Source organism: Phacochoerus africanus, chromosome 15 (assembly GCF_016906955.1).
Source record: "Phacochoerus africanus isolate WHEZ1 chromosome 15, ROS_Pafr_v1, whole genome shotgun sequence".
NCBI lineage: Eukaryota > Metazoa > Chordata > Mammalia > Artiodactyla > Suidae > Phacochoerus > Phacochoerus africanus.
In genome coordinates, this window is record NC_062558.1 from 106808561 (window position 1) to 106952739 (window position 144179).

The following is a 144179-nucleotide window of genomic DNA, read 5'->3' on the forward strand; positions in this document are numbered from 1 at the left end:
TTGTGTATTTGTCTTGACTGTTGCACTTTTTCCATTGTAATTTTCCTGTTCAAGTTTTGGCCTCTCCTTTTGCCTTAGAGAAGTCTCTTTAACATTTCTTGTGAAGGTAGTTTGATGGTGCTGAATTCTTTTCTCTTTGCTTGTCTGTAAAATTGTTGATCTCTCCCTCAGTTCTGAATGAGAGCCTTGCTGGGTAGAGGATTATTGGTTGTTGGATTGGCCTTTCCATCACTTTAAACATATCATGCCACTATCTTGTTCCCTGAAGAGTTTCTGTTGAAAAGTCAGCCAGTAGCCTTAGGGGAGTTCCCTTGTGTGTAACTTGTTACTTTTCTCTTGCTGCATTTAATTTTCTGTCTTTATCTTTTTCTGACATTTTAATGACAATGTATCTTGGTTTGTTCCTCTTTAGTTTGACAAGTTTGGGGCTCTCTGTGCTTTCTGGAGTTGGATGTCTGTTACTGATCCCAGAAGAGGGAACTTTTCAGCTCCTGTGTCTTCAAATATGTATTCTGCTCCTTTACTTCTCTCTTCTCCTTCTGGGACCACTGTAATATGAATGTTAGTATGATTGTTGGTGTCAGAGGTCTCTTAAACTATCCTCATTTCTTTCCTTCTTTTTTCTGTTTGGTGTCAGTAATGTCTACTATTCTGTCTTCCAGCTCACTGTTGTCCCTCTCTTTCATTTAGTCTACTCATGCTTTCATCTAGTTTTTTTTTTATGTCAGTTATTATAGTCTTCATATCTGTTTTATTGTTCTTTATAGTTTCCAACTCTTTGTTAAAAACCACTAACTTCTTGCTCCATGTATCCATTCTTTGCCCAAGTTCTTTCATCATCTTTATGATCATTACCCTGAACTCGTTCTTGGTTAGATGACTTATCTCTACTTCACTTAGTTCTTCCTCTATGGTTTTATCTTTTTGCATCATTTGGAACATATTCTTCTGTTGCCTTATTTTTCCTACCCTGTTGCTTCTATGACTATTTATCTGGTAGATTTTATGTATTTCTTGACTTTGGAGAAATGGCCTTTTGTGGGAGACATCCAGTGTATCCCAGCAACACACTGCCCTCTCATCACTAGAGCTGTATGCCTCAGGAGTTACCCCTATGTGGGCTGTGTTGTTCCTGCTGTTGTGGTGGGCTGACTGGTGTTGGCAACCAGGTAGTCTTGGTTGGCCCTGGTCAGGTTGGTTGCCTGTAGCCACCCTGTGCAGAGGCTGCCAGTCACTGGTTGGCCAGGCTGAGTCATGAAGTGGTTGATTGTGGAATTCTGAGGCATTTCAGGGATAGTGCTGGTTCACTGGTGGACAGAGTCAGGCTTTAAGAGATCCCAGGACTGATCAAGATTCCAGGACTGATCCAAGAATGCGAAGCCAGGTTCTAGGGCAAGTTCTGTTCCACTGGCTGGCAGAGGCAGGTCCTGGGGTCTCTCTATAGGACCCAGGGATCCCTGAGCTCTTATGGGATTGCTTGTATGTGAGGCTGGTTTCTGACACAAGAGGCTCTGGGTTCTAGGTGTCCTGAAGCTTGTGTTGGCCTGCTGGCATGTGGGGCTGGGCTCACCAAGTCCCTTGTGTCTACCTGCTGGCCTTCAGGGAGATGGGTTGGGTATGTAGTCTTTAGCGCTATCACAGTCTTGGGGCTGGTGTATGCCCACTGATGGATGAGGCTGATCCTGAGTCTAGAGTAGGCCAACTGGTAGAAAGGATTGAGGCTTAGTGGGTCTCAGGATTGGTGCTGGCCTACTGATGAATGGGCTGCATCTCAGGGCTGTGGGCGTCTGGTTATTCTATGACTGGTGTCCACTGATGTTACACAGGCTGACCCCAAGGCTAGGGCAGGCTTGCTGGTCTACTGATAGATGGACTGGGTCTGTGTAGGCTGTCACTGTTCTTCAGCTCTTATCCACTTGCTGGTGGGTAAGGCTTGTCCTAAGACAAGAGCAGGGTTGCTGGTTGGCAGGGCTGGGGATTCTTGGAGTGGTGTGTTGAGCTGAGTCCTTAGTTCCTTGGCTGCAGGGCCCTGAGGGTCCTGCATCTAGTGCCTTGCACTGCTGTTTGGAGCTGGGTCCTGGGCCCTCTGGTGGCAGGGCTGTATACAGGAGTGCCTGTGAGGTCAGAGGCTCTTAAGGCAGCCTGTCTGCTGGTGGATAGGGCTCTGTCCCCACTTGGTTAGTTGCTTTGCTTCAGGTATCTGAGTACTGGTTGTTGGGTGGATGGAGGGGGCTGGGTGCTGATGTTCATCACAGAGGGACTTGGCAGCACCAGCATGCACATGAACTCCCCAAATGGCTGAAAAACAGGAGGAGCTCCAGTTTCCTCCTGCCTTTTGGGGAGAGGCATTAGCAAGTCTGTCTGACCCAGGCTCCTTTCAAATTACTGCTTATGCCCTGCATCCCAGAGAATTGAAATTTTGTCTGTGTCCTTCATGGGTGGAGTCTCTATTTCTATTTCCCTCAATTGTCTCGAACTACTGAAAATAAGCCCTCCTGGCCTTCACAGCCAAACATTCTGGAGGCACGTCCCCCTGTTGCAGGACCATCATGCTGGGGAGCCCTGTAGGGGGTTCAGACATCTCACTGCTTGGAGACAACCTCTGCAATTGTAATTATTTTCCTCCTTGTGGGTTGTCTACCTGGGGGTGTGGTAGACTTCACTCTACCATACATCTGCTCCTCACAGTCTCTTTGTTGTTCTTTCTTTATATCTTTGGTTGCTAAAGATCTTTTCTGGTAGGTTCTGGTCTTTTTCACTGATGGTTGTTCCGTAAATAATTTTTATTTTGGTGTGCCCATGCAAGGCAATAAGCTCAGGTATTCCCGCTTTGCTGTCTTTGCCAGTCTCCTCTCATGTTTCTTTATCTGTAATTGTTGATAGACATTTAGGATGTTTCCACCTCTTGGTTATTGTTAATGTGGGAATACTGATATCTCTTTGAGATCCTGATTCAGCACTTTTGGGTCAACACTCAGAAGTAGGATTGCTGGGTAATAATTTAATTCTGTCTTTATTGTTTGAGGAATGTCCGCACTGCTTGTCGTATTAAATCATATGGCATTCTATTAGCTATGTACAATACAGTTGAGTTCAATTTCTCAACTCCCTCATCAGTATGTGTTATTTTCTTCCTTCCTTCCTCTCTCCCTCCTTCCTTCCTTCTATCTTTCCTTCCTTTTTTCTCTCCTTCCTTCCCTCTTTCATTTTGACAATGACCATCCTAGTAGATGTGAGGTGATACCTCTTTGCTTTTGATTTGCATTTTTTAATGTGTAGGATAAACCCAGACATTTGTATTTTTGGTTTGCTTTTTGCAATGCAAGCACCTGATTCAGGCTATGATTGCCAAGGCATTGATTCCAAATTCAAAGTTGCATCCCCTTCAGATATGGCTATCAAATGAACACAAGACAGCCACAGGACTACAGAGTTCCCCCCATTGAGCTTCCGTTGTTCTTGGTTGATTTTGGTTATTGATTACTTGTATTTTTCTTCTTCTTGTCCTTTGTATTCCCACTCTTTATGTTTTTCTCCTTTTTAATTTTTTATTAAAGTTTAGTCGATTTATACTGTGGTATCATATTCTGCTGTACAACAAAGTGACCCAAAATATATATACACATTTTTTCTCATATCATTCCCCATTAATTTCTATTGCAAGAGATTGGACACAGTTCCCTATGCTGTATAGTAGGATCACATTGCCCATCTATTCTAAATGTAACAGTTTGCATCAATTAACCCCAAACTCCCAGTCCATCCCACTCCCTCCCCCTTTACCCTTGGCAACCACAAGTCTTGGCAACACATAAGCGGTATCATTATGTTATCTGTCGTTGTCTTTCTGACTTACTGCACTTGGTGCAAGACCCTCTAGTTCCAGCTATTTTGCTGCAGATGGCATTATTTTGTTCTTTTTTATGGCTGAGTAGTAGTCCATTGTGTATACATACCACATCTTCTTCATCCATTCGTGTGTCGATGGACCTTTATGTTGTTTCCATGTCTTGCTGTTGTGAATAGTGCTGCAATAAACATGTGGGTGCATGTATCTTTTTTAGTAAAAGCTTTGTCTGTATATATGCCCAGGAGTGGGATTGCTGGATTAAATGGTAGTTTGTATTTCATTTTCCAAGGAACTTCCATACTGTTTTCTGTAGCGGTCATACCAATTTACATTCATGCTAACAGTGCAGGAGGGTTCCCTTTACTCCACACTGTTTCCAGCATTTGCTATGTGTAGACTTACTAATGATAGCCTCTGTGACAGGTGTGATGTGGTACCTCACTGAGGTCATTGTGGTACCTCAATTCGTTTGATTGTTTGTTTTGCTTTTTAGGGCTGCGCCTGTGGCAAATGGAGTTTCCCAGGCTAGGGATCTAATCGGAGTTACAGCTGCCAGCCTACAACACAGCCACAACAATGCAGGATCTGAGCCACATCTGTGACCTACACCACAGCCTATGGCAATGCCAGATCCTTAACCCACTGAGCAAGGCCAGGGATCGAACCCACGCCCCCATGTTTTCTAGTCGGATTTGTTTCTGCTGCACCACATCAGGAACTCCTCCCTGTAGTTTTGATTTGCATTTCTCTAATAATTAGGGATGAGCATTTTTTCATGTTCCTGTTCCCCATCCATATGTGTTCTTTGGAGAAAAGTCTATTCAGGTCTTCTGTGCTTTTTTCAATTGAGTTCTTTGTTGTTTTGCTGTTGAGCTGTATGAGTTGTTGTTATATTTTGGAGGTAAAGCCCTTGTCCATTGCATCATTTGCAGCTATTTCCACCCATTCTGTAGGTTGTCTTTTTGGGTTTTTTAAGTGGCTTACTTTGCTGTGCAAAAAATTTTAAGTTTAAATGGGTCCCATTGGTTTATTTTTGCTTTTAATTCTATTGCTTTGGGAGACTGACCTAAGAAAACATTTGTATGGTTGATGTCAGAGAATGTTTTGCTTATGTTCTCTTCTAGAATTTGATGGTATCTTGTGTCATTTTTAAGTCTTTAAGCCATTTTGAGTTTGTTTTTGTGCATGGTGTGAGGCGGTGTTCCAGTTTCATTGACTTACTTGCATCTGTCCAGTTTTCCCAGCACCACTGGCTGAAAAGACTGTCTTTTCCCCATTTTAATATTCTTTCCTACTTTGTTGGAGAATAATTGACCATAGGTATCTGGGTTAATTTCTGGGTTCTCTAATCTGTTCCATTGGTCTGTATATCTGTTTTTTACCAGTACCACACAGTCTTGATTACTATAGCTTTGTAATGTTGTCTGAAGTCTGGGAGAGTGCTGCTTGTTTTTTTTTTTTTTTTTTCCCTCAGGATTGCTTTGACAATTCTGGATCTTTTATGGTTCCATGTAAACTTTTGGTTTGTTTGTTCTATTTCTGTGAAAAATGTCATGGGTAATTTGATAGGAATCACATTAAATCTTTTTGCTTTGGGTAGAATGGCCATTTTAACAGTGTTAATTCTTCCAGTCTAGGAGCATGGAATACCCTTCTATTTAAGTTTTAAACACCAGTAGTGTGCTCTCAAAGCCCTGTGCCCCACTCTTTACCCCAATGAGGGCAGAACTCTAGGTCCGCATGCAGATGGTCTCTCTTCTTCCACCTACAATCTCTCAATGTGTCCCCAGGTGTGCTGGTAACTTCCAGGTCCTGTAGGTAATAAAGTTCTATTTTTCACAGTTTCCTGATGGTTTTTTCCTAAAGCTTTTTACAGTCATAAAAATCACAAGGTCTGTTCCAACCACACCATTGGTTATCGATAGGCTGAGACTAGAGTAAAACCTAATTAGTGCATAGAGCATCTTCTCATGTACCTATTGATCATTTTTATTTCTTCTTCTTTTCGTAAATGAACACAAGATAAAGATATTACTTAACTCATTAATGAGGAAATCTGTTGTCTTGGTTGTAATAAGGTGTTACTGTCAGTTGAGAGGAGTAGGATATAAAACTTAGACTAGAGGAATGTTGATGTGTGTGTGCACATGAAGGCAAAACTAGCTGGGAACATCAGCTTAGCTTCCACTGGACAGAACAATATAATTCCTGTCCATGTATATAGATGAGAATTATTTTGCATTGCTATCAGGTATTGATAATTTCTAAATTATTTCAGATTGGTCCAATGTAATCACAATCAGATAAAGCACAAATGTAGGCTATAGACAATGCATAGTTTTCTACTGGAGCACATATTTTCCCTACACTGTTGCTGTAACTACATCTACATAGCCAATTCAAAAAAAAAAAAACTTTCTTGAAATGATGTGATCTACCCTCAATATTTTCCCCTCAGCTTTATTGAGATCAATATGGTATATAACATTGTCTATGTTTAAGATATACAATATATTGATTTGATATGCTCAGATATTGTCTTATGATTGCCATCATATCCGTGTTTGGCAGCTCAAACAGGTCACATAATTTCTATTTCTTTGGAAAACATTTAAGATCTACTCCCTTAGCAGCTTGCAGGTTTATGATACAGTAAAGTTAAATGTAATCTCAATTCTGTATGTTAGCTCCCCAGAACATCTTCATCTTCTAACTTGAAGTTTGTACTCCTTGACCAATATCTCCCCATTTGCCACACGCACAGTCTCAGGAAGCTCCCCTTCTACTCTTTGTTTCTATGAGTTTGGCTTTTTTAGATTCCACATATAAGTAAAATCATATGGTATTTTTTGCATGTATATGTATGGTTGAACCTTGAACAGCAGGGATTTGAACTGTGTGAGTCCACTTATATGCAGAGTTTTAAAAATAAATATGTACTATCGCACTACATGATCTTTGGTGGAGTGAATCCTCACATGCAAAATTGTGGACATGAAGACTGGCTGTGAAGTTGTGCATAGAATTTTGACTGTGCAGGAATTTGGTGCCCTTTACCCATATTGTTCATGAATCAAAGGTTTATAAGACATGTTTTTCTAATATAGAGTTGTTCCAGCTTGTGGGAGGTGCTGATTCAGGTCTGGTACAATTGCACTTAATATCAGTTTTATTTTATCTGTTTTCTGTTTTGTGCTTGCCTATGGTCCTATGACTGTTTAATTGGATTCTGGCAATCTCATGAAGACATTTTAGTCTGTACATCATTTCTAAACAAGTGTTTCTATGGGGGAAGAAGGCTGGAACTTCCTATTATAGCATCTTTCTGATGTCACTCTTCACTGTACTTAAAAAAAGATTGAATAGAATTCCTTGTGCTATGTATACAGTAGGATCTCATTGTTTTATCCATTCTAAGTGTAATAGTTTGCATCTGCTAACCCCAACCTCCCAGTCCATCCCACTCCTTCCTCACTCCCCCTTGGCAGCCACAAGTCTGTTCTGTATGTCTGTGGGTCTCTTTATGGTTTGTAGATAGGTTCATTTTTGCCATATTTTAGATTCCATAGATGAGTGACATCATGTGGTATTTGTCTTTCTCTTTCTGACTTACTTCACTTAGTAGGAGAATCTCTGGTTGCATCCATATTGCTGTGTTCTCTTTCTTTTTGTATCTGTGCTTAATTTTCTTCAGACTTAGTAGACAGATGATATTCAGCACTGAAAATATTAGTAATTAAATGCTATGACAGTGGCCTCTTAAATGTTTTCATCATTCACTCTTCAAATCAGTAGGTGCCTTGGTTGGAAAGAGTACAAGAAAAGGCAGTGGGTATGAATTGAATATTTAAAATGAAAATTATTTAACAAGCTAGGTTAAAATGGTCTATTAAGATTAAGGTAAAAGTAGCGTGTTGATTTTATATGTGTGGAACATTTTGTTGTTAAGGAATTTTGTGGAGAGAGATTTAAAGTTTCTAACATCATCCTTACTTGTTATCTCAAAGACAGTGTGTTTCATATGTATATTGCAATGGTGCATTTAAATTGTTTGTTGTTCTTTTGTGTGTGTATGTCTTTTTTTGACTTTTTAGGGCCACACCCACAACATATGGAGGTTCCCAGGCTAGGGGTCTAATTGGAGCTGTTGCTACCAGCCTATGCCAGAGCCACAGCAATGCCAGATCCGAGCCCCGTCTGCGATTTATACCACAGGTCACGGCAACGCTGGATCCTTAACCCTCTGAGCGAGGCCAGGGATCCGAACCTGTAACCTCATGGCTCCTAGTTTGATTCATTTCCAATGTAACATGACAGGAACTCCTGCTTGTTGAGTATAAAGTAAAATGAACTGGCATAGATACAGAGTTGGAGTTACTTGCCTGTGAGCATGAATCCTGCACCATTTGCTGAAAACAGTTTTATTCCCACATGAATCATCTTGGAACCTTTATAAAAATTCAGTTGACTCATAATGTGGGAGGATTTATTTGTGTGATCTCAAATCTATTCCAATAATCTATACATCAGTCCTTATCCCAGTAGCACTTCATCTGATAGTCTTAATTTCTAGCCTCGTATTTAGTCTTAAAATGGAGAAGCTTGAGTCTTCCAATTTTTTTGTCATTTCTTAAAGATGGTTTTGAGTTTTCTGTATCCCTGAATTTCCAGATAAATTTGAGGATAAACTCATTAATTTCTGCAAAGAAATCATTGGTGAGTTTGATGGGGATCACATGAAATTTGTAGATCAGTTTATGAAGTAATGTTTGTAAAATTGAGATTAAATTCACATAATATGCAGTTGACCTTAAAATGGTACACTGTACAATAGTGTATACTTAGTGGTACTTAGTGCAGACACAAGGTTGTGTGATCTCCAACTCACTTATTTCAAAGTTTTCCCATCACTTTGCAGTAACGTGCCATATCCATTAAATGATCACACTCCATTCCCTCTATCCCATCATGTGTTAACCTGTAAACTATTTTATGTCTATGGATTTATTTGTTATGGATATATCATATAAAAGGACTCATAGATTTGTGCCTTTTGTTTCTGGCTTTTTTTCACCCCATATAATGTTTTGTAGGATTATCTAAGCTTTAGTATATATCAGTACTATGTTTTTTCTGTTATAGCTGAATAATATTCAATTTTATATCCATACCAAAATTTTTTAAGCCTTCATGTGTTGGTGGACATTTGTGCTGTTTCTCTTTGGGTCTTAAGAATGATGTTGCTACAAATATTTGTGAACAAGTTTCTTCATGGACATATTTTCATTAATGTTGTGTATATTCCTCAGAGTGGAATTTATGAGACATATGATAATTTTATGTCTAACATTTTGAGGAACAACGAAACATTTCCACAGTGAGTGCAGCATTTATTTTCACATGAGCAATGTCAATTTCCCATATAATTGCCACTGTTTTATTTCTAATTCTTGTAATGACTAGGGCTTGCATAGGGAATGTGAAGTGGTATCTCATTGTGGCTATAATTTTGTTATCTTAATGAACAATGATGAATGTATTTTCATGTGCTGGTACCCATTTTTAAATCTTCTTTGCAGAAATGTTACTCACTTCCTTTGCCCTTTTAAAACTGGGCTCCTTGTCTTTGTTGTTAAGCTGTGAAGGTTGATTTTTATGGCATCATCCCCTTATGTATGTATGGAATGCAAATATTTCTTTCCAAACACTTCAGTTGTCATTTCATATCTTTGATTGTCATTTGTTTTACAAACATTTTAATTTTTATGAAATCTCATATGTATATATGTATATATATATATCAAAGGGAAATATATATATATTTGTTACTTTGGTGTTGAATATAAGAATCTGTTGCCAATTCTGAGTTTCTTTTTTGCTTTTTTGCTTTTTAGGGCCTCACCCATGGCATATGGATGTTCCCAGGAGAGGAGTCTAATCAGAGCTACAGCTACTGGCCTATGCCACAGCCATAACCACAGCAACAGCCACAGCAACACCAGATCTGAGCCACATCTAAAACCTACACCAGAGCTGACAGCAACGCCAGAGCCTTAACCCACTGAGCGAGACCAGAGATCAAACTCGCAACCCCATGGTTCCTAGTTGGATTCGTTTCTGCTGCGCCATGATGGGAACTCCAAAAATATGTATTTATGTATGATATATTCATAAGCATTGCCTAATTAAATACATTGTTATTCATATGAAAAAATTTTAGCTGTTAAATCAATTACAAGTAAGGAAAATAAAAACGTTAAATTAAACTTCATTCACTCTTTCTTTGTAATTCTTCATTACTTTATGTAGATATGTTTCTCAACTGTTTGATTTTCCTTCATTTGCAAGACTTAGTGTTGAGACTTCTTGCAGGGCAGTCCTGCTGGTAACAGATACGCTCAGTTTGCTTTTTTTTTTTTTTTTCTGAGAATGTCTTCATTACTCTTTTATTTTGAAGCTTCAGTTTGCAGGATGCACAATCTCGGTTGGTGGGGTTTTTTCCTCTCTCTCGACACTTTAAATATTTCACTCCACTCACTTCTTGCTTGCAAGGTATGTGAGGGAAAGTCAGAATAATTCTTATCTTTGTTCCTTGATAAGGAAGTTGCTTTTTACCTTTGACTTCTCCAGAATTTTTAATTTACCTTTGATTTTTTGGTAGTTTAAAAATGTATGCCTAGAGTAAGGTTTCCTTTTTTTTTGTTTTTTTGGCATTTATTTAGATGAGTGTTCTTTGAATTTCTTTGATCTGTGGTGTGGCATATGATATTAATTTGGGGGTAATTCCCAGTCATTATTGTTTCACATATTTCTTACATTTCTTGTTCTCTGTTTTTCTCCTTTTGGTAGTCCCACTATGAGTATGTTAAACATTTTGAACCTGTCCCCTAGGCCTTGAATTTGCCTTTTTCTTTTTCTCTTTTACAAATCTTTCTTCTTTTTGTTTTGGAGGTTTCTATCGAAATAGCCTCAAACTTCAGAGTCTTTCTTCACCTGTGTCCAATGTAATACTAAATCCATCTCCCACTATTACTGTAGAACTCTCCATTTATCCTTGCACTTCTTTCAGTGTTTTCTTCACAAGCAGCTGTGTTGCTTGGTGCATATACATGTATACTGCTATAGCGTCTTAAAGAATTCACCTTTTTAAATCCAATATAAAACATCCCATTCTTATTTGTTCCTTTAAACTATTTTTGATTAAAATCTCACATTTTCTTAGCATTAGTATAATCATTCCTACTTCATTTGACTACTCATTTCCTGCAAAATCTTTTTCTTTCTTTCTCATTAACATATTTGTATCTTTCAGTCTTAAGTGGGTTTCTTGTAGACAACATACAGTTTTTTAAAGTGAAAATAATGGACATAAAACGTATTAAGTACAGGAGTTTTTGTCATGGCTCAGCAAGCTGAGGACCCAGTATTGTCTCTGTGAGGGTATGGGTATGATCCCTGGCCTTGCTCAGTGGGTTGAGGCTCCAGCATTGCTGCAATGTGGATGCGGATCAGATCCAATGTTGCCATGGCCGTGGTATAGGCTTGCAGCCAGGTCTCTGATTTGACCCCTGGCCCTGGAACTTCCATGTGTGGAGGTGTGGCCATAAAATGAAAAAAAAAATACTAATTATGGATGTACAACATAATGATTCAGTATATGCCTCAATAATGAGTACCACAGTAAGTGTAGTTAACGTGCATTATAACACATGGTTATCAGTTTTCATGTAATGGGAACTTTTAGGATTTACTCTCTTAGAAACTTTCAAGTATAAAATACAATTTTTTAAGTCTAGTGATCATGCTATAGACTGAATCCCCAGGACTTAATTATTTTATAACTGGAAGTTTGTACCTTTTGATTTCCTTCATTCATTTTGACCACCCTCCACCTGTGGCAGCCAGCCAGCAGTGTGTTCTCTGTATTTATGAGATCAGATTTTCATTTTCATTTTTAGGGCCCACCTGTGGCATATGGAAGTTTCCAGCCTAGAGTTTGAATTGGAGCTGTAGCTACGAGCCTATGCCACAGCCACAGCCACATGGGATCTGAGCCATGTCTGCAAGCTACACCACAGCTCATGGCAATGCCAGATCCTTAACCCACTGAGCAAGGCCAGGTATTGAATTTGCATCCTCATGGAGACTATTTGGGTATGTAACCCACTGAGCCACAGCAGAAACTCCAAGATCAGATTTTTTTTTTAATATATCACATATAAAATTGATCATATGGTGCTTGTCTTTCTGTGTCTGATCTGTTGCAAGAGTAATTACTTCAAGGTCCATTCATGTTATTACAAGTGTCAGGATCTCCTTCTTTGGTAAGGCTGAATGATACTCTGCACATGTATGGATATATTATAGATAGGTAATAAAATATTTAAACCATATTTAAAATTTTTGTTCTTTCAGGCATTCCCATTGTGGAACAAAAGAAACAAGTCTGATTAGCATCTATGAGAATGTGGGTTCGATCCCTGGCCTCACTCAGTGGGTTAATGATCCAGCATTGCTTTGAGTTGTAGTCTAGGTGGCAGATGTGGCTCAGATCCTCTGTTGCTCTATCTGTGGTGTAGATCAGCGACTATAGCTCTGATTTGAACCCTAGCCTATGAACTTCCATATGTTACAGGTAGGGCCCTAAAAAGCAAAAAAAAAAAAAGCGTTATTTCATTATTTGTTTTAAGTTGTGAATTTCAGTCAAGTAAAGTGATAACTTATATTGAAGGATTTATATCTGCTGTTATTTTTTTACTGTAATGCATTTTATGATTTTTTTTCTTAATTCCTCAAGTATAGATCTAATATTATTTGATTTTTTTAGGTGGAATATTTTTAATTCCTTCTTCAAATATTTGCTTATTTTTAAGTTAATTTTTAGTGTTAATAATGGAGATTATTGTTTCCCATCCTAAATATATTACAGTCCAGTATGAATTGATTCCACAGTAGCTTCAAACTGCACATGTTAGCTCTGCTCCCATCCACCTCATTACTCTAAATTTTGTTGGTATTACAAGTTACATCATTATATGTTTTGTGCCTAGGAACATATATTTATAAGTTTATTTATTTATTTATGTAAGGCCACACCTGTGGCATTATGGAGGTTCCCTTACTAGGGGTCGAATTGGAGTTGCAGCTCCTGGCCACAGCCACAGCAATGCAATATCTGAGCCACATATGCAACATATGGCCATACTGGATCCTTAATCCAATGAGAGAGGACAGGGATCAAATTCACATCCTCTTGGATACCAGTTGGGTTCTTAACCTCGAGCCACAATGCAAACTCCTAGAGTTGGAAAGAAATTGCAAGTTCTTTCCACCTTGTTTCTCCTAGAGAATTATTTAAATCTCTGTTTGAACAGCTTATTTTTTTCTCAGTTTAATATGGGAATAGTATTGGGGCATTTTCACATAATATGGAAGGATGACTGAGAGGAGTGAAGACGCTGTGGACAGTAGCAAAATCAATAAAGCAGCCTCTGGATTTCCTGGGAGGTTATTTATAGCAGGCACGTAGCATGAGTTGGCCTGAATATTAATTTTCTTATGGAAAGTCCATTTTGATGCTCCTCATTCTGAAAAATTAGTGTTCTAAATCCAGGGTAGGGAAAATGGAAACTCTCTTTATTTAAGCCTAAGTGAAAATCCTATAAATTTAGTGAGGCTGCCTGAGATAATTTTAAAAAAAAATTGTATGTGCTTTAAAAGGTTAGATTCACAGGAAATTGTCTTAAGATTTATGTATAAAGGAATTTTATTAGTCCACAAAAGTGGTTAGTGCCAATATAACAATGTTGGCAGGGAGGTGGGTTTAATATTTTTAGATTTTACGAAGAACACTTTGTTAGAAATTAACCTTTATTTCCTCTTTTAAAAGTTTTATTGATGTGTAGTTGCTTTATAATGTTGTGGTAATTTCTGCTATACAATAAAATGATTCAGTTATACAGGTACAAACATCCATTCTCCTTCACATATTCTTTTCCCACATAGATTATCACAGAATATTGCATTGAGTTCTCTGTGCTATACAGCAGGTCCCCGCTGGCCAGTCAGTTCACATACCTCAGTGTTCATATGCCACTTCAAGCCCCTAGTCCATCCCCTCCACCTTTCTCTTTTGGTAGCCATACATTTGTCTTCAATGTCTGTGAGTCTGTTTCTGTTCTGCAGATAGGTTCATTTGTGCCCTGATTTTAGATTCCCTATATAAGTGATATCATGTGATGTTTGTCTTTCTCTGTCTAACTTCACTTAGTATGATGATCTCTAGGTCTATCTGTGCTATTGCAAATGGCATTATTTCCATTCTTTTTATGGCTGAGTCATATTCCACTGTATATATGTACCAGAGCTTCTTCTTTTTTTTTTGTCTTTTTTTTGTCTTTTGTCTTTTTTGTTGTTGTTGTTGTTGTTGCTATTTCTTGGGCCGCTCCCGCGGCATATGGAGGTTCCCAGGCCAGGGGTTGAATCGGAGCTGTAGCCACCGGCCTACGCCAGAGCCACAGCAACACGGGATCCGAGCCGCGTCTTATCTTGTGTTAGGATCACACCACAGCCCACGGTAACGCCGGGTCGTTAACCCACCGAGCAAGGGCAGGGACGGAACCGCAACCTCATGGTTCCTAGTCGGATTCGTCAACCACTGCGCCATGATGGGAACTCCCAGAGCTTCTTTATACATTCCTCTGTGCATGGACATTGAGGTCGGTTCCATGTCTTGGCTGTTGCAAATGATGGTGCAGTGAACTTTGTGTACATGTTTCAAATTACGGTTTTCTCTGGATAGATGACCAGGAATGGGGTGCCTGGATTATATGGTAGTTCTATTTTTAGTTTTTTGAAGAACCTCCATACTGTTTTCCATCGTGGTTGCACCAATTTACAGTCCCACCGATAGTGGAAGAAGGTTCCTTTTCTCCACACCTTTTTTGGCATTTTGTTTGTAGAATTTTTGACGATGGCCATTCTGAGCAGTGTAAGGTGGTACCTCCTTAATATTTTGTTTTGCATTTCTCTAATTAAATACTTAAAAAACCTACCTAAACAGACAAAAAGCTTAGACTCCCAAAACTATAAGACACTTATAGAAGGGATCAAAGATGACGCAAATAGATGGAAAGACATGCCATGGTTTTGGATTGGGAGATCAATATTGTCAAAATGACTAAACTACCAAAGGCAATTTACAGATGTAATGCAATCCCTATCAAATTATCAATGGCATTTTCACAGAACTAGAACAAAAAAATAAATAAAATTTGTATGGAAACACAAAAGACACATAGCCAAAGCAATCTTGAGAAAGAAAAATAGAGCTGGAGGAATCAGGTTCTTGGCTACAGATTATACAACAAAGCTGCTTTCATCAATACAGTATGATACTGGCACAAAAACAGAAATATAGATCAAGGGAAAAGGATAGAAAGCCTAGTAATAAACTCACACACCTTTGGTCAACTGATCTACAACAAAGGAAGTAAGAATATATACAATGGAGAAAGGACTCTCTCTTTAATAAGTGGTGCTGGGAAAATTGGACAGCTACATGTAAAAGAATGAAATTAGAACACTTCCTAACACCATACACAAAAATAAACTCAAAATGGGTTAACGACCCAGATGTAAGACCAGATGCTGTAAAACTCTTATAGGAAAACATAGACTGAAACCACAGCAATATCCTCTTAGAGCCATCTCCTAGAGTACTGAAAATGAAAACAAATATAATTAATCAGGACCTGGTTAAACTTAAAAGTTTTTGCACAGCAAAGGAAACCTTAAAATGAAAATATAACCCACAGAATGGGAGAAAATCTTTGCAAATGAAGATACTGACAAGGGATTAAGCTCCAAAATATACAAAAAGCCCATACACCTCACTATCAATAAAGCAAACAACCTAATCAAAAAATGGGCAGAAGATCTAAGTAGGCACTTCTCCAAAGAAGGACATACAGGTGGCCAAACACACCACCTCCAACAACAACAGCAAAACATATGAAAAGAAGCTCAGTATCACTAATTATTAGAGAAATACAAAGCAAAGCTACTCTGAAAATTAACCTATAAGGAGTTACAATCATGCACAGCAGTTTAAATTTACGCATTATCTTATCTTGTGTTAGGATCACAGTGAAATAACTGCAGCCTATTACAACCAGAATGAGCCCTTTGAAGCTGGAGAAGAAGAGGTCAAGAAGCAGGCAACTAATATTCAACAAGTTTATGAAACAGAGAGCATATTGAGAGGTGATAATGAAGTCAGTAGAGAAGAAGAAATTGTAGCTTAAATGTCAGAAGATGAAGTTAAATAATAGGAAGTAATTTGTGTCCTTACAATCCTGTAAGTTGCAGGATTTGGAAGTACCAGGTTTCAGTGAGGGTAAAGGGAGAAATAGGCTGATAAAGGTCACGCTCCCTGGCATGTCAAAGTTGTCCCTTTGACAACTCCTGTTATCAAGTAACTCTCTTTGCCCAATAGAATGAGAAAGGTTTACTCTCTGAGAAATCAACCTAAGATGCCCTACACCTAGAGGCACTGGGCAGAGACAGGGGAAAAGAGTGAGGTGAACGGCTGAGAGGAAAGGTTAGATAAGAATCCATTTCCTGAGTTCAGAGACTCTTAGCTCTTTTCTTCATCCACTTCCTGAAATTCAGCAGGCAGAGAAAAACACCAGAAAGTGAACACTTCAGAGAAAAGATGCCCCACTTTTGCTGTGTAGGTAGAAAACTCTCTCACATATCTAGCAGAGTGAATGAAATAAACACACCCACCCCAAAGACACAGGTTCATGAAATCTCAGAACACCATAGAAAAATCACAAAAACTTTCAGAGATATATGTTGGTCCTATATAAAGGATGAGGATTCAGAACTTCATCAGAATTCAAGAGAAGAGTTCCCTTTGTGGCTCAGTGGTTAACGAATCTGACTATTATCCATGAGGATGCAAGTTCAATCCCTGGCCTTGCTCAGTGGGTTAAGGATCTGGCATTGCCTTGAGCTGTGGTGTAGGTTGCAGACATGGCTCGGGTGCCACGTTGCTATGGCTGGGGCAGTGGCCAGCAGCTATGGCTCCAATTCGACCCCTAGCCTGGGAATCTCTATATGCCATTGGTGGGGCCCTAAAAAGACAAAAGACAGAAAAAAAAAAGAACTCAAGAGCAATTATCAAATTGTGCATTAATTTTTAAAAAGATATTTTCATACTCGTATGTTTGATACTTATTTTTACTCACTCTCTTTTCCCTTTCTCATCTGAGTGCCTGAAGTCTTATGGGAGGATATCATGGACTCCAGGAATCTTGAGAACTCATGAAGAAGAATGAAAGTGTCAGAGCTGTTGCTAGCTATCAAGACAGGAAAATATGCATTTCAGAATAGACTAGATGTATGCATCAAATATAAGGGGACACCCTAAGAACAAAAGAGGTGATAGATTATCTCTGGTTTTCAAATAATGGAATAATTATGATTAGGAGTTTGAAAAGCTACCTCAGTCTTCGGAAATAATTCTAAATCAAGATATAGAATTTCATGAATTGAACTAAAGAGATGTGCTTAAGTGCAAGAAAGTAACCTAAAACAAGAAAAATTATAGCTGCCTTAACAGGGAACATTGTTTATTAGTCAGAATGATGTGAAAAAATGAATATCCTTTTTTTCTTATTCTTTTTTTAGCTGCTCCTATGGTATATGGAAGTTCCTGGGCCAGGGGTTGAGTTGGATCTATAGCTGCTGGCCTGTGCCACAGCCACAGCAACACCAGATCCGAGCCACCTCTGCTACCTATGCTGCAGGTGCAGCAGCACTGGAGCCTTAACCCACTGAGGAAGGCCAGGGATCAAATCCGCATCCTCACGGACACTGGAGTGGGTTCTTAACCCACTGAGCCACAGTGGGAATGCCTAAAATGAATATTCTAAGAGCCAAAACTTTTCCTGTAAATATAATTGGGGAAATGGATGAAGGGGTTTGTGTGTGTACATGTGTGAGTATATTTTTTATGAGGTGAGGATGGAGATGTAAATTCTCAACTCTCATTCCAGGACATTAGATACTGGATAAAAACCTATAAGTCAGAAGTAGGAACAGAGTTAATATTTAGAATAGATCATGAATTTCAGAGGAAACTGCTAGAATGTTGACAGTGATAGCATTTGGCAATTGAAGTATGAAGAGAATAGTGTTGCAGATTGCACACACACAATGCACAAATACAGTGAAATGAATATAACTTTTCAATCCCTATATCACTTTGATATAAAATTAATTAGATTTCTGGTTTCCTCTCTCCAAAAACTTTAGCTTCTTGTGTTTATGTTCTATTTATATTGTGAAACATTTCATCATTTTTTTATTGTTTTTTCATGGATGCTAACATAGAGGTCTCTGTAGCTGTATCCTATGCCTAGTTTGTAGTAAACTTACAGGTATCTACATTATAGATAGATCAATTATCTCTGTATGTCTAGATGCATTTCTGCACAAACAATAGATGTTTATAATGATGTTAAGACACCTTCATAATGTCTCATGTAATCCTAAATTGAGATGCACATGTGATATGCCTTTTTTCTCTTTTCCCGTCAGTCTGACTTGTCTCTTATTAGATAAGATCCAGAAAGAGATGGACTGTGTGATTGGCAGGCACCAGAGCCCCCACATCCAGGACAGGAGCCACATCATGTGGATGCTATGGTGCACGAGATCCAGAGATATATGACCTGGCCCCCACCAACCTGCCCCATGCAGTGACTAGTGATGTTAAATTCAGAAGCTTACCTCATTCCCAAGGTAGGATTGATTTCCCTTATACTGACCTCAGTGGTCTTGAAGTTCCCCTTTAAACAGTATGGGTGTAATACACTGTGAACACAGTGTGAGAAAAACACAAAGATCATATGTATGGGGGTTGACAGACTGTGTTTCTTCTAGTATAGTCTATGGAGCTTTATAACAGATTTTGACAACTAGCAGTACAATATTTCCAAATGTGTTCTGGTTCTTTTATATTGTTTGGCTAATCTTAACAGTTTGCATCTCCAGATCAATCTATCAGTTTGTCAGTTTTCCAAAACTTGCTGAGATTTTTATCAGGGTGGCTTTAGATCAGTTTGAAAAGACGTTAACTTCATGACATGTTGAATCATTCAATTAATGAATATGATATATCCTCCCAATTTTGAAGGCCTTTCCTTAATTTTCTCAATAATGGGGTTTTTTTAAGGTGCATTGGCTTGCATATCTTTCACTTAGTTGTCCCTAGGTTTATTGTTGTCTCCATAGATTGTTTTTTGTCTTTTTGTCTTTTTTGGGCCGTACTCACGGCATGTGGAGGTTCCCAGGCTAGGGGTCTAATCACAGCTGTAGCCACCAGCCTACACCACAGTCACAGCAACACCAGATCCAAGTTGTGTCTGCAATCTACACCATAGCTCATGGCAATACTGGATCCTTAACCCACTGAGCAAGGCCAGGGATCAAACCTGCCACCTCATGGTTCCTAGTCGGATTCGTTTCTGCTGTGCCACAGTGAGAACTCCATGTCTTTATAGATTTTTTTAAAATGCCTGTTCCATTCTTTCATCTGGAATATGAAAGTATAATTTTTTTGGCTGTACCCACAGCAAGCAGAACTTCCTGGGCCAGGAACTGAGCCCATGCCACAGCAGCAGCCTGAGCCACAGCAGTGACCATGCTGGATCCTTAACCTGCTGAGTCACATGTGAACTTTTGAAAATAGAATTGGTTTTATCATTTTGGTGACTTTATATGTAGCAACCTTACTAAATTTAAGATTATTGCTAAAAGCTTATCTCTAGATTAATCGCAGTTTCTCTGTACTTTGTCTTCATGGCTACCTGGGTTAATATCTATGTTTTATCCTTGATTTGTTTCTGATCAGCAGGACAGTGGAAGTTAACATCTCATTATTGAGAATGATTTTTATATATAGTTTGTTAGATTTTAAAATTCAGATTAAGGAATCTTGCCCTCTCATTTTAATGATTGCTTTTATCATGAACATGTAAGTATCATTTGATAAATCCATCTACTGATATGATTATAGATATTTGCCTCACTTTCCCCACAAAGTATACATATAACAAATATACACACACATTGATTTGCTACATTTTTTGTTTGTTTTCTGTTTTTGTCTTTTTAAGGCCACACTTGTGGCATATGGAGGTTCCCAGGCTAGGAGTCTAATTGGAGCTATAGTCGCCACCCTAAGTCACAGCTGACAGCAATGCCAGATTTTTAACCCACTGAGTGAGGCCAGGGATCAAACCTGCATCCTCATGGATGCTAGTCAGATTCCTTTTCGCTGAACCACGATGGGAACTCCTGACTTGCTACATTTTGTTCAGGACTTCTCTGTTCCCAGTCATAAGAGATTTTTGGTCTATACTTGTTCTTCCTCAGAATTTTCTCAGCATCAAGGCAGTGCTGGCAACATAAAATGAGGTGAGAAATGGTCCCTAATGTGGGTGTATTTATATTGTCTTCTTCTACCTGTGACCCCTTGATTGTGTCATATCCAATTGAACAAACAACATTCGATGAAAATGTATTGATTTTTGTATCATTTTTGTATCTTAAAGGAAGGCTTTCATATCTTACTTGTATAAAAATATACAAGGGTTCAATTCTAAAAATAGAGTCATAGATCTTTTAAACGGTAAATTTCAGGGATGAAAGTTTTCACCAATTTTGCATTAAATATTTTAAGCCTAAAAACATGCTCATATATATATATATAAGATATGTATTTGTGTGTATGTATCTATTTTGCCATGTTGATGGAAATAATCAGTAAACAGTCTAAAATATGAATAGAGGGGTGTTTTATTTGAACCAAACTGAGGGCTGTGGCCCAGGGCACAGCCTCTCAGAAAACTCTGAGTAACTGGAAGAAGCTGGGTTTTCCATATGTTTTAAACCTTGTCAGAACAAAGACCATCAAGTCAGGGATACAATTCTTCAAGGTTTCAAAAAAAACAGATCAGCACGTACACAGCAAGTCAGTATGACTTTGGCACCTGGCATTAGCACCCCAGGAAGGGAGGCATTTGTTTACAATTAATCCTTCTTTTTAACATGGACATTCTTTATTTCTGGCCAGTGTACCTTTTTATTTAATGAATAAACCGATGTGCTGTGTATGTTTGATGGGCCACAAAGAAGCTGTTTTAGTTCATGTAAAATTCAGCTTAAATTGATACAGAAGCCAGAATGACTTCCCCATACCTCAGTATGTGAATATTTCTTTCATTAATATCCCATGATCAGTCTGTCCATCTAGTCATCAACACCTGCCCACTTCAGCATGGATATCTCAAAAACAATAATTTTGTATACAGAGCATAACAGCACCTATTCTCAGGAGTTATCATTGGTAGAATAGCATATCTAGTGTACAACCTATATGAAATTCCCCAATTTTCCCAGCATAACCTTCATAGCTTTTTTTGCTTTGCAAATCAAAATCCAACCTAGGATCAAGCCTATAACACGGTCACTTTTACCTTTAGTCTCCTGTTTTCAGGTCTCTCTGCTCTGTTTTCTTCAGTACATTTACCTTTGTGAAGAGTTCCGTTTAACACATAAAATATTTCTCAGGCTGGCTTTGTGCCATTGTTGGCACGGGAGAGATTCCAGATGATCTAGTGAGAGAACTAAATGAATGCTAGGTGTCCTAACGAGCTCCCAATAAATACCTTTTTATCTCAATCAGGTCTCCATTTTCTAAAATTTTGCTTAACACTGTGGGTACTGTGTTCCATGATTTCTGACAAAGACAGACTCCAAAAGGCAACAGAAGCAATTGTGTCTGTAGGCCAAATGGAGACTCGAGTCATAGCTTCTCAAGCCCTGCTCATTAAATTTTTGTGATTTCCTCTTCCCTCATATGTGAGCAAGTTTTTGCTCTTTGGTGATGGAGAAGTGAGAATCCCTATTTTTGATTTCTTCTCTTGAGAATCTTGACTTCTTTTTCCTTTAAGTCCAGGGATTTCTGTTTATTGGGAAGCCTGTTGTTTTGAGAACAGGCATTTGGGTTATACTCAGAGTAACGTTTTGGAGTGTTTGGTTTTGTTTTTCTAAAATTGTTTTTGAGGCAGTGTATATTTTGTGGTGTAAGAGAGTGTATCACAGTGGGCATCGGAAGATGTCCTTGTAAATCTGAGTTGTGGTGTTTACGAGCCGTGTGACACTGGTCAGCTCTCCTGTTCACCCAGCATCTCCCTTTCCTCATCTGTAAAACACAAAATCAAAATCTCTACCTTTCAATGTTTGTTTTGGTGGGGAGAGAGGAGCTTTCAAGGTAAATTCATGTCAGTTTATTTAGATAACGACTTTATATGTCTTTGATCACTCAAGATGTTTGAGTTGTGTTAGTCTTAACCACAAATTCCAAGAATGGAGAGCCGGTTGAACTCATCAGGTGTTTCTTTGAGGTTTTTTAGGACAGCATCCCAGGAGTATATATCCAAGAAGCACTTGTGTTCTTGTGGACTACAAAATGGGGGCCTTTGTACAGGCCAAAACTGCAAGGGTACATGAATTTTTGTCAGTAATTAGGATTGGAGATTTTCCTAATACCTAAATGGAAAGTAACCATTAAAAATTGTATGAAAGTTTTAAAAAGTTAAGGCTCTTAAGAATAGAAAACCACCCTGGGTTGTCTGGGAGGCCCATTGGAATCACAAGTGTCCTTGTATGAGAAAGTCAGTAGGATCAGAAAGATTGGAAGATGCTGTGCTGCTGTCCATGAAGGTGGAGGAAGTGGTCATGAACTAAGGAATTCAGGTGGCCTCTAGAAACTGGATAAGACAAGGAAAAGGATTATCCCCTAGAGCCCCCAGGAGAAACGCATTCCGGTTGACACCTTGCTTTAAAACTTCTGACCTCTAGTACTTCCCACTGTGGCAGAGTAGATCAAGGATCCAGTGTTGCCACAGCTGTGGCTTGGATTCGATGCCTGGCCCAGAAATGTCCATATGCCATAGGTGAGGGCAAGAAAGGGAAAGAAAAGACTCCTGACCTCCAGAATCGTAAGATCATAAGTTAGTGTTTTGTAAGCACTTCCCCCCACCCCCACAAGAATTAGTATTAGAGGTGGAAAGATGTAAATGTGCTTGTTAAGCAAGGATTGGTTGGGTTAGAAATGATTGTGTATTTGCAAAGGGGGCAGGGAACTTTGAAAATACAAGATTGCAACTAGAAGCTACTGGCATATATTGCTTTGAAAATGCCTGGTGGAATCTTTACGTTTGACACAGGTCAGAATTTAAGTTTCAGTGATGCAGGACATGTCCAAAGCCACATCCACAATGACCACCTGGCTTCACTTTGGATACCTGAACCATGATGCTTACTCCTTTTTGATTTGTAAAAGATCTTAAATATGATGTCATTAACTGTTTTATGTATAGGTGATGGTAATGTTAGCACAGTACATGAAAATAGTTTAAAATCTTTCATTTGCAAGAACAAAGTATCCTAGTGTTAGATATAGCATTACAAGAAAAACATGTTTAAAAATAAAAAAGGTATGGTGTACATTGGTTGTCCTCAATATGATGCATTCCCAACTGGTTGTTGATTTGAATCTATAGTTATGAGCCTTTTGTGGCATCAAATTATTCGTTTCCATGGTTCTCAATCCTGGCTGCACAGTGAAACCACTTTAAAAAATATGAATATTTGTATCCTGACTGTGATTAAACCAGAATCAACAGTGGCCACAGAGAAAACAAGGCTAAATGACAGGTTATTTTTTATCAGTAGACAGAGTGACCTCAGAACAGTGTGCAAAGTGGATGTAACTGATTGGTGTCTTTAATACTCGGAGAGGCGTGAGTTGAATTAACAGCAATTGGTATAAAAGCTTTAGATTTCAGGCTCACAGTGTCTAAGTAAGAAGAGAGGGCATCATGGATCTGGCTGTGGCCCTGGTGCTTGGTCTTTTCTGTCTGCTTCTTCTGCCACTCTGGAATCAGAGCTCTGGGAAAGGGAAGCTCCCACCTGGCCCCACCTCTCTCCCAATTCTTGGAAATATCCTACAGTTAGATGTTAAGGCCATCAGCAAATACATAAGCAATGTAAGCAGTTTTTAATGCTCCTTGAGCATCTTACAAAGGGTAAATAAATTAAGGCCAATTTTAAAAATAGTATATGTTTCCATTTACCTATATGTTAAAATAGGTCAAATTATCTCTGTAGATTTTGATATTTCTCTTGCTTTTTAGCTCTGTCATTGTCATAAATGGAGAAGCAAAATAGTTTGTTTTGTGAGTAGAGAGATGCTTAGGTCTGTATGGTAGAATCCAAATGATAAAGTTGGAAAAGGAGGGAGTATTGCTTCCCTTTGTTTCACAGCAGGTTGCTGTGATTTGGGGCTGGAGGTAAATGGTTGGTGATGTAGTTTGTGATACGACATTTACTTGTAGATGTTATGTACTCTGTAACTTACATATGCTGTGTGTTTTGTTCAGATGGCCATGAAAATAGAACTTTTCTGAAAAAGCAAAGCATGCCTGGTGTTAATTCATGATAACAGAATTCATTTGGATTCTGTAGGAGGCTGCCATCTGTAGCCCATGAAGGTTGCAGGATGGAAGATATTGTTCTTTCATGAGGGTGCTGCATGTCCAGGACCTGCCTATATGATGCTTGCTCTCTTTCTGTGTTAGTAATACCTTCAGATCTAAAACTAAGCTGGGCATTAGAATTGCCTGAATTTATTTTTTTTGAATAAAGAATTGTAATATAGTCAATATCTTAATTGTGGTAACCTGTAATAAAAAAGAATCTGAAAAAATTATATATAATTTGTTGTACACCTTAAACTAACACGATATTGTAAATCAACTGTACTTCAATAAAAAAATAATTGTGATATTCCTCATAGGAATTCTCCTGGAGAGTGCTCCATAGGTGACTCTGAGGTGGTCAGCCCAGTATTTCTTCAAAGACAGGCTTTAAGGATTGATATGTTGTTCAAAGATCAGAGGTTGAATAAGGGTTTGAGATTTGAATCCTCTATATAGTATCCATGGGATGTTGGATATTAGTTGAAATTCCTTGACCAAGGAATTGCCCCTAATTTATGTGGGGAAAAGGAACTTGCTGAAGGTGCTCATATGGGGATTAATTGCAGTTTGTACCAATTACCTGGACCATTGCCTGGCACATCACAGGGGAGATATCATCATCATCATCATATTTATGTATTAAATTCAGAAATAGTTCGGGCTATATGTGGCAGAATGAAGACACAATGGTAGGATGATAATACATTCTGCATCAGGCCCAATATATGATCAGATATTGACTTCTTTTGCTCTTACATGCATCGCCATTCCCAGCTCTCAAAAGTCTATGGCCCCGCATACACTCTGTATTTTGGCATGAAGCCTGTGGTGGTGTTCTGTGGATATGAAGCAGTGAAAGAAGCCCTGATTGCATCTTGGAGAGGAGTTTTCTGGATGAGCCAGTAACCCAGTGTGTGAAAAATCTAGGAAAGGCCTTGGTGAGTGTGCATGTGCACGTGTTTGGCATTGGTAATAAGATTGGAGTGGGTGATGAAGAGGTATGTGAAGAGGCTCCCAGCAGAGCTCAGTCCTTCTGCGAGGCTTCCAAGTGTCAGCTCACTCCTCATGGCCTAGGCCTTCCCTTGTTTGGTTCCCTTCCTGGTAGGAATCATGTTCAGCAATGGAAAGAGATGGAAGCAGATCTGGTGCTTCTCCCTCATGATGCTGTGGAACTTGGGGATGGGGAAGAGGAGCATTGAGGACGGAGTTCAAGAGGAAGCCCTCTGCCTTGTGGAGGAGTTGAGAAGAACCAATGGTGGGTGAGTCTGTGCTCTGTAACTGTGACCTTAACAGATGCTCGCTCTCTCCTGTGACATCCTTGGAAACATTTCAGGGGCAGCCACATCTTCCATATAGGCTGTGGTTGTCAGCCCTCGTGTGGAGGAGGGAGGGTGTGAAGCAGAGCCAAGGGGGCTTTTGAGTATCTATGCTTCTCGTGTGTGTCCACCCCTGATGGTGTGCACTGTGTGGGTACAAGGGTCACTTAATCATACTTTACCCTGACTTTTGTGTGTTTTCAATCCAGGATTCACAAATTATAGTTTGAGACATTTCCTGAAAGAGTTAGAGAACAATGTTTTTCCTATAATGTAAATGTGATGATCTATTCCAGAACATTTCCCCAGGGAATACTGGTTAAGCAGACAGGGTGGGAATGACCTCATCACATCCTTACAGAGCATGAAACAAGTGCTGTGTGTTTACTTAATTGGACTGTATTTACATGTTCGGCCTCACAGACATGTCAGAGAGTTACTTACATGAGGCTAGGCATACAGTTCTGGTCAAGAGTAACCCCATCTCTTTTTTGATCATTTAGGGATATCTTACTGAAATTCTCATAAATTATGATTTCTCTACAAAGGCAACACTATTTAAAAATATCAGCATTCGTTATTTCTTGTTAAGCACTACTCTCTATATTGACATATACTTTGAATAAATATTTGCTACATTATAACTCTGCAAAATACCAAGTTATAAAATGTTTTATTTCACTAGATTTCAGCATTATCAACACCTTGCTTCTCCTATTTTCTCTAAGTGGACTTTGACTCTCTTTACTATTTGCAAACTTTGCCCCATCGATTTTGGATGTTTGTAACACATGTAAGGTAATTATTTACCTTCCATTACCTGGTGTTGCAATGACTCTGATTTTCAGCTCTTATTACAAATTGTACTGGGTTAAAATTCTTTCTTCTACATTAAGTGAAGTGAAAGATGGAAAATCAGATTTTACCTGTGAATCACATAGAGACAAGAAAGGTGTCCAAGGCTTTCCAGATTACCCTCTACCCATCCATCTAAAATAAAAGTTGTTTGAAGACTTTGAGGGAGTTCCTATCATGGCTCGGCAGAAACGAATCGGACTAGCATCCACGAGGACACAGGCTTGATCCCTGGCCCAACTCAGTGGGTTAAGGATCCGGTGTTGCTGTGAGCTTTGTGTAGTTTGCAGACGTGGCTTGGATCCTGTGTTGCTGTGGCTGTGGTGTAGGCTAGAGGCTACAGCTCTGATTTGACCCCTAGCCTGGGAACCTCCATATTTGGCAGGTGCAGCCTTAAAAAGATTAAAAAATAAGTAAATAAAAATAAAATTAAAAAAAAGACTTTGAGCCCAGGAATGCTTAAAAGAGCATGGCATAAAAGCCACAAACTCTACATGTTTCTTTTATTGCTCTGACCTACCATGTGTTCCCAACACTTTCAGAAAATTTATAGTAAAAAACACATAACATGAGATCTGCCATCTAAACAAACTCTTAAGTGAACACTACTGTGTTGAGTATTAACTATAATCCCACTGTTGTATAACAGATCTCTAGAACTTTTCATCTTGCATGGTGCCCTCGTTACCCACTGAACTGTGACTCTGTTACCAAACCAGATGGAGTTCACTTTTTGGTGAGTTTTTAATCAGTGATGACACCAAGATTAATTGTTGCACAAGGTGAAGTTTTTATTTGCAGCAAGTAAGGAGACCACAGGGAGTCATTTCTCAACACTGTGGCAGCCTGAGCAAGGAAAGATTAGTTGTTTTATTAGGGCAGGGGATGGATCTTCCAGCAGGAAAGTGTTGTCATTATATGTAAAGAGGGGGAAAAAAATCTCACACAAGCACAGTTTGGGAACATGCTTCATCATATATTGCGTGTTATGTGAATGGGTCTTAAGTTCTGACTAGGGAGGGGATTTTATTTATTTTTTATTTTTTAATTAAAATGTTTTATTAATTAATATTCTTAATAGTTATTTCCACAATACAATTTGTTTCTACTCTACAGCATTGTGACCCTGTTACACATACATGTACACATTCTATTTTCACACATCATGCTCCATTATAAGTGACTAGACAGTGTTCCCAGTGCTACACAGCAGGATCTCATTGCTAATCCATTCCAAAGGCAATAGTTTGTGTCTGTTATCCCCAAGTTCCTCAACCACCCCACTCCCTCTCCCTCACCCTTCGCAACCGCAAGTCTATTCTGCAAGTCCATGATTTTCTTTTCTGTGGAAAGGTTCATTTGTGCCTTATGTTAGATTCCAGAAAAAAGTGATATCATATGGTATTTGTCTTTCTCTTTCTGACTGACTTCACTCAGGATGAGAGTCTCTAGTTCCATCCATGATGCTGCAGATGGCATTATTTCATTCTTTCTTATGGTTGAGTAGTATTCCATTGTGTATATGTACCACACCTTCCTAATCCAACCCTCTGTAGATGGACACTTGGGTTGTTTCCATGTCTTGGCTATTGTGAATAGAGCTGCAATGAACATGCGGGTGCGTGAGTCTTTTTCAAGGAAAGTTTTGTCTGGATATATGCCCCAAGAGTGGGATTACTGGGTCATATGGTATTTCTATGTATAGATTTCTAAAATACCTCCATACTGGTCTCTGTAGTGGTTATAACAGCTTACATTCCCATCACCAGTGCAGGAGGGTTCCCTTTTCTTACGGAGGGAATTTCGGCATGAAATGAAGCAAAGGTAACTTCTGGACAAGTTTTGGCTTGAGTGCTCAGGTTCCAGTCTTGTTGTTGAGCCCAACTTGTGTTGCTTCCTGTATCTTGACTATTGTAAATGATACTATGTAAAATGGGATGCATGTATCTCTTCAGATTAGTGTTTTCCTTTTCTTTAGGTATATACCCAGCAGTGGAACTGATGGATTACAGAACTGTTTTTCCTTTTTGGGGGAAACTCCATCCTGTTTTCCACAGTAGCTGTACCACTGTACATTTCCACCAACAGTGCATGAGGATTCTCTTTTCTTGACATCCTCTCCAAAATTTGTTATCTGAGGTCTTTTCATGACAACCATTTTGACAGGTGTGAGGTGATATCTCATTGTGGTTTGGATTTGCATTTCTCTGATGATTATCAATGTTGAGAATCTTTTCATGTGCCTAGTAGCATTTGCATGTCTTCTTTGGAAAAATGTCTATTCAGGACTTCTGCCTGTTTTTTAATTGAATTGGGTTTGTTTTTTGTTATTGAGTTATATAAGTTGTTTATATATTTTGGATATTATATGCCTATATAATAAATATATCTTTATAGGTAACATATTTTTGAAAGTAACCCTTTCTCGTCCACATTGTTTGCAAATATTTTCTCCTGTTCTGAAGGTTGTCTTTTCTTTTTGTCGATGACTTCCTTTGCTGTGCAAAGCTTTTAAAGTCCCATTTTACGTCCCATTTGTTTAATTTTGCCTTCGTTTCCTTTGCCTAGGAAACAGATCCCCCCAAATATGTCAATGTGATTTGTCAAACAGTATTATACTTACATTTTCTTCTAGGAGTTTCTTGGTTTGCAGCCTCATATTTAGGTCTTTAATTCATTTTGAGTTTGTTTGAATGCACTCTGAGGAAATGTTCCAATTTTATTGTTTTACATAGAGCTGTTTTGTTTTCCCAGCACCACTTATTGAAGAGACTGTTTTTTCAGTACTGTGTATTCTGGCTTCCTTTGTCATAGATTAATTGACTATAGGTGTGTGGATTTATTTCTGTGCTCTCCATTCTGTTCCATGGATCCATGTGTCTGTTTTTTGTGTCAGTTCCATACTGTTTTGACTGCTGTGGCTTTTTATTATATAGTGTGAAGTTAAGGAGCATGATACCTCCAGTTCTGTTCTTCTTTCTCAAGATTGTTTTGGCTTTCTGGTATCTTTTGTGTTACCACACGAATTGTTACAATTCTTAGTTCTCATTGTGTGAAAAATGCCATTGGTATTTCATAGGGATTACATTGAATTGGTAGGCTGCATTGGTTTTATGGTCATTTTAACAGTCCAAGAACACAGTATATCATTCCATCTGTTTGTGTCATCTTCAGTCTCTTTCATCAGTGTCTTATAGTTTTCCAAGTATATGTCTTTTTTGCTGTTGTTGTTGTTTCAGTTTGTTTCTTTAGGTCCACACCCACAGCATATGGAAGTTCCCATGCTCAGGGTTGAGTGGGAGCTGCAACTGCTGGCCTACACCACAGCCACAGCAACATAGGATCTGAGCCTCGTCTGCAACCTATACCACAGCTCATGGCAATGCCAGATCCTGAGCCTGCCAAGTGGGGCCAGGGATCGAACCTGCATCCTCATGGATACCAGTTGGCTTTGTTACCACTGAGCCACAACGGGAACTGTCCAATTACACATCTTTTACCTCCTTAGATAATTTTATTTCTAGATATTTTCTTCTTTTTGATGTGATTTGAAGTGGGATGATTATTTTTTTACTCTCTTTCTGATAGTTTGTTTTTAAAGAAGAGAAATGCAAGTGAAATATGTTTGTTAATTTTGTATCCTGCACCTTTACTGGACTCATTGATGATTTCTGATAGGTTTTGGTAGCATCTTTAGGCTTTTCTGGGTCTAGTGTCATGTGAATTTCAAACAGTTCAAAGTGTTTTACTTCTTCCTTTCAAATTTGGTTTCCCTTGGTTTTTTTCTTGTCTGATTTCTTTGGTCAGGACTGCCAATACTCTGTTGATAGAGTGGGCTTACTTGTTTTGTACCTGATCTTAGGGGAACCACTTTCAACTTTGCACCATTATTTTTTTTATGGCTGCACTCATGGCATATGGAAATGCCTGGGCCAGAGATTGAATGTGAGCTGCAGCTGTGACCTATGTCACAGCTGTGGCATGCTGGATCCTTTCACCCTCTGCACTGGGCTATAGATCTCACCCATTCCTCTGTAGCCACTCCTGCTGTTGAATTGGATTCTTAACCCACTGTGCCACAGCAGGAACTCCTCACCATTGACTATGATGTTAGCTCTGGACTTTATTGTGCTGAGTGATGTTCTCTCTGTACCCACTTTGTGGAGAGTTTTTATCAATGAATCTATGTTGAATTTTGTCAAAAGCTTTTTCTACATCTCTTGAGATAATCTTATGGTTTTAATTCTTCAGTGTGTTGATGTGGTATATCACATTGACTGATTTGCAGAATGGAACCTGTCCTGTGTCCCTGAGATAAACACCACTGGATTATACCATATGTTATCCTTTCACTGTATGGTTGGATTCAGTTTGCTAATATTTTGTGGAGGCTTTTTACATCTGTATTCATCAGTGACATTGGCCTGTATGTTTCCTTTTTTGTGCTATCTTTGTGTGATGTGGTATTAGTGTGATGTTTGCCTTAGAATGAGGAGAGGAGCATTTGTTCCTCTGCAGTTTCTGGAATAATTTGAGGACAGGTATTAACTCTTCTCTAGACGTTGGGTAGAATTCACCTATGAAGCTGTCTGATCATGGACTCTTATGGTTTTGGAAATTTCTCTTATTATTGATTCAAGGTCATCACTGGTAATTGATCTATTCCCAATTTGCAGTAGCTCTAATTCAAGCCTATGTATTCACACTACTAGTAAGCTTATATTTACACGATAATACATAATGACCCACCAAACACACGCATATCACATAGTAAACCCAAGCCCATATTTTCAGTTCCTTCCTGGTACAGTCTCGGGCATTGGTCAGTTTCTAAGGATTCACCCATTTCTTCTTTGTTGTCCTTTTTTCTTTTTGGCAATGTAATTATTCATAGTAACCTCTTACAATCCTTTGTATTTCTATGGTGTTGATTGTAATTTCTCCTTTTTATTTTTGATTTTACTGATTTGGGACATCTATCTTTTTTCTTTATAAATCTGGCTAAATATTTCCCTATTTTGTTTATCTTTGCAAAGAATTAGCTTGTAACTTCCTTGATTCTTCTACTATTTTTTAGTCTCTTTCTCTGTAATTCTTCTCTGATCTCTGACTTCTTTTCTTCTACTAATGTTGGGTTTTGTTTGCTCTACTTTTGTGAGTTCTTTAAGGGTAAGCTTAGGTTGTTTATGTGAGATTATTTTTGTTTCCTGAGATAAACATGTGTTCTATAAACTTGTCCCCTAGAACTGCTCTTTCTATATCCCATAGATTTTAGGTCATTGTCTTTTTTTTTTCCACATTTCTTCAAGTATTTTTCAATATCCTCTTTGATTTCCTCAGTGATCCATTTGTTGTTGAGTAGCATATTGTTTAGCACCCATGTATTCATGTGGGGTTTTTTGCAGTTTTTTCCTATAGTTGATCTACTCTCATAATGCTATGGTAGGAAAAGATGCTTGATATTATTTTGATTTTCTTAAATTTTGATACTTGTTTTGTGGCCTAACATGTGATCTATCCTGGAGAATGGTCTGGGTACACTTGAAAAGAACGTGTATTCTGCTCCTTTTGGATGGAATGTTCTATGTATATCTATTATACCCATATGGTATAATGCATCATTTAAAGCTAGTGTTTTCTTTTTCATATGCTGTCTGGATGATCCATCCATTGATGTAGAGGAGGTACTAAAGTCCTTTACTCTTAGTGTGTTATTGTCATTTTCCCCATTGATGTCTGTTCATGTTTTCCTTATGGATTTAGGCTATCCCATGTTGAGCACATATATGTTTACAGTTATCTGTTTTCTCCTTGAATTCATCCTTTGATGATTATGTAATGTCCTTTTTCTCCTATCACTTCTTTGTTGTAAAGACTAATTTTGTTTGATATTAGTATTGACACACCAGTTTTCTTTTGATTTCCCTTTCCATTGATGACCATGTTCCATCCTGTCATTCTCAGTTTGCGTGTGTGTCTCTGTAGGCTGCGGGGCTATGGTTGTCCTATGACTGGTGTCTGCTTATGGTGCATGAGGCTGGTCCCAAGCTAACACAGGCTCACTGTTTGGTGGGGCTGGGGCTCAGCTGGTCCCAGCACAGATGCCACATTTCTATTGTGCAAGCTGTGGGTCTGTCAAGGTCCTTGAGCTGGTGTCTACATGCTGGTGGGTAAGGTTGGTCCTGAGGCTTGAGAGACGAGAGCAGTCTTGCTGGTGGGCAGGGCCACAGTTTCTGAGACCACTGCCTAGCCACTGGGGTGCTGAGCTGTGTCCTGGGGTTCTGGCAACTGGGCCTTCAGGGTCCTATCCTAGTGCGTGTGCAAGTATGTGTGGGGCCGGGTTCTGGGCTGTCTAGATGGAGGACTGTGTCCATGGGTTGCTGTGGAGTTTAGAAAGGCTTCAGGCAGCCTCTATGCTGATGGGTGGGCCTGTGTCCTCACTCAGTGAATTGCTTGGCCTGAGGCATCCCAGTGCTGGTGCCTATGGGCTGTTGAGAAGGGCAGGGCTGGGCCCTGATCCTAATAAGCTAGAAGGAGGATTCCAACGTGGTACTTGACAGCACCAGTGTCTATGAGGAGAAGGAACTCTGAGCAATGGCTGTGGCTGGTGTCTTTGTTTCCAGGGTGATCTCCAAATACCTCCTGCCTTTTCAAGAGTCTCTCCAATATCAGTGAGTAGGTCTGACCCAGGCTCCTTTCAAATTGCTGTCTGTGCCCTGCATCCCAGAGAGCGTGTGATGATTTATGTGTGTCCTTCTAAGAGTGGAGTTTTTATTTCCTTCCACCCTCTGGGACTACTGAAAGTAAGCCTCTCTGGCCTTCAAATCCAAATATTCTAGGGGCTTGTATTCATGTCTCAGAGCCACTGGGCTGGCAAGCCTGATGTGGGGCTCGGATATGTCACTCCTTGGGGAGAAGTGCTGAAATTGTAATGATTCTGCTCTTTAAGGGTCATCCACATGTGTGGATGGAATTTCACTATACCAGGGTTGTAGTAAACAGTAAATGTGACCTGAAGGTTCTGCCTCATGGACCCATCTCTTTGTTGTTCCTTGGTTATATCTTTAGTTGTAGAATATGTTTTCTGGTAGGCTCTGGTCTTTTTCACAGATGGTTGTTCACTAATAATTGTAATTTTTGGTGTGTCCATTATCGCAGGTGAGCTTAGGCTCCTCTGCTCTACCCTGTTGGCCGATCTCTTCCACATTTTCCTTAATTATTAATCATCAATGGACATTTAGGTTGTTTCCATCTCTTGGCTGTTGTCAGCACAGGAGTGCAAATATCTCTTTGAGGTCCTCATTCAGCTCTTTGGGTAAAAACTCAGAAGTGTGGGAGTTCCTGTTGTGTTTCAGTGGGTTAAGAACCAGATGTGAGTTCCATCCCTGGCCTCACTCAGTGGGATGAGGATCTGGCATTGCCGCAAACTGTGGCATAGGTCACAGATGCAGCTTGATCCTGGAATTGCTATTGCTCCAATTCAGCCCCTAGCCTGGGAACTTCCATATGCCATGGATGTGGCCTTAAAAAGACATAAAAGAAAAAACAACAAAAATCACAAGAATCCCTCAGAAGTGTGATTTCTTGGCAATATGGTAATTTTCTTTTTTTTGAGGAACCACTGTATTGCTTTTCATAGTGAACCATTTGACATTCTACCAACTGTATGCAAAAGTTAAGTTTGTCCTCTCCCTCTCCAAAACTTGTTATTTTCTTCCTTGCTTTTGTTCTTTCTTCCTCCCTTCATCCTGTTCACTCTCACTTTCCTTCTCTCTTCTTGATAATGGCCATCCTAACACATGTGAAGTGATACCTAAGTAATTTTTTTTTGGCCATGCCTGTGGCATGCATATGTTCCTGGGCCAGGGATTGACCCTGAGGCACAGCAGTGACAATGCCAGAATCTTAACCACTAGGCCACCAGGGAACTCCAACTCTCATTGCTTTTGATCTGCATTTTCTTTCTTTCTTTTTTTTTTTTGAAGATCTTTTTTTCAAATTTTTTTATTTATCTCTTTTTGTCTTTTTTTTTTGCCATTTTCTTGGGCCACTCTCACGGCACATGGAGGTTCCCAGGCTAGGGATCTAATTGGAGCTGTAGCTGCCGGCCTACGCTAGAAGCACAGCAATGCAGCATCCGAGCCACATCTGCAACCTACACCACAGCTCACGGCAACACCGGATCCTTAGCCCACTGAGCAAGGCCAGGGATTGAACCTGCAACCTCATGGTTCCTAGTCAGATTCGTTAACCCCTGAGAACTCCTGATCTGCATTTTCTAATGTGAAGTGTAAACCCAGTCATATTCATTTTTCTTTTTTGTAATGCAAGTGCCTGATGTAATCTTTTATTGCCAAGGCAACAATTTCAAAGCAGCATCTCTTCCAAAAATGCCAATCTCAAACAAGCACATGGGAGCCACAGGACTAGATAAATAGCTCCCCCAGCTGAGGCTCCTTTGTCCTTGGTGATTTCAGTTACTGACGGTTTGCACTGGTTGGTTTTTTTTTTGTTTTTTGTTTTTCTCTCTTCTAGAGCTTTAATTTCCTGCTCATATGTTTTAAATTCACCAGCAATGGACCCTCAAAACCCTGGGCCTTGACACTTTACCCCATTGAGAGCAGAAACCCAGGCCCAATTGGGAGCCATTTCTCTCTGCTTAACAATCTTACAGAGTGTCCCCAGGCGTGTTGCCCATTTCCAGCTCTTATAGATAATAAACACCTATTTTTCAAAGTTTCCAGATGATTATTGCTGAAGGGCTTCTTGGAGTCATTTTAAGAATCACAAACGCTGGGGTCCAAGCAAAAAAATGCTTGTTGCTAGACTGAGGCCAGCACAAAATATGATTAGTGATGTTGAGCATCTTTTCATATACCTGTTGGCCATTTGGATTTCTTCTTCTACTTTATAAAAAATGAACAAAGCTAAAGATATTTTTTACTTCATTAATGAGGAAGTCATTTACAACTATTTGTAATAAGGTGTTACTATCAGTTCAAAGGAGAAGAAAGTTAAAAAGGTGTAAACTTATGTACAGGATGACTGACATGAGTGTTCAAACAAAGAAAAACTAGCTAGGACAGTCATATGAACATCTACTGGATAGAACAGAGACCTTGCCATCGACAGATGACTGCATTAAGAAGATGTGGTATCTATATACAATGGAATACCACTCAGCCATGAAAAAGAGAAAAATAATACCATTTGCATCAACATGGATAGAACTAGAGACTCTCATACTAAGTGAGGTATAAGTCAAAGGGAGAAAGACAAATTCCATATGGCGTCACTTCTATCTGGAATCTAGTATATGGCCCTTTCCTTTCCCCAGAAGGGAAACTCATGCACGTGGAGAATAGACTTGTGGTTAACAGGGGAGAGGGGAAGGGAGTGGGATGGACTGGGACTCTGGGGTTAACAGATGCAAAGTATTGCTTTGGAATAGACGGGCAATGAGATCCTGCTGTATAGCACTGGGAACTATTATCTAGTCACTCATGACGGAGCATGATGGAGGATAATGTGAGAAAAAGAATGTATATACATGTATACATGTGTGACTGGGTCCCTTTGCTGTACAGTAGAACATTAGCAGAACCAACTAGAATAGAAAAAATAAAAATCATTATAAAAAAGAATAGAGAGCTTCTACTCCCTGTTTATAGACAAGAATGATTTTGCATTGCTATCAGTTATTGATAATTGATATATTCTTTCATACAGCTCCAGTAAATGACAGACAGTCAGCTAAAGGACAAGGGTGAACTATAGATGCAGTTTTCGGCAGGATGCACCCATTTTCCCTACACTGTGGCTGGAATTATACCTGCATATCCAGGTTGAAATTAACCCATCACCTTTCTTGAAAGTAGGTAATCTACACTCAAGCATTTCCCCTCAGCTTTACTGAGCTATAATGGATATATAATTGTGTAGGTTTAAGATATAAAATATGTTGATTTGATACACTTAATATTGCAATATGATTACCACAATAGCATTGTCTAACACTCCCTTCAGGTCATATAATTAATATTTCTTTGGGGAACATTTAAAATTGATTCCCTTAGCACCTTTCAGGTATATGATTAACAGTAATGTTCACTTTAAAGAGAACTCTGTGCATTAGCCCCCTAGACCTTTATCACTCCTAACTGAAAGTTTGTGTTGTTTGACCAATATCTCTCCCTTTCCCATATTCCCTAGCCCCTGGTAACCACCCTTCTATTCTCCGTTTCTAGGAGTTTGGTGCTTTTTTTTTTTTTTTTTTGGTTTGCCTGCAGCATGTGGAAGTACCCAGGCCATGGAATCAAAGCCACACCACAGCAGCAACCCAAGCTGCAGCAGTGATAACACTGGATCCTTAACCCACTAAGCCACATGGGAACTCCAAGTTTGGCTTTTTTAGATTCCACATGTAAGTGAGATTACACACTGTTTGCCTTTTTCCCTTTGGCGTATTTCACTTAGCATAATATGCTCAAGATCCATCCATGTTGTTATAAATGTAAGGATTTCCTTCTTTGTCATAGCTGAAGAATATTCCATTGTGTGTAGTATATCTGTTTAACACTTGAGTAATGTGGGTTTGCACTGTGGGATCACTTAGATGCAATCGTGTATGACCTCTGGTTGATTGAAATTGTGGTTTTGGAGGACTGACTCTAAAGTTGTGCATGGAGTTTGACTGTGCAGGAAGTTGGTGCCCCTAGCCCCCATGTTTTCAAGGATCAGCTGTATGTAAAATGTCATATGTATCTGGAATCTATTCATGAATGGAGGTAATTAAAACTGGAATAGAAAACAGTCTTATTAGGGCCAAACTGAGGACTATTATCTGAGGCAGACAGATTTAAGAAGCATTTGAATTGTGTTCTGCCAGATTACAAGATAGGGAAGGGTTGTAAAATAAAACCCACAAAAACGTGTAAGTTGTTTGTCAAGAATTACAACTGAAGATGCATGAAGTAAGGATATTTGTTAAGGAAGGATTGGTTTTGAGTCTGAAATGATTGCATAGTTGTAAGGGGAGACCTTGAGCCCATAGTTGCAGGCAGTAGCTGCTAGCAGATATTGTGTCAAGAAGGCCCAGTGGTCTGAGAAACTTGAGACTGATAAACTTTAGAAAATGCAGGTTCTTAGTAATGCGGAAATGTGTCTAAAACCAGCTCCACAAGGGCCATCAGCCCCATTTAAAAATCATAAAACCCAATTACTCCATTTCAATTTTATTTTTAAAAAGCTTTTATTACATTTGATTGACAGGTTTCTTTCAATTCCTGCTATACAGCAAAGTGACCTGGTTATACATTTATATACATATATACATTCTTGTTTTCACATTGACCTCCATCATGTTCCATCACAAGTGCTTAGATAGAGTTCCCTGTGCTGTACAGCAGGACCTCGTTGCTTATTCATTCCGAATGCAATAGTTTGCACCTACTCACCCCAAACTCCCAGTCCCTCCCACTCATTTTAATTTTAAAATACATTCTCTTCCTTAGTGATTAAACAGGGGTACAATGCTTGTTTAAGGCCACAAAGCAGGCTGCTCTAGACAGGATAACACATCTTGACAAGATTATCCTTTTGCCAGTGAGTATTCTTGACTCCCTTCTCAAGTATTAGTTGATAGCTCATATGCGAGTTTATTTCTGGGCTCTCAATTCTGTGTCTTGGTCTCTATGTCTGCTTCTATGCCAATACACTGCTGTTTTGATTTTTTAGCTCTGGAATTTTATTTGAAACCAGAAAGTTTAATGCATTCAGCTTTTTTCTTCATGTTCAGGACTTCTTTGGGTATCTGGGGCCTTTTGTGGTTCCATAGGTATTTTAGGATTGTTTTTATATTTCTGTTTTTAAAAGCTATTAGGATTTTGAACGAAATGATATTGACTCTATAGATGGCTTTTAGTAATAAGGACCTATTAAGCGTACTAATCCTGGTCTGTGAGGACTGTATATCTTTCCATTTGTTTGTGTCTTCTTTATTTCATTAAGATTTTATGAGAGAGAAACGTTCAGAGCTTTTACATCCTTGGTTAAATTTATTCCTAAGTATTGTTTTTGTTGCTTTTTAAAATGGGATTTTTTTCATGGAGTTTCTTGGTAATATAGAAACACAGATGATTTTTGTATGTGTTTTTTTTTTTCTTTTTTCTTTTTAGAGTCATACCCATGGCATATGGATGTTCCCAGGCTAGGGGTCAAATTGGAGCTGCAGCTTCCAGCTTATGCTGTGGCCACAGCAATGCCAGATCTGAGCCTCACCTGTGACCTACACCACAGCTTGCAGCAATGCGTGATTCTTAACTCCCTGAGCAGGGGCAGCAACTGAACCCGTGTCCTTATGGATACTAGTCGGGTTGGTTCCCTCTGGGCCATAACGGGAACTCCTGTATGTTGATTTTATATCATGCAACTTTGTTGTTTTCACTGATTAGTTTTAAATTTGGGGGGCATCTTTAGGGGCTTTTATATAGAAGATCATTGCAACTGCAAACAGATTTTTTTTAAACATTTTCCTTTGGATACGTTTTATTTTCTTTGTGTGATCACTCAGGCTAGGACTTATAGTACTGTGTTGAATAGGAGTGGTAAGAATGGGCACTCTTCCAGCATTGAGGTTTTCCAGATTGAGGGAGGTGGTGATGCGTGTAAAGGGAAATTGCTGTTCTTATCAACTTTATCATTTTTTTTTCAGCTTTGAGCTTGCCTATATTACAATGACTTCTTAAAGGATTCTGGAAATCTCATAGAGAAATTTTAGTCCAAATATCATTGCTAAACTAGTGCTTCTATGGGAGAATGAGGGCTGGGACTGCCTATCCACCGTCTCTCTAAGGTGACGTTGCCACTGTGTGGTTGATTTAAGTAATCCTTAATTACGTCTATAGATGTGAATATTGGATCTCAATATAATAATTGGATCTCAATATAAGTTTCATTGATGATTTGATTGCAACAACTTTATTTCATAGACCCCCCTGCCAAAAAGGGACAAGTTTTCCTCTAATGTAATTTCTTTGCTGGAAATATGATAAACTTGATCTAAAGAATGCAAAAATTCAAATGTATTAAAACATAGTATGCTCTTGATGGTTATGCATAACAGTACCCAGAAGTTCACATAAGGCAGCTTTGCCCAATAAATCAAATAAATGTATTTCTGTGGTTATTGGAAATGATGGACATTTACTTCTTAAGAAAGGAAATATTTTTAAACATTTAAATGAAAACATAAAAGAGCCATGTTCATCACTTTACCTTTTTTGTTTCACTTACCTGGAGTTTACATTGGAAATAAAAATGTTACATTCTTTTGACTATAGACAAAAATCCAATTTATGGTAAGTGTTGTGTGTATTAGTCTTTCTTCTCAAACAACATGAATACTTCCCTTTATTCTTTCCAAATACATGAATTCATGTACCATCTCTCTCTCCTTCGTTTTTCCTCTGCTGGTTCAACACATGTCTTGATTTTTAGGTCTCTAACTATTCTCTTTATTTATGTATCACTGCTTAATTTTCTACAGCTTTGCAGACAGATGCTATTCAGCACTTAAAATTTTAGTTATTAAACGATATGAAAATGGCATTTGAAAATGTCTTCTTCTTTATATTTTCAAATTCACAGGTACCCGGTGTGAAAAGAGTACAAGTAGAGGCAGTGGTTGTGAACTGAATATTTTTCTAAAAAACATGGTATACCTAGTCAGGTTAAAAGGGTCTTTTCAGATGAAGATAAAAGCAATGTGTTGATTCAGGGCATGTGGAATATTTGTTTTCAAGGGAATTTGTAGGAAAGAGATTGAAATTTTTTCTAACATCATCACTACTTGCTATCTCAAAGACAGTGTGTTCCATGTGTATGTTTTAATGATGTGTTTAAATCGTTTCTGATTCTTCAGCTTCACCCTGTGATCCCACTTTTATCCTGAGCTGTGCTCCCTGCAATGTGATCAGTTCCATTATTTACCAGAACTGCTTTGATTATAAAGATCAGACTTTTCTAAACCTAATGGAAAAAGTGAAGGAAAACCTCAGGATTCTGAACTCTCCATGGAGGCAGGGGAGGCCAAGATCCTTGCTTCTCAAAGAGCCATTTATGCTCTTTTCTCCACGAAGTCCAAATCTCTCTATGCACCAAGCTGTGAAGTGAATGTGTGATCACCATCCTGCCCAGAGCTCAGCACCATGGAGAACACATTTGGCTGAGGCCTCTAATGATAGACAGGAAAATACATGCCCAGAGTACAGCACTGCATTTCTATCCTATTGTCCCTGGTCCAGTGGTTTTTCCACTAAATTCCAAAGCCCAGTTTCCATAAAGTACTCTGGCAACTTCCCCAAAACATGACCACAGCAATAGAAGGAATTCTTGGTCCTTCTGTAAAGGCTCCCATTACCCACACGTCTCGTCACCAATCACCATTTAATGCCTTCTTCAGCACATTCCTTGGTAGAAACATCTGCATTTCGGAAGGAAGAGACTGTCTCCTTCTAGAGGGAGAGTGCTGCCAGGGCGCCCTGACTAAATCAGGAGAGTTTGAGGCTTCGGTTGGCATCCTAACTGATGAGGTAATTGCGTTGAGGATGAGAGAATAAATTTTTTTTTGGGGGGGGTGGAGGAGCTATAAACAAACATCTCAACTGTACCCTGGACTAAGCTGTTTTGCACTCTGCCTAAAGGATGATGGTGTGATCTTAGAGATGTCACTTCATTGCTCTGGTGTATGGCTACTTAATACATGAAAATTTGAGTTGTGTTTCATGGTATCTTTTGGACCCCCTCAGTTGTAAAATACTGATTTTATGCTTGAAGGTACTAAACATCAGGGACCAGCTCTGTGCTCTGTATCAATTTGCCTAAACTCCTTTAAAGTCTACTGTCATCTACAAATGGGAATTATTGTATTTCATGCCATCCCATGTTTCATGACTGTAGGGAAAAATTGTTGTAAAAATAATGAAAAGATTCATATCTAAATGCTCTTATACTATAAACATTAAGTATGAGTATAGGAAATGATAATTATCTTTGATCCCTGGTCCTCATTTTCTCCCTTAAATACATCCGTCAGCATAGAAAATTGTGTATTGTGAAATAAATATTCCCCTCACTACAAAGACCATGTTATATTGATACTTTAACAGAGTTATTCACCAGGCTGAGCATATAGTGTTTAAGTCTTCCTGAAGTGTTCTTTATTTAATAGACTCTTGCTTTCTCTTGCAGGTCTGCAACATATTCCCTGTTCTCCTTGATTATTTCGCAGGAAGTTATAACACATTCCTTAAAACTTTTGCTCAAATGAGAAGTTACACTTTGGAGAAAACCAGAGAACACCAAGCATCAACAACCCTCGGGACTTTACTGATTTTTTCCTGATCAAGATGGAGCAGGTACCATGTTAATGACAGCTCAGTTATTTGATTGCTTGTGCATTTTATGGTTCATTGCATAGTTTTCTATTTATCAGGGATGTTTCACTGGGCTAGCTTTTGATGCTGATGAACCTTTTAAGTATGCATGAATGTGTACTGTTGTGTGCATGGATCTACAGGAAGCATTATGAAAGAGATAATATTTAATGATTAAATCAGTTGCAGATATTGATTCTACTCCTTAGACACTCATAATCTACCTAAGGAGAGACAGAATGACATGAAGAGAACTTAGGCAAATGCCAGGTAGTATGTAAACAATTAGAAACCAGTGAGAAAATGCAAAGTTATGCTGTAGTATGAAGATGGGTATGATCATTGCACACACTGTAAGAGACACAGAGGAGTTCTCCTGTGGCTCAGCAGGTTACAAGCCCAGCTAGAATCCATGAGGATACAGGTTCAACCCCTGGCCTTGCTCAGTGGGTGAAGGATCCAGTGTTGCCCTGAGCCATGGAGTAGGTTGCAGACGCTGTTTGGATCCGCTGTGGCTGTGGCTGTGGGGTAGGCTGGTAGCTTCAGCTCTGATTCGACCCTAGCCTGAGGACTTGCATATGCCACAGGTGTGTCCCTAAAAAGGAAAAAAAAAAGAAAAGAAAAAAAAAGAAAGGGTGAGGAAAGAGAGAAAATGCAAAGAATGACTTAATATAGCTAGGCTTCCTGCATGGCCAGTGGTTGGAAATAAATATTAATATATTTGCATTGAAAGACAAGGGAGGGCATTTCAGATGGGTGAAGGCTGTATGTATAATGCTGTATACATGGGCACCTGATGGAGAAGAGGAGGTGGATGGAAGAGAGGAGCCTTAATTGAGTGTAAAGTGAATTGGCATCGGTACGGAGTTGAAGATACATGTCTGAGAGCATGGATCCTGCACCATTTGCTGAAAAGACTGTTCTTCACACATGAGTTATCTTAGCACCCTTGTCAAAAATCAATAGGTTAAAACTTTGAGGTTTATTCGTGTAACCTGACACCTATTCCAGGAATCTAAATGTCAGTACTTATCCCAAGCATTCCTGAGGAACAAAAACCAAGCAGCAGCCCCCCCCCCCAGACCTCAGGCAATATTACAAAGCCACAATAATCAAGACAGTGTGGTCCTGGTACCAAAACAGACATACAGACCAGTGGAATAGAATGGAGAACTCAGAAATAAACCCAGACGCCTACAATCAATTGATCTTCGACAAAGGAGGCAAGAATATAAAATGGGAAGAAGACAGTCTCTTCAGCAAGTGGTGCTGGGAAAACTGGACAGCTGCATGTAAATCAGTGAAACTGGAACACACCCTCACACCATGCACAAAAATAAACTCAAAGTGGCTTAAAGACGTAAATGTAAGATAAGACACCATCAAACTCCTAGAAGAGAACTTAGGCAAAACATTCTCTGACCTCAACCGTACAAGTGTTTTCTTAGGTCAGACTCCCAAGGTTACAGAAAGAAGAGCAAAAATAAACTAATGGGGCCTAATCAAACTGACAAGCTTTTGCACAGCAAAGGAAACCATAAAAAAAAAAAAACCTATGGATTGGGAGAAAATAGTTTCAAATGATGCAACTGACAAGGGCTTAATCTCTAAAATATGTAAACAATTTATACAACTCAACAGCAAAAAAACCCAACAAGCCAATTGAAAAGTGGACAAAAGACCTGAAAAGACATTTCTCCAAGGAAGGTATACAGATGGACAACAGGCACATGAAAAAATACTAAACATCACTAATTATTAGAGAAATGCAAATCAAAACTGCTATGAGGTACCACCTCATACCAATCAGAATGTCCATCATGAATAAGTCCACAAATAACAAATGCTGGAGAGGGTGTGGAGATAAGGGAGCCCTCCAGCACTGTTGGTGGGAATGTGAATTGGTACAACCACTATGGAAAGCAGTATGGAGGTTCCTCAGAAAACAAAATATAGAACTAGCATATAATCTAGCAATCCCACTCTTGGGCATATATCCAGACAACACTTTGCTTGAAAAAGAACATGCACCCACATGTTCACTGCAGCCATATTCACAATAGCCAAGACATGGAAACAACTCAAATGTCCTTTGACAGATGATGGGATTAGGAAGATGTGGTATGTATACACAATGGAATACTGCTCAGCCAAAAAAAGAACAAAATGATGCCATTTGCAGCAACATGGATGGAACTAGAGAATCTCCTACTGAGTGAAGTAAGTCAGAAAGAGAAAGACAAATACCATATGACATCACTTATCTCTGGAATCTAATACAGGGCACAAATGAAACTTTCCACAGAAAAGAAACTCATGGACTTGGAGAATAGACTTGTGGTTGTCAAGGGGGAGGAGGAGGGAGTGAGATGGACTGGGAGTCTGGGGTTAATAGACACAAACTGTTGCATTTGGAATAAATTAGCAATGAGATCCTTCTGTATAGCATGAGGAACTATACCTTGTCACTTGTGATAGAACATGATGGAGGATCATGTGAGAAAAAGAATGTATATAATACATGTGATTAGGACATTCAGCTGTACAGTAGAAATTGACAGAATCTCACAAACCAACTATAATAGAAAAAATTAAAATCATTAAAGAATGTCGAAAGTTATACCAATAGCATATCTTGTAGTGTTAATTTGTAGCTTGGTAGTTTGTTTTTTTATTTTTTTTAATTTTTATTTATTTTCTTTAATTTCCCCAATACATTATTTTTTTTTTCTACTGTACAGCATGGTGACCCAGTTACACATACATGTATACATTCTTTTTTTCATGTTATCATGCTCCATCATAAGTGACTAGACCTAGTTCCCCATGCTACACAGCAGGATCTCATAGAGTTTATTTGGAAATTGAGAAGTGTGAGTCCTCTAATTTTGTTGTTATTTTTCCAGATTGTTTTGTCTAGTCTGAGTTCCTTGAACTTCCAGATGAATTTTAGGTAAACTTGTGAATTTATGCAAAGGAATCAGTAGTGACTTTGATAGAGATTGTGGAAATCTGAATCAATTTATGGAGTAATGGCATTTAAAAATTGAGGTGAAGGTGTTCCCTTTGTGGTTTTGTAGGTTAGGAGCCCAGTATAATGTCCATGAAGATGTGAGTTCAATCCCTGGCCTTGCTCAGGGGGGTAAGTATTTGGCATTACTGCAGGCTGTGGCATTGGTCATGGATGTAGCTCTGATCTGGTTTTCCCATGGCTGTGGTATAGGCCGCAGTTGCAGCTCCAATGTGACCCCTAAACCAGGAACTTACATATGCTGCAGGTGCAGCCACAAACAGAAAACAACAAAACAAAACTGAGTTGAAATTCACATACCCATATAGTTAACCATTTTAAAGTGTGTACTTGTAGTGGTATTTAGTGCATTCACAATGCTGTGTGACAACTAGTTCATTTATTTCAAAACTTTCCCATCACTTTGCAAAAACATACCATATGCATCAAATGATCACTCCTCTCACTCCACTCCATCATATGTTAACCTGTAACCTGCTTTATATCTCTATGGATTTCCTTGTTATGGCTATTATCATATAAAGGAACTCTAGCATTGCCCCTCTTGTTTCTGGGCTTCTCTCACCTAGTGTCATGTTTTGGAGGCTTATCTAAGTTGTAGTTGGTATCAGTACTCTGTTTTTCTCTTTTATGGCTGAATAGTGTTCAGTTTTAAGTTCATACCATAATTTAGTGTGCCTTCTCTGTATTGGTGTACATTTGTGGTGTTTTTTCCTTTGGGCCTTATGAATGATATTACTACCAACATCATTCCTTTGGGTCATATGAGAGATGTTGCTACAAACTTGCATGCAAGTTTCCTCATGGGTATGTTTTCCTTTATGTTGGGTATATTCCTGGGAGTGGAATTGGTGAGATTATGGTCATTTTATACCTAACGTTTTGAGAAACAGCCAGACTTTTCTACAGTGACTGCAGCATCTATAATCCCACCAGCCATCTAAAGCTTTCCTATTTTCCCACATAATTCCCCATAGTTACTTTCTAATTTCCTGTCATTATTAAAGCTTGCTTAGTTAAGATGAAGAGGTATGTCCTTGTAGCTTAATTTGCATTTCCTGTATGAACACTGATAGTGACCATATTTTCATGTGCTGTTACTCATTTTTATATCTTCTTTGGCGATTTCTCTTTGGCTCCTTTTATAAGACTTTTCTCATTCTGCACTTGTTCATACACTTTTCTGATACTCTTTAGTTCTTATCCATGGTTTTCTTCTGCTCCCCAAGCATATTTAAGACATGGATCTCCAAGTTTTTATCTAGTCATTCCAGTGTCTGGGCTTCCTCAGGGATGATTTGTGTCAGCTTATTTTTTAGCTATTCAGGGTCCCTGTTTACCTGCTTTTTTCTATGCTTTTTAATTTTTAAAAATTGAATCATTCCTATGAAAACCACAATCACCAATCAGCATATACACTGGAAAGCTTGACGGTCACTATTGCTGACTTGTTTGCAGCTGGGACAGAGACAGTGAGCACCACTCTGAGACATGGGCTCCTCCTGCTGCTCAAGCACCCAGATGTCACAGGTATGATGAGCACCATGGTGGGCAGGGTGACTTCAGAGGAGATGTTGGAAAGAGACTGTGAGTGTATTTGACCTTGTCTCTCATAGAGAACTCCTGAAATCTCTGTTGTATTTTTCTCAAATTTATGCAAGGACAATAATGGGACATCTTTACATGATGTGGAAGGAGGACTGGGAGGAGTGAAGACACTGTGGGCAGCAGCAGAATCAACAAAAGAGTATCAGGACTTCATGGGAGGTTATTTGTAGCAGGCACAGGGGCATGAACTGGCCTGAGACTGCATGTTGGTTTTATTATGGAAAGGCCATTTTGATGCCCCCATTCTGAAAACTCAGCGTTATAAAGCCATGGTAGGGAAAATGGAAACGCTCCTTATGGAAGCATTAGTGAAAATCCTGGAAATTTAGTGAGGCTGCCTGAGATAATTTTCACAGTATTGTAAGTGCTTTAAAAAGTTAGAATCACAAGGAATTGGCCTTGGATGTGTGTATCCAGGAATTTTATTCATTGAGAAGTTTGTTTCCAGAATCATGGTTATTGCCAGAACAAGAATTGGGGAATGTAGAGGTTCCGTAGTTTTAGTTTTACAAAGGGCTATTTGTTAGAAATTAACCTTTAAAGAGTTACAGTTATCATAGCACTTTAGAAATAGACATTATCTTGCTTTGTGTTAGGATCCCACTGGAATGACTATAGCCTCTTGAAACCAGAATTAGCCTTTTAAAGATGGAGAAGGAGAGTTCAGGAAGCAGCCAACTCCTCTTCAACAAATTTTTGAAATGACATTAGCAGAGAGGATGAAGTTATAGCCTAATTGTGAGAAGAGGAAGTTGTATAATGAAAATTCACTTGTGTCCTTACACTCCTACAAGATTCAGTATTTGGAAGTACCAGGTTTCAGTGAGGGGAGAGGAAGAAACAACAGGCTGACAAAAGTACCTCTCCCTGCCGTGTCCTTTTGACAACTCCTTCTATCAGGTAACTGTGTTTGCACAAGAGAATGAGAGGTGCTTACTCTCTAGAGAAATGAGAGGCCCATATGGGCAGAGATCAGGGGAAAAAGTGAGGTGTACAGCTGAGAGGAAAGGTTAGATAAGAATTCATTTTTTGAATTCAGAGACATTTAGCTCCTTTCTCCATCCTGCTTCCTGAAATTCAGTAGCCTCAGACAAACTCCAGAAAGTGAAAACTCTGGAGAATAGACCTCCAAAAGTTTCCATGTAGGTAGAAGACTCTCTCAACATGTCTTGCACAGCAAATCAAATAAAAACATCCACCCCAAGACACATATTCATAAATTTCAGAACACCAGAGAAAATCACAAAAAATTTTGGAGATATATATTGATCATGTATAAAGGATTATGTTTGAAAAACAGCACTGGGTATCTCAAGAAAAACTGTCAAATTCTATATTATTAAAAAGAGGGTATTTTCAGACCTGTATGTGTGGCAAAAATTTTCTCCCACTCATCCCTTTCTCAGCCATATGCCTGAAGTCATATCAGAGAAAGCCCTGGGCTCCAGGAATTTGGAAAAGTCATGAGGGATAGAGTAAGAGTCAGAACTGGGGAGTTCCCATCGTGTCTCAACAGAAACAAATCTGACTAGTATCCATGAGGATGCAGGTCAATCCCTGGCCTTGCTCAGTGGGTTAAAGATCTGGCATTGCTGTGAGCTGTGGTGCAGGTCGCAGACGGCAGCTCTGATCCAGCGTTGCTCTGTCTGGGGTGTAGGCCAGCGGCTACAGCTCTGATTCAGCCCTAGCCTGGGAACCTCCATATGCAACGGGTGCAGCCCTAAAAAGATTTTTAAAAAAGAAAAAAGTCAAACCTGTTGTTAGAAATTGGGCCTGGAAAATATCCATTTCAAAACGGTTAGGTGTATATGGAGTTCCCTGGTAGCCTAGTGGTTAAGGATCTGGTGTTGCCACTGCTGTTGTGCAGGTTCAGTCCCAGGAACTTCTGCATGCCATTGGCACAGCCAAAAATTCAAACAAGCCAGAAAAAAAAAATCAACCTTGAAATGGTTTTGTGGCTAAAGCAGGTGTGAAGGAATAGGCCAAGAACAAAAGGTAGGTGATCGATTATCTGCAGTTTCCTAATGGTAGGGAAATTATTATTAAGAGTTTGAAATGTCTATGTCAATATTTGGAAATAATTCTAAATGAAGATATAGGATTTTGTGAATTGAATTAAAGAGACATGTTTAAGTTCCAGAAAGTATCAAAAATGAAGCATAATCCTAGTTGTCTTATGGGGGAGCATTGTTTATATAGTCAAAATGATATTTAAATTAGTTTTTTTTTCTTTTTAGGACCTCACCTTTATCGTATGACAGTTCCCCTGTTAGGGGTCGAACCAGAGTTGCAGCTGTCAGCCTATGCCACAGCTGCAGCCATCACAGCAATGCTGGATCCAAGCTGCATCTGTGACCTATGCTGCAGCTTGCAATAACATGGGATCCTTAACCCACTGACTGAGTCCAGGCATCAAACCTGCATGCTCAGGGACACTATGTAGTTCTTAACCCACTGAGCTGCAACAGGAACTCCCTAAAATGAGTATTTTCATAGCCAGAAATTGTGATGTAAACTTTGTGAAAATAAACTAAGGGAATTTGTGTGTGTGTGTGTATCTGGGTATATTTTGTATGAGGTGGCGGTGGCCATGGGAAGTCTCAACTCTAATACTAGGACATCAAATATTGCTTAAAAATCCATAAGAAATAGAAACAGAGTCATTATTTCAAACTACAAAATGAATTTCAGAAGAAACTGCTAGAATGTTCAGAGTGATGGCATTTGGCAATTGGATGCCAAAGAGAGTAGTGCTGCAAATTGCACATGCACTACACAAATCCGGTGAAACCCGTATAGTACAACTTTTCAAAACGTGGTTTTTTTTTATTTGTTTATCTAGTTTATAGAGGTTTGGGGGGTTTGTTTTGTAAATATCACCACACATTTTTCTTGATTAAGCATATTGAGTAGCAATTACAAGATACTATCTTTTGAGACATTAAACGAGAAATGTGTATGGCATGGGTGATGTATTTAAGAAATAAATATTATTAGTAATTCTTACAAAAACAAAAAGTATTTCCCAAATAATCTAATAATTAATCTAGACTGAGTTTAGCTGTGTGGCTTTGCTTCAAGATATAGGTATGGTTGGGCTTGACTTCTTCTTTTTTTTTTATTTTCCCACTGTACAGCAAGGGGATCAAGTTATCCTTACATGTATACATTACAATTACATTTTTCCCCCACCCTTTGTTCATGGACTTGGAGAAAAGACTTGTTTTTTATTTTTATTACAGCATGTACTTTTATTTCAGTAGTACATTAGTTTCCTATCCAGAAAAGTATCTACATTCCTTTAGGCAAATAAATTTTTCATGTGTATATTACCCTTTTTTACTAACTGACAATTTTCCCAGCAAATGTCACAAAGAATTGTCAAACATATATTATACCATCATTATTAAAATGCCTAATGATCTTGCTTTAAAATATAATTCTAAAAAAGTACTATTACAGCAATTCTAATGAAATAATTTTGTTACTATTTCAGTCTCAATTATTCCTATCCTAAAATTACTCATATATTATTTTTAATATTGGGTTTCCCTTTTTTTCCTTTCTGCAGGGACTGTAGTTTTTGGCCATATGTTCTATTTATATTTTGAAACATTTCATCATTTCTGTTTGTGTTATCATGTTTGCTAATATAGGTGCCTCTTTAGCTGTTCTTAAGCCTCGCTTGTAGGAGACTGACGTATATATTATGGGCATTGCCTCTCTACGTCTAGCTGCATTTCTCGGTGTATAGCTGACGTTTATGATGATGTTGGTACACCTGCATCATGTCTCATGGATCCCTGAGTTGGTATGCAAATGTGGTATGCATTTTTCCCTCTCTCCATCAATTTTATTTGTCTCTTGCCAGCTAAGATCCAGGAAGAGATTGACTGTGTGATTGGCAGACACTGGAGCCCCTGCATGCAGGACAAGAGCCACATGCCCTACATGGATGCTGTGGTGCACGAGATCTAGAGATGCATTGACCTGGTCCCCATCAACCTGCCTCATACAGTGACTTGTGACATTAAATTCAGAAACTACCTCATCCCCAAGGTAGGATTGATTTCTCTTATATGAACCTCAGTGATCCAGAAGTTCCTCTTCCTGGAGTATGGATGTAATACCCTGTGAACACAAGGTGAGAGAAGTAAAAACCAATCAAAACCATGTGTTTGGTGGCTTTTTGGGTTATGTCTTGTTTCTAGGTACATCTATGAAGCTTTATAACAGATTTTTGACAGCTGTCAGTGTAAAGATTCCAAATTTATCCTGCTTCTTTCATCTCGTTTGGCCTAGCTGTTTACATTTCCAAATGAATGTTAGTATTGGTTTGTCAATTTACCAAACACTTTGCTGGGATTTTTACCAGGGTGACATTAAATCAGGCTAGGGGGCCAATGGCAACCATAGCTGTGGGCCTACACCACAGGCACAGCAACTCGGGATCTGAGCCACATCTGCCACCTATATACCACAGCTCATGGCAACATCAGGTCCTTAACACACTGAGTGAGGCCAGGGATGGAACCCTCATCCTCGTGGATACCAGTGGGTTTTTTTCTGCTGCACTACAACAGGAACTCATTTATTTGATTTTTCATTTTGATGACTTTACATGCAGCAAAGTTGCTAAATTTAAAATCGTTGTCAAAAGTCTGTCTCTAGGTTAATTGCAATTTCTGTATACATTGTGCTGTTAGGTGGATTAATACCTTTGTTTTGTCCTTGTTTCATTTCTCATCTGCAGGAGAGGGGAGATTAACATCTCACTATGGAGAATCATTTGTATATATATTTTTTTAGATTTTTAAAATCAAATTAGGGAAGCTTATCCTTTCATTTCTTTTTTTTTAATTTATTTTTTTCCCACTGTACAGCAAGGGGATCAAGTTATCCTTACATGTATACATTTTTCCCCTACCCTTTGTTCTGTTGTAATATGAGTATCTAAAACATAATTCTCAATGCTACTCAGTAGGATCTCCTTGTAAATCTATTCTAAGTTGTGTCTGATAACCCCAAGCTCCCGATCCCTCCCACTCAGTCCCTCTCCCATCCTGGCAGCCACAAGTCTATTTTCCAAGTCCATGATTTTCTTTTCTGTGGAGATGTTCATTTGTGCAGGATATTAGATTCCAGTTATAAGTGATATCATATGGTATTTATCTTTGTCTTTCTAGCTCATTTCACTCAGTATGAGATTCTCTAGCTCCATCCATGTTGCTGCAAATGGCATTATGTCATTCTTTTTTATGGCTTAGTAGTATTCCATTGTGTATATATACCACGTCTTCCGAATCCAATCATCTGTTGATGGACATTTGGGTTGTTTCTATGTCCTGGCTATTGTGAATAGAGCTGCAATGAACATGCTGGTGCATGTGTCTCTTTTAAGTAGAGTTTTGTCTGGATATATGCCCAAGAGTGGGATTATGGGGTCATATGGAAGTTCTATGCATAGATTTCTAAGGTATCTCCAAAGTATCCTTTCATTTTTAATGATATTTTTAATCACAAACAATTTTTATTAGATAACTCCATCTATTGATATGATTGTATTTATTGGCCTCACTTATCCCACTAAATATGCATATTATACAAGTATACACACAGTTGGACTTGATTTGCAACATTTGGTTCAGGACTTCTCTGTTTACAGTCATAAGAGGTTTTAATGATGTTTAGTTTTGAGATTTTTGATCTACAATTTTTCATCCTCAAAATGTTGTCATCCTATTGCCATTATCAAAGTAATGCTGGTATCATAAAATTAGGTGAAGATCATTCCCTAATGTGGGTATATTTGTATTGCCTTCCTCTCTTCTCCATGTGATCACTGAATTGTGTCTCTGAAATGCCTAATTAATTCTGGTCAAATGAAAAATGAAAAAATGAAAAAATGCCGCATTTCAAACGGTGTTTATCTTACTCCAGAAAGGGTTCATCCCTCTCCCACTAGGCAGACAGAGTGATGTAACATCCCATATTGAGTGTTTTGAGTAAAATTTGGGCATTGACAAAGACTAAAATTAATGTCGGGTGTCAGCTTGCCTCTCTGAAGCTCTCCCATCTAGAGAATATTGAGACAGATTTTGTCTTGGCATATTTCTGCTGCTTTCTACCACACAATTTCTGTGTATATATTCAGACTTTCTAGTTGGTGTGCTGCAACCTGCTCTCTTCCACTTGAAGCCAAAACATATCACTCTTAAAGTTAAAAAATAATATAACTAAAATGTGTATTTTGTTGGGGAAAGAAAGTAATGGGATTGATAAGGCTGCAAGTACCAAGGCCATTCTTTGGAGAAGAGAGGATTTTCTTAGGGATTATGGGACTTGTCTCAGTGATCAGTAATTTCACACAAAGGTTAGAACTTCAGGTCTTCTATTTTTTTCACCAAAGGACATGATGAGAAAAAGACTTTTAAAAATATTGAGGTGTAAGGTCATAGTTACTCCAACTCGTTTCGCCTCTCGTTTCTAAGTAAACAGGAAACTGCAATGGAACTCACAATGGGACTGTACACCTCTCACATCCACTGTATCAGGAAATGACCTTCATACTGTCATGTATATATTCCCAAGTATGTATCGGGAATGACTGTTCCCTTCTGCATGAGCATCCCAGTGAGAAACATGACTACTGGGAGGCCGAGTCCACCTTTTTACCTATCAGATAAATGATTTCTCTTATCTAAGGCTGGAGCCACTGAGATAGCTAGAAATAATGGTCTCAGACAGGAGTTGGTAACCTTTTTCTGTAATAGGCCAAAGTGTAAATATTTCAGAATTTGAAGCACTGGAGTGTCTGATGCTAGTATTCACTTCTGCTGTTGAAACATGGAAGTAGTCATCGGACATGTCTGATACAAATGTGAATGGCTGTATCCCAGTCTTTATGGAGGCTGAAGAGATTTCATGTAATGTCCATGCATCTCAAAATGTTCTTCTTCATTGCTTTTTTCCAATTTAAAATGCTTAGCTCATTCTTTGTACAAAGACAGGTGGTAGGCTGTACTTGCACATGGGTTATTTATCAATATCTAGGACCGTCTGCCTAATGGAACACTTTCCAATGCTGTGAGATTGATTTGTTGGATTTTTTTATCTAAAGACCCTTTTCCAGCGTAGGATTCCAAAGATTGCCCTTACTGATTTCTAAAACATTATGGTTTTAATTGTTACATTTAGATCATTGATCCACTCAGATAATTTTTACTTACAATGAGAAATAATAGTTATGTTTCCTTTTTACTTTATAAACCTCCAATTATTAGAGCAATATTTGTTGAAGGTATATTGAATTTTCTTTTCTGGTATCTTAAAGAAAGATTTTCACACACTACTTGCATAAAAATATACAAAGGAATAATTCAAACGTAGAGTTATATACCTTCTGAATGATACACTTAGAGGATGCAAGTTCTCCCCAAGCGTGCAATAAGTATTTTTAACCTAAAACCAACTGAAAACATATGCACACATAAGGAATATATGATTTTCTTTTTATATCTACATTTGCAATATCAGTGGAAATTTTCAATAATCTATAAAATAAGTAAAAAAGAGTTTTATGTGCCAAACTGAGAACTGTATCCCAGGACACAGCATTTCAGATAACTATGAGAAACTGCTCTGGGCAAGCATAATTTTTAGCACAGTTTCATGTCTTGTCAAAAAAAAAATCAAACAAAAATCGGGGATATATTCCTTCCAGAGTTCAGAAAATCAGATCAGCATTTACACAGTAAGTCAGTATGGCCTGGGTACCTGGAAGGGAGTACTATTCTTGAAGGAGATCCAGCACTGCCATCCCAGGAAAGGAAGCATATAATTCTTTTTTTTTTTTTTGTAAACATGTCAGAGTGCTTTATTTATTTATTTATTTATTTTTACGGGCACTTATTTTTTTTGCTTGTTATTTCCCTCATACACATATTTTTTCTACTTGGACTTCCCTGTGGCTCACATCATATACTCTTTATTAAAAAAAAAAGTGACTATATTACATTATATTACATTCTTTTTTAAAAAATATTTTTTGTCTTTCTAGAGCCGCACCCATGACATATGGAGGTTCCCAGGCTAGGGGTCAAAACAGAGCTGTAGCCACTGGCCTATGCCACAGCCACAGCAACACCACATCCGAGCCGCATCTGTGACCCACACCACAGATCAAGGCAACGCCAGATCCTTAATCCACTGAGTGAGGCCAGGGATCCAACCTGTGTCCTCATGGACACTAGTCAGATTTGTTTCCGCTGAGCCACGATGGGACACCCTTTATTTCTGGTCAGTGCACCTTTTTCATTAATGATTAAACAGGTGTGCAATGTATGTTTGAAAGGATACAAATAGGCTGTTTTAGTTATCATAATATTCAAATTACATCGTGTATAAGCCAGAATAACTTCCCCATACCTCAATATGTGAAAACTTTTTCATTATTGTCCATTTATCTATCTATCCATCTATCCATCAACCTCTTCCTACTTCACTTTTTGTACACAGAGCAATAATAGCATGTACACTCAGAAATTATTAATGTAATAATATTACCTAATGTACAGCCTATATTTAAGTTTTTCCTGATGTTCCTGGAATAACCTTTATAGCTTTTTGTTTTCCTTTGCAACTCAATATCCAGACAAGGAACAAGCATATGAGTTGGTTATCTTTTCTTCATAACCTCCTGTTATCAGTTCTCTTTGCCCTGTTTGTTTTCCTTCAGGACATTTACCTTTGTGAAATGTTCAGGTTAGTAGTCATGTAAAATATGCCCTGGGCTTGTTTTGAGCTTTGTTGCTTTCAAAAGATAGATTCCAGGTGATTTGGCAACAGAACCACATGACACCTCGTATGTCCCACTGAAATCCATTGGGAAGTAGGGCACATCATGTCACCTATCCCATAATTATTTATGCCAGATTTCTGCATGACAGAAGTCCTTTTTTGACATTTAATTCATAAAAATCTAGGTATTTCCATTGTTGTTCAACAGGTTAACTCGATGCAGTGTCTGTGAGGATGTGGAATTGATCCCTGGGCTCGCTCAGTGTGTTAAGGATCTGGTGTTGCTGCCAGCTGTGGTGTAGGCCACAGATGCAGCTCAGATCTGGTGTTGCTGTGACTGTGGCTTAGGTTGGCAGCTGCAGCTGTGATTTGAAGTCTGGAAATTTCCATATGCCTCCAGCGTGGCCCTAAGGAGAAAAAAAATTTTAAAATTAAAAAGAATCTGTTGGTGGCCCTTTAGGGCTTTGTGGATATGGTGCTTCTCAGTCATTTATCTAGGAGTTTTAGGATTGCTAGTAAAACTTGCTTAAATTAATGATACTAAACTGAGTTGTTATACAACAATTTTTCTAATCTTATCATGTTTTCTGTGTTTCAAATCTAGGATTATTATGTAAAGAAGTCTACCCTGTTGTTTAAAACTAAGACAAAAATATTCATGACAATGATAAATGCTAATATTTGTTACTGGCTCATTGTTCTTACCACAGAAAGTTTATTTTTAATTCAGTCAAATGTCTCTTTACAAAAGCACTATGAACAGATAACTCCAGATATTCAAATTCCAATAATGATTTCTGTTTTCTTTATTTCCATTTCTTAATTTTTTTGTCTTTTGTGTTTTTAGGGCCAGACCCATGGCATATGGAAGTTCCCCAGCTAGGAGTTGATTCGGAGCTCTAGCCACCAGCCTGCACCACAGCCACAGCAACATGTGATCTGAGTCACATCTGCAACCTACAACACAGCTCACAGCTACACTGGATCCTCAACCCACTAAGCGAGGCCAGGGATCAAACCTGCATCCTCAGGGATACTAGATGGGTTTGTTAACCACTGAGCCACAATGGGAACCCCGTAATGACTTCTGTTTTAAATCATAAACTATATATGCTTGAAAAATCACAGTGATAAAATAAAGCAGTTGGTGGGAACATACACCGGTATCCAAATGTGGTGATAAGCGGAATGGATTAATAAGATTTGGCACCCTAGGACCTCTGTATTCATTATTTCAAACACGAATGAAGTCCCCTTTAGCAGCATCACTTCCACCGGTCTTCCAACTTACCATTGGTTATTATTTGTTCTCTCTGAATCAAAGTGCTGCTGCCCTTATTTTGAGCTAAACTTATTCATCTCTAGGTCAAGATTTCTTCCAGCTCCATGTCTTCTTCAGCTTGAAATGAAAGCAGCAGCAACAGCACCATGGCACTATAAGGAAGAATTTTAAAACTCCTTTGTAAAGGTAAATAAACAGAAAAATAAGAATGGTATGTGATGGTGGTACAAAAATGACTTTTTTCTACTTTGAAAGTTAAACAACAACGTATTAAAATATGTGATAGAAGAGAGTATAGAAAAAGAATGTATGCATGTGTACGACTGGGACACGTTGTTGTGCAACAGAAATTGAAGACCATTATAAATCCACTCTAAAAAAAAATAAAAAATTTGTTAATGGACACACAGTATAAATATATGTAAATTGAGACAATGATAGCAAACTGGGGAGGGATTAATAGTTTAGAGGTTTGTATATGAGTGAAGTAAGTTGTTAGGAGCTTAAAATAGACTAAGATATTTTGCACAAGCTGTATAGTAAACACAAAGAAAACCTGTAAGTGTTCCACCAAAGACAATGAGAAAGTAAGTAGAGTTAGCAATACAGAAAAAGAATGAAATACAAAGAAAGACAATGGGATAGAAAACAGAAACAAAGAACTCCAATAAAAAGAAAACAACAATATGACAATAAGAAGTCATTCCCTGTCAATAATTCCTTTAATGTAAATGGATTAAGTGCTCCAATCAAATATAGAGTGGCTGGATAGATTAAAAAAATGAGAGCCATGGAGTTCCGGGCTCCTGTGGCACAGTGGAAACAAAAAGAATCCCACTAGGAACCATGAGGTTGCGGGTTCGATTCCCAGCCTCACTCAGTGGGTTAAGGATCTGGCATTGCCATGAGCTGTGGTGTAGGTCACAGATGTGGCTTGGATCCCGTGTTGCTGTGGATGTGGTATAGGCCGGCAGTTACAGCTCCAGTTTGACCCCTATCCTGGGAACCTCCATATGTCGTGGGTGTGGCCGTAAAAGGACAAAAGACAAAAAAAAAAAAAAAAAAAGCAAAGATCCAACTGTGTGCCGTCTACCAGAGGCTCACTTTATATTAAAAGTTATATGCAGGCTGAAAGTAAGTGGATGGAAAGAGATATTCCATGCAATGGTAGCCAAGAGACAGCAAGTATTCCTTTACTTAGACAAAAGATACTTTATGTCAAAAATTGTTAGTAGAGACAGGGAGGATATTTTATAGTCATAAAAGGTGCAATCCACCATGAATGTAGAGCAATTGTAAATATATTTGTACACGATACCAAAATACATAAACTCTGACAGAACTGAGTAGTACATGATCAGCACTCTTAAATGTACTAAGAAATTCTTAAAACTCTTAAAACTGAAAATATAACAAGCCAAATGTCCAGATCAACAGAGGATTGGATGAGGAAGATGTGGTATATATACACAATGTAATACTACTCAGCCATAAAAAAGAACAAAATAATGTCATTTGCTGCAACATGGATGGAACTAGAGCCTCTCATCCTGAGAGAAGTAAGTCAGAAAGAGAAAGACAAAAGCCATGTGATGTCACTTATATCTGGGATCTAACATACGGCACAAATGACCCTTTCGACAGAAAAGAAAATCATAGACTTGGAAAAGAGACTTGTGGTTGCCAAGGGAGAGGGGGAGGGAGTGGGATGGATTGGGAGCTTGGGGTTAAGAGATGCAGACTATTGCCTTTGGAATGGATTAGCAATGAGATCCTGCTGGGTAACACTGGGAACTATGTCTAGTCACTTATGACGGACCATGATAATGTGAGAAAAAAGAATCTATACATGTATGTGTAACTGGGACACGATGCTACACAATAGACAAAAAATGTATTGGGGAAATAAAAATTGATTACAATCAAAAAAATTATTTAAATGAAACAAAAAAGAAAATGTAATAACCTGACTTAGGGAGTTCCTGTTGTGGTGACAGCAGCAGTCACTAACCTGACGTGTATCCATGAAGATGCGGGTTCAATCCCTGGCCCTGCTCAGTGGGTTAAGGATCTGGCATTGCTTTGAGCTGCGGTGTATGTTGCAGACATGGCTCAGATCTCACGTTGTTGTGGCTGTGGCATAGGCCAGCAGCTGCAGCTCCTCTTCAACCTGTAGACTGGGAACTTCCATATGCCATGGGTCCACCCCTAAAAAGACCAACAACAACAAAAAAAAGGCACAAAAGTTTTGAGCAGGCACCACATCTGTCATATTAGATATACATCTGTCATATTATAATGCTCATCATCATATATCATTAGGTACTTGGAAACAAAAACAGCAATGAAATAACACTACACATGTAGCATGGTTAAAATCCAGTTCATTACTAAAATCAAATACTGGCAAGACATGGAAACAACAAGGAATAGTGGTTATTGCTGGTGGAAATGTGAAATGGTACAGCTCTTTGGAAGAGAGCTGGCAGTTTCTTATAAAACTAAAGTATGCCTATAATATGATCCAGCAATCACACTTGTTGGTATTTATCCAATGAGTTGAAAACTTATGGACTTCCTGTGGTGCCTCAGGGGAAATAAATCTGAGCAGCATGCCTGAGGACCCAGGTACAATCCCAGGTCCCACTCAGTGGATTAGGATCTGGCATTGCCACGAGCTGTGGTGTATGTCACACTTGTGGCTTGGATCCCATGTTGCTGTGGCTATGGTGTAGGTCAGCAGTTAGAGCTCCAGTTCGACCCCTAACCTGGGAACGTCCATAGACCTTGGGTGTGGCTCTTAAGGAACCAAACAAAAAAAGAAAAAAAGGAAAGAAAGAAAGAAAGAAAGAAAGAAAGAAAGAAAGAAAGAAAGAAAGAAAGAAAGAAAGAAAGAAAGAAAGAGAGAAAGAGAGAGAGAAAGAGAGAGAGAAAGAGAGAGAGAAAGAAAGAAAGAAAAGAAAGAAAAGAAAGAAAGAAAGAAGGAAAAGAAAATGTATGTCCCTATAAAAACTTTCACATGTGCTTAGAAACCTGGACAGTTACATGCAAAAGAATGAAATTAGACCATTTTCTAACACCATACACAAAAATAAACTTATTGACTAAAGATCTAAATGTAAGACCAGATGCTATAACTCTCCTAGAAGGAAACAGAGGCAGAACACTCTAACACAAACTGCAACAAAATCTTTTGGGATCCTTCCCTTAGAGGAATGGAAATAAAAACAAAAATAAGGAGTTTCCATTGTGGCTCAGTGGTAACACACCTGACTAGTATCCATGAGGATGAGGGTGTGCTCCCTGGCCTTGCTCAGTGGGTTAAGGATCCCACGATGCTGGGGCCAGGGTGTAGGCCGGCAGCTAGAGCTCTGATTCAAACCCTAGCCTGGGAACTTGCCTTTGCCACAGGTGCGGCCCTTAAAAAAAAAGACAAAGGAAAAAGAAAAAAGGTTAAATAAACTTAGAAGGTTTGCACAGCAAAGGAAGCCCTAAACGAAATGAAAAGCACCTGCAGAATGGGAGAAACTAGTTGCGAATGGTGTGACCCACAAGTGATTAATATACAAAATGTACAAACAGCTCCTGTAGCTTACCAGAAAAAAACAAACAAAACAAAACAAAACCCAAAAAACACAAAACCCGAAACACATTAAAAAATGAATGGAAGGTCTAAACAGACCTTTCTCCAAATATATGGATGTCCAGAAGGCACATGAAAAGATGCTCAATATTGCTAATTATTAGAGAAACGCACATCAGAACTGCAATGAGGTATCATCTCACACCAGTCAGCATGGCCATCATCGACAAGCCTACAAACCCTAAGGCTGGAGGGTGTGGAGAAAAAGGAACCCTAGTACACCGTTGGTGGGGATGTAAATTGGTACAGCCACCATGGAAGAGAGCATGGAGGGTCCTTAAAAAACCAAAAATAGGGCCACTGTATGATCCTTCACTTTCACTCCTGGACATATATCCGGAGAAAAACACATTTGGAAAGATAAATGCACCTCCCTGTTCACTGCAGCACTATTTACAATAGCCAGACATAGAAGCAAACTAAGCCTCTACAAACAGATGAATGGATAAAGAAGATTGTGTGTGTGTGTCTGTGTGTCTGTGTGTCTGTGTGTGTGTGTAGATACATATACAATGGAAAATTAGCAGGAAAAAAAGCATGAAATAATGCCATTTGTAGCAACACTGATGAACCTAGAGATTATCAAGCTAACTGAAGTAAGCCAGACAGAGAAATACAAATACCGTATGAGGTCACTTATATGTGGCATCTTAAAAAATAATACAAATGAACTTATATAAACAACAGAAACCTACTTACATGTATAGAAATTAAACTTGCGGTTGGTTACCAAAGGAGAAAGGAAAGGGAGAGAGAAATTGGGAGTTTGAGATTAACAGCCACGCACCACTAAATATAAAACAGTTAACCAACAAGGATGTACTGTATATCTCAGGGAAGTATACTCAGCATTTGGTAATGACCAAAAATGGAAAAAAAAAAAACTGGAATGGTTCTCTTAGAGTCATGTGAGTTAGGAAGCAAATTAGTGCTTCAGTTTGTCCACGTTAAAGTGTTCACAGAGACCCAGGTTCACTCAGCTCTAAAGTTTACAAAACTGAACTTGTCTAACCCTCATTTAAATAAACAAAACCGAACTTGTCTAACCCTCGTTTAAAGATACGGCTGCTGTAATTATTAACTACATTCGTATTTATTTTGAAATTCAGTGATGAGGGTCAATCATGAACGATTGAACAATGGCACATCCTCAGTAAACTGTCAGTGAACTCATTTGAACTGAATGTCTTGCTGGAAGGAAGAGTCCAAGTCCAGGCATAAGGGTTCCCACGTGAGCCCTAATTCCTGGAGTCTGTGTGTCCTTGCCTTTACTACTGACTCTCAGAGAGCCTGCTTCTTCCTCCCTCAAGTGGGAATAATGTACATGAGGCAGATTTAATGGAGAAAATCCAAAGGGAAATGGTGGCATGGAAATCATCTAAATTGTCCATCTCCCTAAACACATGAGGGATAAAATATTTTGTATAGCCTACAGTTAGGTGCTAATGACACCACTCAATCTTTAAGCAAGGTAAGTCTGCTCTGTGGCCCACTAGCATCCTGGAAAGGGGACATAAATTGATCTGGATGGAAAAGATAAAATACATTCTTGGAGGACCCAGGTTCAATCCCTGGCCTCGCTCAGTGGATTAAGGATCTGGCATTGCCATGAGGTGTGGTGTAGGTCACAGATGTAGCTTGGATCCCGTGTTGCTGTGGCTGTGGTGTAGGCTGGCAGTTACAGCTCCAGTTTGACCCCTAACCTGGGAACGTCCATAGGCCTTGGGTACAGCTCTTAAGGGACCAAACAAAAAAAGAAAAGGAAGAAAGGAAGGAAGTAAAGGTAACGTATGTCCCTATAAAAACTTGCACATGTTCTTAGAAACCTGGTTAACGAATCCGACTAGGAACCATGAGGTTGCAGGTTCGATCTCTGCCCTTGCTCAGTGCTTTAACGATCCGCAGTTGCTGTCAGCTGTGGTGTAGTCGCAGACATGGCTTGGATCCCGTGTTGCTGTGGCTCTGGCATAGGCTGGCAGCTACAGTTCTGATTAGACCCCCTAGCCTGGGAACCTCCATATGCCATGGGAGCGGCCCAAGAAATGGCAAAAAGACAAAAAAAAAAAAGAAAGAAAAAGAAAAAGAAAACATTTAGGTCTTTTTTTGGTAGAATTCAAATAATAAAGTGGCGGAAGTAGGTCGTTGCTTTTTTTCTTTGTTTCATAGCCATTTTCTCAATTTTTGGCTGAAGGGAAATGTTGAGGAAAATGGTTTGTATGCATATGGTATTTCATTCAAGAAGTCATGTGTTCCCATGTAGGCTCGGTGGGTAAAGAACCTGAATAGTAACCATAAGAATGCAGGTTCGATTCCCCGCCTGGCTCAGTGTGTCAATAATCCTGTGTTGCCCCAAGCTGTCGTGTAGTTTGCAGATGAGTCTTGGATCTGGCATCATTGTGGGTGTGGTATAGGGCAGCAGCTGCAGCTCCAATTCAGCCCCTAGCCTGGGAACTTCCAAATGATGTGGGTGCAGCCCTGGAAACAAACAAAGAAGTCATTTTGTTCAGATGGCCAATGAAAATTGAACTTCTCCACAGAAACAAGTTAGGCATGATGTCAACAAAGTAGCTCTTGTTTCAGGATGAGTATGAATGAATCAAAGAGAGAAGTAGTGTATCAGAGCCCCGATGGAAGAAATTATTCTTTCATCACATGCTGCATGTCCTGGCACTACCTCTGTGGTGCGCACACTCTTTCAGTGTCCATAAATGTAGTTAATCTCAGAATAGGTTGGGCATTAGAATCACTTGGGATCATTTTAAAGTGTATATATATATATATATATGTATATAAACTGTATATACATGATACATATATAATATTCATCACAGGATTACTGAATCGGAATCACCATGGGAACTCTATACAGGTGACCCTGAAGCAATTAGCTGTGTATTGGTCCAAAGGTAGTCCTGGGGACTGATAAACTTCTCAAGCATTTTTTTTTGTTTACTTAATGAATTTTATTACATTTAGAAGCATACAACAATCATCACAACCAAACCACACAGCATGTCCATCCCAAACCCTCAGGACATCCCCCCACCCCCCAAACTGTCTCCTCTGGAGACCATAAGTTTTTCAATGTCTGTGAGTCAGCATCTGTTCTGCAAAGAAGTTCCGTCTGTCCTTTTTTCAGATTCCACATGTCGGTAAAAGCATTTGGTGTTGGTGTCTCATTGTATGGCTGACTTCACTTAGCATGATAATTTCTAGGTCCATCCATCTTGGTAAAAATGCCGTTATTTCATTCTTTTGATGGCTGAGTAATATTCCACTGTGTATATGTACCACCTCTTCTGGATCCACGCCTCTGTCAATGCACATTTAGGCTGTGTCCATGTCTTGGCTATTGCAAATAGTGCTGCAATGAGCATTGGAGTACATGTATCTTTGGGAGTCATGGTTTTCTCTGGACAGATGCCCAGGAGTGGGATTGCTGGATCAAATGGTAGTTCTATTTTGAGTTTTCTGAGCAATCTCCACACTGTTTTCCATAGTGGTTGCACCAATTTACATTCCCACCAACAGTGTAATAGAGTTCCTTTTTCTCCACACCCTCTCCAGCACTTATTGTTTGTAGGCTTTTTGGGGATGGCAATTCTGGCTGGTGTAAGGTGGCACCTCATAGAGGTTTGATTTGCATTTCCCTAACAATGAGTGGTGTTGAACATCTTTTCATGTGTTTTTTGGCATTCCGTATGTCTTCCTTGGAGAATTGTCTGTTTATATCTTCTGCCCATTTATTGATGGGGTTGTTTGTGTTTCTGGTATTGAGAGGTAGGAGGTGTTTCTAAATTTTGGAGATGAATCCCTTGTCAGTTGCTTCATTTGCAAAGATTTTCTCCCATTTCGTAGGTTATCTTTTTGTTTTGTTTAGGCTTTCTGTGATGTCCATTTTTTCTTTTCCTTTTTCATTTCTGATTGTATTGGTTTGAGTCCTCTCTCTTTTTTGCTTGATAAGTCTGGCTAAGGGTTTATCAATTTTGTTGATCTTTTCAAAGAACCAGCTTTTCGTTTCATTGATCTTTTCTATGATTTTCTACATTTCTATTTCATTGATTTCTGCTCTGATCTTTATGATTTCTTTCCTTCTACTCACTTGAGGTCTTGTCTGTTCTTCTCTCTCTCTCAACTTTAGATGTCAAGTTAGCTTGTTTATTTGAGATTTTCTTGTTTCCTGAGGTGGGCTTGCCTTGCTATAAACTTTCCTCTTAGAATGGCTTTTGCTGCATCCCATAGGTTTTGGAGTATTGTATCTTTGTTGTCCTTGGCTTCTAGGTATTTTTTAATTTCCTCTTTGATTTCTTCAGTGATCCATTGGTTGTTTGGTAGCATGTTGTTTAGTCTCCATGCATTTGTGTTTTTTGCAGTTGTTTTCATGTCTTTGATTTCCAGCCATATAGCGTTGTGGTTGGAATAAATGCTTGATAGGATTTCAGTTTTCTTAAAGTTACTGAGGCTTGATTTGTAGCCCAGGATGTGATCCTTCTTAGAGAATGTTCAAGTGCACTTGAGAAGAATGTGTTGCTTTTAGATGGACTATCCTATAAACATCTATGAAGTCCATCTGGTTTAATGCATCATTCAGGGCCTGTGTTTCCTTATTGATTTTATGTCTGGACAATGTAAGTAGATTTTACAACCAAATGCAGATTTTTCTACGTGTAAATTTATCTCTGTTGTGAACAGGGAAATTCTTACCTCCTCCTTTTCAATAGTCTTGTCTCTTTTCTCTGTCTCTCTCCCTCTCTCTGACATATTTCACTTACTAAATCTGTTACCTAATGTTGAGTAGAAGTGATGAGAGCTTGCCTTGTTCCCCCTAGTGTGGGGCAATATTTCAATGTTTCACCAATGAAGATAGTGCTAGCTCTAGACTCGTCACAGATGCACTTTATCGATGGAGGAAATGTTCCCTCTATTCTAATTTTGCTGTGAGGTTTTTACATAATCAATGGGCAATGGTTTTCTTCCAGATTTCCCCAAATCTACTGAGATGACTTTGTCTTTTTTTTTTTTCTTAGTTAAAAACAGTGGACTTAAAATTTGTATTTTTAAAAGTTAAGTGGCATTCCTATTCATAAAGGCCCTTGGTCATGATATTACGCTTGGTGCTGGATCAATATATTTTAAGACAATGTGAGCATGATCATGACCATATTGTGGCATAATTCTGTTTCCGAGTGATATCTTTCCCATATTTGGTTTCAGGATAATAATTGGTGTCTGCAGGACATCAGGAAGGGTTCTTTCTTCCTCTAACTTTCTGAACAAGTTTGGTGTTGGTTCCTTCAATTTGAGAGAAGTTATGAGGAAAGCCATCTGAACTCAAAGTTGACTTTGTGTGGTTAATTCCGATTATCAAATCAATTTATTTGACCAACATGACTTCTCAGATTTTCTGTTTGATCCTCTGTCATCTGTGTGAAGTTTGATAGTTGGTGCATTTTGTGGCCTGTCCTCAGATGAAAAGCTGTTCTCTTAGCAACCTCCCCTTTCCAGGTGCTTTTTCTCAAGTAAGCTCTTCTAGCATCTATTGGATTTGGTTGGGGGGCTCGCCAATGTGTTCTGTGAATTGCTTTCTTATGAAAAATTTTCTCAGACTTGAGAGTTGTTCTCAGTGAGAAGGTGAGATGAGATTATCTAGTCCACCATTAGTAGAAGGTGCAACTCTCCCATCACATCACTGAACTGAAAGGAAAGGGGCCCTCCTGCTTCAGGATGAGTAAGGGGAACAGGTTTGGGCAATAGGTTTATCCTGATTTGAAGACACTACTCATATTGGAAGCTTCCCAGGATGACTGGTGGGACGTTCCTAATGGTGGATCCAGGTAGCAGTTGGGAACCTGAGACTTGGTGGTGGTCAGACCATGTGCAGTTTCTCTTGGCTGACACTAAGGATCTGTAACACAGCTCCCTTGATGACTCTGGAAGCTGCTTTGCCCTGAATGTTTGTGTTTCTGGATGGGACTCAGGATCAGCACAGTGTGGTCTATTGCTTGTAGGATGGAACTGGCCTGGGCCTCAGACTCAGGACACTTTGCCTAAATGCTTGCGACTGCAGTTGTGCTCTCTGCTCCCAAACCCTTCCACATGCCAGTCCTGGGGATATGCCTGACTCTGTGTCTGCCTTGCTACTGAGCAGAGCTGCCTCCAGTCCTTGTCCTCCAGTCCCAAGGCCCCATACCCAAGATCTTGGGGCAAGATACCACTGAGCACATGATCATATGAAGCCTAGAGACACCAGTTTGAAGAGGGGGTGATACTGGGATAGGTCCATCTTTCTGATAAAGGGTTGCAGGGTCCCAGTGGCCACCAGGTCTCCTGGTCAGTTAGGGCAGAGGCAAGAAGCAATAGCCTGAGGTTTCCTCCCTCTTCTTTGAGCATCGACACTTACACTGAGCATTACAATTACACTGAGCATCTGTAATTAGTAGAGCCCCTTCCAGAGCTCCACACAGCCAGAGGGCACTAGACACGGATGGGCCCAGTCTCACTCAACTCCCCTTTCATAGATGGCCCTCTCCACTCAATCATCACACATTAGCCATTAAAAAAAATTCAACTCTATGGGAGTTCCTGTCGTGGCGCAGTGGTTAACGAATCCGACTAGGAACCATGAGGTTGCGGGTTTGGTCCCTGCCCTCGCTCAGTGGGTTAATGATCTGGCATTGCCGTGAGCTGTGGTGTAGGTTGCAGACGCGGCTCGGATGCCGCGTTGCTGTGGCTCTGGCGTAGGCCAGTGGCTACAGCTCCGATTCAACCCCTAGCCTGGGAACCTCCATTTGCCGCGGGAGCGGCCCAAGAAATAGCAACAACAACAACAACAAAAAAAGACAAAAGACAAAAAAAATTCAACTCTAGGTGTTCCTTTAGGGTGCAGGGGGTTAAGGATCTGTCATTGCTACTGCAGTGGCTCAAGTCGCTGTTGTGGTGCCTGTTGGATCCCTGGCCCAGGACCTTCCACATGCTGCGAGTACAGCTGAAAAAACTCCCCCCAACAACAACAACAACAACAACAAAAAAAACCACTCATCTCTATTGAAGCCAACAGCAATTTTTTTAAATGAACACACTTAAAAAAATTCAACTCTAATTCATTGAGACCATGAGATAATTTCCAACTCTCATAACACTGTTGGATAAAACATTGACAGAGAAAAGTATTTTTTAACTTCAAGTATTTTGGTAGCTCACACTGCTCACAGTATTGTATTGTTTAAAGGAAAATGAAACGTCTCATCAAAGAAATAGCTACTGCTTCTAATCTCTAGACATAGAATGTAAGTGGAATGACTTAAATGGAATCAATTCTGAAATGTTAGTGTCACGATGAAAGAAAGTAAAACTCTTTGCCAAAAATGAGCTTTGCATTCTAAAAGAAATACACATATAATTCCACAGTATTTTGAGGAACCAAGAAACTCAGTGACAGAAAATATTCCCTGTGTATTAGGGATTTTACAGCTAGTATCACAAGTAACACACTTCAATTTTCAGAATGGAGGTGTCTAGGGAAAAAAGCCAGGCCATGATGGACAAAATGATGGACAAAACCCTTTGGTGGGATCTGATTCAGAGGGGTGTACTCAGGCTTCCAGGAGTTGTGGGGAATATCCTCCTGCCAGGAGCTGCACCCTTAGACTCCCAGGAACATGGGTAGGGGAATGGAGACACAGGGGGAGGTCCGTCTGGCACTCAAGGGTCTGAGGAGAGGGAAGCCCATGCACAGGGACTGGGGAGCAAATGGTCCCTGCCAAATGCTCCTTGGGGAGCATCAGATGTCTGAGGAGCCACTTCTAGAAGCTCAAGTTTAATCACAGGGTTTCTCTTTGTCTCAGATCCCCATCCTCTTCTCTGTAGAAGATGAACTTACATTCAGTCCCCTCCCAAACTCTCAGGAAATTTCCGTTCCACAGATATATATTCTGCCTCTGGGAAGAAGAAAGTTTTCTTGCCCACTTTTCTTGGAGATCTTTGAATTGTTTTCAATAGGTCCTGAGCTCATTTCTTTCATGGTTCATCAGGTCATATGCTTCAGAACTTCTCATCTCTTGCTGCCAAGTCATGATCCTCCATGACAGATAATTCTGAGACATTCTTGTTTCTGTTGCTAAAGCTCAACAACGCAGTCATTTCATTTCTTCCCATCTCAGGATGTCGATATGACCATTTGATTGAGGCTTCTTTGGTCTGGACATCTTCCTGATGACCTGTCTGGTGGGCTTTTTCATCTCTCCTTTAGCTGTGTTTGTGTAGGATGAATTGTTCTTGCTACTCTGAGTGTTTGAATGTGCATTTGACTTTGGAGCATCCATCTAGGTCCTCCTGGATCCTTCTGCTGGGTGGTCAACATTCTCTCCATCCTCCGATTCCAGGTTATCACCTGTGTCCACTTCCTCCAGCATCCTGCAGAGACATGACTAGACTCTACACTTGGGCCCTAGAGCTCACAGAGAATGCCCTACGCCTGTTTTCAATCACCCACAGTAGTTTTAACTGGGCTTTAGGTTCTTTCACATTTTCAATAGGATGGTTTCATCACCGAAAGGCTAGAATTTTTTTTTTTTTTTTTTTTAAGGAACAGAGATGAACTGCTCCTGGTCTGAATACTGAGGGGTTTCTTTCCCCCCGTGTTTTACCACGGTGCTTATGATGTTCCTTACCACATGGCTGATCATATCCAGGACACCTGGACCCTTCTGCGTTTGTATCTTCTTCCCTCACAGGACAAAACTGGACAAGAGGGCTACGTTTTGCTACAGCTCGTGTTAAACTGTTACTGGCAGAGTCCTTGTCTCCCTGTAGAGAAAGTCTCTCTTTGACTGCCTGAAAAATTCTGCCTAAAATTAAGTGAGCTGTGAACATCTGAACAATCACAACACACTCTACCAACTCCCATTAATATCTAGGGATAGCTAGACCAGATGTCTCACTGTCAGTGGATTCTGCCAGGAAAGTCTTCAGAACCTGGAGCAGTTGCTACAAGTATACCTCCTTGCCATGACATAGGTCCTCTATAGTGGCTTTTGATACAGAGGATGGACAGGGGCCTCTTGCCTTGACCAGCTGGACCACACCACACTGTGGGGAAATTGAGCTAGGTTCTGCCCAGCATCACTCCTGTGACAGATAACTGGGGCAGACCATGCATGCAGAGAGTTGAGTGAGCAACACCAAAGGGAGAAAAAACTCACACACCATGAGTTGGCATTTTCTTTCCTCTACTTCAACTCCTCTCTCTGTGGCCCCAGACAGCCCATCCAATCCTCTAGGCATTCTGTACTCTCAGCCTGGAAAGGTCTTCCCCCCAACTGCCCATGTGGGGTCATGCCCCTTCCTTTCACTACCATACTCACTTGCCCCTACATCAGTGCCCAGGGCAGGGCCCGACTGGGATCAGGGGCCTAGTGCTCCACGCATGTTTGTGAGGGGAATAAATGAATGAGAATTCAAATGAAGGAAGGAAGGAAGGAGAAAGTGAACATTTGCCATCCCTGGAGATTCACACCTCATGTTCTAACTCATCAAGCAGTTAAAACTCTGGCTGATATAATTCGAAATGTTGAACAAATATTATTAATAGATGACAATGTAGCATTAATTCACCATTTTGGACTATAAAAGATCCTTAACCTTTCAAAAAAACAAGTGTGGTCCTAAAGAAAAAAAGACAAAAAGACAAAAAAAAATTCCTCAACCTTCACAAAAATTAAATAGTGTAATGGAGATTATTTCCTGTTTCCCATTTCAGGATAATTAAAAACAGTGTGAAGTAAATAAAACAACTGCTTGGAAATTTCACAACTCTCAAAATAATCTTTTAGAATCTTTCAAACAAAGAATACTACAGAGTTCCCTCATGGCTTAGTAGGTTAAGGATCTGATATTGTCACTGCTGTGGCTCTGGTTACAGCTGTGGCTGGAGTTGGATCTCTGGCCTGGGAACTTCCACATGCCTCAGACGAGGCAAAAAAAATTGCACAAAACTTTTCAAATACTAAAAATGGATATTGCAAAATTACATAGAAGAGATGTATTATTGTTTGATGAAGAAAATTCACACCATTTAATACTTAAGAACACTGAGGAAAAGCATGTGAAAATGAATCAAACATTAATAATACACCTTAAAAAGTTACAATTGAGGAGTTCCCATCATGGCACAGCAGAAACAAATCCAACTAGGAACCGATCCCTGGCCTCACTCAAAAGGTCAAAGATACAGAGTGGACATGAGCTGTGGTGTAGGTCACAGAGGTGGCTCAGATCTGGCATTGCTGTGGCTGTGGTGGAGGCCGGTGGCTGTAGCTCTGATTAGACACCTAGCCTGGGAACCTCCATATGTCATGGGTGCGTCCCTAATAAGACAAAAAAAAGTTAAAATTGAAAAGGAAGTACAAATAAGGCTAAGCAATAAAAAATGAGAAGATTTAGCATAAAGTGTTTTAGAGTGCTAAAAATCAGAATGCTTGATATGAAAATATAAGAACTGCTTATAGAGTGGCTATTTTTCTTCTCCCTGAGGATGTCCAGTGGACGCTGAGGAAGCTTCCCTCAAGCACAGCTTAAAACCTTAGTCAATTGGAAAATGGGCAAAAGACTTGAACAGCCATTGCTCCAAAGAAGATATACGGATGACCAACAAGCCCAGGAAAAAATGCTCCACATCACTGATTATTAGAGAAATGCAAGTCAAAACTACCATGAGGTACCACCTCACACCAGTCAGATTGGCCAACATTAATAAGTCCACAAATACCAAATGCTAGGTGGGGTGTGGAGAAAAGGGAACCCTCCTGCACTCTTGGTGGGAATGCAAGCTTGTACAAACACTGTGGAAACCAGTATGGAGGTACCTTAGAAAACTATATGTAGATCTACCATACAACCCAGCAATCCCACACTTGGGCATATAATTCTGGACAAAACTTTCCTTGAAAAAGACACATGCACCGGCATATTCACTGCAGCTCTATTCACAATAGCCAAGACAAGGAATCAACCCAAATGTCCATTGACAGATGATTGGATTCGGAAGATGTGGTATATATACACAATGGAATCCTACTCTGCCATAAAATATAATAAAATAATGCCATTTGCAGCAACATGGATGGAACTGGAGATTCTCATAGTAAGTGAAGTAAGTCAGAAAGAGAAAGACAAATGCCATATGATATCACATATATCCGGAATCTAGTATATGGCACAAATGAACCTTTCCACGCAAAAGAAATTCATAGACTTGGAGAGTAGACTTGTGGTTGCCAAGGGGGAGGAGGTGGGATGGGTTGGGAACTTGGGGTTAATAGGTGCAGACTATTGCTTTTGGAATGGATAAGCAATGAGATCCTATTGTATAGCACTGGGAACTCTGTCTAGTCACTTATGATGGAGCATGTTAATGTGAGAAAAAAGGATCTATGCTTATGTGTAACTGGGTCACCATGGGATAGAGTAGAAAACAGAGAGAATAGTGTAACCTGGCTATAATTTTTAGAAAGTTATTATATAAAAACAAAACAAAACAAAACAAAAAAAACCTTCCTGGAAAAGCACATGCTCCTGTACTAGTTACCATAACAAAAGAGAAACAGACTCACAGTTATACAGAACAAACTAGTAGTAGGAGATTAGTAGTAGGAGATTAAGAGGTATAAACTATTATGTGGAGAATAAGCTACAAGGATATACTGTATAACATAGGCAATATAACCAATATTTTATAATAACTATAAATGGTCTATAACCTTTTAAAATTGTGAAGCACCATAATGTACATCTGTAACTTATATAACACTGTTCATCAACAGAAAAACCAAATATGATAATATCTTTACAGAAGATGTCTTTGTACAAGATTACTATTAGTGATCTAACAATGTATCAGTGACATTCCAATGACATTTAGATCCTCATGACACTAAATGTTGTTTCCTTTCTTTTTAATCATCATGCCCACAGCATGTGGAAGTTCTCGGCCCAGGGATCAAACCCGCACCACAGCAATGACCCACACGGGAGAAGTGACAATGCCAGATCCTCAACCCCTAGACCACCAGGGAACTCCTAAATGTTGTTTCCTGTTTAGGTTTCCAGGTTATGATGGTTCTAGTCTACGAGTCTGTTCAATGAAGTCCCTGCCTCCCATACTCCACTGAATCCACACTTGCTGTTCTGTCTGAAATCTCCCCTCTTCCTGGGCCTCCTTCATTTCATTATTTCTGATGATGACAGGTCAAAGAAAGCAACAGAAACAGCAGGATCTGGAAATAGCTGGGACCTGGGGGAAGTGATGGGTTCTCAAGCCCTTCCCCCTACATTCTCTGAGATGGGCTCTTCACATTGTTACCTGAGCAAGTTTCACCTCTTTTATGTCTTCTCTTGAAAATCCACCACTCTTTCAGCCTTGGAGTCAAGTAAGGAGCATCTATTTAGTGTGAACCTTGTTAGTCTGAGGACATTCAGCAGGGTGTGTATTCAGAGAAGCTAATATTTGGGGGAGGTGGTTCTGTTTTCCTAAAATTGATCTTGAGACAGTAGTGGTGCAAGCCATGGTAGACCACAATGGACCTTAGAAGATATTAGTTCAAATCCCTGTTTTGTCACTTCTGAGCTATATGACACTGGGTACATCTCCTGTTCTTTCTGAATTTCCCTATAGGAAAGGTAAAAATTAAACATTTCTTCCAGCTTTTGTCTTGAGGGGAGGAGGAGAGTTTAATGTTTAAAACCATGTATCAATTTAGTTCATTACTTGATACATGTTTGAACTTTCAAGATGTATGAATTATATTACCTAGTTTATGTTTAGGAAGCTATATGTTAGTATATTATGCTAAAATACTTTAAAAGGCTTTTATTTTCAAGGACAAAGTATATTAATGTTTGATAAAGCATTAAAGCTAAGCATTTTTTAATATAGAAGGATTGCCATCAAAGTCATAAATTCTCAACTGGTTGTTAATCCGAGAATCCAGAATGTTGAGCAATTTATTTCACTCATTTTCAATCACCCAGGGTGTTTACCTGGGCTCTACCCCAGACCTGTTAAAACAGAATGTTTCTGATAGGGCACTGGAACAAGGGCAAGAGCAAAGAACACCACAGTTTAATCTTCATCACAGGGCCAAGGTCCCTTCAAAAGAGATTAAAGTAGACCTAGCTAATTGTTCACTTTTTGAGTCAGAGAGTCACAAGTTATTAACAGGGACTGTTATAAAAAAGCTTTAGATTTCAGGCTCCCAGTTGTCTAAGTAAGAAGAGAGGGCATCATGGATGGGGCTGTGGTCCTGGCGCTCTGTCTCTCCTGTCTGCTTCTCCTCTCACTCTGGAAACAGAACTCTGGGAAGGGGAGGCTCCCACCTGGCCCAACTCCTCTCTCAATTCTTGGAAATATCCTACAGTTAGATGTTAAGAACTTCAGCAAATCCTTAAGCAACGTAAGTATGTTTTACATCCCTTTTGGATTGCAAAAGGTAAGTCGACAACTACTTTTAAATAAAATATATTTATTAAAATATATTAAAATAAGTTATGTTAAACTAAGTCTTTTTTGTTTGTTTTTGTATTTTTAGGGCTGCACCAGTGGCACATGGAGGTTCCCAGGCTAGGGGTCTAATCGGAGTTGTAGCCGCTGGCCTACACCACAGCCACAGCAACAACAGATCCGAGCTGCATCCATGACCTACAACACAGCTCATGGCAATGCCAGATCCTTAACACACTGAACAAGGCCAGGGATCGAACCCGAAACCCCATGGTTTGTAGTTGGATTTATTTCCACTGTGCCATGATGGGAACTCCTGAAATGTGTCATTTTAAAACAAAGCTCCCTGTGGCAGAACAAATTTTGGTCTGCTATTATCAAGAATAGTAGAATAACATGGGAGAATCAAAATAATAAGTAACATGAGAAAAGATGAATGTTTCTTCCCTCTTTTTTTTTTTTTTTTTTTTCATTTTGGGGCTGGACCTGTGGCATATGATATAGAAGCTCCCAGGCTAGAGGTCGAATAGGAACTGCAGCTGCTGGCCTACACCACAGCCACAGCAATGTGGGATCTGAGCCAGGTCTGCAAAATCCTCAGTAGCTCACAGAAACACCGGATCCTAAACCCACTGAGTGAGGCCAGGGATTGAACCAGCATTCTTATGGACACTAGTTGGCTTTGTAACCCGCTGAGCCACAATGGGAACTCCAGGTCTTTGTATGGTAGCATCAAAATTATAATGTGATAAAAGACAGGTGTTCCTTCCCTTCTTTCTTTCATCACCATTGGCTGAAGGTAAATGGCAAGGGAAGTGTTTTGTGATTAGAGATTTCATTCAAGAAGTCATCTACCCTATAAACTGTGTGTTTTGTTCCAAACAGACATGAAAATTGGACTTCTGTGAGGAGGCATTTTTTGCCTGATGTTAAGGAAAGATCATGGGATCAGGACAAGTATGAGCAAATGAAAGAAAAAAGTAATCAGTCAGGGCTAGCTGGATGGTAACAAAATCCTTTTGGATTCTGCACAAAGCTACTGTGTGTGGCCAAGAATGCAAGAAATTGTCCTTCCATGAGCTGCTGCGTGACCTGGCACTGCCTCTGTGATGCTTGCATTATGTTTTAGTAAGACCAGCGGATCTCAAACTGGGCAGGGCATGTGAATCAACTGGGGTGGTTTTTAAAAATATAGTTTTCTAGCTCTTATCATTACTGAGTCAGAATCCCTGTGGGATGAGCTTTCGAGTGGTCCTGAAAGAGTCAGTATCCAAGGTAGTCATGGGAACAGATAAATTGCTCAAGCATCAGAGGTCAAGGACACAGTGTTGAAACTTGGTTCTTCTATTTATTACCTGTGAGACACTGGAAATAAATAGGAAATTCTTTGAACCTCAATCTCTTTACCCATAAGCCAGAGTAAAGAAACTTAGCTCAAAGTAGTGATATGATGATTAGTAATAATCTGAGTACCAATTGCCCAGGCCATGGCCTGGGACCTCAGAGGTTATTACTAATCACCATCATATGTATCTTTTAAAAATCTTTTATTGAAGTATAGTTGATTTACAATATTGCCTTAATTTCAGGTGCACAGCATAGTGATTCAGTTATTTCCAGAGCAGATTATAGTCCATTATAGATTATTACAAGGTATTTTTAAATAAAACAGGGTGAAGGCTTATTATTTAAAGACAAATATCTGTATACACACACATACTCCTAAAGGCCTTCAGGGGGTTGAGAGAAAGGTTTAGAAGATATAGATATTTTTCTGAAATTCCACAGGTAGTTCTTAATACAAATTACAAGTTTTAAGAGAAATATGTTGAAGATACCAAAAAATTTAAAATAATGTCATGTGTGAAGGGCCATTGGCAGGAACAATATGGCTGTGTCTTTTGTATTTAGCTACTGGTACTTATTTACTAAGAAACAATATGTTCAGCACCTAATCTCAACATATACAGATTCAGGAGTTCCCATCATGGCTCAGTGGTAGTGAAACTGACTAGAATCCATGAGGATGAGGGTTTGATCTCTGACCTTGCTCACTGTGTTAAGGATCCAACATTGCCATGAGCTGCGGTGTAGGTTGTAGACATGGCTTGGATCTGGCATTGCTGTGGCTGTGGCATAGGCCAGTGGCTATGGCTCTGATTTGACCACTAGCTTGGGAACCTCCATACGCTACCAGTGCGGCCCTAAAAGACAAAAAGACAACAAAACAAAACACCCCAAAACATAAACAGATTCAGTCCGATATAATATGGTACTACTTTGAATCTGTTCGCAGTATCATCTTCATAGAATACATGCTTCCTGGAGTTCCTGCTGTGGCAGAGTGAGTTAAGAACCCAGCAGCAGGCACTCTGGTCACTGCAGAGGTTTGGGTTTGACCCCTGGCTTGGTGTGGGCGGTTAAGGATCCTCAGCTGAGGCATAGGTAGCAGCTGTGGCTTGGATTCATTCCCTGGCCTGGGAACTTCCATGTGCCCCAGATACAGCCATAAAGTTAACTAAACCAATGAAAGAATACGTGCTACCAAAATGTTTGTTAGCACACTTTAAAATCACTGTGCTGGAGTTCTCATCATCGCACAGCAGAAACAAATCTGACTAGGAACCATGAGGTTGCAGCTTCGATCTCTGACCTCGCTCAGTGGGTTAAGGATCCGGCATTGCCGTGAGCTGTGGTGTAGGTCACAGACTTGGCTCAGGGCTGGCATTATTGTGGCTGTGTCATAGGCCGGTGGCTACAGGTCTGATTACACCCCTGGCCTGGGAACCTCCCCATGCCTTGGGTTTGGCCCTAAAAAGACAAAAAGACAAAAAATAAAATAAAAAACAATCACTCTGCCATCATCAAATATCAGGTTTTTGAATTTACAGCCATCCATGACTTACTTATTTCAGATAGATCATATAACCGCTATTCTATTCCAGCTTTTTGAATTTGTAAGGGGAAAAGAGAAAACATATAATGAATGCACCTTTCTCCAGTGTATCAAACACATTTCAAACTGAAAATGTTACCTGATATGGCAATGCACTTGCTAGTACCACAAACCTTTGTGCCAAGAAAAACAGAGACAAGAGAGGTATGGAAAGACAAAACCTTTTGTTGGTCCTCAAACTGAGTGAAGCTCTGAAATGTAGAGATGATCTCTGACGTTATAATGGGCACCTGTATGTTCTTACTATGTAAATGAAGTTGCCGATATGAAGTGATATTACAGTGTGTCAGCAAATAAATTCTTCCTAACTTTACTCGCATATGGAAGTTTCCAGGGGTCGCATCAGAGGTGTAGCTGCCAGCCTACCCCACAGCACCACCAACACAAGAACCCAGCCCTATCTGTGACCTACACCACAGCTCAGGGCTAGAATCGGAATTTAAAGTCATGCTTTGCTGCCTGTCAGACTTTCTAGAACAGACCTCACTGTAAACCATTTTATGTGTGTGTTTGTGTTTCACATGATTCTCAGGGAAAAGACGGGTGTTATTATATCGATTTTTCAGATGTTGGAAACAGTTCTGGAGGAACAACTTGCCTAATGAATATAGAGCTTTATTTACTAAATCCTTTTTTTTTTTTCAAGGGCCTCACCCACAGTAGCGTGTGGAAGTTCTTAGGGTAGGGTTCAAACTGGAGCTACAGCTGTGGCCTACACCACAGCCACAACTCAGGATCTGAGGTGCATCTGCGACGTTCACCACAGCTCACAGAAATGCCAGATCACCCACCCACTGAGCAAGGCTGGGGATCAAACCCGCATCCTCATGGATCCTAGTGGGATTCGTTTCCAATGTGCCAAAATGAGAACTTCCAACTAAGTCTTGATTCTAAATCCTTTAAATTTGACCTGAAATTTTTTAGTCCTTTTATCTTTTGATACTCTCCTATGATTATCTTCTATTTTATCTCGTTGGTTCCTTAACTTTTCAGGTTATCTCAAGTTGCAATCTGCTTGGGGACATAATTTCACACAAAACTGAAAGCTCATAAATTTATAAAACACTGCTACATTTTTTACTATGAAAAAAACAGGGCTGTGAGTACTTTTAATTATTCAGAAACAAAGGCAAGGGACTGGAAAACTGAATTAGAAACTTTCTGAACTGTCAGGTCAACTTAGTCGTTTTTCTTCTTTTTTTGAAAAGAAACTATTTCTCCTGTAATTTCTAATGCCAACTATGGCTTCTTTTAACTTTTCTCCTTTTTAAAGGAGATCTGTATTACTTTCATAAACAAACAGCAAAAACCCAGTGAGATAAACAGCTGTTATAAGGGCACCCCAAATTTCATTTTCTAATCCTTTAAAAAAAATTTTATTAATTTTTTATTTTTATTTCCCCAAACACAATTTTTTTCCCACGGTACAGCATGGGGACCCAGTTACACATATATGAATACATAACTTTTCCTCCCATTGTCGTGCTCTGTAATAAGTATCTAGACAGTTCTCAGAGCTACAAAGCAGGATCTCATTGTAAATCCATTCCATGAGCAATAGTTTGCATCTGTTCACCCCAAGCTCCCAATCCTTTCTCCCTCTCCCCCCCCCACCAGCAACCACAAGTCTATTCTCCAAGTCCATGATTTTCTTTTCTGTGGAAAGGTCCATTTGTGCTGGATATTAGATACCAGATATGTGTGATATCATATGGTATTTGTCTTTCTCTTTCTGACTGAATTCACTCAGTGTGAGAGTCTCTAGTTCCATCTATGTTGATGCAAATGGCATCATGTCGTTCCTTTTTATGGCTGAGTAGTATTCCAACCATCTGTCAATGGACATTTGGGTTGTTACCAGCTCTTGGCTATTGTGAATAGAGCTGCAATGAACATGCGGGTGCATGTGTCTCTTTTAAGCAGAGTTTTGTCCAGATAGATGCCCAAGAGTGGGATTGCTGGGTCATATGGTAGTTCTATGTATAGATTTCTAACGTACCTCCATACTGGTCTCCATAGTGGCTGTACCAGCTTACATTCCCACCAACAGTGCAGGAGGGTTCCCTTTTCTCTACACCCCTTCCAGCACTCATTATTTGTGGACTTATGAATGATGGCCATTCTGACTGGTGTGAAGTGATATCTCATGGTAGTTTTGATTTGCATTCCTCTAACAATCAGGGATATGGAGCATTGTTTCTAGTGCTCGTTGGTCATCTGTATATCTTCCTTGGAGAAATGTCTCCAATATATCCAGTGAGATATACACCTGTTATAAAAGTACCCCCAATTTCTTAGACTACCTCTTTTTCATTGTTCCTCCTCATTTACTAAAGAGCAAGAAAGGCAGGATAGCAAAGACAACACTTAGTTTTTCATGAAGACTAATTATTGAAAGAGATTTACCCTGGAAATCATGCTTTCCTATGACAGTCCTTGTTGTTTAAGTATCAGGAAATAAAATATCCCGCTATTACACAAACATAAGCAGCCTATATAAATAATGAAATTACTCATGCTGTGAGGCCTAGAGTATATTCCATCCTCTGCTGTTTGATTTGCATAAGCAAATATATAATTTCATATGTCTTGAAAACAAATGATGTTAAGTCTGAGCCACCAGAAGGACTTTTCAACCAAGCTGAAGCCATTTTAGAAACTCCTTGTTCCTCTTTTAAGTCCATTCTTAAGAATATGTTGTCCAATAACTAAAACACTCTGAGGATTTGTTACTTGTCTCTGATTTATCCTGACTTTGCCTTCTGTCATCAATTGACACCCTGGGGAATGGCATTTGCTTTGCTGCATGCATCTAGGAAGCTTGTTCCAGGGTCAAGAGCTAATTCAGAAAATGAAGCTTATTTCAACAACTCTGTTAACTCTTGATCCGACATGAGCTCCAGGGCATCTGTGCTGCTATGATAAAGGGCTCATGTAGATGTTTTAGCTGAGTCCAGTCCTTCTTGTCCATGAACAAGCTTTGTTACTTCTGTAGCCAAGTCCTTTCTGAGGGCCCTGCTTTTCTGGCTCTTTGACATGCAACTGCATTACGGCCAACTTCTGGAAGTGGCAGAAAAGTGAAGAGCTTCAGGTACCTTTCTACCAAATTATCCTGCTGTCTCAAAACACGGATACAAGTCAAATGAGGATGTCTTATCTCTGTGTAGCCAAACAGTAGTAACAGCTGACGTTCCCAGTATTGCTTCAGTTGTATTCGTAATCAGAGGTAGAGAGAGAGTCTAAAACTGTCTTCTCCTGTCAACTTGTGGATGAACTCGGATCCAGACATGATATTACCCAGGTGATCAGATCCACCCAGTTGGGCCTGGCATCCATAACCCTGGAAAATGTAACAGACATCATAGGCTTGGAGCATATGATGGTATAAAAACTTGGCCAAACTCATTCCTCCTGGGTCTTAAGTTGAGTCGTCCCACTCTGCACCTCAGCAGTGAGCCCATGAGGAAGTGGCCGCCCACCACTGCTAGCAAGCCCCCCAGGTGCTGCTTCTGGTACTAGGCCAAAAGGTCCAGCACCTTGAAGCTACCCCAGGTACATCTGTTAAGTGAAGAGCTCCCAGCACCTACCCGCCAGGGTCTGGAGCCCTAGGCGCAGGCCTGTGCCTTGCTTTGCATGCCCTCTGCATGCAGAGCCCTCCCCCATGCATGCTGGGTGGTACTGATGCTCTCTTCCTCCAAAGGCACAGTGGCACCTCCCACTAGCATGATGACCTTGTGGTTTGCTCTTGGAAGGGAAACAGGGCCAAGGGCGCCAGCTGGTCGATTGTGTGAAGCGAGATGGTGTCAAAGCCTCTGGGGAATATAGCCCGCCACACCCTGGTCAGAGAGCCCTGGGTGCTCTGTCTTGGCACCCCTCTTGGGGGAAGAACTCCTTGAGCAGACCCCAAGTGGCCTGCACTGCCAGCAACCCCTGAACGGTGGAGCGGGGTAGAGTCTTGACCCGCGTGGGATAGCAAACCACCACACAGGGAAATGCACTCCAGTGTGGGTGCCAGCATCTCAGTGGAAGTCTGTTACAAGATAGTGAATATAAGTATCTGTGCTATGAAGTAAATCCTTGTTGCTTACCTTTTACATGTAGTGGTTTGCATCTGTTAACCCCATACCTCTAATTTGTCCCCCCTCCCCACTTTGGTAAGGATAAATTTTTTCTGAGTCTGTTTCTTTTTCTTTTCTTCTTCCTGTTTTTTGTTTGTTTGTTCGTTTGTCTGTTTGCTTTTGGCTCTGCACACTGCTTGGGGAAGTTTCCAGGCCAGGGATGGAACTGTACCTCAGCAGCGACTCAAGCTGCTGCAGTGACAACGCTGGATCCTTAACCCATTGTACCACAAGAGAACTCTTTTTAATTTAATTTTCATTTGTGTCATATTTTAGATTCCACTTATAAGTGATATTATACGTTATTTGTCTTTCTCTCTCTAATTTACTTGGTATGATAATCTCTAGGTCCATCCACGTTGCTGCAAAGGGCATTATTTCATTCTTTTTATTTCTGGTTAATATGCCATTGTACACATGTCCCACGTCTTCTTCATTCACTCATTTGTTGATGGACATTTGGGTTGTTTCCATGTCTTGTTTATTGTAAATAGCACTGCTGTAAACATAGAAATGCATGTATTTTTTTTTTAAAGCCCACACCTGTGGCATATGGAGGTTCCTGGATTAGGGGCTGAATTGGAGCTTCAGTTGCCAGCCTGTGCCACAGCCACAACAATGCCAAATCTGAGCTGCATCTGTCGCCTGTGCTGCAGTTTGTGGCAATGCCACATCCTTCACCCACTGAGTGAGGTATCAAATCCACATCCAAATGGATACTATATCAGGTTCTTAACCCGCTGAACCCCAACAGGAACTCCATATCTTTTCACCTGAGAGTTTTCTCCTGATATATGCCTAGGAATGGGTCTGCTGTATCATATCATATCATGGCACCTCTATTTTTATGTTTTTGAGGAATCTCCATACAGTTTTCTATAGCAGATGCACCAATTTACATTCCCTCCAACAGTGCAGAGGGTTCTCTTTTCCACACCCTCACTCCAGTGTTTGTTACTTGAAGGCTTTTTTATTTTTTTGGCTGTGCCACAGCATACATGAATTCCTGAGTCAGGGATTGAACCCGTGCTATAGAAGTGACCCAGGCCACAGCAGTGACAATGCCAGATCCTTAACTGCTAGACCACCAGGGAACTCCCTGTAGACTTTTTATTGATGACCATTCTGACCAGTGTGAGGTGGTACCTCACTGTAGTTTTGACTTGCTTTTCTATAATAATATGCCTAAGCCAGTTGTCTATTGATGGACACTTGGGTTGCTTCCATGTCTTGGCTATTGCACTGCTGCTACTAACGCTGGGGTGCAGGTATTTTTTTAATTACAGATTTTGTTTTTTTCTGGATATGTGCCCTGGAGTGGAATGGCCAGATCATATGGTAGTTCTATTTTTAGTTTTTAAAGGCATCGCTATGCAGTTTTGTATAGTGGCTGTAGAACTTCACATTCTCATCAACAGTGTAGGAGAGTCCCCATTCCTCCATACCCTCTCCAGCATTTATTGTTTGTAGCCTTTTTGTTGATAGCCATTCTGACTGCTGTTAGGGGGTACCTCATAGTGGCTTTGATTTGCATTACTCTAATAGCAATGTTGAGCATCTTTTCTTGTGCTTGTTGGCCATTTGTATGTCTTTTTTTAAAAAGAAATGTATATTTAGGTCTTCTGCTTTATTATGTTGAGGTATGTTCCCTCTCTAGCCACTTTGGTCAGAGTTTTTTTTTTATTTAATCATGAATGGGTGTTGATTATCACCATGTTTATTATAAAAGATCCAGAAGTGCTTGAAGTTATGTATGGCGGAATAAAAACATCAACAATACGATGCTGATAGCAATCTTAATGATGAGTAAAATAGATGAAATTGTGACTTCTTTTGCTAATATTTGCATTTTCTTTCCATTTCCCAGCTCTCAAAAGTCTATGGCCCTGTATTCACTGTGTATCTTGGCTTGAAGCCTGCTGTTGTGTTGCATGGCTATGAAGCAATGAAAGAAGCCCTAATTGATGGGGGAGAGGAATTTTCTGGAAGGGGCCATTTCCCAGTGGCTGAGAGAATTAATAAAGGGCATGGTAGGTGTTCATGTTCAGCATTAGTAATGGGGGTGGGGAGGTTGAAAAATTTTGAAGAGTCCCCCACAAGAGCTTGGTCCTTCTGTGAGGAGGCCAAGTGTCAGCTCAGTCCTCCCTGCCTGGGACCTCCCTCCTAGTTTCTGCTTCCCCTCCTGGTAGGAATCATCTTCAGCAATGGAAAGAGATGGAAGGAGACCCGGCGCTTCTCCCTCATGACCCTGCGGAATTTTGGGATGGGGAAGAGAAGCATTGAAGAACGCGTTCAAGAGGAAGCCCGCTGCCTTGTGGAGGAGTTGAGAAAAACCAATGGTGGGTGAGGCTGTGATCTGTAAGTCTGACCTTAACACACTGCTCTCTCCCTCCTGGGATGTCCTTGGAGACTTTTCAGGGCAGCCACATCTTCCTTACGGGCTGTGGTTTTTGGCCCTGGTGTGGAGGAGGGGGTGTGTGAAACAGAGCCAAGTGAGCTTTTGTGTATCTGTGCTTCTTGTGTTTGTATCCTTATGATGGTGCACACAGTGTGGATTAAAAGGTCATTTAATCCTATTCTGTTTTGAGCTCTTTGTTTTCAATCATTATATCATGAAGGAAGAAGGTTTTAAGTGGTTTTTTGTTGTTGTTGTTGTTGTTGTTTTTTAGTATTAGAGGACAGTGTTTTTCCCATAGTGTAAGTGTGGGTTATCTATTCCAGAACATTTCACCAGGGAATACTTGTCAAGTGGACAGGGTGGGAATGCTGTCATCATGACCTTATGGAGCGTGAAACAAATGACATGTGCTTTAACTTAATTGGCCTCTATTTGTTTGGTCAGCCTCACTTACGTGTCTGAGGCTTTCTTCTGAGACCCACTGCCTACTGTTCTGGCTCGTAATGATAGTTTTCTATGGTTTTACTTGCTTAGGTGTTGATTAGGGCAGATCTCATCAGTTGTGATTTCCATGTAAACAGCTATTTTAAAATTATCAGCTTGAGTTATTTAATGTTGCTCCCTATGTACAGCATTGTCTTATTTATTTTTAAGACATGGATGCAATAGCATAATCCTGAACATTACACAAATACCAGGTTATATAATAATTTAACTAGATTTCAACTAATATTGTAATTCATGACCCTGCCTTCCCTATTAGTTGTTTCTTTTTCCAGTGTTTGTGTATATGTGTGCGTGTGCATGTGAGTGTGCGTGTGTGTGTATGTGTGTGTGTTTGTTTGTTTAGGGCCACAGTGTAGCATCTGGAAATTCCCAGGCCAGGGGTCAAATTGGAGCTACAGCTGTGGGCCTTCACCACAGCCACAGCAATGCCAGATCTGAGCCATGTCTGCAAACTACACTGCAGCTCGTGGCAATGCTGGATCCTTAACCCAGTAAGTGGGCCAAGGATTGAACCCACATCCTCATCAATACTAGTTGGGTTCATTTTCTGCTGAACCACAATGGGAACTCACTGTTTTCAGCATTCTTCATCTACCCCTCTATTGGTATATTAATAACTTTTTTCTTTTTACTTTTTAGGCCACACATGCTGGCCAACCTAAACTTAGCCAGCCAACCTACTCTTCTTAGTTCATGTAGTCCATGAAAACCCCAGTAAGGGCTCTGGCCTGTGCTCTCTGCTTGTTTCTTCTGACCTCCTGGTCAACCTTGGTGCTTCCACCTGTGGCCCTGTGTGCTGTGCCCCCTCCTCTTGGGAAGTATGGGTAACAAACTGACTTTCCATTGGCAGTCATTTCCTGATGTTGGCTTCACATCTGAACAAAAATAACCCCCCAAGGACATTTTAACACAATTGGATTGGGGTTAGAATGTTCATGGCAATTTTTTCACCCCCTAGTGGCAGCTGTACTGACCTATGAAGTGCTTGTCATGATGAATCTGATTTTCAGTCTAGATTCTAAATTACCTGCTTCTTAATCCTCTCTCTCCAATGAAGTGAAAGGAAAGATAAACATCATATTTTAGCTGTCCTACATACTGAAAGAAATCTAACAGCCTTCTCAAATTATCCCCTACCTTCTAAAAGAAGTTCTTCTAGAAGCTTAGTGACTTGACATGTTTCAGCTGAAAAGGAGCTTGGCATGGACCAGTTAACTAAGTAGGATTCCTATTGTTAAAATCACTATCATTTCTTCTCAGCACTTTGATGCAGGTCATGCTTCATTGCATTATGATGTGATTTTTTGCATATAAAATTTATAAGGAGTTCCCGATCTGGTGGAGTGGATTAAAAATCCAACTTGAGTGGCTTGGGTTGCTGTGGAGGTGCAGGTTTGTTCCCAGCCCATGAACTTCCATATGCTGCCAGTGTGGCCATTAAAAGAGAATTGATCATTTATTTGACTATAGCAGTTTCATTTAAGTATTGGCCAATAAAAAAGAAAGCTACTTTTCCTCTGCTTTAATTTTTTTCTCTGTAAAGTGGTAGAATTGATCTATATTCAAAAGTTAAGGTGTTGTAAAACTGAGATTCTTAGTACTGTTTCGTTTATAGCAAATAAAAAAATGGTAATATCTGTAAGATATATTGGAATAAACCATAGGGAATCTGGGGGCAATGTTCTGTAGCTTGGTGTATATTATGTAATTATGATGTTACAAATAAAATGTATTAGGGAAGATAGTCAGAAAAAAAAAGACATATGTGCTATCATTTTCATTGATAATGAAAATTGATAATATCATTAACATTGATAATGGGTCTTCTTCTACTAGATCCACTCCTTATACCTTAAAAGTCTGTGAATTTGCTTATAGTCCACATATCATCAAATAAAATGCTTTTATCTCCCCCCCCCAAAAAAAAACAAAAAACAAAAACAAAAGTTAAGGTAAGGTATTCTGTTGGTGGCTATATCTAACAATATCCTAGAATTCCATCAGAGGGAAGAATCTGTCCAAATAAGTGAAATGTGAGGCCTGGTTGGTGGTGAGGATCCCTATTTCTTAAAGCAGGACATTGCTTTCCCACCCCACCCCACCCCATATTGCAGTAAAGAAACAAAAGGACTCCAGTTATCAATTTAACCTTCCTTGTTTGCCCTGTGACTTAAGTCTGAAGTGAAAACTTCTTATTTACTTTTGTTTTAGGCAAACAAATCTTTATAATCCATTTTTTTTTAGGGCCACACCTGTGGCATATGGAGGTTCCTAGCTGCTGGCCTCTACCACCGCCACAGCAACACCAGATCCGAGCCATGTCTGCGACCTACACCACAGCTCACGGCAACACCACAGCTCACAGGAATACTGCATCCTTAATCCACTGAGCAGGGCAGGGATCGAACCTACAACCTCATGGTTCCTAGTTGAATTCGTTTCTGCTGTGCCACGAGGGGAACTCCAGCAAACAAATCTTAAAATTTGTGTTTGAGTTAGTTTTTCTTCTCATAAAAACATAGGTGCCTTTTTCTTGTTTTCATTGTTCTTTCAGGTACTTGAAGCTTTCTCTCTTTAATCTTTTCTTTTCTTGACTCTATCAGATGTTCCTTCAACTATTCATTACATATAAAAGGTTTCCAGATCCTAATTATTTCTTCCTTCCTACATCAATGCTTAATTTTCTATGTGCTTACCAAACAGATATGATTCTCCACTGATAGATAACCTGAATTATTGTTTTAAAAACTGAATCTTACTTTTTTTTTCTCTTCAAAAGAGCCAGCTCCTTGGGTCAAGGCAGTGATGTACACAGAGTATTTGGAGAATAATTATTAAACAAACTAGGATGGGATGGTCAATTCATGTTTAAGGGAAAAGTGATGCATTGATTTTAAGGATGCTGAAATTTTTGCTGATGAGGGAATTTCTAGGTAGATATTACTTTAGAGATTACTTTAGAGATACCTATTATCCACAAAGAAGTTTATATATATAAATATATATATGTATTTTAATGGTGTTTAAAATCTTTTTAAATCTTTAGCTTCACCCTGTGATCCCACTTTCCTCCTGGGCTGTGCTCCCTGCAATGTGATCTGCTCCATCATTTTCCACAATCGTTTTGATTATACAGATCCAAATTTTCTTACCTTGTTGGAAAAATTAAATGAAAACTTCAGGATTCTGAGCTCCCCGTGGATGCAGGTGAAGTCAACATTCTCTTTTCCTGAATTGTTAGTGCTCTTCTCTTTGATGAGTACAAAATTCCATCTGGAGCATGCTTGGAAGTGAACATTTGGAAATGAGTTATTTTGTGTATTACGATGTGGTAACTCTGGGAATCAAATTCTCCCCTTTCTGTGTGTGTTTTAACTTGCTATAGGTTTTCCTTTTGCTTTTTGCTTTTTTTTTCATTTTTTTATTACTCAAATGAATTTATCACATCTGTACTTGTATAATGATCATAACAATCTGATTTCACAGGATTTCCATCCCACAGCCCAGGCACATCCCCCCACACCCCAAACTGTCTCCTCCAGAGACCATAAGCTTTTCAATGTCTGTGAGTCAGCATCTGTTCTGCAAAGAAGTTCCGTCTGTCCTTTTTTCAGATTCCACACGTCAGTGAAAGCATTTGATGTTGGTGTCTCATTGTATGGCTGACTTCACCTAGCATGATAGTTTCTAGGTCCATCCATGTTGCTGAAAATGCTGGTATTTCATTCTTTTGATGGCTGAGTAATATTCCACTGTGTATATGTACCACCTCTTCTGGATCCACTCCTCTGTCAGTGGACATTTAGGTTATTTCCATTTTTTTCGCTATTGTAAATAGTGCTACAATGAACATTGGAGTACATGAGTCTTTGTGAGTCGTGGTTTTCTCTGGGTAGATGCCCAGGAGTGGGATTCCTGGATCAAATGGTAGTTCTATTTTGAGTTTTCTGATGCATCTCCATACAGCTTTCCACAGTGGTTGCACCAATTTACAATTCCACCAACAGTGTAATAGAGTTCCTTTTTCTCCACACCCTCTCCAGCACTTAGGGTTTGTAGACTTTTGGATGATGGCCATTCTGGCTGGTGTAAGGTGGTACCTCATCGTGGTTTTGATTTGCATTTCTCTAATAATGAGTGACGCTTTTCATGTGTTTCTTGGCCATCTGTATGTCTTTTTTGGAGAACTGTCTGTTTAGATCTTCCTCCCATTTTTGGATGGGGTTGTTTGTTTTTTCGGTATGGAGCTGCAGAAGGTGTTTATAAATTTTGGAGATTAATCCCTTGTCAGTCGATTCACTTGCAAAGATTTTCTCCCATTCTGTGGGTTGTCTTTTTTGTGTTGTTTAGGGTTTCCTTTGCTGTGCAGAAACTTTGAAGTTTGATTAGGTCCCATTTGTTTATTTTTCTTTTTATTGTCAATACTCAAAGAGGTGGATCTGAGAAGATGTTGCTGTTGTTTATGTCAGAGAGTGTTTGGCCTGTGTTTTCCTTTAAGAGTTTTATAGTGTCTGGTCTTATATCTAGGTCTTTAATCCATTTGGAGTTTATTTTTGTGTATGGTGTTAGGGAGTGTTCTAATTTCATTCTTTTCCATGTGGCTGTCCAGTTTTCCCAGCACCACTTATTGAACAAGCTGTCCTTTCTCCATTGTATAGTCTTGCTTCCTTTGTCATAGATTAATTGGCCGTAAGTGCATGGGTTTAATTCTGGGCTTTCTATCCTGTTCCACTGATCTATATGTCTGTCTTTGTGCCACTACCATGCAGTTTTGATGACTGTTGCTTTGTAGTATAGTCTTATCCAGGAGCCTGATTCCTCCAGCTCCATTTTTCTTTTTCAGGATGTCTTTAGCTATTCTGGGTCCTTTGTACTTCCAAACAAACTTTAAAATATTTTGTTCAAGTTCTGTGAAAAATGTGCTTGGTAATTTGATAGGGATTGCATTGAATCTGTAGATTGCCTTGGGTAGTAGAGTCATTTTGATAATATTAACTCTTCCAATCCATGAGCATGGTATATATTTCCATCTGTTTGTGTCATCTTTGATTTCTTTCATCAGTGGCTTGTAGTTTTCAGAGTACAGGTCTTTTGTTTCTTTAGGTAGGTTTCCTCCTAGCTATTTTATTCTTTTGGATGTGATGGTAAACAGGATTTCTTCCCTAATTTCCTTTTCTGCTTTTTCATTGTCAGTATATAGATTCTTTTTGCTTTATGTAGGCTATAACTTCTATTTTTTTGGCTGTGTGTGCAGCATACAAAAGTTACAGGGCCAAGGATCAAACCACAGCCACAGCAGTAACAGCACCAAATCCTTAACTGCTGGACTGACTATTCTAAACTATTTTGGCAAAGTCTCTTTCTCTCTCTCTTTTTTTTTTTTTGTCATGTGTGGTCTCTGAAATCTCTGTTCCTTTAGTTTATGTCCAGCTAGCATCTGGATAGAGACATCATTAAATGTGAGGAGCAAAAAAAAAAAAAAAAAAAAAGGCAGATGGAGATGGAGAGAGTGGAGAGAGAGAGAGAAAGGAGGAAGGACAGAAGGAAAAATATAAAGGATGAGAGGAAGAAGGGAAGTTCTCTTTGTGGCTTAGTGATAAGGAAACCAATTGCTATCCATGAGGGATTAGATCCCTGGTCTCACTCAGTGAGTTAAGGTTCTGGTATTGCCTGGAGCTGTGCTGGAAGGTCTTACTTGCAGCTCAGATCTCGCCTGGCTATGGCCAGTGGCTGCAGCTCTGATTCTACCTTTGGCCACGGAGCTTCCATATGCCACAGGTGTGACCCTTAAAAACAAACAAACCCAAAAAAAAGCCAAACAAAAAAAGGAAAATGAAAGGAATAAAGGGAAGAAGGGAAAGCAAGGGAAAGGAAGGAAGGAAGAGACAGGAAAGAGGGAAGGAGGGAGGAAATAACTCTTCCAGATGAGCTCTGTGCTGGGGCACTCATTGTAGCCTCAGCCAGGCCATTTTGGACTCTGTCTTGGTCTTCCCCTAATGCTTGTACTGAGCCTAGAGATCAGGCAGAGGTGAAAGCATAGTGTCTTCTCAGGACTTTTCTTAGCCCATGTCTGGCCCTGGGCATGCGCATAGCTTTCTAAATTCCTCAGTTCACATGGGTGCTTTTGAATGTCCTAATTTCCCAAGGCCCTCCCTTTTCAGGGGCTGGGTTGGATGCTCTCTCCTATGCCTTAAGTGTAATTGTTTGCCCCCGGTGGTTGCAGGTTGTTATTCATTCATCTTGCTAGGTTTGCACAACATCCCTGCTGCATTTCCAACCATGAGTTTTAAGTTAGTGGAAACAAAAGCAAGGGGCTGTGTCAGCCTTGCAGGTGGCCTCAGAGAGGTCAGAACACAGACACACAATTCTTTGTGAGTGAGGACTGTTTTGGTTTCTCTGGAACCAGGAACCAAGCTCCCATCTTGCAAGCTGCCCTTGTTGGGACCACTGCCAAGCTGAGGAGGGAGGTGGGACAAGTGGCAGAAAAAAGCCACAAATCTTTCTTGCCATTTAAAGTTGCCTGTTTCTCGCTTCAGCATTCCTATGATAGCTGTAAACCTTTGTGTTTCTGACAAGTTCTGACAAGTTGATTGTGACAGTGTTTGCTTGATTTTCTGACATATTTTGTGGAGGGATTGACCTTTAGAGCTGTCTCCTACACCATTCTTGCTGATGTTATTCTATGCAGTGAATGTTTGAACATCACAGTCATGCCTTAGCCTCATTCATAGCATAGTGTCATGGGGTGCATATTTGAGAAAGATGACAGAGCCTTTGTTTTATAGACAAGAAAAGAAATGCCTGAATATAAAGCTGGAATTCAAGCCTATTCACTCTCTGGCTGTGGTTTTCCCACTACTCCTCCATGTCCAGTTTCCATAATCTACTTTGATGACAGCCCAAAAGCATGGCCATAGCCCTCAGTGGTCAGCCAGACCCTTCCTGAAAGGCTTCCATTGCCCACAGGGCTTGTCCTCCAATGACCCTCAGTGACTTCTTCATCATATTCCTTCGCATAAGTATTCTAATTTAGGAAGGAGAATCGGTCTTTCAAGGAAGAGACTGTTTGTGAACACAGATGCTACCAGGGAACACTGACTAGGTTCAGGGGTGCAGCTAGTTGGGAATGTGGCTGACAAGGTAATTGGGCTTGGGATGTCAGAACTGGTTTTAGGGTGTATGAGCCTTAACTAGACACCACAGATTTGCCCTGTGCTGAGCCAATGTACTCTACCGAAATAAAGTCACGTGATCTTGGAAAAGTCATTTACCTGCTCTGGTGCATAGGTCCTTTATTGATAAAATGCTGAGTTGGGTTTCATGTCATATTTGCATGCCCCTGAGTAATCAAAATGGTGGTTCTGTTTCTGAGGCTGCTTGATAATATAAAAATAGCAGGGAGTGGCTTTGTGTTCTATATCAGGTTACCCAACTTTCCTAACCTGTTTCCTTATGTGTAAAATGTGAATCATAGTCATTCATCTCATTCTGTATTTCAAGGTTGTAGGGAAGAGTTAATGTAAAAACTGAGAGAATTGACATGCAGATATTTTAATATCATATGTTTGATATATGAGTATAGGAAATGACTTAACTTTCATCATCTAGTCAGAGTGTCCCCCTGAAATATCTCTATCAGCATAGAGAATTACTTTAAAAAAATAGATTTTTAGGGCCACACCTGCAGCACATGGATGGTCGCGAGCTAGGTGTTGAATCAGATCTACAGCTGTTGGCCTATGCCACAGCCAGAGCAGCACTGGAACTGAGCCACCTCTACAACCTACACCAGAGCTTTGCGGCAAAGTGGGATCTTTAACTCACCGAGTGAGGCCAGGGATCAAGCCCCCACACTCATGGATACCAGTTTGTTCTTACCCTGCTGAGCCACAATGGGAACTCTCAATAATTGCTTTATGGGTACAATGTAAAAGCCTCCCCCTGAAGATAGAGAGCATTTTGTGTTCATCTCAGTTTTTAAACAGGCTTGGCCTATGGTATACATGTCTTCAAGATATATTTTTAGATTACTAAATGTATTTTTTAATCTTTAAGGTCTGCAATAATTTCCCTGCTCTGATTGACTATCTCCCAGGGAGTCATAACAAAGTGTTTAAAAATTCTGCTTATGTAAAAAGCTATATTTTGGAGAAAGTAAAAGAACATCAAGCATCCCTGGACGTTAACGACCCTCGGGACTTCATTGATTGTTTCCTGATCAAGATGGAACAGGTAAAATGTTAATGACAGTTTGATTATCTGCTTGGCTAAATTTTTTGGTACATGGACTAGTTCTGTATTTATTAGGAAAGTTTAAATGGTGAGGCAAGAAATTCTTGACTGGCACTTTATGGGGTTTTTTAAATTTATTTTTTTAATTAATGTATTGTTGAATTACACTATTGTGCCAATTTCTGCTGTACAGAAACACACACACATATACACATATGCATTCTTTTCCTTGTATTATCTTCCATCATTTGACCAGCACTTCAGATGCTTATGTGTACATGGATCTGAACTGAGCACCATGGTAGGCTTAAAATTGACTTGTTGGTGTTTCCTCTTGGTCTAGTGTGAAGGTCATGTTGTCACTGGGGTGACTCAGGTCGCTACTGTGGAATGGGTTCAGTCTCTGGCCTGGGAACTTCTGCATGCCATGGGCATGGCCAAATAAAAATTAAATAAAGTCGAATGTTTAAATAACTAGGATACCTGAACCCTATTTGTTAGATACTAATAGGCCATCTGAGGAGAAAGAGAATGTACATCTCAGGTGAGATGGAAATACAAACAAGTGAGAAATACAGAGGGTTGAGCCATAAAAGGAAGGTGGATGTGATCACTTCACACAGCATGTGGGAGAATGAGAAGGAAGAGTTAACCCTGGGTGGGCTTCCTGTCTGTCCTGAAGTTTGACGTAGAGCTTCAAATATTTGCAATAAGTCATAGGGGAGGGAATTTTGGATTGGTAGAATGGTGCAATGAGAGGTTCAGAGATGTGTTGTGGTAAGGAGAGTAGATGGGTGGGAGAGAAGCCTTATCTGGATGTAACCAGAAAGAAATTTGGACAGACACAGAGTTTGTTGGGAGAAGAGAATTGCAAACTCTTGAGTCGGGCTTGTAATATTTTTCAAGATATGGCTCTAGTTTGCTCATTTCTGTCAGTTAAGATTGTATTTGCCCACCAATAAGAAAAATGACAAAGTTTTAAGGAAATAGGGCTTTTTCTAATCTCACATACAGAGAGTCTCATGTTGGGCAGTCTAGAGCTAGCCCGGAAGTATCCTGGACCCAAGTGCTTTCCATTCATCTTTGGCATACTTAAGTATACAGGCTTCACCTTCATGCTCAGAGACTCGTGTTCCAAGATAGTGTCTATAACCACATGCACCTTCATGTCTGTGTTTTGAGTAAGAAGACAGAAGGGGAGAACCTGGCCTCAGTAGGCCTTTGGTAGGAAGTATGTTGCTTGTCCATTGTAGCTGCAAAAGAGGCTTGGAATGGTATTTCCAGGCAAGCAAGTTATAAGGAATAGGAAATGAATATTGCATCAGTCACTCCTCATGCTTTGTCCTACCATACAGTCATCTTGTTTTGGTTTTTATTTTATTGATTTTTATTTTTAAATTTTTTGGCCATGCAAACAGCCTGCAGAAGTTCCCAGGCCAGGGATCAAATCAGCAGCACAGCAGTGACCCGAGCCACAGCCATGAAAAGAGTGGACCCTTAACATGCTGATCCACTGGGAAACTCCCATAGTGGTTGTGTTAGTACTGTACTCTCCAGTGTCCAGGTTTACTTAACTTTATAACAATGCATTATTTTGGATTGGTTGCAAGTATACATGCTGGCAAAGTATCAGATAATCACATGAAATCATTCCTAGGAAAAACACAATCACCAGATGGCGTTTACTCTTGAAAACTTGATAGCCACTATATCTGACTTGTTTGGAGCTGGGACAGAGACAACGAGCACCTCTCTGAGATATGGGCTCCTCCTGCTGCTGAAGCACCCAGATGTCACAGGTATGACCAACAGGGTGGCAGGGTGATTTCAGAAGAGAGGTTGGGAAGACATGGAGAGAGGCCTCCATATTATTTCATTAGAGATGCTTTATTTTTGAAATTTCTGTGCCACCAACTACAAGTTGTCCAAACATTAAGAAAAGGATAAAAATAAGACAAGTTTGTGTAACAGGAAAGGACAACTGAAAACAGGGAATTCAGCATGAGCAATAGCAAAGGCACTAAAGGTATGGATTTCATAAATAAAAAATTCTGGATAAATGTCTGGACTTCATGAGAAGGGATTTGCAGCAGGCATGGCCAGCATAAATTGGCCTAGAATCGAATATTAGTTTTCTTAAGAAGAGTCCACTTTGTTTGTCCTTGCCTTTTTTTTTTTTTTTTTTTTTTTTGGTCTTCTTAGGACCACACCTGTGGCATATGGAGGCTCCCAGGCTAGGGGTCTAATCGGAGCTGTAGCTACTGGCCTACGCCAGAGCCACAGCAATGCAGGATCCGAGCTGTGTCTGTGACCTACACCACAGCTCACGGCAATGCCAGATCCTTAACTCACTGAGCAAGGCCAGGAATGGAACGTATAACCTCATGGATCCTAGTCAGATTCCTTAACCACTGAGCCACAACGGGAACTCCTAGAAATCTTTCCATATTCTGAATATGCAGCATTCTAATGCTAGGGTAGAAAACTATAGGGTAGAGAACTATATTTGTTGAAGTACAGCAAAAATTCAGGAAATTTGGTGAGAAAGCCTGAGAAAATTCCCCAAATCAGGGAGGTATTTTAAAAGATTAGACTTAGAAAAAAAATACATGCTGTTTCGACAGAAGATATGACTAAAGGAGTTTTATCCCATTTTAAACAACTTTATTTTTTTCCAGTTTTACTGAAATATAATTAACAAATACAAATTTATATATTTAAGGTGTACAAAGTGATGATTTCATATATGGACAAATTATGAAATGATTTCCACAATCAAGCTTATTGATGACTCTAAGCAAACTTCAAGGACGTAATAGAGTATTGTTAACTATAGTCAACATGTCATAATTACATCCCCAGAACTTGTTCTTATAACTGAAAGTTTGTACCCTTTGACTAACATTTTCTCATGTCCTCCACCCCCAGCCTCTGACAACCGCCCCCTTCCCTCTTTGTTTCTATGAGTTTGACTTTATTTTATTTTTGTCTTTTTAGGGCCACACCCATGGCATATGGAGGTTCCCAGGCTAGGGGTTGAATCGGAGCTGCAGCCGCCGGCCTACACCACAGCCACAGCAATGCCAGGTTTGAGCCATGTCTGCAACCAAACCACAGCTCACTACAACGCCGGATCCTTAACCTACTGAGCGAGGCCAAGGATTGAACCTGCATGCTCTTGTGTACTAGGCAGCTTCGTTTCTGCTGAGTCACAATGGGAACTCTGAGTTTGACTTATTTAGATTCCACATAAAAGTTAGATCATGCAGTTTTTGTCTGTTTGAGTCTGGCTTACTTTGCTTAGCATAATATCATCCAGGTTCATTCGTGTTGTTGCAAAAAGCAGAATTTTCATCTTTATTGGCTGCATACTATGCTCTATATACATTATCTTTTCCTTATCTCTTTATCCATTGACAGACACTTGGGTTGTTTCTGTATCTTGGTTGTTGTGAGTAATGTTGCAGTGAACATGGGAATGCAAATATCTATTTATATTTGAAGCGTTTTATTATTTCCATTTGTATTCATCTGTGTGCTGATATGTAGGTGTGTATAGATTGATCTCAAAGCCTGCCTTGTGTGAAAGTCACTTGTACCTATAATTAGACAACTCAGACTCTGTGTCTAGATGTACTTCTGAGCATGTGAGTAATGTGTATAATGATGTTGGGACACCTTGGTAGAGCTCCATGTATCCCTGAATTGGTATGCAAATATGATATAGCTCTTTTTCCATCAGTCTTACTTGTGTCTTATCAGCCAAAGTGCAGAAAGAGATTGACTCTGTGATTGAGAGACACCGAAGTCCTTGCATGCAGGACAGAAGCCGCATGCCCTACACAGATGCCGTGGTGCATGAGATCCAGAGATACATTGACCTGGTCCCCATCAGCCTGCCTCATGCAGTGACCAGGGACATTAAATTCAGAAACTACCTCATCCCCAAGGTAAGATTTGTTCCAGTGAGCTCAATGCTCTTAAAGTTCCCATGTTCACAGTATGGTTTCAACTCAATAGATGAGAAAATCGCAAAAGCCATACATGTGGTGGGTTGATGGGTTTTTTGGTATTTGTCATTTGTGGCTATGAGTTTTTATTTTTTATTCTTTTTAAAATTTTATTTTTTATTATTATAGTTGGTTTACAATGTTCTGTCAATTTCTGCTGTATAGCAAAGTGACCCAGCCATAGTATATATACACTCCCTTCTCATGTTATCCTCCATCATGTCCTATCAGAAGTGATTAGATATAGTTCCCTGTGCTGTACAGCAGGACCCCATGCTTATCCAATCTAGATATTGTACTTTGCACCTAATAATCCCAAACTCCAGGTCTGTCCTGCTCCTTCATCCTCCCCCTTGGCAGCCACAAGTATGCTTTCCATGTCCGTGAGTCTGTTTCTGTTTTGTAAATGGGTTCATTTGTGCCATTTTTTAAAGTGATATCATATGGTATTGTCTTTCTCCCTCTGACTTTCTTCACTTAGTAGGAGAGCCTCGAGTTGCATCCATGATGCTGCAAATGGCATTATTTTGTTTTTTTTTTTAATGGCTGAGTAGTATTCCATTGTGTATCTATACCATATCTTCTTGATCCCTTCATCTGTCAATGGACATTTGGGTTGTTTCCGTGTCTTGGCTATTGTGAATAGTACTGCAGTGAACATGTGGGTGCATGTGTCTTTTGCAAGGAAAGTTTTTGGGATACATTCCCAAGAGTGGGATTGCTGGATTATGTGGTAGTTCTATATTTTGTTTTCTGAGGAACCTCCATACTGTTTTCCATAGTGGTTGTACCAATTTACACTCCCACCAACCATGTAGGAGGGTTCCCTTTCCTTCACAGCCTCTTCAGCATTTATTTGTAGTCTTATTCATGATAGCCATTCTGAATAGTGTGATTGTAGTTTTGATTTGCATTTCGTTGATAATTAGTGATGTTGAGCATTTTTTCCTGTGCGTGTTGGGAAAATTGTCTGTTTAGGTCCTCTGCTCCTTTTTCAATTGGGTTTGGTTTTTTGCTGTTGATTGTGTGAGTTGTTTGTATGTTTTGGAGATTAAGCCTTTGTAGGTTACATCATTTGCAACTATTTTCTCCCATTCCTTAGGTTTTCTTTTGGGTTTTGTTTTTGTTTTTTTAATGGTTTACTTTGCTGTGCAAAAGCTTGCAAGTTTGATTAGGTCCTATTGGTTTATTTTGTTTTTATTTCCAATGCTTTGTTTGGGAGACAGACCTATGAAGACATTTGGACAGTTGATGTCAGAGAAAGTTTTCCCTATGTTATCTTCTAAGAGTTTTTGTTTGTACGTTTTGTTTTGTTTGCTTTTTAGGAGACATATGGAGATTCCCAGGATAGGGGTCGAGTTGGAGCTACTGTTGCTGGTCTACACCAGAGCCATAGCCATACCAGATCCGAGCCATGTTTGCGATGCACACCACAGCTCATGGCTCTTCTGGGAGTATTATGGTGTTGTATGGAATTTTATGGTGTTTTGTCTTATGTGTCTGTCTTTTTTGTTGTTGTTGTCTTTCTAGGGCCACTCCAGCAGCATATGGAAGTTCCCAGGCTACAGGTTAAATTGAAGCTGCAGCTGCCAGCCTACACCAGAGCCATAGCCATGCCATATCCAAGCCATGTTTGCAATGCACACCACAGCTCATGGCTCTTCTAGGAGTTTTATGGTGTTTTATGGAATTTTAGGGTCTTTTGTCTTATGTGCCCATCTATTTTGTTGTTGTTGTCTTTATAGGTCCACACCAGCAGTGTATGGAAGTTCCCAGGCTACAGGTTGAATTGGAGCTGCAGCTGCCAGCCTACACCACAGCCATAGCAAAGCCAGATCTGAGCCACATCTGCAACCAACATTGCAGCTCATGGCAACACCAAATCCTTAACCCACTGAGAGGAGCCAGGGATCAAACCCTCATAGATACTAGTCATGTTTGTTGCTTCTGAGCCACAATGATAACTCCATGTTTAAGTCTTTAAGCCATTTTGAGTTTGTTTCTGTGCATGGTGTGAGGGTGTGTTCTAGTTTCAATTGATTCACATGCAGCTGTCCAGTTTTTCCAGCACCACTGGCTGAAGAGACTGTTTTTTTCCTGTTTTATATTCTTGCCTCCTTTATCGAATATTCATTGACCCTAGGTGTCTAGGTTTATCTCTGGGTTCTCTCTTCTGTTCCATTGATCTGTATGCCTGTTTTGTACCAGTACCACGCAGTCTTGATTACCGTAGCTTTGTAATATTGTCTGAAGTCTGGGAGAGTCCTGCTTGGTTTCTTTTTTCCTCAGGATTGCTTTGGCAATTCTGGATCTTTTATGGTTCCATATACATTTTTGGAGTATTTGTTCTAGTTCTGTGAAAAAATTCATGGGTAATTTGATAGGGATTGCATTAAATCTGTAGATTTCTTTGGGTAGTATGACCATTTTAACAGTATTAGTTCTTCCAGTCCAGGACCATAGAATTCCATTTCCATGAATCCTCTTTAATTACAGTCTTTCACTTCCTTGGTCAGGTTTATTCCTAGGCATTTAATTGTTTGGGTGGCGATTTTTAAGAAGTATTGTATTTTTATATTCCTTTCCTAGTATTTATTTCACTGTTAGTATACAGAAATCCAACTGATTTTTGAATTTTAATATTATATCCTGCTACTTACTGAATTCCTTGATCTGTTCAAGTAGTTTATGTGTGGAGTCCTTTCAATGTATAGTATCATATCATCTGCATAGAGTGACAGTTTTACCTCTTCTCTTCCACTTTGGAAAGATTTTATTCATTTTGTTTGTCTGATTACTAGGGCTAGGACTTCCAATACCATGTGGAATAAAAGTGGTGAGAGTGGGCATCCTTGTCTTATTCCTACACTTGATCTTAGCCAAAAGGCCGAGAAGCGATCCTTGTCTTATTCCTGATTTTAGTGGGAAGGCTTTCAGCTTTTATCCATTGAGGGTTTTATTGGCTGTGTGTTTGTCACAAGCGGCTTTTATTATGTTAAGATATGTTCCCTCTATACCCATTTTGGTAAGAGTTTTTAATCATGAATGGATGTTGGATTTTGTCAAAAGCTATTTCTGCATCTATGAAGATGGTCATGCAGTTTTTGAGTTTTCTTACTGTGGTGTAGACATTGATTGTTTGTATATGTTGAAACATCCTTGTGGACTTGGGATGAATCCCACTTGGTCATGATGTGTGATCTTTCTTATGTATTTTTGGATTTGGTTAGTTAAAATTTTGTTGAGAATTTTTGCATTTATATTCATGAAATATATTAGCCTATAACTTTCTTTGTTTGGGAGTACCTTTGTCTAGTTTGGGTATTAGGGTGATGGTGGCTTCATAGAATATCTTTGGGAGTGTTCCATCTTCTTCAATCTTTTGGCAAAGTTTAAGAAGGATGGGTATAAGTTCTCCTTTGTACATTTGGTGTAATTTGCCTGTGAAGGTTTGAATCTGGCGTTGCTGTGGCTGTGGTGTAGGCTGGCAGCTGTAGCTCTGATTAGACCCCTAGCCTGGGAACCTCCATGTGACACGGGTATGGCCCTAGGAAAAACAAAATGACAAAAAAAAAAAAAGAATTTGCCTGTGAAGCCATCTGGACATTTGGACATTTGTTTGTAGGGAGTATGTTTATTACATATTCAGTTTAATTTCTAGTGATGATCTGATCAATTGATCTATTCTTCCTTGATTCAGTATTATCTCTGGAAAGTTGTCCATATCTTCTAGGTTGTCAAATTTGTGGGCATATCACTCCCCCCTTTTTTTTTTTTTTGTATTTCTGCTTATCTGTTGACATTTCTCCTTTTTAATTTCTCATGTTGTTTGTTTGAATTCTTTCTCTCCTCTTCTTGGTGAGTCTGTCCAGAGGTTTGTCAATTTTGCTTACCCTTTCAAAGAACCAGCTCTTGGTTTTTTATTGATTTTTTTTCTATTTTCTGAATCTCCCTTTCAATGACTTCCTCTTTGGTCTTTATGGTTTCTTTCTTCTGCTAACTTTAGGTATTTTGAGGAAGGCCTGTATCACTATGAACTTCCTTCTAAGAACTGCTTTTGAGGCATCCATAGTTTTTGTTTTTTTAATTACTCTGTGGATTGCATTACATTTATAGTTGTACAACAATCATCACAACCCAATTTTATAGCATTTCTATCCCAAACCCCCAGCCCATCCCCCCACCCCCAACCTGTCTCCTTTTGAAACCATAAGTGTTTCAAAGTCTGTGAGGCAGTATCTGTTCTGCAAAGAAGTTCATTGTGTCCTTTTTTAGATTCCACATGTAAGTGATAGCATATGATATTGGTGTCTTACTGACTAGCTTCACTCAGCATGATGATTTCCAGGTACATCCATGTTGCTACTAATGCCGTTATTCATTCCTTTTAATGCCCAATTAATATTCCATTGTGTATGTGTATCTCTTCTTAGCCACTCCTCTGTCAATGGACATTTAGGTTGTTCCCATGTCTTGGCTTGCAAATAGTGCTGCAATGAACATTGGAGTACATGTATCTTTTTGAGTCATGGTTTTCTCTGGATAGATAGCCAGGCGTGGGATCACTGTATCAAATGGTGATTCTATTTTTAGTTTTCTGAGGCATCTCCATACTGGTTTCCACAGTGATTACACTAATTTACATTCCCACCAACAATGTGATAGGGTTCCTTTTTCTCCACACCCTCTCCAGCACTTATTGTATGCAGACTTTTTGATGATGGCCATTCTGGCCCATGTAAGGTGGTACCTCATAGCAGTTATGATTTGCATTTCTCTAATAATGAGTGACACTGAACATATTTTCATGTGTCTTTTTGGCCATCCACGTGTCTTCTTTGGAGAATTGTCTGTGTAGATCTTCTGCTCATTTTTTGATGGCGTTGTTTGTTTCTTTGGTGTTGAGCTGCAAGAGGTGTTTCTAAATTTGGGAGATGGATCCCTTGGCAGTTGCTTCATTTGCAAAGATTTTCTCCCATTCTGTGGGTTGCCTTTTTGTTTCATTTAGGGTTTCCTTTGCTGTGCAGAAACTTTTAAGTTTAAGGAAGTCCCATGTGTTGATTTTTGTTTTTGTCGTCATTACCCTAGGAGGTGGATCTGAGATGATATTGCTGTGGTTTATGTCGGGGAGTGTTTGGTCTAGAGACATCCATAGATTTTTGAATGGTCATGTTTTCTTTGTCGTTTGTCTTGGGGCATTTTGAAATGATCCTTCTGATTTTCTCCGAGACCCATTGGTTTTTTAGAAGCCTGTTGTTTCATGTCCACGTAGTCAGTTTTTCTCACTTCTTTTCCTGATGGTTGACTTGTAGCTTCATGACATTGTGGTCAGAGAAGATAGTTGAAATAATTTCTACACTCTTAAATTTGTTGAGGTTAGTTTCATGCCCCAGCATGTAGTCTGTCCTTGAGAATATTCCATGTGCCCTTGAGAAGAATGTGTATTCTGAGTTTTTTGGATATCATGTCCCCAAAGTATCAATTAATTGTGTCATTTAGGATCTCTGTTGCCTTATTGATTTTCTGTCTGGAGCAGTTGCCCATTGATGTGAATGGAGGGTTAAAGTCTCCTAGTATTGTTATATTCCCATGGATTCTCCTTTTATGTCTGTTAGTATTTGTGATATGTATTTGGGTGCTCCTATGTCAGGGCCATATATATTGACAAGTGTAATAGCCTCTTCTTGATCCTTTTATCATTAAATACTGTCCTTCTTTGACTTTCTTTATGGCCTTTGTTTTTTTTTAATTTTTTAATTTTTTTTTTTCGGTCTCAAAAGAGCCACACCCAAGCAAATGGAGGTTCCCAGGCGAGGGGTCCAATTGGAGTGACAGCTGCCAGCCTATGGCACAGCCGCAGCAATGTCAGATCCAAGCCTCATCTGTGACCTACACCACTGCTCATGGCAACACCAGATCCTTAACCCACTGAATGAGGCCAGGGATCAAACCCTAACCTCGTGGTTCCACACCAGGAAGTCCTTGATTCTCTTTAAAATGTCTTTTACAGAGCAGAAAATTTTGATTTAATGAAAGCTAGTTTATCAATTCTTTCTTTCATAAATTGTGCCTCTGATGTCGCATCTGAAAAGTCACTGCCAAACCTGAGGTCACTGAGATTTTCTCATGTGTTTCTTCTGGGAGTTATATGATTTTGCATTTTATATGTAGATCTGTGATTCATTTTTAGTTAATTTTGTGAAGGGTATAATATCCTTTTTTTTTTTTTTTTGGCTTGTGGGCATCAAGATGTTCTAGCAACACTTTTGAAAAACTGTCTTACTACATTACATTGCCATCTGCTCCTTTGTGTCAGAGATCAGTCAGTTATATTTATGTTGGTGTGTTTCTGAACTCTATATCCTGTGCCATTGATCTTCTTGTTAATTCTTTTATCAATACTACACTTGTCTTGATTGGTGTAGCTTTAAATTAACTCTTGAATTTGGGTAGTGTAAGTCCTCTAACTTTGTTCTTTAATATTGAATTGGTTATTCTGAATATTTTGCCTCTCCATATAGACTTTAGGATCAGGTTGTCATTATCATCATAATAATTTTCTGAGATTTTGGCCAAGATTGCATTTAACTGAGAGAATAAGTTGAGAAAAGCTAACATTTTGTCTTTTTTTTTTTTTTCAAGGGCCGCACCCATGGCACATGGAGTTTCCCAGGCTAGGGGTCTAATCAGAGCTGCAGCTCCCAGTCTACACCACAGCCATAGCAATGTGGGATCCAGGCCATGTCTGCGACCTACACCACAGCTCTCAACAACACTGGATCCTTGACCCACTGAGCCAGGACAGGGATCGAACCCACAGCCTCATGGTTCCTAGTTGGATTTGATAACCACTGAGCCACAATGGGAACTCCCAGAATAAGTGGAGAAGAGCTAACATTTTGACATCCTGAAGTCTTTCTGTTCATGAGCATGGAAAGTTTCCATATATTCGATCCTTTTATTTTATTTGTCAGCATTTTGTGATCTTCCTCATATAGATCTTATACTTATTTTGTGAGATTTACAACTATTTTCATTTGTTCACTGCTGATGTAAGTGCCATTATGCTCTGAATTTTAATTCCCAGTTGTTCATTGATGGTATATATGAAAACAATTGATTTTCATGAATTAACTTTGTATTTTGCAATCATGGTATCCTCCCTTATCAGTTTCAGAAAAAGGTTTTCATTTCTTTTGGATTTTCTGCATAGATGATCATGCCACCTGCAAACTAAGACAGTTTCATTAATTTTTCCCCAGTCTCTATACCTTGTATTTCCTTTTATTGTCTTACTGCTTTAGCTAAGACTTCTAATATGACGTGGAAAAACACTGGTGAGATGAGACCTTCTTGTCTCATTCCTGTTCTTAGTGGGAAAGCTTTGGGTTTCTCACTAAATTGGATGTTAGCTCTAGGTGAGTTTTTTCTGGATATTCTTTATCAAGTTGTGGCAGTTGCCCTTTATTCCTAGTTCATTGAGAATTTTTATCATGAATGGGTGTTATATTTTGTTAAAGGCTTTTTTCTGCATCTGTTGATAATCAGCATGTGGGCTGATTTTTCATCTTTGATTTTTCTTCTTCTTCCTTCTTCTTTTCTGATTTTTCTTCTTTGTCTTGTTGATGTGATGAATTACATTAATTGCTTTTCAGGTGTACAACTAGCCTTGCATACATGGGATAAGTATCACTGGCTTGTGGTATATAGTTCTTTTTATACATTACTGGATTGGATTGGCTACTATTTGTTGAGGACTTTTACATGTATGTTCCTGAGAGCCATTGTCCTGGTACTTTCCTTCCTTTCAACATCTTTGTCTGGTTTTGGGATTAGGGTAATGATGGCCTTGTCGAATGAGTTAGGAACTACTCCTACTTCTCCCTTCTGACAGAGATTGTAGTGATTTGGTACTTTCCTAATTAAAAAAACTAAAACAAAATGTAGTTTTCTTGTTGTAAGAATACAGGTTTTATTATTTTAAATTACATGTAAAATTTCCTCAAATTTCCTAAAATCCTAGCAGATTTTAAATGTACAATATACTATTGTTAACTATAGGCACAACATTGTATAGCAGATCTCGAGAACTTACTCGTCTTGTATTACTAGGTGTTTATACCCACTGGTTAGCAACTCATCATTTCTCCCTCTCCCCTGATCTTGACAATCTATAATTTTTTCATAAATGTGTATCAATTTCATCAGATGGATTCTCTGCATCTCTTTATATGACATATATTTTGTCTTTGCTCTCTCTGTCTCTCTGTCTGTCTCTGTCACATACACCTAGCTGGATTTGGTTTGCTGCGTTTTATTGAGAACTTTTGTATTTATGTCAGAAGAGACGGATCTGAATTTTTTCTCAGACTTTTGCTATCAAGGTACTGTTGGCCTCAAAAATTAGGTGGGTAATTTTCCATATATATATATATATGTATAATTATATGTATATAATTACCCCCTTCTCCCTTTTTTTGTGTGTTCACTTAGCAATCTTTCCTATGCCTAATTAGTTTGCCTAAGCTCAGATATTACATAAGAAAAAAAATGCTTTCTCAGATGAAGTTTGTCTTCTTCCCAAAAGTGTTCTTCCTTCCTCCACTAGGCAGACAGAATTACATAATATCTCCTGTTTCTGAACTAGATATTAACACAGGCAAACGTTGATTATAGATGCTAGTTTACCTTTCCAGGTTTCTTCCAGGTCTGGAGTCTTGAGCCTAATTTTTGTCAGCAGCTTTCCTCTGCTTTCTAACACATGGTTTCTGTTTTCATTCAGCCTTTCTAGTTGGTATCCTACAAGCTACTCCCATTTGAAGCCTGCATATATTATCTTATTATGTATAAAAGTGAGATACCTAGACATTCTACTTTGAAGGGAAAGGGGTTGTGAGTTTATTAAGATTGAAACTACTACTGTTATCTTCTGGAAAGAGGGAATTCTGAGTATCTCTGTTGTCCCATGTCGTAGCCACGAACCACATTGCCTAGTGAGTTCTTAAAATGTGGTTAGTGCATTGAGGAACTGAATTTTAAATGCTATTTCCTTTTATGTAGCTGTAATTTATCTTTTTAAATGATTTTAATGTTTCCCATTGTAGTTGGTTTACAGTGTTCTGTCAATTAGCTACTGTACAGCAAGGTGAGCCAGTCATACAAACACAAACACACACATATACACATACATATATTCTTTTTCTTATCCTCCATCATGCTCCATCACACGTGACTAGATATAGTTCCCAGTGCTATACAGCAGGATATTTAGCTTTAATTTAAATATAAGTAGCCATGGATCACTCAAGGCTACTGTGTTAGAGCTGATCTAAGGGTTTTTTGGCTTTTACTTATTTCCCCTATAATATGAGTTTAGAAATCCCTCATCCTTAATTATGCAGCATGAAAAACTTGGAAAACTGCTGTTCCCATCTTGGCACAGTGGAAATGAATCCAATGAGGAACCATGAGGTTGCATGTTTGGTCCCTGGCTTTGCACATTGGGTTAAGGCTCTGATGTTGCCATGAACTGTGGTGTAGGTCGCAGACATGGCTCGGATCTGGCATTGCTGTGGCTGTGATGTAGGCTGGCCACCACAGCTCCTATTAGACCGCTAGCCTAGGATTCTCTATATGTCATGGGTGTGGCCCTAAAAGGACAAAAGACAAAAAATTTTTAAAAAAAATTTTTAATAAAAAAACTTGGAAAACTAAAAGCAATATAGGTTTGGTGCAGTTTCATTTGATGGTCAAAACCTCACCTGAACTATTTAAATTCCTTATTGATACTGCTTTGTGTAAATATTCATGTCCTGGTAAAGACATTTGTGAACATTTCTTAATGCTAACCTTATTTACTTAATAAAATATGGCAAGAGTTAAATCAGGTAACATAGCAAAATACAAGGCAAAAAGCATAAGACACTCTTTTCATCTATCAGAGAGATAAAGTCAGACTCTAAGAAAACATTGTATTGGTGAGGCTATATGTATGTGAGAACTTTCAAGTGCCACTGGCAGGATTATAAATAAGTACATCTTTTTTGGAGGATAATTCAGCCATATCTATTCAAAATAAGATATGGTATATTGTAATGCAATAATTAAAATTCTTAGTATCTACTGCAAATGCTAATGAAGGAATGTCCAAAAAAATCATCCTTGCATTATTACTTGTGATAAAAAAAAAATCTTGATGGAGATCCTGTTGTGGTGCAGCAGAAACGAATCCGACTAGGAACCATGAGGTTGTGGATTCGATCCCTGGCCTCGCCCGGTGGTTTGAGGATCTGGCGCTGTGGTGAGCTGTGCTGTAGGTGGCAGACATGGCTCAGATCTGGCATTGCTATGGCTGTGGCATAGGCCAGCATCTACAGCTCCGATTGGACCCCTAGCCTGGGAACCTCCATAATCTATGCATGTGGCCCTAAAAACACAACAGACCAAAAAAAAAAAATCTTGACTTATCTAAATGTTCATCAGTAGTGTAATGGTGCATTTACATTATGTCACTTGAAAAAGGCAGATGTATGTATATTGATATGGGACAATATCCAAATCATTTTATGGAAGAAAAAACTCATGATCCAGTAGATGCTTGTCATTGGGTTAAAAAAGAGAAGAAAGTGCTAAGTGGCATAAATGTATGTAGGATTATCTGCCTGATATGCTTAATATCTCTAGAAGGACATATAACTCGTTCGTGGAAATGGTTATGTTTGGAAAGTCTAAATGGGTTTGTATCGTTAGATTTGATTTCCTTTTCACCATATATACTTTTTGTGACTTAATATATTCCTCAGTTTTTTTTTACTTGAGATATAAGCTATGTCAAAGAAAATTCACCTTTTTAAGTGTAGAGTCTAAAGAGTTTTGAATAATATGTAAACTATCATCACAACTAAGATAAAACATTGTCCTCACCTCCAAAAGTTCTCTTATTCTTCTTTTGCAGCTGATGCATTTCCCCTAATTCTACCTGGTGGTAACCACTGATCTGTTTTTGGTCCTACAGTTTTGCCTGTTCACGAGTGCAATATAATAGAATGTGACACGAAGGACATAACCTGTCATTAACTCATGCCTTTATCTCTTTTTTATGTGGCAGACTATGTTTGAGATTTATCTTTGTTATTGCATGTGTCATTAGTTTATTCCTTTTTATTGATGGTCAATCCATCATATGGAGTAACACAAATTGTTTATTCATTTACTAATTGATTAATGTTTGGATTATTTCCAGTTTGGGGCTCTTTGAATAAAGATGCTGCAAATAATTGCATACAGGTTTTTGTGCTGACCTAAGCTTTAAAATCTTACAGTAACAGTTTCCTGTAATTACTATTATTCTTTTATTGTATTGTATTTCCTGTCTTTTTGAAAGGCTTACCCACATCATATGGAAGTTGCCAGGCTAGGGGTCGAATTAGACCTACAGCTGCTGAACTTTGCCAACAGCCACAGCAGTGCAGGACCTGAGCTGCATCTGTGACCTACACCACAGCTCATGGCAACACTGGATCCTTAACCCACTGAGCAAGGGCAGTGATCGAGCCCTCATCCTCATGGATGCTAGTCGGGTTCATTACCACCAAACCACGGTGGGAACTCCTATTTGTTTTATTTTTTTAATTTTTATTTTTAAATTTTTTTAGTCTTTTTAGGGCCACACCTGTGGCATATGGAAGTTCCCAGGCTAGGGGTCTAATTGGAGCTATAGCTGCTGGCCTATGCCACAGCCACAGCAACACCAGATCCAAGCCGTCTCTGCTACCTACACCACAGCTGACAACCTTAACCCCTGAGCAAGGCCGGTGATTGAACCTGCATCCTCATGGATACTGGTCGTGTTTGTTAACTGCTGAGCCACGAAGTCACTTCCTAATTTTTATTTGTATTTTTTTAATGGCTGCACCTGTGGCATATGGCATTTCCCAGCCAAAGGGCTGAATATAAGCCTCAGCTGAGACCTACACAGCAACTGCAACAATGCCAGATCCTTTCACCCCCTGTGCCAGGCCAGGGGTTGAACCTGCACCTCTGTGGTCACCTGAACTGCTGCAATTGAATTCTTAACCCACCATGCCCTGATGGAAACTCTCTGTATTATTTGTTTTAAAATATACAAGGCAATAATTTTAAAAATAAAATTATAGACCTTTAATATGATAAAGGGTGGAATTACCCCCCGTTTTGAATTTTAAATATTTTAAAATTTAAATAGTATTTAAATATAAAATGGATGTATATAAGTGAAATTTGTATGTGTACCTACACTTTAACTGCATATCCATGAGTCTTCTATTATACTTAACACCTAAGTACTTCAGTATGTATCTGAACAAGGACTTTATTTACATAGCAACAAAGCCTTCACATTAAAGGAATTATCATCTATACGATAACTTTATCTAATATATATGCTAAAATTAAATATTCTTAGTTATTCTAAAATATATTGTAAAGCTTTTTTGTTTGTTTTTTGTTTTTTTGGGTTTTTTTTGTTTTTTGTTTTTGCGGGGACATCTAGTATCCAATCAAGGCACAGGTATTTAATTTGATTGTCTGTGCCTTTTAGTCCCTTGTTGTCAAGAAGAGTTCCTTTTCCTTTATTTCATTTTAGTACATTGACTGCTTTGAAAAACTGGGACAATTATTATGTTTAATGTTCCTCAGTCTGGCCATGTGTGATTGTTTCCTTGAGATTAGATTCCAGTTCTGTGTATTGCACAAGAAAATTACATATGTGATTTTGGGTATGTCCTACTGCATCACAGTTTGGCTGAAGACATGTAATGTCAATTTATCCCGTTATTGGTGATGCTAAGGTAATCTGTTCTTAAGGATGTGTGTGCATATGGCTCCTTTGTTGAGGTTCTACTTCTCACAGGTAATTAGTAAACAAATATCTATGGCACAGTATTTTAAAGACCTTGTGAGTACACTGTTTCCTACATCATTCATCCAACAAGTGTAGCATTAATTGATGATCTTTACCTGAACTGTTGGAAATAGATAATTTGTCTAATTTGATCATCTCACATTTTTAAACCTAGAATTCATCCTTAATGGAGTGTTCCCCCACATTTTTAAATGGAGAGAAACAAATTTCCATCCCAAGATAAATACTCAGTAGTTGATAGTGTATTTATAATATTAATTACAAAGTTATTTTTCTACTTGGGCAAATTTTCTTTTTTATTTTGACAAAATACACATAACATGAAAATTTCCATTTTAGCTGTCTTAAAGTGGACAATTCACTGCAACATAGTGCCTTCACAATGTCATGTATCCATAGCTACTCTCTAATACCAGAGCATTTTCATCCATCCAAAAGGAAATGCCTCACACAGTAAGCACTCATTGCCCAGTCCTCTGTCCCTCCATCCCCTGACAACCTCTGATCTGTTTCTGTGTGTATGGATTTTTCCCTTTGTTATTTTTAATCAGATCAGACCTCTCCTTTCAAAAGCCCTATAAACAGTTTCCAAACACATCTGACTTTTCAAGAGCCAGCAGAGGCTTCCATTTTAAACCATAATCTGCACATGAGATGTGAGTAAAACTGAAGTACTGAAATAGAGCAAAGGGTGGGACAGAGAACGGTGTCCAAACATTGTGATAAATAAAAGGGGATTCGGATATCAGCACACAAGTGACTATGTACTCAGTCTTTCAAATGCTTTTGGAGGCCACTTGAGTAACCTCATTGCCACTGATGTTAAGCTCATCCCTCTTTTGCACTTGGCTTGTCTGCCTGGGATTGCCATTGCCCTTATGTAGACCTGGGACCCCTCAACTATAGATCAAAAGATTGGACTAAATGATTTGCAACATTTCTTCCAGCTCCATGACTTCTTTATAACAAAGTTTACCTTCATTTTCATTCCAGGGCACGACTGTATTAACATCACTGACTTCTGTGCTGCGTGATGACCAAGAATTCCCCAACCCAGAGGTGTTTGACCCTGGCCACTTCCTGGATGAAAGTGGCAACTTTAAGAAGAGTGACTGCTTCATGCCTTTCTCAGCAGGTAATGAACATTAATTTCCTTAGGTACTTTAGGGGACAAGATATCTTTCAGGGCATGGTTGGAACTCAATGGTGCTCACTCTGGAGCTGGTGGAGTTGCTTTTTGTCCATGATCCTGAGCACCAGTCCCAATGTCATGCACTTTCCACCCCATCATCATACATCCCCTGTATCAGAAGTCTGGGAAAGTGACCCAGTTCTGCCAAAATGAAAAGGCTAGAAAACAGATGGATTGAATCCTACCTCTTTGATAGATCCCTGAGCTTCCCAAGAGCTCCTCTTAGCAAGCAAAGCTCATTTAGGTTTTCCTTGCCTGACATAAGAAAGGCATAAAAGTCCACAACTCTTGAGTATTTGCTGTAATGCCTCTCAGTCTCCAGGCTGAGCTCTGGGGCTACAGCTCTTTATAAGCACTGAAGGGGCAACAAACCGGCTCACATCCTAGTTAGGGAAGCAGATTAGTAAACATATCACTGTAATGCAGGAAGAGTAGTGTGGTGGGAGAGAAAAGCACAGGCTGCTCATGAGACCAGAGGGGAAACTGCCCGCTTTCTGGTCACTGATACCATAGAGTGAGGCATAACATAGAATAAGTAACATTCTAATCACAGAAAGGGAATTTGAGCTGCCTCACAAGAGCAGAGTAAGAAAAGAGGATGGGGTGATTTTTATATCAACAGGACATTTCCTCTAGATTGAAAGGGTCAGAACTTGCGATACAACTGTAGTATCAGGATTCCTTGGAGTGTGGCCGGATGTTCTCCAGTGGTTCCAGAGCACCATGATCTTCCTCCACTCATGATTCTAGGCCTTCGAAACTGGTTCTCCATGGCTACAGTGTGTGCCTTGCCTCTGGCCATAGAGTAACCTTCATGCAATTGAAGCTTTCGATGCCTGCTTTGGGTCTTGCTCAGTTTGTACCAAGATGTCAAGGACTGGGCCTTCCCTTCAAAAGTGCACATTTTAGCAGAGCTGAAAAATAATTAAATGGAGAATTATGATTCAGGGTGATCCATGCTTCAGTTGAAGCATGAATATAATTCTGAGGAAACCCAGAGAGGGCAAGATTCTATTGCCTGTGAAGATCATAAAGAGGAAGTGACATGGGACATGGGTCCTGAAGGAAGTATAGGAGAAGAGCACCTTAACCAAATGGAAAAGCACGAGTCAAAGTTAGAAACCTCATGGTGCATTGGAGATTGATGAAAGGCGTATATGGCTAGGTGTGTGTACAGAGGAAGGACAATATGAGGGCATGGTGAGAAGAGAGTCATCTACCAGCTGAGGGTGAGGCCTTTGAAGAAATCATAACAGCCAACACCTTCATCGTGGATATCTATCCTCCAGAACTGTGAGAAAATGAACTTCTCTTAAAAGAAACCCAATATACCTCCTGAAACTAACACAACATGTGAGTCAATTATACTCCAGTGAAATTTTTTCAAAAAGGAGGCGGTGGGTTGGAGATGACCCTGAGCTGTGCCAGCATTTAGAGAATGATGGTTTTTACGAATATTCAGTGTGTACATACCAACGAATGCACATTATCTTTTTCCTGTGCACATGTTTTTGGGGTTAATCTCTGCTGACTTGATCTGTAAGTTCCTTGAATGCGTTAAAATTTCCAGAGTACATTTTGGCCATCTTGCTTTTCTCAGTAACGACAACAACAGCAGCCACTGCCCCCAGTATGGAGGTTCCTTAACAAACTGAAAACAGAGCTGCCATCTGATCTAGCAGTCCCACTCCTGGGCATGTATCTGGACAAAACTCTAATTCAAAAACATAAATGCACTCCAGTGTTCATAGCAGGACAATTTGCAGTAGCCAAGACATGGAAGGAATCTAAATGTCCATTAACAATGATTAAAGAAGGTGTGGCAGCATATATACCCAAAGGAATATTACCCGGCTATAAAAACAGAATGAAATCATGCCATTTGTAGCAACATGGATGGACCTAGAACTTATCATCCTAAGTGAGTAAGCCAGAAAGAGCAAGACAGATACCACGTAATAGCACTTAAATGTGTAGTCTATAATATGATACAAATAGCCTTATTTGTAAAACAGAAATAGACTCATAAACAGAGAATACAAACATATGGTCACCAAAGAGAAAAGGGGGTGAGGGAGGGATAAGTGAGAGGTTTGGCATTTGCAGATACAAATGACTCTGCAAAATAGATAAATAGTAAGGTCCTACTGTATAGCACAGGGAAGTATATTCGCTATCCTATAATAAACCATAATGGAAAGGACTGTGAAAAAGAATATGTATTTTATACATATTCAGTTTTATATCGATACGTATATATATCAGTATAAAACTGAATCGCTTTTCTGTATACCAGGAATTAACACCACATTGTAAATAAAATGTACCTTAATTTTTTAAATGCCTGGATATGGCTAGCCCTGGGAGTAGGTCGTACAGTAGCATAGCACTGAAGAGTGGAAGGAATGACATGGAACATTAGACTGGGAACAAAGTATGGAGGGCCAGTTCAACCCATCTGGACCTCATCTCATGAAACAGGTGGGAGAGAGACATTGACTATTTTCCAGTGGGAGTGTCACACATTTAGCCATGTGCTTTTGAAAGTATATCCAACCTCTGTCTCTCTAACCATCCTTCCAACCCTCCTCCTATTCAGTTATTTGTCAAATAGTTATTGCATATTTTCTGTGAGAGTTCTAAACAATATTCTGGGGTCAAATCCCCTATGTGTGTTATTTTTAGGAAAACGAATTTGTGTGGGAGAAGGCCTGGCCCGCATGGAGCTATTTTTATTCCTGACTAGCATTTTACAGAAATTTACCCTGGAACCTGTGGTTGACCTAAAGGACATCGACACCACCCCTGTTTTTAGTGGGTTCAGCCACGTGCCACGCTCATACCAGCTCCGCTTCATTCCTGTATAATGAAGAGCAGACCCTGTGGCTGCTGCCACACTGTTCTCTGTAACTCGTCCTCTTCTGGGCTTCGTTCACCCCTTTCTCATTACCAGGGGTGCTCTCTCTGACCTCCCATCACCTTATATCTCCACATTCCCTCAATATCCAGCAAATATCCAACCTCTATTAAAAGTTTCCCAAGTTTTACTGCACAAATGTATGTGCTATCTTTATACTCTAACACTCAAATTGGCTATCACATGTGTTCATTGCTACCTAATATTGAGTTAGTGCTGTGTTATCACTGTGAAATGGTAGAGAGATTAATGTAAGCCAGTATGTAGCTGTTTGTCCTCTGCATTTCTAAATAAAAAGCATCATACTTTGCTGAGCCATTCTCAGACTTTCCTTCTTTTGTGTGTAGTGCAGGTAAGAAATGATTAAAAAATAGAGTCCGAAGAGGCCTTTCTTGTCTTCATAGTGATAAGAACAGAGAAGGAGCAAGGGGAAGAGGGCAGAAAAACTCTTTTTGCTGAGTGTCATCTAGAGTTACTTGAGGTTTGGCTTGGAAAAATGAGAGAAATTGTGTCTAAGAATGGTCCTAACCTGTAGAGAAATAGAGGATCAGCATTAGGAAGGAATGAAGAGAAAGAATTAGAATTCATTCTTCTGGTTTCTGTCAACACTAAAGACATGAAATATTCTCATTACTTTCTATTTCAAGCTTACAGGCAAATCTTAATATGTACTTTCGTACTTACAATCATGTGTTCTAAGTGTCATTCTTTTCTCTCTAAACAAGAACAAAATCCTGGGAAGATGTTAGCAGATTCTATTTTTCTTTCTACATCCCATCACCTTGCTTTCTTCTTAACATCAGTGTGTTGGAAGTTATGATACTTTGGGATCCTGAAGGCTTTAGTCTCATGACATCTCTGAAGTGTAGAGAACTGAGAGATAAAGGGTATGTTTGGGACTTATCCCTGAAACACCAATAGAAATGAGAATTAGAAATTCCTATTGTGTGCGTGCTATTTTATTGATTTGGAAGGTTTTATTACAGTTATATAGGAGATGTGCCTTCTTTTAAGAAAACATCTACTAAAATAATTCAGATCTTTGGCCAGCAATTTACCTTCAAATGGTTCAGAGTAAAGTAATTCTTTCTACATACTACCAAGTTTTCTTTCTGACACATATTTGTTTAAAAACGGTGTGAAGCTAACTATTGGCTCATATCCAAAATAACTTAGTTGTTCCCATATGAAGACTCAATATTGCCAGTGGACATCTGAGGAGTGCTCAGCAACATTAAGGGTCATGGAAATGCAAGTTAAAATTTTAATGAGATACTCTTATGAGCCATCAGAATGGTTAAAATGAAAAAAAAAATTTATACAAAATGTAGGCAAGAAAGCAAAGCACCTGGCCTTTTGAGTAAAACTGTAAATGGGTTCAACCATTTGGACAATTCTTTGGCATTCTTTACTGGAGGTAAATGCATGTGTGTCCAGCAGTTCTACTTCTAAGTATGTACTTAACAGAAATGCAATACATTGGGATATGAAGAAAACATGTATCGGAAGGCATGTAACAGACCAATCAAATGATCACCACACAGGAAGAAAATGAAATGTCCACAACAGTACAAAGAAAAAAAAAATCATGGAATTCTTTTTCATGACCTGTATCTTGGTTATACAGATATATTCCCTTGGTGTTAGTGCGTTGACCTGCACATTTAGAACATGTGTATTGTTCTCTCTGTGTATAATGCTTCAATGGAAAAGATTATTTAAAGACAGAGAGATCTCCAGAAGAAATATTTGAGCAGTAATTTCAGAGAGTTTCCCACAATTAATGTCAGACACTATGCCACAGATTCAGGAAACTCAGAGAACATCAAGTAGGAAAAATATCCCAAAGTCTACACGGAGGCACATCATAGTCAAATGCAGAATATACCGACAAAGGAAATGAAAGCAGCCAGAGGAAGAGAACATCTTACCTAGAGGGGAACAGAATAAAAATTACATTGGAATTATCTCAAAATGCAAGCAGAAAGAGAGTGGAGTAAAATATTTGAAGTATCTAAAGGAAAAAGCTCCCATCCACTTTTATTTATGTATCCAGTGAAATTATCTGTAAAAATGAAGGAGAGGGAGTTCCCATCATGGCTTAGCAGTGATGGACCCAACTAGTATCCATGAGGATGTGGGTTCCATCCCAGGCCTCGCTCAGTGGGTTAAAGATGTGGCCTTGCTACAGCTGTGGTGTAGGTAGCAGATACAGCTTTGATCCCGAGTTGCTCTGGCTGTGATGTAGGCCAGCAGTTGCAGCTCCAATTTGACCCCTAGCCTGGGAATTTCTTTATGCCTGTGAGGCCCTAAAAAGCAAAAAAAAGAAAAAAGTGGAGGAGAGGAGTTCCCTGCTGACCTAGCAGTTAAAGACTCAGCCTTGTCACAGTTGTGGCTTGGGTTCGATCCCTGGCCTGGGAACTTCTGCAGGCCATGGGAGTGGCTACGAAAGTGAAGAGCAATAAGGACTCTTGGAGTTCCCATTGTGGCTCAGTGGAAATGAATCTGACTAGTATCCATGAGGACACAGGTTCAATCCCTGGTCGCACTCACTGGGTTCAATATCCAGCATTACCCTGAGCTGTGGTGTAGGTTGCAGACGAGGCTCAGATCTAGCATTGCTGTGGCTGTGGTGTAGGCTGGCTGCCGGGGTCCAGCCCCAGCAGCCAGAAGACGACGAACAGGAGGAGGGGCTACAAACAGGCGCGGAAAGAATTGGAGCCAACTCCCTCAGCTGCAGATGACCCGTTTATTGAAAGGAGAGCATCAGCTTTTATACATTTTACTTTTATGCATGATTATACAAACAACAATATATGTTAATTTATTATTCCAAACTATTCTTTTAGTTTTAGATTTTAAATGAAGATTACGTACAAACTGTACTTTTATTCTTAAAAAATAAGTAAATAGCAAGCAGAATAATAGGTATCTTATTTTTACTTTAATTTGGCATAAGGTGATAAATATTCTTGCCTAAGCTATCTATTGTGCTCCTCTAGCAGGCATGAATAGCCATTAACGGGGGGGTGGGGTATTCACACGTGGCTTGCTTTCGAGGTCAGGCTGACCTCAGACCATTAGCAGGTTGTGCCAACATAAACTGTCTTAAATAAACCTTATCTATTATAAAAAGCTTTATTAATTATAAAATTTATATACATCAAAAAATCTTGCCAATTATAATGATAATTTCCACCTGCTGGGTCCCAACAGGTAGCGTTTATTATAAAAAAAATATATGTCTTGTCTTATAATATCCACAATTGTTGGGCCATGGGCAACACCCAAACCACCCCCTAATCTGTCTCCATGGGGACGGACCAGAGTCCAACAAAGATCTCCAGGCCTACATGGCAGTTCTGCATAATATTTACTATTACTCCTCTGAAGGGAAACTTCCCATTCTTAGGAAAGTTCTTTATGTATAGTTCAATTGTTTTCACCTATTTGACAAGGGCTTAGGTTTATAAGTAGGTAATGGCCCATACTTGGGTGGAAGCTCAGGAATTTGAGAAAGTTCCCAATATTATGAGCCAAGAATGACTCATAACACACATAAGCGTCAGACAGAAAAGAAGCGCAAGAATAGAAGAGGAAATCATATTTCAGAAATTTTTACTAAGTAGGATCAGCTGGGGGATTCTTCGAAACTGCTTTGCAGTTTCAGTTTCTTCAGCCTCTGCTGTAGCTTTGCTTACAGTAAGGCTTCACACAGGATTATTCTTCTTAGCCATTTTGTGGCACCCAGCAGCTGGCAGCTACAGCTTGGATTCCACCCCTAGCCTGGCAACCTCCATATGCCGCAGGTGCGGCTCTAAAAATGACAGAAAGAAAAAAGACAAGAAAGAAGGACTCTCAGACAAACCAAATTGAAAGGATTTGTTTCCAATACTTGACTGGCAGAAATATCAAAATAAGTTTTCTTCAGAGAGAGGAAAAATAATACAAGTAAAGAACTCTAATTCATATAAACAAAGAAAGAGCATTACAGAGGAAATAATGGAAGATGGATTAAAATAATTTTTATTATTCTTAATTCATCTAACAGGATAGTTTATCTGTAACAATAGTACAAAAATGTGTCTTGTGATTATAGATTGTGGATAAATGAAAAAAGTGAGGGCAGAGATATTCATGCTGCTAGAGAATATATTCCAATAGTATGTTAAATAGAAGTAGAGATAGACGTGCTATTTTTTTTTTTTTTGCACTCACAGCATATGGAGGTTCCCAGGCTAGGGGTCCCATCAGAGCTATGCTGCTGAAATATACCACAGTTCACAGCATCACCAGATCCTTAACCCACTGAGTGAGGTGAGGGATCAAACCCACAACCTCATGGTTCCTAGTTGGAGTCGTTTCTGCTGCACCACAGCAGGTACTTCCCAAGATAGACATTCTTGTCCCATTCCTGATTTCAGCAGAAAATCTTTCAGCTTTTCACCATGGTATATGACATTAGCTATGGGTGGTCATATGTGTTGACATACATGTTTGTCTTTATTATGTTGAGATATATTCTCTCTGTCTCCTCTTTGATGAGACTTTTTAATCATGAATGGATATTGAAATTTATCAACTGTTTTTCTCACTTATTGAGATGATCATGTGATTTTTATTTTTCCCTTTTGTTAATGTGGTATATCATGATAATTGATTTCTAGACATTAAACCATCCTTACATCCCTGGAATAAATAGCCCTCCCTCACCCATCCTTCCTCCGAGCATGGTGTATGTTGCTTCCTGTGTAATGTAGAACTCAGTTTGCTAGTACCTTGTTGAGGATTTTTGCATCAATATTCATCAGAGATACCGGATTGTTAGTTTCTTTTTGGTAGTGTTTTTAACTCGTTTCAGTATCACCATAATGGTGGCATGTGGAATGAATTTTGGAGTGTTCCATCCTCTTCAACTTTTTGGAATAGTTTGGGAAGGATAGGTGTTGGGTCTTTATATGTTTGATAGAAATCCCCTGTATAGCTTATGTTTTCTGGGATTTTTTAAAAGTACAAATTGTGTTTCACTACTAGTGATCCATCCATTCATATTATCCATTTCTTCCTGATTCAGTCTCTGAATATTGTATGTTTCCAGAAATGGATCCATTTCTTTTTAGATTGTCCAGATGGTTGGCATTAACTGCTTGTAGTATTGTCTAAAAAATTAGCTGAAAAGTCTGCAAATATTTGAGACAAAACAACACACTTCTCAATCAACCTAGGTCAAAGGGGAATCTCAAGAGAGTTAAAAGATATTTTTGAACTAAATTAAATGAAAATCCACCTTATCAAAGTTTATGAGATAGGGTGCTTAGAGGGAAATGTAGAGATTGCATTCATACATTAGAAAAGAAAGAAGATGTAAGATCAATAATGTAAAACATCCACCTTAGGAAATTAGAGAAAGGGGAGGAAAATTATATACAGAGTCCACAGAAGAAAAAACCCAAAAATCAGCAGACACCAATGAAATTGAAAATAAGAAATCAATAGATCCTTGTGCTGTACAGTAGGACTTCTGCCAACCCCAAACTCCCTGTCCATCCCACTCGTTGCTCCGTTCCCCTTGGCAACCACAAGTTTGTTCCTTATGTCTGTGAGTCAGTTTCTGTTTTGTAGATGGGATCATTTATGTCATATTTTTGATTACACATATAAGTGGTATCGTGTGGTATTTGTCTTTCTGTTTCTGACTTACTTCACTTAGTATGAGAATCTCCAGTTGCATCCACATTGCATCCATGTGGCATTATATGCACACAGTACCACGGTGGGCTTCATGCCAAAATACAGAGTGTACATGGGGCCATAGACTTTTTTTCTTAATTTTTTTATTCTAGTTAATTTTCAGTGTTCTGTCAATTTCTGCTGTACAACAAAGTGACCCAGTTATACATATGTATACATTCTTTTTCTCACATTCTCCCGCAACATGTTCCATCATGAGTGATTAGATACAGTGCCCTGTGCTATACAGCAGGACCTCATTGCCTATCCATTCCAAATGCAAGAGTTTGGGTCTACCAATCCGAAACTCCCACTCCATCCCACTCCTTACCCCCTCCCCCTGACCACCACACATCTGTTCTCCGTGTCTGTAAGTTTCTTTTCTGTAGATAGGTTCATTTGTGCTGTATATTCAATTCCAGATATGTGATATCATATGGTATTTGTCTTTCTTTTCCTGACTGACTTCACTCAGCATGAGAGTCTCTAGTTCCATCCATGTTGCTGCAAATGGCATTATTTTGGGTTTTTTTATGGCTGAGTGGTATTCCATTGTGTATATGTACCACATTTCTTCATCCATTCATCTGTCAATGGACATTTAGGTTGTTTCCATGTCTTGGCTGTTGTGAATAGTGATGCAATGAATTTAGGGGTACATGTATCCCTTTTTTTAACTTTTCAGGGCATATGAAGTTCCCAGGCTGAGCACCACATGGGAACTACAGCTGCCAACCGACACCACAGCCACAGCAACATGGGATCTGAGCTGTGTCTGTGACCTACACCACAGCTCAGAGCAGCGCTGGATCCTTAAACCACTTAGTGAGGCCATGGATCGAACCCCCATCTTCATGGATCCTACTCAGGTTCATTAGCCACTGAGGCACAAAGGCAACTCCTGCAGGTATGTTTTTGAATGAAAGAATTGTCTGGATAAATACCCAGGAGTAGGATTTCTGGGTCATATGGTAGTTCTATATTTAGTTTTCTGAAGCATGTCCATACTGTTTTCCATAGTGGTTGTACCAACTTACATTCCTACCAACAGTATAGGAGGGTGCCCTTTTCTCCATACCCTCTCCACCCTTTGTTATTTGTATACCTGTTAATGATGGCCATTCTGATCAGTGTGAGGTGGTACCTTTTTGTAGTTTTGATGTGCATTTCTCTAATAATTAGTGATTTTGAGCATCTCTTCATGTACCTATTGGCCATCCATATGTCTTCTTTGGAGAAATGTCTAGGTCTTCTGCCCATTTTTTAAAGGAGTGGGGTTTTTTTGTGTGTGTTGAGTTGTATGAGTTGTTTGGAGATTAGGCCCTTGTTGGTTGCATCATTTCATAAAGCAGGTTTCATAAAATATGTTCATAAAGTAAAACACATTTATTGATACAATTAATGTTTATAGTTGCTGTATTCATAAATTTATGCCCGAACTTGGGAACAACCAAGATGTCCATCAATTGGCGAATGTATAAACAAACTGTGATACATCAATAGAATAGAATATTATTTCTTGTTAAAAAGGAGTGAGGAAGCAAGTCATGAAAACACACAATGGAATCTCAAACACATTACTGAGTGAAAGAAACCAATTTGAATGCTATGTATTGTCTAATTCTAGGTCTATAACATTCGGGAAAGGGCAAGATTATGGAGATAATGTAAGATCAGTGGTTCCCAGGGTCCTGGGAAGGAGTGATGGATCAATGGACCATGGAGCATTTTTAGGGCAGTGAAACTATCCTGTATGATACTTTAATGGTGGATACAGGTCATTCTACTTTCATCAAAATCCAAAGAATATACAGAATGAACACTAGTATAATCTTTGGCTTTGGTTTATGTCGTATGTTATGTCATATGTCATGTGTATACTACTTGTCAATGTTGTATCATTGATGATAAGAAATGTTCCACACTCGTGAGGGTTGCTGATTTTGGGATAGGCTGGGTGTGTGGGGAGGGAGTGTGTGAAATCTATGTACTTTATGCCTAGATATATTTTGATGCTAAAACTGCTCTAAAAAATACATTCTATTACTTAGAAAGAAAACCCCGAGTCTGCAATTCCAGCCAGCCTGAAGTTTGCATTACTCTGTGACAGTGGAGGGCTTAATATTTATGTCTCCTGTTCATTTAGACAGCATCAGAAATGCCATTTGTTATGAGACACCATTGAACTGGAAGTCGAAAAACTGGGATTCCACTAAAAGGCATTTTACTAAGGCAGCAAGGGCATTCTGTCTCCCTGTCACTAGTTGCTCATTAGAAAAAAGAAGGATTAGACTAAGTGATTTCAGAGATACCCTCGGTCGTTGTCTTTGACTCTTTCATTTTAGAAAGAGCGATGGCTTCAACAGATGGAATGTGGAGCAGAGAAGGGACATTCATTTCTGTAGGAATAAATGAAGAAAGTGACTGTGTTTATTTCATCTAAAATAAGCTAGTGCAGTTGTTTTAGAGTTTAGAGCTGTGTAAGTTAGGCAGCCAAGTACTGTTTCTCTTTGTTCTCATAAAGGTGGCACCAAATCTTGGACTCACTCAAGTTTAAAGGTTACAAAACTAAACTTTTCTGGCCCCCGTTTTAATCACATGGTGGAGTAATTATTAACTACATTGACATGTCTTGTAACATCATTGAATAGAGAGAATCATGAAATATTGCACACATTCTGTAAGTGGTGACCCTAGTAACCTGAATTTTGTGTGGAGGGAAGCTCGTGGGATTCATGAGATGGAAGATCCATTGTAAGGTGTACTACTTGAAGATACTGTGTCCCTCACCCACGTACTGACTCTCCAAGGCTCATTTCCTCATCCATAAAGTGGAAGTAATTTTACCTTAGGCAAATGTAATTGAGAGAATCAAAAGAGTTATTATGGTGTGAAAATTGTTTTCCATTAGGAATAAAGCATGAATCCTTGTAAACATCAGGATTAAACCTTTTGGGGACTAGGTCCTGACAAATCTATTTTTTCCTCACTAGAACACCTTGGAAATAACTGCTGTAATCAATTTAGAACAAATATGATGCCTTTTTAGCACACATGTTTGTAAAGTACTGTCAGTAATAGAGTAATGTTTTCTTTTTTTTTTTTTTTATTTTCCCACTGTACAGCAAGGGGGTCAGGTTATCCTTACATGTATACATTACAATTACATTTTTTCCCCCACCCTTTCTTCTGTTGCAACATGAGTATCTAGACAGAGTTCTCAATGCTATTCAGCAGGATCTCCTTGTAAATCTATTCTAAGTTGTGTCTGATAAGCCCAAGGTCCCGATCCCTCCCACTCCCTCCCCCTCCCCCTCCCATCAGGCAGCCACAAGTCTCTTCTCCAAGTCCATGATTTTCTTTTCTGAGGAGATGTTCATTTGGGCTGGATATTAGATTCCAGTTATAAGTGATATCATATGGTATTTGTCTTTGTCTTTCTGGCTCATTTCACTCAGGATGAGATTCTCTCGTTCCATCCATGTTGCTGCAAATGGCATTATGTCATTCTTTTTTATGGCTGAGTAGTATTCCATTGTGTATACATAGCACATCTTCCGAATCCAATCTTCTGTCGATGGACATTTGGGTTGTTTCCATGTCCTGGCTATCGTGAATAGTGCTGCAATGAACATGCGGGTGCATGTGTCTCTTTTAAGTAGAGTTTTGTCCAGATAGATGCCCAAGAGTGGGATTGTGGGGTCATACGGAAGTTCTATGTATAGATTTCTAAGCTATCTCCAAACTGTTCTCCATAGTGGCTGCACCAGTTTACATTCCCACCAACAGTGCAGGAGGGTTCCCTTTTCTCCACACCCCCTCCAGCACTTGTTATTTGTGGATTTATTAATGATGGCCATTCTGACTGATGTGAGGTGGTATCTCATGGTAGTTTTGATTTGCATTTCTCTTATAACCAGCGATTGTGAGCATTTTTTCATGTGTTTGTTGGCCATCTGTCTATTTTCTTTGGAGAAATGTCTATTCAGGTCTTTTGATTGATTGGCTTTTTTGCTTTTGGGTTGTATGAGTTGTTTATATATTCTGGAGATTAAGCCCTTGTCACTTGCAACATTTGAAACTATTTTCTCCCATTCTGAAAGTTGTCTTTTTGTTTTCTTTTGGGTTTCCTTTGCTGTGCAAAAGCTTTTCAGTTTGGTGAGGTCCCATGGGTTATTTTGCTCTAAATTTCGATTGCTTTGGGAGACTGACCTGAGAAAATATTCATGATGTTGATGTCAGAGAGTGTTTTGCCTATGTTTTCTTCTAGGAGTTGGATGGTGTCCTGTCGTATATTTAACTCTTTCAGCCATTTGGAGTTTATCTTTGTGCATGGTGTGAGGGTGTGTTCTAGTTTCACTGCTTTGCATGCAGCTGTCCAGGTTTCCCAGCAATGCTTGCTGAATAGACTTTCTTTTTCCCATTTGATGTTCTTGCCTCCCTTGTCAAAGATGAATTGAACCATAGGTGTCCGGGTTTTATTCCGGATTCTCTATTCTGTTCCATTGGTCTGTCTGTCTGTTTTTGATACCCAGTCCCACACTGTTTTTGATGACTGTGGCTTTGTAGTATTTCTTGAGGTCTGGGAGAGTTATGCCTCCTGCTTGGTTTTTGTTTCTCAGGATTGCTTTGGCGATTCTGGGTCTTTTGTGGTTCCATATAAATAAATGTTTGGATTGTTTGTTCTAGTTCTGTGAAAAATGTCATGGGTAATTTGATGGGGATTGCATTGAATCTGTAGATTGCTTTGGGTAGTATGGCCATTTTTACAATACTGATTTTCCCAATCCAGGAACATGGACTATCTTTCCATTTCTTTACACCTTCTTTGATTTCTTTGATTAAAGTTTTATAGTTCTCGGCATATAGGTCCTTTACCTCCTTGGTCAGGTGTATTCTGAGGTATTTGATTTTGTGAGGTGCAATTTTAAAAGGTATCATATTTTTGTATTCCTTTTCTAATGTTTCATTGCTGGTATACAGAAATGCCACTGACTTCTGAATGTTAATCTTATATCCTGCTACTTTGCTGAATTTATTAATCAGTTCAAGTAGTTTTGGGGTTGAGTCCTTCAGGTTTTCTATGTATAGTATCATGTCATCTGCATACAGTGACAGTTTTATCTCTTCTCTTCCTATATGGATGCCTTTTATTTCTTTTGTTTGTCTAATTGCTGTGGCTAGGACTTCCAAAACTATGTTGAAGAGCAGTGGTGAGAGTCGGCATCCCTGTCTTGTTCCAGATTTGAGTGAGACAGCTTTCCATTTTTCCCCATTGAGTATTATATTTGCTGTGGGTTTATCCTAAATGGCTTTGATTATATTCAGGAATGTTCCCTCTATACCCACTTTGGCGAGGGTCTTGATCATGAATGGATGTTGGACTTTGTCAAATGCTTTTTCTGCGTCTATTGAGATGATCATATGATTTTTGACTTTTTTTTGTTAATGTGGTGTATGATGCTGATTGATTTGCATATGTTGAACCATCCTTGTGAACCTGGGATGAACCCCACCTGGTCATGGTGTATAATTTTTTTGATATGTGTTTGGATTTGGTTGGCTAAGATGTTGTTGAGAACTTTTGCATCTATATTCATCAATGATATTGGGCGATAGTTTTCTTTTTTGGTGGTATCTCTGTCTGGTTTTGGAATGAGGGTGATGGTGGCATCATAGAATGTCTTTGGGAGTATTCCTTCTTCTTCAACCTTTTGAAAGAGTTTAAGGAGGATGGGCACCAATTCCTCTTTATATGTTTGATAGAATTCACCTGTGAAGCCATCTGGTCCTGGACTTTTATTTGTAGGGAGTGATTTTATGACCTCTTCAATTTCGTTTCTAGTGATCCGTCTGTTCAGTTGGTCTGTTTCTTCTTGATTCAGTTTTGGCAGGCTGTAAGATTCTAGAAAATTTTCCATTTCTTCCAGATTGTCCAACTTGTTGCCATATAGTTGTTGATAGTATTCTCTTATGGTTTTTTGTATTTCTGCTGTATCCGTTGTGATTTCTCCTTTTTCATTTCTAATTTTGGTTATTTGGGTTCTTTCTCTCCTCTTTTTCGTGAGTCTGGCCAGGGGTTTGTCAATTTTGTTCACCTTTTCAAAGAACCAGCTCTTGGTTTTATTAATTTTCTCTATTGTTTTTTGAGTCTCTATTTTATTGATTTCTTCTTTGATCTTTATAATTTCCTTCCTTCTGCTGACTTTAGGACTTTTTGTTCTTCTTTTTCTAATTCATTTAGGTGGAGGGTTAAGTTGTCAATTTGGGATCTTTCTTCTTTTTTGAGAAAGGCCTGTATTGCTATCAATTTCCCTCTGAGCACTGCTTTCGCAGCATCCCGTAGATTTTGAGCGGTTGTGTCTTCATTATCATTTGTTTCAAGGTAGTTTTTAATTTCCTTCTTGATTTCCTCATTGACCCATTGGTTTTTTAGTAGCATGTTGTTTAGTCTCCATGCAGTAGGTTTTTTCTCTTTCCTTTTCCCATGGTTGGTTTCTAATTTCATGGCATTGTGGTCAGAGAAAATACTTGAGATAATTCTATGCTCCTAAATTTATTGAGATTCGCTTTGTGTCCCAATATGTGGTCAATTCTTGAGAATGTTCCATGAGCATTTGAGAAGAATGTGTATTCTGCTTTTTTTGGATGTAGTGTCCTGAAGATATCAATGAAGTCTAACTTTTCTATTGTTTGCTTTAGATCTCTGTTGCTTTATTGGTTTTCTGTCTAGAGGATCTGTCCATTGATGTGAGGGGGGTATTAAGGTCTCCTACTATGATTGTATTCTCATCAATATCTCCCTTTATGTCTGTTAATATTTGTTGTATGTATCTGGGTGCTCCTGTATTTGGGGCATATATGTTGACGATAGTAACATCTTCTCCTTGGATGGATCCCTTAATCCTTAAGTAGTGTCCTTCTTTGTCTTTCTTTATGTCTTTTGTTTTAAAGTCTATTTTGTCTGATATGAGTGTTGCGACTCCTGCTTTTCTGTCATGTCTATTGGCGTGAAATATTTTTCCCCACCCTTTCACTTTCAATCTATATGTATCTTTTGTCCTGAGGTGAGTTTCTTGTAGGCAGCATATTGAAGGTTTCTGCCTTTTTATCCACTCAGCCACTCTGTGTCTTTTGATTGGGGCATTCAGTCCATTGACATTTAAGGTGATAATTGATAGATGATTATTTATTGCCATTTTGAACCTCGCTCGTGTTCCAGTTGATTCTATGGTTCTCCATTCTTCCTTCCTTTTTTTTTTTTTTTTTGGTTGGATGGTCTCCTGTTATTATCTGCTTGAGTGTATATTTTTTTTCATTTTTTGCAAATGCAATATTTGGTTTTGGCTTGTGTGTTTTAGCCTGATGGTCCTGTAAGTTCATACCAGAATTGTGTGTTTTAGCCTGATGGTCCTGTAAGTTCAAACACTTCATTACTATATTAAAATTAAGAAGAGAAACATACAAACAAACAAAAAGGGTTATTTATTTCCTAACATCCCTTGCCCACATTTTATGATTTTGATGACTCTTTTTTCTTTTTTTCTTTTTAATTTTATTTTGTTTGAAGCATGTTCATGATTAAATCTGTATGCTGGCTTATTTGAGTGACTGCTCTCTGATGGTGGTTTCCTCAGTCCTAGTTCTTCCTCTTCTTCTTTTTCTTTTTTTTTCTTTTTTCTTCCCTTTCCTTCCTTTCTTTTTGGTTTAGAGAAGCCCTTTCAATATTCCCTTTAACCTGGGTTTTGTGTTGCAGTATTCTTTAAGTTTTTGTTTGTTGGAAAAAATTTTTATTTCCCCTTCTATTTTAAATGACATTCTTGCTGGATAGAGTATTCTAGGTTGCATATTTTTTCCTTTTAGCACTTTAAATATCTCTTGCCATTCCCTCCTGGCCTGTAGTGTTTCTGTAGAGAAATCAGCTGATATTCTTATGGTAACATTCTGTTTTTCTCTTGCTGCCTTTAGGATCCTCTCTTTATCACTAACTTTTGCCATTTTTATTATGATGTGTCTTGCTGTGGGTCTATTTGGGTTCAATTTGTTTGGGGCCCTCTCTGCTTCCTGTATCTTGAACTCAGTATCCTTTAGATTTGGGAAGTTTCCATCGATAATTTCTTCAAATATATTTTCCATCCCCTTATCTTTTTCTACTCCTTCTGGAATTCCTATTATGCATAGATTGGCCTGCTTTATATTATCCCATAGGTCTCTTATATTGCTTTCCAGTTTTTTGATTCGGTTTTCTGTCTGTTGACCGGATTGAGTGATTTCCATTATTCTATCTTCCATATCACTGATTCGTTCTTCTGCATTATTCATTCTGGTTTTTACTGCCCTTAGTTCAGTTTGCATCTCTGCAAATGAATGTTCTAGTTTTTCTTGGCTCCTCCTTATATTTTCTAGTTCCTTTCTGAGGGTATCTGCATTACTGTTCATATCTTCTCTTAATTCCTTCAGTATTTTCACTATTTCTGTTTTGAACTCCAGGTCTGTCAGACTGCAGAGATCTGTTTCCTTGTTGACTGTTTTAGGTGAGTTCTCCTGTTGGTTTGACTGGGGGTGGTTTCTCTGCTTCTTCATCTTGCTTGTTGTTTTCTTTCTCCTGAGGGAGTTGTACTCTCCATTATCGGGCAGTGTTTGCCTTGTCACTGCCGTGGAATATTTCCTGAGGGCTGGCGTTGTTGGTCAGTCTTTTTTGAGGCAGTGTGGCTTTTCTGGAGTGTTGATGGGGCTAACAGGGTCTCTTTGAAGCAAAGGAGGGCTTCCTGAGGGCAGACAGGACTGGGAGGTCCACACCCGATAGTAGCAGATTTCACTTGGTCATGCAGAGCTTGCTCTGGTGTTTTTAGGCTGTGGGGTTCTTGCAGGGGGTTGGCGGTGTTGGGCAGCTGTTCCTCAGGAGTGCAGTGCCCCCTGGGGGCTGGAGCAGCTATCTGGGTCACTGAGAACCTAAGAGGCTCTTCCCTAGGGCAGCTCAACTCAGAAGGACAGCCCGAGAATGTAGGCGGATCGTTTCACAATCTGGCCAAGCTTGTTGTAGCTTTTCTGGGCTGCAGGGGCTCTTCTAGGGGGCTGGTGGTGCTGAGCAGCTATTCTGTGGGAGTGGGGCACCCCCTGGGGCTTGGGCGGGTAGCAGGGCCACTGGAAACCCAAGAGGCTCCTCCCAGGGCAGCCCGACTCAGAAACACCGTCTGAGATCTTTTCCCGACTCGGCCAGGCTTGCTGCAGCTTTTCTGGACTGCAGGGGGTCCTGCCTGGAGCTGGCAGTCCTATGCAGCTGATCCACTAGGGCATCCCCTGGGGGCTTGGGTGGGTAGCAGGGCCGTTGGAAACCCAAGAGGCTCCTCCCCGGGGCAGCCCGACTCAGAAAAACCGTCCGAGAATTAGGCCAATCTATTCACGGCCTGGCTAGGCTTGTTCTAGCTTTTCTGGGCTGCAGGCCTTTTCTCGGGGGCTGGTGGTATTTGGTGCTGCTCTGCAGAAGTGTAGCCCCTCCAAAGGGCAAGCAGGCCTGTGCAGGGACAGCCCCTGCGGTGGTAGGCTTCAGGCAATTGTTGAGGCCAGCCCTCCTGGATGGCAGGCATCCCCAGGTGAGAGCGTAGGGGGTGGTGGGGGTGGGGGGAGGGGATGCACTGGGAAGCACAGCTTTCTGCTAGCTAGCGGGCCTGTAAGCTTGCTGTGGCGTGGGGGGTATCCTATGGGGACCCACCCCTTCTTCTCTCCCCTCCCCAGCACGGGCACAGACCAGGTTCTTTTCCCAGGTTCCCTCTGATGCGGCTTTCCACTTCCCTGCCCCTAGAGTATTGTTCCCTTCCTCTGCAACAGCTTTGTTTTCTAGTCTCCCAGGCAGTCTCTGCCCCGTCAAATGGTTTCTAGACCTCCCAAGCAGTTTCCACTCCACCCCGCCCCCCCAGCCCGTTCTCAGGGTCTATCCTCTGGAGCCAAGGTCTCGGTGCCCAGCCCCCACCCAGGCATCCCCCGGCCCTTTCTCGGGGACTAACCTTCGGAGGCGAGGTCTCAGTGCCCAGCCCCCACCCAGGCGTCTCAATTTTTGGTGACTGTGCCCGTAGTTCAGATGGTCCATTGGGTTTTTGATTGGCTTTTCCGTACTCCAACTTACTGCTACACTCTTCTCTGCATCTGGAGATTCCTCCGGTTTGTTTGATCTTTCCCCCGGTAGGTGACTTTCCAGGGTGCGGGATCCCTTTCTCCTCCACAGTTCCCTTTTGGGAGCGCCCATCCTGCTTGGATTCGCCTTCTCTCACTCTCCTCTTTTCTCCCGTTCTGCCCAGTAATGTCACGAACTTCTTGCCGTTATTGGAGTTTAGGTTCTTCTGCCAGTGATTGGTTGCTGTTCTGTGCGAGTCATTTATTCTGTAGGTGTGCTTTTTTTTGTTGTGTTTGTGGGAGAGGGCGAGCGTGTCCCCCTACTCCTCCGCCGTCTTGTCCTCTCTCTCCTAGTAATGTTTTCTTATTCCAGTGATATTTAGGTCCTCATGACCACTAAATGTCATCTCCTGTTTGGGTCTGCCTGTTGTGGTGGTTCTGTGCTACGGATCAGTTTAATGAAGTCCCTGCCACCTAACCTCCACTGAATCCACACCTTTTGTTCTCTGTAAAATTTCCCTTCCTTGCTGTTGATGAGAAGTTGAAATCTCATGGAGTAATCACAGTTTGACATTCAAAATGGAGCCTGGCAGCCACCAAGGATCTCGTCTTGAACATATCTCTGCACACTGAGAACTTGAATTTTCTGTGAAATGTACTGGACCCAAGGAAAGGACATGCTTTTCTCACAACGACACCCACTAGCTGCAATCTTATGGTCTTAGGGTTCCATTGTAGCTATGCAACAATTTCTGACCCCAACCAATACTTCCTTAACAGGAACCCTTACTTGCCAGATCCAAGGTGTTCTTGATAAACAACATATGTAATTTTGTGGCTTGCCTTTATAAGCCTCTCCCATTTCATAGTCTGGTGGAACACGAGTGTTCCTTTTTTCTTTTTTAAAGTTTAAAATTGTTTTGCGTATAATTGCCTTACAATGTTGTGTTAGTTTCAGGTGTACAGCAAAGTGAATCAGTTATATATGTATCCACTCTTTTTTGGATTCTTTTCCCATACAAGTTATTATAGAATATTGAGGAGATTTCCCTGTGCTACACAGCAGGCCCTTGTTACTTATCTATTTTATATATAGTAGTGTGTATATGTTAATCCCAACCTCCTGCTGTCTGCCTCAAGGCCCCTACATTTCCTCTTTGGTAGCCATTAGTTGGGTAAATGTTTCTTGAATCTATATCTGGCATACTACAGTCCTGACTCCAAGTCAACACCTCTTAGTTTCAATCAGGTCTCCATTTTCTAAAATTTTGATTAACACAGTGTGTACTTCATCTCATCATTTCTGATGAAGACAGACTCCAAAAGGCAATAGAAGGCCTTGTGTCTAGAGGCAGTTGGGAGGCCTGAGGCATAGTTTCTCAAGCCCTGCCCATGCAATGCTTGAGATTTCCTTTTCCCTCAGTTACCTGAACAAATTTTGCCTGTTTGGTGATGGAGAGGAGAGAATCACTACTTTTCATTTCTTCTCTTGAGAATCTGTGACCCTGTGTTCCTTTGAGTCCAGGCAGGGACACTGTTTACTGTTATAATTTTGTGAACAGTCAGTCAGGTGTACTATTCAGAGTAATATTTTGAGAGACTTGGTTTTGTATTTCTGAAATTGTTTTGTGGGTAGCTGTGGTGTCAGTGAATGCATTACAATGAGCATCAGAAGATCTCAGTTTAAATCGAAGTTTTGTTATTTATGAGCCAGGGGACAATGAACAGCTCTTCCATTCACTCAGAGTCCCCTTCCCCCCATTTGAAAACTGCAAAATCACATTCTCCATCTTCCAGTGTTTACTCTGGTGGGAATAGATGTGGCATTTCAAGGTCAAAGCCATGTTCATTTACTTAGGTAATTACTTTATATGTGTTTGATCTTTCAAGATGTGCGAATTCTGTTAGTGTTAACCAAGAGCTTTGAGATTGGAGATCTGGTTGAAATTGATGGGTGTTTATTTGGAGTTTGTTAGGACTGCAGGCCAGGAGACACATATCCAAGAAATTAGACTGTGTTCTTCAGGGGTACAAAATGCGGAAATTTATTTATTTCTAGCCTCAAGGGTAGATAATTGTTTTGTCAAGGATTAGGATTGGGAATAAAAAGAAGGAGTCTTGATAGGTAAGGATTGGTTGGGGTTTGAAATGGTTACATAGTTGTGAGGGTAGAGGGAACTTTTAAAATAGAAAATTGCAGCTAGCCTTCCTAGCATATATTGCTTCTGTTTCTCATCTTTTGGCTGCCCTGGGGCATACAGAGTTCCCAGGGCAGGGATCAGATCCAAGCTGTAGTTGCAACAACAGCAGATCCTTAACTCACTGTGCCAGGCTGGGATCGAGCCTGTGTCCCACCATTCCAGGAACACTGCTGACCCCACTGTGCCATAGTGGGAACTCCTAGCATATACTGGCTTGAGAGCAGCTAGTGGGAGTCCTTGAATTTGACACCATTGAGATTTCAAGTTCTCAATGGTGCACGAACATGTCTGAAACAATATCTATGGTGACTTACCTGGCTTCATGTTGGATGCCTGAACCATAGTTATATATTTTTATTTTAAAATTCTATTAAATAGGTCATCATTAACTATTTAATATAGAGAGACATGTCATGCTAGTACAGCACCTTAAAATGTTTTAAAATCTTTTGCTTTCAAGGACAAAGTGTCCTGGTGTTAGATATAGCATTACAAAATCAACATTAAAAACAAAAATAAAAAAGGCATAGAATACACCAATTGTCCTCAGAGTCATAACTTCCCAGCTGGTCATTGATTTGAATCCAGTGTTATGAGCCCTTTTTGGCATCTAAGTATTTACCTCAGTGGTTCTTAATCCTGACTGCACAGTGGAGTCCCTACCCTTTAAAAAGAAAAATGATCAATACCTGGACCAAACCCAGGACAATGAGACCAGAATTTCCAGAGTGGTAACTGGATACAGAGAAAACAGGCCTAAAGGACAGTTTATTTTTATTGTTATCACTGGGGCAAAGTTGACTCAGAATAGGGTACAAAGTGGATGTAATTGATTGGTTTGTTTCTATTAGAGGGACGAAAGGTGATAGATCAGGGACCGTTTAAAAGCTTTAGATTTCAGGCTCACAGTTGTGTGTTTAAGAAGAGAAGGCATCATGGGTCTGGTTGTGGTCCTGGTGCTCTGTCTCTCCTGTCAGCTTCTCCTCCCACTCTTGAAACAGAGCTCTTGGAAGGGGAAGCTCCCACCTGGCCCCACTCCTCTCCCAATTCTTGGAACTAGTCTAGAGTTAGATGTTAAGAACACTGGCAAGTCCTTAGCCAATGTAACTAAGTTTTGTGCTCCTTCATTGTGTTGCAAAGGGTAATTAAATTAAGCCCAACTCTAAAACTAATATATATTCCTGGGAGCGAGGTGTCAGAAATAGGTCATTTTGAAGCAAATTACTCCCTGCAAAATTTGATATTTCTCTTGGCTTTTCAGGCCAATCATTGTCATAAATAGAGGAATGAAATAATGTGTTTTGCGCGTAGAGCAACATTTAGGTCTCTATAAGGTAGAATCAAGATAAGTGGCAGAAGTTGGGATTGTTGGTTCCTTTCTTTGTTTCATAGCCATTTGCTATGATTTTGCACTGAAGGTAAAAAGTAAGGGATGTGTTTGGTGCGCAGAGATCTCCTTAGAGAAGCCAGGTCCTATGTAAGTTGTGTGTTTTCTTCAGGTGAAAGATGTGATGAGTCAGGGTCCAGGTGGTGGTCAGAGCATTCATTTGGATTCTGCAGGAAGCTGCTGTCTGGACCTAGGAATGCTACAGAATGGACAATATTGTTCTTGCATGAGACGCTGCATGTCCTGGCACTGCCTCTATGACACTTATTCTCTTTTTGTCCAGGTAATACTAGCAGATCTCAAACTAGGCTCACATTTGAATTATCTGATTTTTCTTTCTATGTTTCTGTTTTGTTTCTTACTTTTTATTTTATTTTATTTTTTTAGGGCTGCACCAGCTTTGAGTCCTCTCTATAGTAATCATGGGATGCTAAAAATGAAATAGAATTCCCTTACCTCAGTTTCCTTATTTATAAGTGGAGCAAATAAACCAGCTAAAGGTGCTGATAAGAGGATTCATTGTAATCTGGGTGCCAGTTACTCAGGCCATTGCCTGGCATATCACAGAACATCCATAAGTGAGAGCTCTAATAATTAATATCATATTTATGTATTAAGTTCAGAAATATTTGAGGCTGTAAGTGGCAGAATAAAAACACAATAGTAGCATGATAATACATTCTGCATCAGGTACAATATATTATCAATTATTTATTTTTTATTTTTTTGCCATTATGCACATCTCCATTCCCAGCTCTCAAAAGTCTGTGGCCCTGCAGGATCCAGACAGCAGAGGAGTAAGATGTGATATTCACCTTCTCTCACAAACACATCAAAAAAACCATCTACACGTAGAACGATTTGCACAGAACATCTACTGAACACTGGCAGAAGACCTTAAACCTCAAAGAAAGGAGAAGAAACACTCCACCTAACTGGGGAGAACAAATGAAGAAAAGAGAGAGAGATAAAGGAATCAGGACAGGGCTAAAACTCTTGAGAGGGAGCTGTGAAAGAGGAAAGGAACCCACACCCTGGGAAGCCACCTGACTAATGGGGAGATCAGCCAAGATGGAGGGACCTTGAAGCCTCCAAGAAAAGTGCAACAGCCGAGCTAAGGAGGGCAATGCAGACAGAGAGCTGCACAGATGGTCAGTACCACCTCCAAGGACACCACAGCTTGAGACAGGTGGCAGGGGCCTGGGTGCTGAGACTCAGGCTGAGGAGGTCAGTTCTGGGGACAGGACTGGGGTTGGCTGTGTGGAGACAATATGTGGGGCTAGGCAGTGGTGTGCAAGGGCTAGGGGATTGGAGTGCCAGAGCTGAGGGAACCTGGGAGTTGGTCTGGGCCCACATCAGAAGCAAAGTGCCATTGTTGGGGAAGGCTGGAGGAGGAGAGGCAGCTTTCCATAGGAATATCCTTCACTGTGCATGTGTGGACTCTTGGAGGGCAGGGCTATGGGCACCGATGTGCCTCCTACACAGGCTATTGGCAATGGGCCCTCTTGGGTGGGCTCAGGGTGCACAACCTCCTGCATGGGCTAAGTGTGATGGCACACCTCTTGCATGGTCTATGGGTAGTGGGGGCAATCTCACTGCTAGGAGTCCGTGAATAGCCACGAGCTACAGCCCCAAGGTTGCCACAGAGGAGGACCCTGAAACTGAGCACCACCTGGTAGTACTCTCACTCCCCTGGGAATGCACACGGCCTGCTGCTGACACTGCCAAATGCTCCAGGCACCTTCTACACCTGCCTGAGGATAACTGCCACTTCCCAGGGCCCTGCAATTAGGAGCAGCCTGTGCCACCTTCCATGGGTTCTTGGCAATATCAATGGCCCAGCAACTAGACGCTTGCTACTTGTCTGGTCTGGTGGCTCCATCTCCTTAGAAGCACACATAGCACCCTATCAAGTGGTTAACAGCCTGCACACACTAAGGAAAGAGACAGCAAGCATCCAAACCAGAAGCATTCCTTATGCCAAAAATAAAGAGGAAGCCTTCACAAAATACCCAGGGGTGCTCTCACATATAAAAAGCCTTCCAAACCTATGGGAGCTGTTTTCTCTAAACTCCCAGAATGAGAAAAATATAAGCAAAGTGAAGAAGCTCAGGAACCATTTCTAGTTAAAAGAACAGAAGAGTTCCCCCTTGACAGAGCAAACAATGAAACAGACACAGACCTCTGCAATCTAACAGACATCAAGTTCAAAAAGAAGACAGTGAAAATACTGAAGGAATTAGAATGAATACAAAGCAGTTAAGAGTGTGTATGAACAGTAATGCGGATTACTTTAGAAAGGAACTAGAACATATAAGGAGGAGCCAGCCAACATGAGAAAGTTCATTTGCAGAGACACAAGCTGAGGGAAAGGCCCTGAAGAGCAGAATGAATAATGCAGACGTGGAAGATGGAATCCTGGAAATCACCCAATCAGGACAGCAGACAGAAAAACAAATGAAAACACATGAAAGCAGTACCAGAGGTCTATGGGATAAGATAAAGCTGGCCATTCTACACATAATAGGGATTCCAGAAGGAGAAGAAAAAGCCAAGGGGATTGAAAATATATTTGAAGAAATTATGGCTGAAAACCATCTAAATCTGGAGGAAGCAAATATCAAGATACAGGAAGAAGAGAGGGCTCCAGATAAGTTGACCTCAAATAGACCCACACCAAGGCATATTATGATAAAAATGGCAAAAGTTAAAGAAAGGAGTCTAAAGGCAACAAGAGAAAAACAAAGAGTAATTTTTAAGGGAACTACGCCCCCCTCCTTAAGGCTATCAGCTCTTTTCTTTCTAGAAACACTAGAGGCCAGAGAGAGTGGCAAGATATATTCAGATCACAAAAAGGGAAAAATTTGCAGCCTAACATGCTCTTACCAGAAAGAGTATCATTTAAAATAGAGGAATTTCTCCAGCAAACAAAAACAAAAAGAGCAAAGCAATCCTAAACCTATTCTAAAAGAAACACTGAAAGGACTCCTCTAAATAAAAAAAGAACTAACTAAGAAGAAATAGGATGGAGGAAACCACAATTGGAAAGGAATCACTTAAATAAACCAGTATACAGATCTAAAAAGAAAAAAACAAAGAAAAACAAACCTGCTGTAAAAGTGACAATAAACTCAAGGAACAGCAAAAGGATAAACATGAAGAAGTTAACAAAGGACATCAAAGTCATTAAACATGGGAAAAGAATGTAAGAAAATATAAACTCTTTTTTGATGAATGCGTTTGAGCCTATATGATCATCAGGCTAAAGCAAACATATATGGGAAGGAATTAACAAACCTGGAATGAAAACCAAACAATACATTCAGTAAAACTAAAGAGAGTACACAAGCATAAAATAAAAGGAAATTGTACAGCCAAAAATAGAAAGGAACAAAGGAGTAACATAGAATCAACTGGAAAACAAGGTTTAAAATGACAATAAATACATATTTATCAAGAATTACCTTAATGTCATTGGACTGAATGCTCCAGTCAAAAGACATAGAGTGTCAGACTGGGTAAAAGCACAAGAGCCTGCAATATGCTGCCTACTCACCTTAGAGCAAAGGACACATATCAATTGAAAGTGAAGGGATGGGAAAAGATATTATCTGCGAATGGAAAAGAGAAGAAAGCAGGAGTTGAAATACTAATATCAGACAATATAGACATTAAAACAAAAGCCATACAGAAATACAAAGAAGGACAGTATTTAATGTCTTTCAAAGGATCCATTCAAGAAGACACTATTATATTCGTCAATATATGTGCCCCTAATACAGGAGCACTCAAATACGCACAACAAATACTAACAGATGGAAAAGGAGAACTTGATGGGAATACAATAATACTAGGAGACTATAACACCCTACTCACATCAATGGACAAATCCTCCAGACAGAAAATCAACAAGGCAACAGAGATCCTAAATGACACAATAGAAAGTGTAGGCATAATTGATCCTTTCAGGATATTACATTGAAGAAAATCAGAATGTCCATTCTTTTCAAGTGCACATGGAACATTCTCAAAGATTGGCCATATACTGGGGCACAAAACTAACCTTGACAAATTTAAGAGTATAGAAATTATTTCAAGTAACTTCTCTGACCACAATGGTGTGAAACCAGAAGTCAACCACAGGAAAAAGAAATGAGAAAAACCACCTACATGAGGGCCAACCAATGGGATAACAAGGAAATCAAAAGGGAAATTAAAAAATATCTTGAGAGGAATGGTAACAATAACACAAGCATTCCAAATCCATGGATGCCTCAAAAAGAGTTCTGAGAGGGAAGTTCATAGCAGTACAGGTCTTCCTCAAAAAGAAGAAAAATCTGGGAGTTCCCATCGTGGTGCACTGGTTAACGAATCCGACTAGGAACCATGAAGTTGCGGGTTCAGTCCCTGCACTTGCTCAGTGGGTTAATGATCCGGCATTGCCGTGAGCTGTGGTGTAGGTTGCAGACACGGCTCGGATCCCGCGTTGCTGTGGCTCTGGCATAGGCCAGTGGCTACAGCTCCGATTCAACCCCTAGCCTGGGAACCTCCATATGCCACGGGAGCAGCCCAAAAATTAGCAACAACAACAACAAAAAAAAGAAGAAGAAGAAGAAGAAGAAAATCTTAAATCAACAACTTAACCTACCACCTAAAAGAATTAGAAAAAAAAAAGAACAAACAAAACCTCAAGTCGGCGGAGGAATGAAACCAAGAAGATCAGAGTAAACTGATAAAAGAGAGATTCAAAAAATGATAGAAAAAGATAAATAAAACCAAGATCTGGTTCTTTGAAAGGGTAAACAAATTTGACAAACTTCTGGCCAGACTTCCTAAGAATAGGAGAGAAACAATTCAAACAAAAGAAGCATTAAAGAAGGAGACATCTCAATGGATACTGCAGAAATACAAAAAACCATAAGAGAATACTATGAACAATTGCATGCCAACATATTTGACAACCAGGAAGAAATGGACAACATTCTAAAGACATGCAGCCTGCCAAAACTGAATCACGAAGGAATAGATCAATTGAACAGACTGATCACTAGAAATTAAATTGCATATGTCATAAAAACACTCCCTACACACAAAAGTCCAGGACCAGATGGCTTCACAGGCGAATTCTGCCAAACATACAAAGAAGAACTTATACCCATTTTTTAAAAAAACTTTTCCAAAAGGTTGAAGAACATGGAACCTTCCCAGAGGCATTCTATAAAGCCACCATCACCCTGATACCAAAACTGGACAAAGATACTGCCAAACAAGAAAACCATAGGCCAATATCTTTGATGAATATAGATGCAAATATTCTCAACACAATTTTAACCAACTGAATCCAACAACATATAAAAAAGATCATATACCATGACCAAATGGGGTTCACCTCAAGTTCATAGGGATGATTCAGCATATGCATATCATTTAATGTCATACACCACATTAACAAAAGAAACCACATGATCATCTCAAGAGGTGAAGAAAAAGCACTTGACAAAATCCAACATCCATTCATGAGAAAAACTCTTACCAAAGTGGGTATAAATGGAGAAAAGCAGAAAGCCTTCCTGCTTGAATCTGTAACAAGACAGGGATGCCCACTCTCACCACTTTTATTCAACATAGGATTGGAAGTCCTAGCCACAGCAATCAGACCAACGAGAGAAATAAAATGTATTCAGATTGGAAGAGAAGAGGTAAAACTGTCACTCTATGCAGATGATATGATAACTATCTATAGAAAACTAAGTACACACAAAAACTACCTGAACTGATCAATGAATTCAACAGAGTAGCAGGGTACAAGATTACCACTCAGAAATCGGTTGCATTTCTGTTTACTGACAATGAAATATTAGGAAAGGAATATAAAAATGCAATACTTTTTAAAGCCACACCCCCAAAAATTAAATGCCTAGGAATAAACCTGACTAAGGAGGTAAAAGACGTACATGCTGAGAAGTATGAAACATGAATCAAGGAAATTAAAGAGGATTCATCGAAATGGAAAGATATTCCATGCTCCTGGATTGGAAGAATTCATATCATTAAAATGGCCATACTCCCCAAAGCAATCTAGAAATTCAATATGCAATCCCTATCAAATTACCCGTGCCATTTTCACAGAACTAAAACAAACTAAAAATTTTTATGGAACCATAAAAGACCCAGAATTGCCAAAAAAATCCTGAGGGGAAAAAAAACAAGCAGGAGGTATAACTCTCCCAGACTTCAGACAGTATTACAAAGCTATAGTAATCAAGACTGTGTGGTATTGGTCCAAAAACAGACATACAGATAAATGGAAAAGAATTAGAGAACCCAGAAGTAAACCCAGACACCTATGGTCAATTAAGCTTTGACAAAGGAGGCTAGAATATAAAATGGGAAAAAAAGAGTCTCTTCAGCCAGTAGTGCTGGGAAAACTGGACGGCTGCATGTAAGTCAGCAAAACTAGAACACACCCTCACACCATACACAAAAATAAACTCAAAGTAGCTTAACGACTTAAACATAAGGCAAGACACCATCAAACTCCTAGAAGAGAACACAGGCAAAACATTCTCTGACAACAACCTTACAAATGTTTTCTTAGGTCAGTCTCCCAGGGCAAGAGAAATAAACACAAAAATAAACCAATGGGACCTAATCAAATGGACAAGCTTTTGCAAAACAAAGGAAAGCATAAAAAAAAAGACAACCTATGGAATGGGAGAAAACACTTTCAATCAATGCAACTGACAAGGGCTTAGTCTCCAAAATGTGCCAACAGCTCCTATGACTCAACAGCAAAAAGAACCAACAACCCAATTGAAAAATGGGCAGAAAACCCAAATAGACTTTTCTCCAAAGAACATATACGGATGGCCAACAGGCACATGAAAAAATGCTCACCATCACTAATCGTTACAGAGACGCGATTCAAAACTACAGGGAGGTACCACTTCACACCAGTCAGAGTGGCAATCATTGGTAAGTCTATAACTAACAAATGTTGTTGAGGGTGTAGAGAAAAGGGAACTCTCCTACACTGTTAGTAGGAATGTAAATTGGTACAACCACTATGGAAAACAGTATGGAGGTGCTTCAGAAAACTAAATATAGGACTACGATACAATCCAGCTGCCCCACTCCTGAGCTTATATCCAGACAAAACTTTCATTCCCAAAGATACATGCACCCCTATCTTAATAGCAGCACTATTCACAATAGCCAACACATGGAAACAATCTAAATGTCCAACCACAGATGAATGGGTTAAGACAGCGTGGTATATATACACACTGGGATACTACTTGGCCATAAAAAGAACAATGCAGCAACACAGAAGGAACTAGAGACTCTCATACAGAGTGAAGTAATGAGAAAGAGAAATGCAAATGCCATATGATATCCCCGATATCTGAATCTAACATATGGCATAAATGAACCTATCTACAGAAAAGAAACAAACTCATGGACTTGGAGAACAGACTAGTGGTTGCCAAGGAGGAGGGGATAAGGACCAGGATAGACTGGGATTTTGGTATTAGTAGATGTAAACTATTGCATTTGGAATGGATAGGCAATGAGGTCCTTTCCAGGCAACTATATCTAATCCCTTGTGATAGAACATGATGGAGGATAATGTGTGAAAAATATTGTGTGTGTGTATATATATGATATATGAATGGGTCACTTCTGTATGCAGAAATTGACAGAACACTATAAATCAACTAGAATAAAAAATTTATTAATAAATTTTTTTAATAAAAAAAAAAACTGTGGTCCGTGTACACTCTGTATTTTGGCATGAAGCCTACCATGGTGTTGCATGGATATGAAGCAGTGAAGGAAGCTCTGGGAGAGGGGTTTTCCCAAAGAGGCAGTCTCCCAGTTCTTGCAAGAGCTGCTAAAGGATGTGGTGGGTGTGCCCGTGTGCATGTTCAGCACTGGAAATAGGGGTATGGAAGATGAAATATGGGACTTTGAAGTGTTTCCCTCTCCCACGCCCCAACAGAGCTTGGTCCACCTGCAAGGCTGACAAGTGTCAGCTAGCTCACTTCTTTCCTAGGACCTCCCTCCTAGTCTCTGTATCCTCTCTTGTTAAGACTCGTATTTAGCAATGCAAAGACATGGAAGGAAAACTGACGCTTCTCCTTCATGATGCTGAGGCATTTGGGGATGGGGAAGAGGAACATTGAGGACCGAGTTCAGAAGGAAGCCTGCTGCCATGTGGAGGAGTTGAGAAAAATCAATGGTGGGTGACTCTGTTCTGTAACTCTGACCTTAACACATTGCTCTCTCTCCAATGATGTCCTTAGAAACATTTCCAGGTCAGCCACATCTTTCATGTCAGTTATGTTTTTCAGCCTTAAAGAGGAGGAAGAAAAGAGAGCCAAGATAACTTTTGTGTAGCTGTGCCTTTTGAGTATTTACACCCAAGATGGTGCACACAGTGTGAGTATAAATGCCATTTAATCATTCTCTATCCTGAACCTTGTTTGTGTTCAAGTCAAAAACACGAAGAATAGTTTTGAGTCATTTCCTGAAAGAGTTGGAGCATGATGTTTTTCCTATAGCATAAATGCATGCTGTCTATTCCAGAGCAATTCACCAGGGAATACTTGTTACTTGGACAGAGTGGGAATGAACCTTGTGGGGCATGAAACAAATGACATGTGTGTTCACTTAAGTGAAATGTATTTGCATATTCGGTCTCACAGACATGTCTGAGAGTTGCTTCCAGGGCCCATGCCTACAGTCCTGGCAGATCATAATGACGCCCATGGTCTTAACCATTTAGTGATATCTCATTTCAATTCCCATAAATTATGATTTCTCTTTAAAGGCAGCACTATTTAAAAAATATCTTTATTGTGTATTTGCCTTGACTGTTGCACTTTTTCCATTGTAATTTTCCTGTTTCAGTTTTGGCCCCTCCTTTTGCCTTAGAGAAGTCTCTAACATTTCTTCTGAAGCCAGTTTGATGGTGCTAAATACTTCTCTCTTTGCTTGTGTGTAAAATTGTTGATCTCTCCCTCAGTTCTGAATGAGAGCCTCACTGGGTAGAGAATTATTGATTGTTGGATTTGCCTTTCCATCCCTTTAAAAATATCATGCCATTCTCTTGTGCCCTGGGGGGTTTCTGTCAAAAAGTCAGCCGGTAGCCTTAGGGGAGTTCCTTTGTGTGTAACTTGTTACTCTTCCCTTGCTGCACTTAATTTTCTCTCTTTATCTTTTTCTGACATTTTAATGACAATGTATGTTGGTTTGTACCTCTTTAGTTTGACAAGTTTGGGGCTACCTATGCTTCCTGCACTTGGATGTCTGTTACTGATCCCAGAAGAGGGAACTTTTCAGCTCCTGTGTCTTCAAATATGTATTCTGCTCCTTTACTTCGCTCTTCTGCTTCTGGGACCACTGTAATATGAATGTTAGTATGATTGTTGGTGTCAGAGGTCTCTTAAACTATCCTCATTTCTTTTCCTTCTTTTTTCTGTTCGTTGTCAATAATGTCTACTATTCTGTCTTCCAGCTCACTGACGTGTTCCTCTCTTTTATTTAGGCTACTCATGCTTCCTTCTAGGTTTTTTTTCATGTCAGTTATTATAGTCTTCATATCTGTTTTCTTGTTCTTTATATTTTCTAACTCTTTGTTAAAAACCACTAACTTCTTGCTCCATGTATCCATTCTTTGCCCAAGTTCTTTCATCATCTTTATGATCATTACCCTGAACTCGTTCTTGGTTAGATGACTTATCTCTACTTCACTTAGTTATTCCTCTGTGGTTTTATCTTTTTGCATCATGTGGTGCATGTTCTTCTGTTGCCTTATTTTTCCTACCTTGTTGCTTTTATGTCAGTTTATCTGGTAGATTGCATGTATTTCTTGATTTTGGAAAAATGGCCTTTTGTAGAGGACATCCAGTGTATCCCAGCAACACACTTCCCTCTCATCACTAGAGCTGTATATCTCAGGAGTTACCCCTATGTGGGCTGTGTTGTTCCTGTTGTTGTGGTGGGCTGACTGGTGTGGGCAACTGGGTAGTCTTGGTTGGCCCTGGTCAGGTTGGTCAGGTTGGTTGCCTGTAGCCACCCTGTGCAGAGGCTGCCAGTCACTGGTTGGCCAGGCTGAGTCATAAAGTGGTTGATTGTGGAATTCTGAGGCATTTCAGGGATAGTACTGGTTCACTGGTGGACAGAGTCAGGCTTTAAGAGATCCCAGGACTGATCAAGATTCCAGGACTGATCCAAGAATGCGAAGCCAGGTTCTAGGGCAAGTTCTGTTCCACTGGGAAGCAGAGGCAAGTCCTGGGGTCGGTCTATAGGACCCAGGGATCCCAGATGTTAATCACAGAGGGACATATGGGATTTCTTGTATGTGGGGCTGGTTCCTGACACGAGAGGCTCTGGGTTCTTGGTGTCCTGAAGCTTGTGTTGGCCTGCTGGCATGTGGGGCTGGGCTCACCAATCCCTTGTGTCTACCTGCTGGCCTTCAGGTAGATGGGTTGGGTGTGTAGTCTGCAGGGCTGTCATAGTCTTGGGGCTGGTGTTTGCCCACTGGTGAATGAGGCTGATCCTGAGCCTAGAGCAGGCCAATGGGTGGAAAAGGCTGAGGCTTAGTGGGTCTCAGGATTGGTGCTGGCCTGCTGATGGATGGGCTGCATCTCAGGGCTGTGGGCGTCTGGTTATTCTATGACTGGGGTCCACTGATGTTACACAGGCTGACCCCAAGTCTAGGGCAGGCTTAACCGTCTACTGATATATGGACTGTGTCTGTGTAGGCTGTCATTGTTCTGTAGCTCTTATCCATTTGCTGGTAGGTGAGGTTGTCCTGAGACTAGAGCAGGGTTGCTGGTGGGCAGGGCTGGGGATTCTTGGAGTGGTGTGTTGAGCTGAGTCCTTAGTTCCTTGGCTGCAGGGCCCTGAGGGTCCTGCATCTAATGCCTTGCACTACTGTTTGGAACTGGATCCCGGGCCCTTAGGTGGCAGGGCTGTATACAGGAGTGCCTGTGAGGTCATAGGCTCTTAAGGCAGCCTCTTTGCTGGTGGATAGGGCTCTGTCCCCATGTGGTTAGTTTCTTTGCTTCAGGTATCTGAGTACTGGTTGTTGGGTGGATGTAGGGGGCTGGGTGCTGATGCTAATCACAGAGGGACTTGGCAGCACCAGCATGCACATGAACTCCCCAAATGGCTGCCACCAGAGTTTATGCCTCCAGGGTGAGCTCCAGTTGCCTCCTGTCTCTTGGGGAGACTCTTCAGTATTAGCAGGTCTGTCTGACCCAGGCTCCTTTCAAATTATTGCTTCTGCCCTGCATCCCAGAGAATGTGAGATTTTGCCTGTGTCCTTCATGGATGGAGTCTCTATTTCCCTCAATCCTCTGAAACTACTGAAAATAAGCCATCCTGGCCTTCAAAGCCAAACATTCTGGAGGCACGTCCTCCTATTGCAGGACCGTCATGCTGCGGAGCCCCATAGAGGTTTCAGACATCTCACTCCTTGGGGACAACCTCTGCAGTTGAAATTATTCTCCTTCTTGTGGGTTGTCTACCTGGGGGTGTGGTAGACTTCACTCTACCACGCCTCTGCTCCTCACAGTCTCT

The 144179-nt window shown here is 39.8% G+C and overlaps 1 protein-coding gene and 3 pseudogenes across 1 annotated transcript; 3 read left to right on the top strand and 1 right to left on the bottom strand.

The window, feature by feature from the left end:
- The first annotated feature begins 23808 nt into the window (after window positions 1–23808).
- Window positions 23809–69264, top strand: LOC125116989 (cytochrome P450 2C18-like; annotated as a pseudogene).
- A 4248-nt stretch (window positions 69265–73512) lies between these two features.
- On the top strand, window positions 73513–113476 carry LOC125116555 (cytochrome P450 2C18-like). Its single transcript, XM_047761872.1, has 9 exons — window positions 73513–73884; window positions 82873–83035; window positions 83195–83344; window positions 86957–87117; window positions 91966–92142; window positions 93800–93941; window positions 95905–96092; window positions 110047–110188; window positions 112931–113476. Exons 1-9 carry the CDS (start codon window positions 73717–73719, stop codon window positions 113110–113112), a joined length of 1473 nt encoding a protein of 490 aa, XP_047617828.1. The 5' UTR covers window positions 73513–73716; the 3' UTR covers window positions 113113–113476.
- Window positions 79540–80905, bottom strand: LOC125116198 (tyrosine--tRNA ligase, mitochondrial-like; annotated as a pseudogene).
- Window positions 113477–132138: 18662 nt separating the features above from the next.
- LOC125116990 (cytochrome P450 2C26-like) overlaps window positions 132139–144179 on the top strand; it is a 17888-nt pseudogene continuing 5847 nt past the window's right edge.

Excerpts from the sequence above, each read along its gene's own strand:
- LOC125116555 (XM_047761872.1), top strand. The coding sequence starts at position 73,717 with ATGGATGGGGCTGTGGTCCTGGCGCTCTGTCTCTCCTGTCTGCTTCTC. Across the intron at positions 92,143-93,799 it reads TCCTGATCAAGATGGAACAG|GAAAAACACAATCACCAGAT; the intron begins GTAAAATGTTAA and ends AATCATTCCTAG. Across the intron at positions 110,189-112,930 it reads CTTCATGCCTTTCTCAGCAG|GAAAACGAATTTGTGTGGGA; the intron begins GTAATGAACATT and ends TGTTATTTTTAG.